Source organism: Prosopis cineraria, unplaced genomic scaffold (assembly GCF_029017545.1).
Source record: "Prosopis cineraria cultivar Desert tree isolate PC_DT_omini unplaced genomic scaffold, ASM2901754v1 PC6, whole genome shotgun sequence".
In the NCBI taxonomy this organism is placed as follows: Eukaryota; Viridiplantae; Streptophyta; class Magnoliopsida; order Fabales; family Fabaceae; genus Prosopis; species Prosopis cineraria.
Window position 1 is genome coordinate 14,569,879 of NW_026555337.1, and position 144,179 is coordinate 14,714,057.

Below are 144,179 nucleotides of genomic sequence, written 5' to 3' on the forward strand. Positions count from 1 at the left end.
AAAATACTTTATACTCTCTTCGTATCAAATTATAAGATATTTTTAAATAAAATCTCATATACTAATAAATTTTATTAAGTACACTTAACAATCTTATCATTTTAAAGTAAAAATATAAACTTTAAAGAATACTCATCATTTAATATATTAAAAAGAGAAGGAAAATAAATTAATTATAGAGAGAAAAAGGAAAATATTAAAATTAGTGCATTTAATAGAGCCTTAATTTACCCAAATTGTCTTATATTTTAAGATAAAAAAAACTCCTTCAAAAGTTCTCGATAATTTGGGACAGAGGGAGTACAATGGTTCTATTATTATAAATTTTTATGGATAAATGAGTAAATTAATCCCCTAAATTATAGATCTAGAAGCATATGAAATCTTAAACTCATTTTGTGCAATATTCTCCTTCAACTTTTGAAGATGGTACAATTTGACCTCTGCCATTAACAAAAATTAACTTTAGCTATTACTTGCAGAAAATGATTGAAAAAGACCTAAAAAAATGCAAAAAATAGCAAAAGGAAATTTTATTTATCATTTTATGTAATTTTATAGGTCTTTGCCTATAATTTTTGGATTCTTTATTGCAAATTTTGAATCTTTTTTGCAATTTTATGAATGTAAAAAAATCTGGTTGTAAATTTAAGAAATAACACTCGTGAAGGTATGAAAATTAAGCTAGCCAATTGTAAATGAATAGATAGTTTTAAGAATAAATTGTCACTTAGGAATTTAAGGAGAACCATGTCTTGTGAGTTTTTGAAAAAGTTACTTATAAATATATAAAAAAAATTACTTGTGAATGCATATTCAAAAACATGTTATTAATTCACAATCAAGACTATTCATATTCATTCCCAAATGACATTCCATATATTTGAAAGTAATGTTTTTTAAATTCACAACTAATTGTATCTGAATCATAAGTTATGCATGAATTCATGAAACTATTTATTCATTCACGGCTGAATTGAAATTTCATAAATTTACTATTAATTTTTTTAAAATTTACAGATGACAATCTTTAAATTCTTAAATGATGATATATAAATTCATAAAACTCTCTATTCATTCACAATTGACTTTCCATTGATTCACAAATAGTGTTATCTAAATTCACAACTAACTTTAATTAAATTCTCACGAGTCACATTCCATTAGTTATTTTAATAATTATTTATTTTTTAATTATGAATAACGACCATGGTCTGTCCATAACATTTTATTAATTTAAAGTTTTTAATTATCATTAATGTCTTTACACGGTCTTTAATTATCATTTTCTCCATATAATATTTGATTGAATATGCATTTTGCTGGTCATAGGAATATAAGAAAAAGATGACAAGTGAGTGAGGTATGAGGGGAATTAAAATGGCTCCCTCTTTAATCTGAAAACTCAGTCCCCTAACCTAGTCCAATCAATCTAATTGATTGGATCCAATTTTTTTCTAGACCAGACTGGATCGGGTTCTGTCAAGTTAGACTAGGTTGTACCAGACTACTAGGTTTTCACGCAGCAATATACTGCCTATGGGAGGTTGTTATGAAATGAATTGTAGTTGTCATCTGATCTAATTTCCTCTACTACAATTCATTTCTATCTATACTCCATTGTGCTTTTTCCTCCTCCTTTTTTATAATCTTCTGCACTGTGGTTCTATGTCATACCCCTTTCATGGTCGACCTTTCATCCTCAACTGTACTTTATTTATTTTCTAACGAAGATATTGACAATCTCATATCAATCATGGGGCTCTCATTTCGATCCATGATGAAAAGCTAGAGACAATTTCAAGGATGAATTGTGATGTGTGTATGCCGTCTCGATTCATTTGGGGTATCTGGAAACGAAGGGAAGATTCCCAAAAATACTAAAACTTAATCGATGAAATAATTACAACTAATAAATAGAATTAGACAGTTATCCGTGGGTTGCACATGTTGGATTTAAAAAACTTGAAACAAACACCTTGAATACTATTTATATCAACATATCCAAGATTGCTAAATTTTTAGAAGTTTTTCTATTTAATCATTTTCCTTCTTCTTAAATAATTTATTCATATACATCTTGTCTTTATTTCTCAAACCTATAGTAAATTATAAATATAGTTTAAAAAGATTAAATTTTTTATAATTCCATCATACATAATTATGGCGCGAAAACTTCTAGATAGGTATCCTTTTATTTTATTTTTTTTAAATGATGCAAAAAATGTAAATTGTGTACTTTTTTTATATTTGAAATATATAAAACATAATTATATTTCTGATTTTGATTTCATGTTTATAGCTTATTGTCAGAAAAATTATAACACAAATGTTTTTTTTTCATTGAAATTGTATATAATTATATATCTAATAACTTAAAAGTGAAAGAATTAATCTTTGTAAATTGCTAAGGTTTTATACAAGAAAATTGTAAATAACTAATAATATAGATATAGCCAAGTAATATAGATAAACACTCATCAACAATGTGAAAAAATTCTACAAATCAATATATTTTTATTTCATTTTGTGGTAGTGGAGTACGAGATAATTTTCTATCATCCAGTACAAGTGACAACAAAAATGTTCAGCAAAAGGTACAATAAACTTCCTCAAATACTCAAGCCCATACCATTGGCACTCCATAAAAAAGCTGAGACGATTTACTGCTTTTGTAAAACTTGAATTTTATATTTAAAATTTAATAATGGGATACATAAATTTTTAAAGATAAAGATTGGAGAATATTGAGAGATGCAAGATAAATGAAAAAGGTGAAACGGATAGAGTTAATGCTTCTATAAAACTTGAATTTTATATTTAAAATTTAATAATGAGATACATGAATTCTTAAAGATAGAGAATGGAGAATATTAAGAAATACGAGGTAAATGGAAAAGCTAAAACGGATGGAGTTAATGCTCACGTAAAACTTAAATTTTATATTTAAAATTTAATAATGAGACACATGAATTCTTAAAGATAGATATGGGAGAATATTGGGAGACACGAGATAAATGAAAAAGCTGATATGGGTGGAGTTACTACTCCTATAAAACTTAAATTTTATATTTAAAATTTAATAATGAGATACATGAATTCTTAAAGATAGAGACGAGAGAATATTGAGAAACACGAAATAAATAAAAAAGTTGAGATGGATCCTACTACTCCTATAAAACTTAAATTTTGTATTTAAAATTTAATTTAATAATGAAATACATGAATTCTTAAAAATAGAGACTGAATAATATTGAGAGACGTGAGATAAATGAAAAAGTTGAGATGGATAGAGTTACTGTTCTCATAAAATTTGAATTTTATATTTAAAATTTAATAATGAGATACATGACAAATAAAATGAACCAATGAATAAAAAGAATTAAAATTTAACAAAAATTAATTGACCAATAGCATTAAAGAAATTCTAATCAATAAGTGACCTTCTACTTGATTTGTGTATTTATATATATATATTGATATGGTGAACATTTTTTTTTTTTGTATAGATTTGGCGTATCACCTCATTTATAAATTATCTAATAAAAATATGCCATGTCATGCGAATGTAAATATAAATTGATTATGTATTGATGATTTTAGAGAAAGAGAAGACAAGAAATCAAAGACATATCCTATTTTAAAAATAAAATTATTAAAAATAATAACACGTAAAATTTTATTTAATTAAAATTATATATTTTATTGAATAGTTTACAATTGATATAATACACCAAGTTCATGTAAGAATTTATTCAAAGCGAACTTATAAAGCATAGGAATGTGGGAAGAATAAGAAACCCAAACAAGATAGGAAACTTTATATCAATAAATTCAAATTACATTCATCAAGTCATTTAATCATTTAACATAATTAAATGGATCCCATAAGATATATACTTTCACTCTTAATCAAATCAAATTAAACCAAATTAAAGCATAACTGGATTTTGGCCCCCGTACTATGTAGTGACACATGGGAATTAATTAAATGATTATGTGGGAGATGTTTGTATTTTCTTTTTTCTTTTTCGAGTGGGTAGAATATGTGATTGTCTTATTTTATAGATTATTGTTTATTTAGTGTTATTTTATTTAGACTTACCGTGAAAATATTTTGGAGCAGATGCGTTGGTGCAATAATTGCTAATAGCTTTTGCGAGATTGATTTAAAAGTCTCTCAACTCTGAATATATTTATAATTTCTTTTTTTTTTTGGCCGACGGAAGATATTTATAATTTCTATTTTTTATGACATCAATTATATAAATGGGCTTGAATTGAAATGTAACCAAACACATGTTCATCCTAAAAATATTTTCTTTAATCCATTTTCCTCTTTTTTAAACGCGTTAATTCATTTTCATTATCCTTATCATTATATTTTATAATATCCCAATTCCAATATATTTTTTTAGATATTATTTAACGTTATATATCAGCAACCAAAAAGGTGGTGCTTGGACAGCCACAAATAATTAATTATGGACCTGCAATCCATAGTTTAAAATACATACACACATACCCACCCACACACAAAACACTCAATGTTTTCCATTTTCCCAAATTCTATTTATTCCTTTAAACTCAATTTTGGCATAAGTTACTCTCTGTTCCCATTTGAGAATTGATTTTCACTTTTGAGCATTTTTCTCCATTTTTACCCCTTCATGTAGATTAATTTTGTCAATATTATATTATAAAATGAATATATTTTTTTCTGTAATTTTCATATTTATAATTGAATTTGAAAAATCATTTAAACATTGTCATAGTCTGGTAATCAATTTTTTCTATAATTAATTTTCTTTAATCTAATTTTCTCTCTTTTTTTAAACAGGTTAATTCATTATCATTGTGATTATAGTTTATAAGATCCCAATTCCAGTAGATGTTTTAGGTATTATTTAATTATATGAGACAGCAACAAAATGTAACAAATTGCGCACAACAATATAACAAGACGAATAAAAAGGAAAACAAAAATAAAATCAAAGCCGACAAATTTGCAAAGCTTAGCACAAAAGTATTGAAGTGAAAGACCCATTGAAAGTGAAAGATACAATTGACTTAAACAAATAGAACATAAACTCAAAAATATAATAAATAAAATGGGAAAAATTGTCGTGGAAAAGAAACGTGAGGGAACTCACCATCTTCCCATCTCAAAGCAAAATCAATATCCTCAATGTTTGGGCTTAGAGCTAATAAAATGGACGGGCTCAATTTTTAAGGGTTTAACTTTTATGGGCTTAAGTTTTAAAGTTTAATTCTTTATTTTTAACCCTATTTTTTAAACTCAATTCTTATGTGAAAGATTTAGGGTCAGATCCGCAAGCCTTATTTTAAAAAATTAAAAAAATTAAAATAAAATTAATCATTATAAATTAATTAAAATATTTTAAAATTAAAAAAATAAAATTCTCATAATTTTTTAAAAATTAAACAACACATATTTAAAAGTATAGTAATAAAATTCAAATTTTGGTTAAAAAATAGTTCATTTTTTTATAAATACACAAACATAATAATTATAAAAAATAAAAAATATTAAAAATTTATACTATACACTAATATTTATTAAATTATATTAAATTAATTGTAGAATAAATTAAAATTAATACTAATATAATACTTGTAAGATCATGTGAGCAAGTCATTGGTTTCAAACATATATTCCATAAAAAAAATATAATAGGACTTGAAGGGTTGTATCAGAGCCTAGCCCTCAAGTCCTTAAAAAAATTATTTTTAAAACCTGAATTTTTATTTAAATAGGACTTTCAAACTCGACTCTCTAAGTTCGGCCTTATTCCTGACTCTATTTGAGCTAATTTAAAACTAAAAGTTCAGAACAAATTTTTAACCCAAGCCCACACAACACGTTGATTAAATCATATCCTATAATAATATTTATTAAAAAAGCTAAACGCACCATAATTAATAAAATAATGACACCTTATTGTTACTATTATTTTTACTGTATGATGAATAGTAACCAAGATTATATTTTACAAAAGATGAGATAAGGGAGAGTCAATGGACTCTCAGAATCAAATTAATAGCATGTAGGGTTTAAAATATTTTGAAACTCTTTTGCAGGCTCAAGGAGATTATTTGTCTATGAACAATTTTTTATATATGAACAAGTCATGTTCATATATATATATATAGTGATGATTGGAATATGAATAATGATGTATTCATGATTAATTAAAGCTTTTAAAAATGCTTGAAAAATAAATTTACAATATATATATATATATATATATATATATATAATATTGATAAATGTCAATTTTGAAACAACAAATTGGTAAAAAAATTGAAAAAGTTAGGTTCACAAAATTGACAACTTTTTATGTATGAACAAGTCATGTTCATATATGTATAAGTGATTATTTGAATATCAATAACAATGCATCCATGGATAACTAAATCCGATAAACATGCTTGAAAAATAAATTTATAATATATACTCCCTCCATTCAAAAATATAAGGCATTTTTGAGGAGTTAAATGTTAAAAAATATAAAACATTTTTAATTTTTTGAGGTATAATCATTACCTTTTTTTCAAAAGTATTCCGACTTTATACTTATTGTAGGGTATTTAATAGGGGTAAATATGAAAAGATAGAGTTAGTTTGAAAGTAGGTAACTATTTTATTAGGGGTGATATTCAGTTAAAAATACCTTACATTTTTTAACAGAGGAAATATATTTTTTTATTTAGCATAATATTGATAAAATATCAATATTGAATTGAACAAGTTGTTTCAAAAAATTGAAAAAAGTTAGGTTTAAAAATTGATAATTTTTTTTTTTATGTATGAACAAGTCATGTTCACATATGTACAAATGATAGTTTGGATATGAACAATAATATATCCATGATGAACAACAAATCATATAAACATTTAAAAATAAGTTATAATATATATTATATTTTGTTATATATAACTAAAAGTGTTTTGTGATTCAATGACAATTATTAATGCCCAAGAGGTCAAGGATTAAATCATCCTTTGGCCCTTTTCTTGAGTTGATCCACTATTGACCACTTGTTGGCAATGGAGGTTCGGCCTCTAAGGCAATGGTGGTCTATCCAATAATTAGAAGTGTCAATTAGGGTCAACCCTTGAAGTGTTAGGGTCTAAACAGGTTGATTTTATAAAGCTCGATTACTCCTTAGAGCTTCAGTTTGGCCGGCCCGACCCTGGCCCTTAGGGCCTTGGCCCTATATTTTTTAATTTAAATTTTTTTAAATAATATTTTTAAAATTAAAAAAAGTTATTACACGTGACATTTAATCTATGAAAATAAATTTAAGTCAATACACATAATAATAAATTTAAGTCTAATAAAAAATAACAATATTACAAAATCAACATCAATAATAATCAGACTTTGTTAGCATTGTCAGCAAAATCTTGATGATTTTTATTATCATCAACACTAATATAATTATATCATTTTCTTTATGGAGCCTCAATAATAATAAAGATATTAGACTTTTTATATATTCCTTCTTCATCCAAATAAAATAAGACTATGGTTTTAGAATTAACATAATATTTAATTTTTTTAAGATTAAAATTTAAAAAAAAAATATAAAAAGACCTAAAAAGGCTGGCCTTAACCCTAAAGAGCATTTTAAGTTCAAATTATTATTTTGCATTTTAAAATAACAACCTGATTTTAGATTTTTTTTGGCTTAAAAAGGCCAACTCAATAGACTCGACTTTAATCAACGGCTCTACCAATGATGGTTGGTTTTTTGTTTTGTTTTGTTTTATAAAATTTAAGGGTATTTTGATAATTAGACTAAAAAAAAATAATTGCCATCGAGACAGTTTTCAGGATATTTTGAACCCTACGTGCTATTGGTTTGATTTGATTCAGAGAGCCCTCAATGAGATGCTTCCTACAGTCCTACTTGACAAATACATGCGCAATCCTCTCGGAAGGGCACTCAATGCAATTCCCCAAAAACAAAAAGCAAAAAAAAAAAGGTTCCGACCATATTATTGGGTGGTCGCCACCGGGATGCAAACGTACTCCCTCGCGTCATCCGCCAATCTACGCTGTCGAACGTTAATAGGCCCCTCAACGTTGCCTCTCATTTTTCAGAGTGAATTTCAGTTATATTTATACTCGGCTGAGTCTTCGTCAATATTCACAACACCATCAGAAGAAACAGAACGATAATAACTTCGCCGAGAAAAAAAAAAAAAATACTTGTAGTTTTGTGCAGAAATGGCTACGGAAGCTCCCGTTATTCCTCTTCTTACACCTTACAAGATGGGCAATTTCAATCTATCCCATAGGTACTCATGCTCCTTACTGATTCATTCCATTTTTTCTGCTGTGAACTCATGCGGATCAATTGTTTGTGCGAAATCCCTGTTGAACATTGGTATGGGTCATGCTGTAAGTCTTACTTTGAAGTCACAATGTTTGAACTTTGTTCAACGATTTTGCAGGATATAGTATTCCTCATGTCCATATATTCTATTGTGCCCTGTGAAAAATTACTTGCATCCACGAGTAGTGTAGTGTACTGGAATAGGGAAATTTCTCGTTTTCCATTTGGTGAATGAACACTCAATGGCCGATAAGAATCGTAATTGGGCCTCACGGAACATTGTATGGCACAGGAAAAATTGATCATATCTGATTACTTTAAGAATTAGTTGAACTTTCCGTGATTTTTTTTAACTGAAATTTTGTTGTCTCTTGCTATTCAGAGTTGTTTTAGCTCCACTGACTAGACAGAGATCTTACAATAATGTTCCCCAGCCCCATGCTATCTTATATTACTCTCAGCGAACTTCCAAAGGGGGTCTTCTGATTGCTGAAGCTACTGGTGTTTCTGACACTGCTCAAGGGTAATTTGTGGACTTTATAATTTACAATTCTTAAGGTTATTTGTGTCTCTGATTGCTAATAAGTTTCACAAAATGTTTTCCCCCTCTTTTTCAATGTGAAGGTATCCTCAAACACCAGGTATATGGACAAAAGAACAAGTGGAAGCATGGAAACCCATTGTGGATGCTGTCCATGCTAAAGGTGGTATATTCTTTTGTCAGATTTGGCATGTTGGAAGGGTTTCAAATTCAGGTGCATTCCTGTTACGCTTATCTTCTGATCTGGAAATATTAGGTAGAAAATTATCTGTCTGTCGTGTTGAATGTACAAAGACAGTTTTGGAATATTTCCTGTGGATTATGACTCTGAATGGCCTAAAACCACGTTATATGTCAATTATTCCTTGGGAATAGTTACATTGTCTTTTGCTGCCTTCTTCTCTGCTGCCTGTTGTTTAAATCTACGGATTTTTACCATAACAAGTATGGTTTTCACTTTACATCAGTTTCCTGAATGCAAAATTATAAATGTGTCATTACTGCAAGAATTTGGTAATCAAAAGAAAACCTGAATGGTATAGATATCTCAATGGCAAATAAGTCGATGGGAAATTGTTGGCTGAAGCCCCATGTCTTAAAGGATCTTTTCGTATTTGCATACATTTTTCTATGGCATCAATTAAATCAGTTCAAGTAAAGCACTATACTTGAAGGACCTGTTCACTCCTCCTCCTGGTGTGCAAGATAAATTAATAAATAAAAATTGAAAAAGGAAAACATAAAAAACTTCTGTCTAGTTCTCTGTTGTGGTGAAAAGCTTTATGGCGATGCTCTCTCTAAGAAAAGGTGGAAAACAATTAAGCTACACCTCTTTATGGAAGCAATGTGGTATGCCTGTATGTGTGGTTTTTTCCTTAAGTATTATGAGTTTTGGGATGTGCATCATAGTATGTTTAATGACTTTTCTTATGTTTTCAAATTCAGACCCTGAAATTTATGATAATATGAACCTAATTCTGCTAAAACATTTGTGTTCATTCTATCCCCAATTTCCTAAGTCTTGAATGAATTTGATGTTTATATCCAATATCTCTCCATCTTACATTGTTTTTTAACAGGTTACCAACCAAATGGGCAGGCCCCTATATCTTGTACAGACAAGGGACTAGCTCCACAACTTCGGGCTAATGGCATTGATGTTGCACAATTTACACCACCAAGGAGGCTGGGGACAGATGAAATTCCTCACGTCATTAATGACTTCAGACTTGCTGCAAGGAATGCTATAGAAGCTGGTACTTCCACTAACTAAAATGTGTTAAAGTATAAGTATTGCCTAGAATGGCCGGTTATTTCAAATAATGCTTTCAAAACCATACTAGTCATTGAACCAGTAGAAGTATGAGGTTCTATTGTTTTGAACATAGTTGAATTAGTTATAATGAAATTAATATTTTTTTTATTTTATATATAAAAAATGTTACATAAAAAAGTAGAAAATTAGTTTTCACTACTTACTGGTTATTGACTAATGTCTATCAATTTTGACTAGTTTAGGACTGGCTTTAACAGTTTCTGACCATTTTTAAACTAGGCTAGTTTTGGAAGCATTTTATACTGGACCAGGATCTAGTTTAATGGTTTAATGGTTGAATCAGCCAGTCTGATTTGGTTCCATGAATTATGTTTACAACTGAGCTATGCCAAGATTGCTCCCAATTTGGTTTTACAAATCGTTCCATTGCTTGTTTTAATCCATTCCTTCAAGTTATAAAAGCAGTTTTCAATACCATCTTGGTCCTTCTAATTTCACTAAAGGTTCAATTGGGTACCTAAGTAAATGTTGCTTTCCTATTTGTTGCGTTTGAGTGTCAACATAGGTTAAAAAAAAATTATAGAGAAATCAATTCACTCCTTTTTCACATTTGCGTCCAATATTCCACATCAAACGTTACAATTTGTTAACTCCGATGTCAAATCTAACAATGAGTTAATGGTGCCAGGTACAAAGATACTACTCCGTTTCTATTTATAAGAGAAACTATCACTTTTTACTTGTTTTTTAATACAAGCAAAATCACATATTTCAATAAGCATTTATTACACATTTCCTAAATCGCCCCTCATAATTTACATTAATGAGAAATAATTAATGCATGCTTATGTTGATTAACATAGGACATTTTAGTCCAATTTCTTTATTTTTAGACATAATTATTATGGTTAACTAATTTTCTTAAATTGTGTGATGCAGTTTTTTTTTTTTTATATATATAAAAATGGAGGGAGTAACATCTAAGTTAACAGCCTGTTAGACTGGCATTCATGTTTTGATGAATAACGTGACATAATGGCAAGAGTTTTCCACATTAAAAATAGAGGGGCAATGTTGTAACGGAATGAAGGACAATATTGTCTGAACCACATGGAACCAAATTGAAATTTTTACTGATTTAGAAGGACTGAAAGTGGATATAAGGCAGAGTCATGTTGGAAGCACTATATTTTTTTAGGGGAGATGTAACACTTAGGTTGCACTGGACACTGGCACTAAATTTCTATGTATATGTTTGACAATATTACCGTACGCAACCAGTTTAAAATGATAATACTTGTGAAATTGTAGGTTTTGATGGGGTTGAGATTCATGGTGCCCATGGTTACCTTCTTGACCAATTTATGAAAGATCAAGTCAATGATCGAATAGATGAATATGGTGGATCACTAGAGAATCGTTGTCGGTTTCCTTTGGAGGTTGTTAAAGCTGTTTCAGACAAGATAGGACCAGAGCGAGTTGGAATTAGGTTATCGCCTTTTGCAAGTTATGGTGAATGTGGAGACTCCAATCCTGAAAAACTCGGCTTATACATGGCAAATGCTCTAAACAAATATGGTATCCTGTATTGTCACATGGTAGAGCCAAGAATGAAGACTGTTGGAGAAAAATTTGAGACCCCTCATAATCTTGTACCAATGAGAAAGGCATTCAATGGCACATTCATTGTCGCCGGAGGCTATGACCGCAAAGAGGGCAACAATGCTGTGGCTGAGAACCGGGCAGATCTTGTCGCATATGGTCGCTGGTTCTTGTCCAATCCAGATTTGCCCAAAAGATTTGAGCTTGATGCTCCTCTCAACAAGTATAATAGAGACACATTTTATGTTCCTGATCCAGTCGTTGGATATGTTGACTATCCATTTCTAGATGGAAGTTCTTAAGCAAGTCTCTAATTGCTGAAGTGCCTTGTATTTGAACGTTTCAATTTCAGTGGAAACTGTTCTTACGTCTACAAAAATCATTGGGCAACTATTATATACTTGTTTGTGCCCCACTATTTCTGTGATTTGTAGGTGTAGCCACCAATGGATAACAATGTTTCTAAAATGATTATCAATGCTTATAAATTCCTTAATCTGGCTTCCACTTTTAGCTATTGATTTTTGCCCATACTAATTGTTGTCTCCCAACCATACTAATTTAATTGATTACCTTTGGTGGTCGGACACTTACTCTATATTTTAGCACATTATAATTTGGAAAATTTATCTAATTCTCCTTTATTTCAAAAAAGGAAAAAATAAACAATGAAATGGCAAGTTAATTGAGCTAAAAAATCATAGCTTAACATTTTTCATTATGGATCACGAGTTTGAAGCTTAGCTGAGATATACATGCCTCTCTCTATGTGCGTGCATGCAGGCATGTGTAAAGATTAAATTAAGCGTTGAAATCGAATGGAATATACAAAATACATTATTGAGTAAACTTACCAGAACAATTTGGATCCTCTATTATTCATAATTTATTAAACTTTCTATAAATTTTATATATGATATGATATGTATGCGGTCAAGGGGAGTATAAATTTTATAGATGATATGATGTTAAAAAAACATTTTAATAAATCTTTTCATTCTGTACAATCTAAATTTGATGTGGAGGGTTCAAATTTAATATTATAAATTTTTAAAATTATAAATGATCTAGATTTAATATTAAAATTTTTTATAAATAGACTATTCAAATCTATTTTGGACATTGCAAAATTAATATTAATATTTAATTTTTTTTATAATTCTAAAATTTTTTAATATTAAATTTGGATCTTTCGTATTAAAGTTGAACTATATAGATTACTGAGCAGATTTTTTCAAAAAGATTTATAAAAATTTGTATTTTAATAAATAAAAAAAATTAATGCATTAAATTTGAACCTTTTAAATTATATTTGAATGATTCAAATTTTTCCCAATTATAAAGGAGGCTTCTTGGAGGAGAGAAGCCAATTGAGAGAGTGATAGATTAAGGCCCGGGTTTTTTATTTTTTTTTATTTTTAAAAATTGTTTCTTCCCTCTCTCTTTTTGTCAAATAGACGAATACCACTTTAACCTTCTTTTTTTATTTAATATTTAAGTAAATATATATATTTATACAAGCTGAAACGGACCAACTGTCAACATTAAAGGCTGGTTCATTTATTTCCAATCTTATTAGGGCTGACTCGTTTAAGTTCAAATTGACATGTTTTATTTTTTTTAATTATTATTGTACTGAACTTCGTTTCTGTTAGATTGAAGCATAATCTAATTAGTAAAAGTCAAATTCTGATTTTTTTAATAAGAAGAAACAACTACAAAACTAAACAGGGAAAATACAGTTTGATAAAGTGACATAGTTTGGAAAAGCTAAGCCCTTACACTCTTACAGTCCAGAGGCACCCACTGTGCAATCCAACTTTTTGGTAATACTTCCAACCAGAGATATCCAAAGCAAGGGGAAAAAAATTGATTGACATCCTTTCAGAGCAGGAAAAATGATAATAAAATTTTTTTAAATTATATAAATAATATTTTAATTTTTTAAAATACCATAATTCTTTTGAGTTTTTTAGAGACTTTTTTGTTATTAAAAAATTAATATAAATGATTAAATTACCCTTAATTCAAACTTACAAATTGCTATGGAATTCTTATAATTTTAAAAATAAAAATTATTAATCTTATAACAAAATTTATGAATGATAATTGATATTTATAAAACTTAAGGAATATCAGGATTTCAAATGTAAATTTGCAAATTACTGTTGAATTATTATAATTTTAAGAAAAAAAGTTGTGAATTTTAAAATAAAATTTATGAATGACAATTGATGTTTGAAAAAGATAAAGTCAATAAAAGATGTGGGTGCAAATACTGAGATTGTCACACCAAAAGAAGAGCTATCTAGGCAACATGATATAATTGAAACCTTGCTAAAGAACAAGGAGAGGTGAGAGAGAAAGAGTTTCATATTAGCCTAGCGAGAAAAGTAGTTAGCCTATTAAAAATTTTCCTGAAGTAAAATATTATTTATTTATTTCACTTATTTTTTATTATTTCTATTTTTCATGGCCTTAATATAGTATATTACTCATTAATATATGATGAGAATATATATGCGTTGTTGGCAAATAGTTTGAATTGTCACGTGATTACTATTGATCGAATATTTAATTTGTCAGGAGACATGTTACATAATATGTCACTCCCAATATCTTATGTATGAGTTGTTATTGATGTGGCTAAAGATATCAAATATCCATTACCCATTCCTACTAAAGATGCAAGGATTATAGGAAAGGTGATGGGTAGTTTTTTTGAATGGCAAGTTAGTCAAATTAAGATGCCAAGTCTAAAAAAAAAAAAATAAAGATGCACAATATAAGAAAAAGACCATACCCCGATCTAAGTTCTCAAAAATTGTCTCCCATGTAGTTGCTCTTAAATAAGAGCCTCAATTATCCAACCAATATCAAAATTTACTTCAAGTGTATACAATAATTTATAGGTCCTTCGATCTTACAAATCCTGTTTGAGGATGAAATATATGGTGAACCATGATAATATATGCTTTTGCTCGCTATTATTGATGAAGTATTTTAACACAATATACCTAGCCTCATTGTTCTCAACTTTTATATATAATAATTTTTTTAATATATGAATAATTATTATTTTAAATATATACTAATCCATTTGAAATATTTATGACTGGTGCTTATATAAAAAATTTGTTGTCCTTTTTTATCTACAAATGAAGTTCATCTTCATTAGTCCCCATGAGATTGATGCATATGCTTTAATTAAAAAAGACAAGATTTTAGATCAAGCAAAATAATTAAGTAAAAATTTTAAAGCAAGGGCTCAAAGGGGGACATTATTCTTAATACCATATTGCCAAGGGTAACCTACTTCTTACTTATCTTTGTGAATTTATTATTTGTAATTTAATTAATTAATTATAATTTTGTAAAACTTGTTAATACTATTAGGAACCACATGTTGATCACCATCGAACCATTCATCAATACTTCAAAGATATATTATCTCAATTCTCTTGGAGGACAACCAGGGAATCGAGAACTTTTATTGAAATTGATTAATATGTAAGTGTATAAAATATTTTATATATTTATTTAGTTATTTAAATTCCATACTGACATATTTTTGACTATTTTATTAAGGTGATTGTGTTATACCGCACAAACGTAATTCAATCAATTCTAAGATCATTTACAAATTTTAATGCGGCCTATATTTGAAATATAATAAAGGTAGTTAGAAACATTATTGAATTTAAACATAATATTCATAACTTTTTAATGCATTAATACATATTATTTGATTCTTTAATTTGTAACACCTGAGACAAATAAAAAATAGCTTGGATTGTATCTTCTGCGTGATGAGATTCATGAAGGATTTCATTATTCATAATAAGAGCATAATTGCTCAAACGGTATGTCAACAACATTCACTTTATAATTGCTAATAAATTTAATGTATTAAAATTAATTTACGGTGGCTCATTTATATTGTAGTACTATGAGGATTCTTACATTGAAGAATTTAGAAACGCACAAATAAATGAAGTAATTGAAGAGTGATGTCAATACATGTTTTAAGTGTGGACCTTGCATAAAGAAAAAAATCAATAGAGTTAGAAGAAATAGTTAGGATTATTGTTTATAGTTTTACTAGTTAGTTTACTTTAAAATTTATTTTACTTTAGAAAATCTTAAATATTTTTTTACTTGATAAATTAGAATAAGAGATGAGATTTTAATTCTCCTTGCAATTGATTATAGTACAATTCTATTGATATTCATATTTGTAAATGTTGAAATGCCTATTTGTTGAAACTATTTTAAGTAGTTGTTACAAGGGTTGATATAAATAACAACTCTCCTATTTAAAAAAAACATATAGTAAATGACACTCATTTGAATAACCATCATTTATTTTTATAATAAATTATGGGTATTTAAATAAACATCATTAATAATTGTCATTTATAGGCAAAATTAATCATAATTTATGTTTAATTTTGTCGCAGTGTCTCTAATGCCCATGGTTCTATTTTTCAATTTTGTTTTTCCTTCAGGGCAAATTTTTTTGGTTTTCCTTTTTTTAATAAATTTTAAATAAAATAAATGATATTTTTATATTTTGAAATACCAAAATGGTAAATTTTTATATTTTTTATAATTTTTTTAAAAAACCATAATTACATTATTTTATTTTTGAAAAATCGTGAAAAATGCAAAACTCTATAATTTTGGAACTTCAAAATATGAAAATATATCTTATTTTATGTAAAAGATAATAATTTTAAAAAATAAAATTGGTAAATTAAGACATTATAAAGGATATTTGAAAAAGACATGTTAGCAACAATGACTAAAGAAAATAAAATTAGAAAGTTGATATTAAAAAAAAACATTTAAAAAGGCATACTTGAGATCCTGAATATATTAGGACTGGGCTTATGGATGATGTCCTCGGTCCGCTTGATTGTTTATATAAATGCATTTTTATTTTTTTTTTTGCGAGGCTCAAAGAAATCTCATTTCTTTTTCTGTTATTATTTCTATTTTAAAAAAAGAAAAGTTTAAATCTTTGGCGTACTGTATTATTTTTGAAGTAATTTTATAGCCCATTATTCATTAAAAAATAAAAAAAAAAAGAAAAGAAAAGTTTATTGATGGTCCTAATGGTGGTCAAAGAAAGAAATGACGTGGAAATGGGGAAAGAGGCATGAAAGAGAGAAGGGACAAAATAAGTGATGTGGACAAAAAATAGTGATCAAGTTGCATTCTCCCTCCTCGTGGTGCTTAACAGTCAACGTTAATTGTTTTAACAGCAAGAATAATATTGTTTCATTTTTAGATAATTTGGAATCTTTGAAACCTAAACCCTAAACCTGGGGACCAAAATCTTCCAATTCCGTGATTCATTTGATTTCTAACCTCAATTCTTTCATGACCAAAATCTTCCAATTCTGTGGTCCATTTGATTGCTAACCTCAATTCTTTCACGAAAAAGACCAAAGGATCTCCAAATTGATAAGTGTGTTTAATTCTAATATTGATAAGTAATAATCCTTGAAAATAAGGATTGTCATCTCTCTAGTTTTGAAATCTGAACCTCGAGCAATCTTCTTTCGCCTTGCCTTTTAACTCTGTTGATTTATGGTATAATAAAAAAAAACATTTTAAGCTTGTAGCATTTTGGTAAATATTTTTTTAATAGTCCCATATCCAATTTGCCTTATGCATGGCTTTAGTGAAAGTATTATACTAATGACTTCAACAACTTATAGCAATGGGTATTGTAAATTTTGCATATAAGGATGATAATTAATAGAAAATATATAATAAGGTCTCATGAAATGTGATAATACTTCTCAAGTTTTTCGTATCTTTTTGATATTAATGTTTTTTGTGAAATGACTATAATAACTCTAATTTCAAATATTAATGACTACTTTAATTTAAGTAATGATTACTTTTTCACTAGCAATGATTAAAATGAGATAGAAAATAACAAATTTTTTGTGCAAAATTTTTAATAACTAAAGTTTAGGTGTTGTAAATATTGGTAACTATTTTGGTTTAAATAATAACTAATTTTCTTCTAAAATTCACTAAAATGTGAGAGCAAAATGACAAGTTTCACTAGACCATTTTTTTTATTGTAAATTGGAGGGATTATATTCATTTCACAAAAGCATTAATGCTAGAAAGTTTCGAAGGGACTTGAGAAAAATTATCACAATTTATGGGATCTCATTGTTATTTACATATTTTAAAGATTTTTCTATCATTTTTCCAATTAAATATGTCCAAAGCATCAAAAGATCTTAAAAAAAAGGACAAAAAAAAAACTAAAGAGCATGGTTCTTGTTAATGGTGCCCAAAAACAATTTAAACTAATCACACTAAACCAAACTTATATAAACCAATCAAAATCAATTATAAATGAAGTTTGGTTCGGTTTTTCTTTTGAAAAAATTAATTAGTTTGATTTGGTTCAAGTTTTTGTTTTTAGAAACTTGAACCAAACTAAATTAAGTCTTATTATATTTATTATATATATATATATATTTTTATAAATTTGTCAAAGTTTTTTCTCCTTTTCTAAGTTTAGTTATTTGTAAATCATTAGTAAAAAAAGGTTGCGATTAGTTAAATGTTATTTATAATTATTTAATATAATTTTATAATCAAGTGTTTTAAATATAATACATTTATTTTTAATAATTAAATGTGCTAATTAATTATTAAAAAATATTCTTTTGTGCTCAAGGGTTTTTTCATTGCAAATAACAATTAATATTTATAAATTATTAGTGAACATAAATATATATTAATCATTAAGAAGAATATCTCATTAAAAAAAATTCAAATTTGATTCAAATCTAAACCAAATCAAATCAAACTACTCAAAAATCAAACCACACATATTAGATAAAAAACTGAATAGGTCATATACTATAGTTAACTAATTGGTTCGGTTTGATCTGATTTTTCATCAAAATCAAACTAAACTAAACTTGTGAACATCTGTAGTTCTTGTGTAAATTTTAAGGTTTTGTTTTTTAAATATAAAAGGATCAATTAATAAATATCACAATATAAAACGGTACATTTTGTTTTTGATAAGCAAGTGAACACCAATTATATCATCACAATTACATGTTTATTTCTCTCTATCTATTTTGAACTTTTATTTTCACTCCACTAAACTCATGTCACACCTGTCATTTAAACTAATCTAAAGTTGTTGTTTATGATTTGGGGAGAATCTCATATAGGATTCTCACAAGAGACATAAAAACATGAAATGCTAAATAAAATTTAAAATCTCACTGCAGGTTTAAAGTTCTCAATTAAAATTAAATAACAGAGTATATCTTAAAAGAATGGGAGAAAAAAAAGTTAAAAAAAGAAACCAATCTTAAAAAGCAATGAGCCTTTAATAATGGATGAGGGATCGTTATTGAGGGAACATAGTGAGGTGATTATTTTTCTTCTCTTAAAATGAGATTTGGAAATAGAATTGGGATAGGACAAATTTAAAACTTGAGACCAAAAAAGAGGGTTGGAGGATTTAATGGTGGGAATTGATTTTTTAAAAAAATATATTTAAACATAAATTTTTTTACAGCAATTAATTTTTATTAAATAAATTTTATTCAGACTAACCTTTGGGTTTTGGCCAATAAAAAATCAAACCGGCAAAGCATATTCATCAATTGAACCAATCAACTCTACATGCTTGCCATGCAAATTGTCCCTTTGTAGTTTTTTTTTTTTTTTTGGCCGAGTCCCTTTTTACTTTTTGACAAGAAGTAGCTAACCATTTTGGCAAAAGAAAAAGAAAAGAAAAGATTATTATAAAGTCCTACACAAAAAATTCTATGAAATGTTAAAATAACTTTAGATAACGTTTAAATAGATGAATTTAAATTTAAAATTTTATATTTAAATTTTTTATTTTGGTAATTTAAAAAATTTTAAATGAAAAAAAGAGATTAATTGAGATTCAAAAATAAAATAATTTCATTTTTAATTGTTTAATTGACGAGATATGAGAAAAATATGAAAATCATAAAAGTATTAATAATAAAAACTCAAAGAGAATACAAAATTTGAAATAATTAGAATTTTAAATTATTAGGGTGTAAATAAAATTTGAAATCACAAAAAAATTATAATTTAAAATGAATATGGACTTAGATTTGGTCCAAATCCAAATACTCATTTATCTAAACACATTATTAAAGTCTTAAATCTCTTTAATTTAAATAGATTTTTCTACTAAATTACCAAAATATCTTTATATGATCATATATAAAAAAAAAAAAAGCCCAATCTTCTATCTCCGGCAGCCGTTGTCAAAGCTTTGGGGTGGATATTAAAAAGGCCCAACCCTTCATCACTGGCTACTGTTGATGGAGCTCCGGCGGCGGGTGCCTTGATGGCTTAATAAGGTAACATAGTATTAAATTAGAACATTTTTTTTTTTTGGCTAATAAATTAGGAGATTTGATGTACAAGGTTGAAAGCTTGAGAAAATTTCTAACTCTAACAAATCGTCAGAAAGCAATCCTCTTTTTTTTTTTATTAACCTTATGCTAATTCAAATTGCCAACTCATTATATTTTGAACATGTCAGTATTTTTATTAACATTGTTAGTTACACATCAAAAGAATAGAATACATATTTAATTTTTTATCATTTCTCTTTCTATTATTAGTAACGTTAGAATCAATTTATATTTAATGTATATAAACTGTAGATAATATGATGCATTCGATCTACTTAAAAATTTATTTGCACATTAGATAATTTAACACTATTATTAGTATTGCATTATCATCCTGCTAGACATGTTTAAAAATAGAAAGACTAATGTTGTTGATGGAAAAAACTAAAGAGACCTTGAACATTGAAAAAAGCATAAGGTCTAATAACAAAATATGATAAAATTATAGGGATTAATAGTTATATTTTTCTTTAAAGTTATACACTTAATCATTATATTATAATCATTTCAATTTTCTTCACTTAAAAGATAATATTAAAAAAATATTATTAATAAAATATTATTTTTATTAAATTATCTTATATTATAAAACAACAAAATACTTTCAAAGTTGTGTTAAACCTTAATACTCTCTAGGGTCTTTAATATATTATAAGGCTAAGTTAACAAACTTTATCTTTATTAGAAATTATCAGTTACGACCTTGAAACTGTAAACAAACATGTAAGTTTTCAATTTTAACCTTCAAGTATAATAAATTATTATTTATGAATTTAAATCACAATAAATCACAATAAACGTATTATACGGGCGATTTAAATTTAATATTAATTTTTTTATAATTTTAATATTAAATCTGCATGGTTTACAATATATTTTGATAGTGAATTTATATAAATTAAAAAAAATTATTAAATATAATCACTAATTAAGACAATTCATATTTAATATATGATTCAAATTTAATATTAATTTTTTTATAATTTTAATATTAAATCTGTACTATCTAAAATATTTTTGGATAATCAATTTATCAAAACTATAAAAAAATTTAATATTAAATTTGAATAACCGGCTGCCCAGATAAATAATGATTTTAATAAATATAAAAAATAAAAATATTTGAATAGTCCGGGAGGAGGAAAAACTGAGACGTGGGAGGAGGGAAGCCAAGTGCAAATACACTGCGAAGATTCACTGTGTATTTTCAGACGTTAGATCTCTTCTGAATCGGGCGAGTCTTGCGTCTATCCGACGAAATCAAGACAGCGATTAAAGTTTTCAGCTTCATATGGCGATGGGTCAACTCTTATGGGCGATTAAAGTCTTCCCCGTTCTGCAAACGCACTCTCTGACTCCATCTTCCCAGAAGCTCCCTCGCTCGGAGGTGGTGGAGCCTCCATTGATTCTGTCTTTGTAAGTGACTTACAGTTTATATATATAGCAATTACTCGCTGATTCTTTTCATTTATAGCAACTGAGATTCTTGTGTTGTGCAAAAATGGCTTCTGGAGCTCCGAACATTCCTCTTCTTACGCCCTACAAGTTGGGAAAATTCAATCTATCCCATAGGTACCTGCACTCCCTTGAATTTCTTCTGTTGTTTTTTTATCGTTTTCTCTCTCAATTTTTCTGCAGTAATTTCATGGGTATCAGTTGTTTGCAAGAAATCTCAGTTCATGATGTGTATATAACTTGAAAATCACAAATATTTAAGTTTGTTGTACAGCTTTGGCGGGTAATGGGATTGATATTTTGATTATTTTGATTCTTTAATCCTTATGTCCTCCTTACTTGTGTGCTAAGAAAAGTCACTTGCATCTATGATTGGTGTAGCATAATAGAGAAATTTTCTTGCGGTTGATGGAGTTTATTTGTTACTTTAAGTATTTGTGTCTATTAGGAGATAGAATAAAAGCCGAATAATTCTTTTTGGTCCCACTATCAGCCTCTCATTCATATAAAAATGTTTGTGTCAATATGAACAATACAACCTGGGTTATATTATATAGCCAACAATACAAACAATAAAAACGACTAAATAAATCATATGGCCTGATATAAAGAAATGCAACAGGGCCAATGCAAATAATACTAAACACAAACAAACTATTAACTTTCTACAGTATCGGTTGAATATTTTGTGATTTTTTATTTCAAAATTGGTTTGCTTTTGCTCTACAGAGTTGTTCTGGCACCATTGACGAGACAGAGATCTTACAACAATGTTCCTCAACCTCATGCTATCCTATGTTACACTCAGCGAACGACCAAGGGGGGTCTTCTGATAGCCGAAGCGACTGGTGTTTCTGACACTGCTCGAGGGTAATTTGTGCACTTTATTATTCCTTATGTTAACTTTGTCCATTTTGCTAGGATGTTTCACAAAATGTGTTTCATTTTTTGTTCTGTTCTATGCGAAGCTATGTTGATACACCTGGAATATGGACAAAGGAACAGGTGGAAGCATGGAAACCCATTGTGGATGCTGTTCATGCCAAAGGTGGGATATTTTTTTGTCAGATATGGCACGTGGGGAGGGTTTCAAATTCAGGTATTTTTTTCCCCTAAGTTTGTCTTCTATTTGAGAACAGTAGATAGAAAATACCCTGTATTTTCTATTGAGTGAACAAGAGATTTAACATATTTTCGTAGATTATCACGTTATATGTCAATTTGAGCCAAACATTTTTCCGTTGTAGTTTTTCTTCTTGTTTTTTTTTTTTGGGTCCGTGTTTGTTGTATAAGTTGGTTTGTTTTAAAAATTTGAGCAGTACATTCTTGGGAAATGATTTTTGAATTATTTTGAGCTTATTGTTTCATTCCACATCGGAGGGACTAGGAGAAGGTCCTGAATATATAAGTAAGTGTGCTGCACATTCTATTGAGTTAGTCTTTTTGAGGAGAGAGAAATGGTCTGTAACACCACCCCACTGATCTAGCTTTTTGGGGAAAGAGTGATGCTGAACACCATTGCTGCAAAAGTTGGTCAATCAATTAAAAGACCCGACCAAAATATATTATGCTTAGTGGTAAAGTAGTTCGAAGTGGGAAACGATCTGTTGAAATTTAACTTCTAGAAGTAACGGTTGTTGACACTATACATGTTTTCTAATGACTCAATTCATTGCCAGGACGATAGACAAAGTTGGGGAAACTGTTCGCTCCTCCTCCCCCTGTGCAAAATAAATGAATAAAAAAGAAAATGAGAAATAAAAAAGAAAAATAAAAAAGTTCTCAATTCATTTTGATTGTGGTGACAACCTTTATTGTGGCACTCCCTCTATCAAAGCATGACTGTCCAAAAATCAATTGAACTACATCTTTTCTATAGAGGCATTGTGGTATGTTCATCTTTTCTGCCAATATTTTGATTGATTCAGGAGTAATATGCATAGTTGAAAAATAAGGGAGGCTCTCTAACACTGACGGACCTACTTGGTAGCTTATGAATTAAGGAAAATTGTACTAAATGACTCAAAATAATTTCTATGCCCCCTCAAAAATTTTCAATTGCCCCCCTCCCACAAGAAAAAATTCACTTGCCCCCTAAAAATTTCACTTATTCCTCTCAAAATTTATTTAACTCAAATCAAATTTGTATGTTATAATCTCAAATAATGAAAGTTTAGAAAGGGAGGGAATAATAATTCAGAAAATAAATTTCTTTATTTTTTTAAATAAAAAAATTTACCACAAAAAATTTCTCAATTAAAGGTAAATAGATTTTATTTAATAAAAAATATAAATTTGATAACTATAAAATTTTTTACTTATATTTGGACTGTTTTATTTAATACATCATTATAATTTTATATTTGGACTGTTTTATTTAATACATCATTATAATTTTATGTACTATGCCTTATTCTTTAGTTGTTAATTTTAACAAATTCTTACCTTGAATGTAATTTAATAAATATTTAAAATGATATTTTGAAAAAAATAATTCACATTTATCTTGAGTAAAAATTTGCCCCCACTACCCAATTTTTCTACATCCGTCACTGCTCTTTAATATAATCTTTTATGTAATATGCAGCAACATTTAAATCCTTGAGTTTTATAGTCTGTTCAGATCATAACCCTTGAATTGAAGTTAAGATTCTTGTCTATTCAACACATATACAGATACAGTCCCACCTCCATTCTGTTGTAGTATCTGTACTCATTATCTCTTCCAAATTTCTTTGGAATAGAATGAATTTGTTGTATATGTTTAGTGTATGCCAATTTGACATTGTTTTAAACAGGTTTTCAGCCAAATGGACAAGCCCCAATATCTTGCACAGACAAGGGATGACCCCACAAATTCAAAGTAGTGGCTTTGATGTTGCACAATATACACCACCAAGGAGGCTGAGGATCGATGAAATTCCTCAAATCATCAATGATTTCAGGCTTGCTGCAAGGAATGCTATGGAAGCTGGTACATTAACTAATGAAAAAAGTTGTAAAAAATCAATCTACTTCAACCTTAATCTACATAAGCAATGCCTTGAATGGCAGGATATAATTATATTATTTCTTTTTTTAACACATTGGTTCAGGTTATAATTAAGAGGCTTCAATACAATTCTGTTCTTTCAAGTTTCATTAAAGGTTCAATTTTGCCCCTCTAAATTAAACGTTGGTATTGACAATGATGCTCTCTTATTTTTCAAAATGATCCAATTTTATCCCATTGTTTCATCAGTATTCTAGGTGTAATGTCAAACCTGACAATTTGTAAGATAATGGTACCAAGTAAATAAATAACATCTAAATTTGATCATGGTTAGATTTTGTATTACTTTTTTAAGGAATAAAAGGGGAGAATGGAAACATTTTGTCACTTTAAAAGCTGGAGGACAGTATAGCCTACTTTTGAATTTCAAATTTAGAGGGACCTAAATTGTATATAAGCCCAAGCATTGGGAAATATTTTTATTCTTTAGAAACAATGTTACACACTAATGGTGGCACTGGCAGTGCATTTTATCTGATACGCTTGACATTGTAACTCAATGCAACGAGTTTAAAATGATGATACTTGTGCAATTGTAGGTTTTGATGGCGTTGAAATTCATGGTGCCCATGGTTACCTTGTTGATCAATTTATGAAAGATCAGGTCAATGACCGAACAGATGAATATGGTGGATCACTCGAGAACCGCTGTCGGTTTCCTTTGGAAGTTGTTAAAGCTGTGACTGATGAGATAGGGGCAGAACATGTTGGGATTAGATTATCACCTTTTGCACATCATGCAGAATGTGGGGATTCCAATCCCAAAGAACTTGGCCTTTACATGGTAAATTCCTTAAATAAATATGGTATCTTGTATTGTCACATGATGGTAGAACCAGGAATGAAGACTCCTTCAGAACAAATTGAGTGCGAAAGACAGAGTCTTCTTCCAATGAGGAAGGCCTTGAATGGCTCTTTCATTGCTGCTGGAGGCTATAAACGTGAAGATGGCAACAATGCAGTGGCTGACAACTGGGCAGATCTTATCGCTTATGGTCGCTGGTTCTTGTCCAATCCAGATTTGCCCAAGAGATTTGAGCTTGATGCTCCTCTTAACAAGTACAACAGAGACACATTTTATACTCCTGATCCAGTTGTTGGATATACTGACTACCCATTTCTAGATGAAAGTTCTCAAGTCTCTAATTGCTGAAGGGTGTTTTTGATCTCTGCTCTTCTATAGTGCCTTGTATTTGAACATTCCAATTTCAGTGGAAGGTGTTCATATGTCAATAAAAACCATTGGGTAACTATTATGTACTTGCTTTTGCCCTGCTATTTCTGTGATTTGTAGGTGTGGCCACCAATGGATAACAATATTTCTAAAATGATGATGAATGCTTATTGATTCCTTAGTCTGGCTTCCACTTTTAGCTATTGATTTTTGCCCATGCCAATTGTTGTCTCTCCATCATATTAATTTAATTAATTACCTTTTGTTGTTAGACATTTACTATATATTTTAGCGCATTATAATTTGGCAACTTTATATAGTTCTTCTATTTTTTATAATAAATAATGAAATAGCAAGTTGAGCTAAAATATATTAGATTATGATTTTTCCAAAGCACCAAAAGATTTTAAAAAAAAAGAAAAAACTTAAAGAGCATGGTTCCTGTGAAAATTTTAAGGTTTCCTTTTTTTTTTTTAATACATACAAAAGGAAACGGTATATTTTGGTTTCCACAAAAAAAAAAAAGGTACATTTCGTTTTTGATAAGCAAGTGACACCACTTATATCACAATTACACGTTTGTTTTTCTCTATCTATTTTGAACTTTTATTTACACTCTACTAAACTCATATCACACTTGTCATTTAAACTAATCTAAAGTAGTTGTTTATTATTTTGGGAGAATCTCATAGGATTCTCACAAGAGATAGGCTAAAAAAAAATCTAACATCTCACTACTGGTTCAAAGTTCTTGATTAAAATTAAATAATATATCTTAAAAGAAAAGGAGAAAAAGGTCACAAATGAATATTAAAGAAGATAATGCCTTTAATAATAGATGGGGGTCATTTTCGAGTGAATACAGTAACGTGGTTAGTTTTCTTCTTTTGACTTCCTGCTTAGTAACCTTACATTCTGATAATTTTAGAAAGTTACCTTTTACTTTTAGAAAAAACAATATTATTTGGGTATATATTTTACTTAAAAAGAATTTTCAAAATCACATTCAAATAAGATTTGGAATTAGATTTTTGCCAAATAAACTTCTAATAACAAAAAATCAAATGGGCAAATCATTCATAAATGAATCAACTCCACATGCCTCCATGCAACTTGTCCCCATTTTACTTTTCGGCAACAAGCAGGCTTACCGTGTTTTGTTGGGCAAAAGAAAAATATAAAGCGCATTATGGTTACTATTCATCTATGGCTGGATGAATTTCGAAAAAAATAATCCTTGAGGAACACATAAAAAAAAAAAAGAAGAAGAAGGTATGGCACTCATGATAAAAAATATTTATGAATATGAGGCTCATAATAAAAAATAATATAAGACCTACTCCCTCTATTTAAAAATGTAAGACATTTTTAATTAAATTTTTTTTCAATAAAACAGTTACATATTTTCAAAACTAATTTTTTCTTTTCATGTTTACCCCTATTAAACACCCTACATGATTATAAAGTCATTATCAAAATAGACACTTTTAAAAAAAGGCAATGATTATATATTGAAAGACTAAAGTTGCCTTACATTTTTTAACATTCAACTCTTCAAAAAATGCTTTACATTTTTGAATGAAGAGAGTAATATTTTTTGTAGAGGTAGGAGATTTACTTACCATTTATGCTTGTATTTTGTATATGTATAAGATAACTAATTATATTATAAAATATAAATTTAAATAATAAAAAAATTAATTATTTGGTCTTTGTAGTTTTGATCATGTTGTAACTTAATCCCTAAACTTTGACTCATTATAATTCAATTCTTAAAGTTTTGATTTGATTATAAATCAATCTCTAAACTTTAAATCTTACTTTTAGTTTTTGAAGTTTCAATCTCTTTAATACTAATTCATATATTTTAAATAATAAAACTATAAAGATTAAAAATATTTTTAAAATTTTAATATTTATATAGATTAAAAGGGTTTAATAAATTTTAAAATATTTTTAATCTTTAACATTTTATTTTTTAAAATATAAAAATTAATATTTAAGAAGTTGAAACTTTAGGGACTAAATTATAAGAGACAAAGTTTATGAACTGATTTATAATTGAATCAAAAATTCAGAGATTGAGTTATGACGGATCAAAGTTAAGGGATTGAATTATAACTTAATCAAAACTGCAAGGATTAAATAATTAATTTTTTTAATAATAAATTATAAAATAAAATGTTTTATCGCAATGAAATATAACAAGTTGATTGAGCTAAAAAAATCATAGGTTAACATTTTTCATTATGGATCATGAGTTTAAAGCTTGGCCAAGATACATATACTTCTCTCTACGCGTTCATACGTGCGCATGTAAATATTAAATTAAGCGTTGAAATCGAACGAAATGTACAAAATACATTATTAAGTAAATTACCAGAACAATTTGGATCCACTATTGCTCATCAATTTATTAAACTTTCTATAAATTTTATAGATTATATGATATGTATGCAATCAAGGGGAGTATGGCCAAAAGACAGAAATAAGAGACTTTACAAATTATTAATTCTTTGTTGTGGGGGAGGGTGAGAAGAAATAAAAGAAAACAAGCTGGGAAAATAAGTTGAACTTTGACGAACTTGAACCTTAAAAAAATCGAGCTTAAAGAGCCAATTTCTCTAAAAAGTATTGTATTATTAAAATCCCTCTGTCGAGCTGACACTCGCTGCCCAGAGTTGATTTTGTAAAGTTTTGACTGTTCTATATGTTTTTTTTTTGTTTAAATAAATACATAAAAATGAAAAAGTTAAGATACTATTTTATTCCTACAATATCCTTAGAGGAACAATGTTGCTACTAAATTATTTATTATAGCAATGTTATCTTTAAATTAATTAAATCAGAACAATATTATCCCACCATTTAAATGTTTGTTACTGAAGCTTGTGAGATTCACTTTTTATGAGTTAAAGTGTAATTTTGTCCTTAAACTTAGTAGGGGAGCAATATTGCCCTCACCGTTTAAAAATCATAAATTATTATAATATTAAATAAAATAATATTAAATGTATATATAAATAAAAAATTGTAATGACATTAAATAAAAATAATATTAAATATATATATATATATAAAATAAATATAAGAAAAATATAAATTATAATTTTATAACTTGTCAAATATAAGCGGATCTTGATTAAATTATAAATGAGTGATTCAAAAGTATCTGTATTTGCACTTATAATTATCAACATCTTTATAAAAAAAGGTCTCAAATCATATTTTAGACACGTGAATTGTTCAAAAATAAATTGACTTTTAATAGGATCTAAATTTTGAGTTTTTCTTTTTTTTTTAAATTTTAAGCTTTTTTTAATATTATGTTTAAAATAGTCTGATTTTCTGAAAACCTCTCTAGTTCACAATTCAACTTCAGTTGTTGGCTTAATAGACGCTTAACTCTTGTCCAATCTAGCTCAATTATAAAAACAATTTGTTGATCCAAATCAAGTTGTTAACGACAGTTTCAATCAATAGTTATAAGTGTAAATGTAGATATTTTTGAGTTCACTCATATCTAATTTAACCAAGATCCACTTATATTTGATAAGTTATAAAATTATAATTTATAACATTATTAATTTATGACATTTTATTAACATACTATAAATTTTTTCTTATATTTATTATATATATATATATATTTAATATTATTTTTATTTTTATTTAATTTTATGCTTTTTAAATGGTGAGGGCAATTTTGTTTTTCTAAAATAGTTTAAAGGTAAGATTACACCTTAACCCATAAAAAGTAGGTCCCACTAGTTATAGTAATGAAAGTTTAAATGGCGAGGGTAAAATTATTCTGATTTAATTAATTATAGGCAACATTGCTAGATGAGTAGTTTAGGGACAATATTGCTCTTTTGAGAATAATTTAAGGGTAAAATTATACTTTAATCCAAAATAAAACAATAAATCTAATAAGTTCCTGGATCAAATGATAAATATTTGCAAGCTAAAGCACCAACCCATTATTCAAATTTCCAAGATCAAACTAGAGTTAGAGAAGAGAGCTTGAATAGTAGAGAGCTTTAATGCTAATAAAGCTTGAAGCCTTGAACAATGAGTGAGAGCCTTCAACGCTTAGTTACAAATTTGACAACTATGTAACATTTAATCAATAATATTGTTGATTAATAACCTCCCTTATATTCTCCTTATCTCTCCCAGCTAAACTCTTGGGCTAAGTTAATATCAATATTATTGGCTACTCGTACAAAATCTTCAACTAAGTAGCGTAAATAAACTAAGTTTACAAGACGCATAATTGAACCATGGGTTAGCCCTCCATGAATAAGTGGGGTGCTGTAACTTTAAACTAATCTCCTCATAAAACAAGTGGAGATGAGTTAGGGTGGTGTCCTATGACAAATAATAGGACAGTTCTTTGATGAATAAGCAGGACATAAATGATCTAGCCATTGAACTCTAAATGGCAACCTTACCACATGAATTTATATCCCTTCCTCTTATGGCAAACTGAATCAAGTGGTCGTACACTTATTAATGTAGACTATATTAACTAACTACATAGTATAATGGCAACCTAGGTCATCTCATAAAGAGGTGCTTAAAGATTAAATCTAGAACTTTTTAATGCAATTAAATTAAAATAAAAACCCCAAGAGTTGATTGATTTTAATTGATTAAAACTAAAACACTAATTAACCTAATTGAAGTCTAAAGACCTAAGCTAACAAGTTTGTGAAAATAAGATAGAATAGGGTACTTGGAGTTAGAATAATTCTCAAATCCTAACCACTTATGAAATGTGAATTAGATACCCTTAATTCTTCTCTTCCAAACCAAATTATGAAGCTACTAAAATAATTCTCTCTAGCAACTTAACTTTATCGGATGCCCTAATTAAGCTTAAGATTCTAGAGCCTAATTCAAATCCCTAATTTAGTTTTAGGCCCAAGTTAGGTGATTAATGGCAAATTTCAGCATGCATGTTCAGCCTCTTATAATCCAAATGACCCCCGAAATTATAGTGGATCACAAGCAAGCCTAACAAACATTTCTCAAGATTATGATGAAGTATAAGCAAGGTTAAAACACTCAAGAACATTCAAGATTATGAAATATCCTAAAGTGGCCAAAATTATAGTTGAACATACCAAAAAAAAAATCAACATTAATCAAAATCAATCTCCATACAAAAATATCAATTAAGATTATAGTTGTAAAGCGAAAACATAACAATCCAATATTATGGTCTTACAAGTCTATTAATGGAGAAAAATTAAGAGAAAAATAAAAGGGTTACAAATTGAAGACCCAAGTAGTTTATTGATCTTCCATCCTCTTCTTCCATGAAAAACTCAAGTTGGCCAAACCCTTCATGGAACAAAGTAAAGAACGAAGCATGAAATAGATGATCAAGTAGTAGGGATATGTAGAGGAGAGTGAGAGAAGAAGAATGGGAGTGATTTGATGACGATTTAATAGTTAGATGAAGAGAAATGGAGGAAAGAAGGAGGCTGCCATAGCTGAAAAAATGAGAGAAAATGAAGAACAAGAGAGAGAATATGAAATGTAAATGAAGGAGGTGGTGATAGATTGTGTGTGGAGGCTAGGGTTATTTTTCTAGGTGAAAAAAGAGCTGATTGTGCATGCAATTCCAGCTGCAAAAGAGGGGGAAAATAAAAAAAAAAAAAGGAAAAAGAAAAGGCCAGTGTGAAACACACACTTTCCATATGCTTAAATAGGTGGCCTCTTCTCATTAGCTCTAAGGGAATATGCTAAGTAAAAATATTCTCACTTATTTCATCAAATAATATAATTATTCTCTCCCTTCTCAGCCCATAAATGATGCCATTCTTTCCCTTTTTAACCCTTTTTTATGATCCTTGACCAATTGCAAATAGTCCAAGTCCACATGTACCACCTAAGTCACAAAATAAACATCAAATCAAAATCAAAGTTTCATGCAACCTAATAATTAAACTCTTGCACATGGAATTAATTAACTAATATGGAAGAATATTAATGAATTAAAATCCAAGGATAGCGACACATGAAAGCTCCTACAAGCACATAAAACCTTAATTTAGTTAACAAAGTTAACAACCTTAAAATATGATTTTTATTTTATAACTCTCAAACTAAATTGAATTTTAAAAAATAATTTCATATTTATTCTTTTGGGCATAAAACACATGGAACACAACATTAACTCAATTTTTCATAAAAAGTGCAATTTTAGACTAAAATACCCTTAGTGCATAATTTTGCCTCTTAGGTGATTTCTTGCTTTTGATATTATGAATGCACCAAAATAGGGAATAAAATATATAAAATGGGGCCTAAATGGATAAAATATGTAAAATATGAATCTTATCATGAACTCTTGCCAATCATGATTATGCAATATTCCTATGCTTAACACATTCAGCATGCCAAAACAAGATTCATGCTCAACACATATAGCACAACTCACCTCTTATTTAATATACTCATTATCACATCCCATAATCTCATCTCATCATATTTAAAAAACCTCATTTTCGATAATAAATTATCATCAATCTCATCATATTTAGGAAAACTACATTTTCAATAATAAAATCATCATTGCTTATCCTTTTCTAAAGAATAATCATGCTTGATTCTATATTTCACAAAATATCAACCCTACTCATTATTTTATAAGTCTTTCACAATCATTTCTAAAAGCCACACTTGCATTTACAAGTTTCTAAAACACAAAACTTATTAATATAATTATCAAAATATGTTCACACATTTACAAAACCCCATAATTAACCAAACGATCATTAATATATAAATTAGATTCCCTCAATTATCTCAAATTTTTGAGAAATCAAAGTTTACCCTTCAACTAAACTTACTTCCTAAGCTATTTCTAAGCTCAAATAATACTCAAATTGGTTAATCTACAGTTAACAATACTAAATACAGTTAGCACTATCATAAACACACTTCCAACCTCCTATTTTAACACTTTAACCATCAAGAAGTAAGAACTCTCAACTTCTTGCATATACTCATACCCATTATGTGTGTTTATTTCCATTAACTCCAACTAACTTACTTACACTTAATAGTCATCATTAATCCCAACTACTTCATTCATCATATTTATTATACTTTAACATCTCAAATTCATTCATTAATGAGAGTCCAAGCTTAAGGACATGTAAAACCTTCAATTCTAAGTTTAAATAGTTTCATGAACTTTATTCAAGTCAATGAGTTCGGATTTAAAGCCTCAAAGTTTGAAAGTCAATCTCCCAACTACAAATCCCATCTTTTTTTGGATAAATACAAACCTTAACTTAAAAATGGAGTAGAAAGGAAGTAAGAGATAGATAGAGACTTATCTGGTGTAGACAAGCTTGAATCACATCCAAGAGCTCCAAAAATCAAACCCTAGCAAAGTAAAATAAGTGCTTTTTGTCGCTCTCTATCTATCTCACTCTTTCTCTCTATTTTTTACATTTTCCAACTCTTTCAAATGTTGTTCTAATGCCTCATCCATTTGTAGTAGAATACATTATAAACATATTTGTTTGCGGTCATGACTACTTATCCTGATATGCTCCCTTTATCTATGATTGTGACTAGTGATCTCCAGTGAAGGACACAATCATGAATAGTTGTAAACAGAGAGCACACCTTACTTTTAGTGATGCTCAATTATGACTGGTAATCACCCTTTATGTCATAGCCACGGACAGGACTTAACCTTAAACCCCAAATCTTGCTTCGCTTTCTCCTAACTAATTCCTTTTTTGTTTAATACTTTTAATTAAAAATTTTTAGGATGTTACATAAGTGGAGCAATTTTACCTTTAAAGCTATAAAAATGGAGCAATGATACCCTTGTCCTTAATAGAAGAAGCATTGTTATCTAGATGGTATGGGCCCAACATACATATACATGTGACATCAACAGGGTAAACTATTTGATTTTTTTAAAAAAAAGACACATTCCCTCCCTCTCTAAAAAATGCAAGCATGTAGCTTCTTCTTCTTCCCCAACTAAGTCTCAAAATTACCTTTCTCCTCCTCCTTCTCTATCTTCCTCCTTCATGATTCACTATTCAAAGAAAGTGAAAATTAACTTCAACAAATTAAAAATAATGAGAAACTTAATGAATTAGGAAAAATCAGAGCAAAAGAAAAGGGTTGATTAATCAATCTTTGTTTAATACAAGTTAAGAGAGTCTTGGACGTAGAGTTATACTGTGGATGGGTTTTGGTGGTGCTTTTATTGGTGAGCACGATAGCGGCCAAGATGACAGTGATGACAAAGAAGCTAATAATGGTGGCAAGGAGGGCTTAGAGAGCATGATCTATGGTGGTAGGAGAGGAAGGGAAGATAAGGTAGATCAGAGTGAGGGAGGAGAGAGGGAAATGGAAGAAGAGGAAAAGGAGGAAGGAGAGGAGAGAGAGAAAATAGATGTTAATTGAAAGAGTGTGGAAGAGGGACATTTCAGTCATTTCAGGTGAATTGTAATATTTTTTACAATTTTTACAATTTCTAATATATTTTGCAACTTTAAAAAAAATAAAGGGTGTAATTGTGATATTTTGTGTGTAATTGTAATTTTAAAAAATGTCAAAAATTAAATACAAAACTCAACCATTTTGGGATTTTAAGATATGAAAATGTCTCTTATTTTATGTAAAAGCTAATGATTTTAAAAAAATAAAATTGAAAAACTAAGCATTATGAAGGATATTAGGAAAAGATATATTAGAAGTGTAAGATATGACAGTAACCTAAGAAGGGGTGAATTAGGTGTTTGTTGATTTTTCGCCTAAAGCTCTTGACAACAAAAACTTAAAATATGAATGCTGAGAGGATAAACAAAGCTAATGAAGATGAAAGAAATAAAGAGTAATACACAGGGAATTTATCCTGCTTCAGTCCAATCCACTTGGTCTACATATAGTCCTTAGGAAACTCCTAAGATTTTCTACTATAATCACAAGTTTGATTCAGGCACTTACAAAACCACAGTATAATCTCATACTTAATGCCTATCTTACTTCCCTTTACCAAAAACTCACAAATTTGATATGAGCACTTATGAAGCAACTTACAATCTCTCATACTCATAAGTCTATTTCTCTTCTCCTCACAGAGGTAATTTTAGCACCCACTTAAGATTCCTTGATCTAAGTCTCTTATGATAAATAATAGAGAAATTTTAATCACAAAGTAATCTTAATACAAACTCACTCATTGAATAAATGAATACATTGAAATACAATAATATCAAAGATAAATATAGAGAGTAGTTGAAAGTATTAATGTCACAGGTTATACCACTCACTTCTCTGCTTCATTCTTCATAAATGAGTCCTTTATAGTTCAAGCTGATAAATGATTCATTAGAATCATTGATATAGTTGTTGGAATGGTCACCTTCTCTCCTCAGGATCTTGTAGAATATCTGTTAGACACAATCAATTTTATATTGCTCATCACTCTTCAATGTTGTAAATGTAAGTGCAAGTTTGTGGCTTCACAATGCTATTATTATCCAAAAAGATAAAGGAAAATTATAGCTTATAGATGGGTTCATGTATTGGAGCCAAAAAGCAAATACAATGACTTTTACACATTTAATGCTCTGATAATATTACCATTGAGATTTATACTGGAAGAATGAATGCTATTCAAGAATAAGGATTTTGGAATGATCAATACGCATGTAATCTAACCCAAAGTTGTGTTTAAAAGAAATTCTAAGATGATTAAAGAATTAACACAACTCATAGAAAGTGAAAGGAATGTTTAAAGAGTAAGATTTAGAGACATGCGGAACCAATTGAAAACTAGAACACGAATCTTCATGCTTATTCCAAAATGAACGCGCTTGTTTTGGAATGGTAAAGAACAAAATAATTAGAAGCACATGATTGGCTTTTTCAAAATATCACTCTTGTATCAGAATAAGTTTATGCATACAATAATCTAAAGATCTTTACTTCGGAATAAGGGAAGTTATTCACAAAGATGAGTTATATAGTCTTGAATAGTTGAATGTATTTCGGAATGAGGCAATGTGCTTTTCAATGAGAGGTTTGTTCCAAAATAACGAGAAGGGAGAAAATAGCTTGAGGCATAGACTATTCCAGAATAAGTAGGCTTATTCCGAAATAAGGAACTTCTAAATTTGAAATACAGTGTATGCTTTGAAATAATATTTAACTTTCTAAATATGCTATTTTGAAATAATGCTATTCTGGAATAAGGACCTCTTCATCAATTTGAATTTTTGATTCTAAGTTAAATTGAAATACCTCTCAGAAAATTAGGAAAGGTTCTTAAGAGATTAAGATCAAGTTGAATACTCAATCTTTAAAAAGAAACTCAATTGGACCAAACGCATATTAAGCTTTTGAATTTCTTGACTATTTGGAACTAAGAGATGATGAAAACAATTGTTAAAAGTCTAATCTTAGCCAAAGTTGTATTTAAAAGGATTTTAGGAAGGTTATAGAGTAAACACAATACATAGAAGGTGAAAAGATTGAACAAGGAAAGAGAATCAAAAAGATCGAGAACAAACATGTAAAACAAAGCATAAAAATGATGCTTATACTAGAATAATGATGGCTATTTCCAAATAAGATTTGGCTATTCCTAAATAGGATATTCCTGAATAAGATTGACTATTCCTAAATAAGGCATGTTGTTCTGGATAATGAACATTGTTTCATAATAAAAAGAATTTGTGCAATTTCTAAAGGTCATAACTCTTTTATTTTAAATTTAAATCAGGCAAATAATCTATCGTTGAAAAGCTTTGGAAGTTTAGTTTTAAAAGAAATATAGCAAATTCAATGTACATATAGAGATATGGTCAAAATGGTGAGCAAAGGTTGGTAGCATTTTTTTTTGGTAGTGTTGGAAGTTTTGAAAGCTAACTTTGAAAACTAATAACTATTTCATATAAAATCTATTTTGATTGGAATAGACGTCTTTGGAAATCTTCACAAGTCTATTTTTATATGAAAAAAGTTTTACATTAAATAGATTTGTATATTAAGAGATATATAAAAAATAATGAATAATGGTTAAAACTAAATATCTTCAAGACTCTTAACTCAAAGTATAAATTTCAAGTGTTCATAACAAAATTCCACTTAGAGTAAATAAAACATTTAAGAAAATTTATGAAGTTAGTTTTCAAACAATATTTGAGAGAAAATATTTTCAAATCTTGTGAGATGCAATTGATTAAAAATAAAAAAGTTATATCTCACTCTTTACTTAGAACAAAAATGTAAGTTATGATTTAAAATAAATGCATATAAAACAATGAGTTTAATATAAGGATTAAAAAACCTAAAGATATTATATCTATTAAGACCAAAGCTATGGTAGATCCAAACTTATATGTTTTTATTCACTTAAACTTTTATTGGATCATCTATCTCTTCATCTTTATGTTCTTCATTTTTTTGAGTGAAGCATGCTAATAATAACTTTAATGGCTTTCTCTTTATGCTCACTCATATTAAATAACCTTCAATAATATATCCTGAATAAAGTAATTAGCCAAAGTATCAATATACGTATGAATAAAAATAAAAGTTATCATGTTATATCATACATATGAAAAGTCTTATAAATTATAAGTATTCAAGTTATGAAAAATAACAATTTGAATATTCTTGAATATATAATTATTTTAGAATAAAAAAATTATGATAGTATAAACTAACTTTCACATGTATAAACTATTTTTTTAAATCTCATATAGTGTGGAACAATATAATTAAAAATATTTTAAAGCACTTATTTGTTAGTTATATTTAACTATTATATATATATGAAAACAACTAATACATTTAGTTAATTAATTTATATTTATTATTATTAAAACTTAAATTAAATATAATGTTATAAGACATTTTGTCGGACAAGAATGTCCCTAGGCACATTGAGACAGGGCTTGTGGATGTTGTCTTCATCAGTCCCCTTGATGGTTTATATAAATGCAGCTTTCTGTTTTTTGCGAGCTTTAACCTCCGATTAAGGTTCAACGAATTTATTTCTTTTTCTGTCGCTGTCCCTGTTTGAAAAGAGAAATGCACATTGATGGTTCCAATGGTGGTCAAAGAAGGTAATGACGTGTTGAAAGTCTTTTGCTTTCGTTGGCCAAAAAAAAAAAAAGACAAAATGAAAAAAAAAAAAGAAAAGAAAGTGTTTTGCTTTCACAAAAGCCACGAGTTCTTCTGTACACGGCTTGCCGTGGCCTTATAATTTAAAATAAAAAAAGCCAACGAGTTTGAATTCAAACACCTTTAAGTTTATTCACACGAAACAACAAAAGACGGTGATGATGTGGAAGTGGGGAGAAAGGCATGGAAGAGAGAAGGGACAAAATAAGTAAATGGTGATCAAATTCATGATGCTTAACAGTCAAGGTTAATTATTTTAACAAGCAAGGGTAACATTATTCCATTTTTATAATTTTAAGGAAAACATTATTCCACTTAAAATTTAGAATATTGGGTGCACATTTGTGAATAGGTGAAGGGTAAAAATGCCATTTAATCATATTTAAATGGTTTGGAATCTTTTAAAACCGTGAAGAGAAGCTTTGGGACCAAAATCTTCCAATGCCGTGGTCCATTTGATTACTAACCTCAATTCTTTATGAAAAAGACCAAAGGATCTCCAGATTGTTAAGCATGTTTGATTCTAACATTTATGGAGTAATCATCCTTGAAAATAAGGATTCTCATCTCTCTGGTTTTAAAGTCTGAACCGTAATCAAGCAATGTTCTTATACCATGCCTTTTACCTTTGCTGTTTATAATATAATTAATAACATTTTTAGACTTGTTGTATTTTGGTGAATGTTTTCTTAATAGAACCATACTCAATTTGCCTTATACTCCCTCCAATTTTATTTATAAATTATTTTTATCAACATTATTAATATTAATATAATACAAGTACAAAGAATAAAATTTAGTAAAATTTAAAATATAATCCTCAAAAAATAAATGAACTATATAATATTATTTTTTCGTCTCTTTTTTTTTACTTTTTATGAATAATTTAGATATTTTATTTGAAATTAAATATCACTATCAATATAATGACTTTTAAAGTACTTTATTCTTCTAAAAGGTGTCCAGTAAAATAAACTGAAGTGAGTACATAGTTTTAGTGAAAGTATTTCACCCATGACTTCAGTGACTTATAGCCATGGCTATGGTAAATTTTGCATATAAGGGTGCTAATTAAATAGGGAAAATGAGGGAAAAGTTTTCTAAAGTATACAAATGAAAATAAGGTCCTCCAAAATATATGATAACTCTTCTCAAGTTCCTTGAACCTTTTGATATTAATGTTTTTTGTGAAATGATGATAATGACTCTAATTTCAAATATTAATAACTACTTTAATTTAAATAATAATTACTTTTTTTACTGGCAATAACTAAAATGAGATAGCAAATAATAAGTTTTGCTATGCAAAATTTTAATAACTGAAGTCTTCATATTGTAAATATTAGTAATAATAGTGGTTTAAATAATAACTATTTTTTTTCTAAAAATGACTAATATGTTATAGCAAATGACAAGTTTTATTTTGCAAATTTTTTTAATCATTATTTCGTTTCTTTTTTATTTTAAATTGAAAGCAATATAGTCATTTCACAAGGAACATTAATGTTAGAAAGGTTCTAAAGGATTTGGGAAGGATTATTACAATTTATGGGGATTTCATTATTATTTACATATTTCAAAGGGTCTATTATTTTCCTAATTAAATATGTCTAAGCATCAAAATATTTTAAAAAAAAAGGAGAAGAAGAAACCTAGAGAGCATGGTTCCTGTGTAAATTTTAAGGTTTCATTTTTTATATATAAAAGTTAATAAACATCATAATATAAAACGGTACATTTGGTTTTTGATAAGCAACTGAACACCACTTCTATCACAATTAGATATTTATTTCTCTCCATCTATTTTGAAATTTTATTTACATTTCACTAAACTCATGTCACACACTGTCATTTAAACTCATCTAAAGTATTTGTTTATGATTTTTGTTTTGGTAAAAAAGTATTTGTTTATGGTTGGAATCTCATATTCTCACATGAGACAAAAACATTAAATGCTAAAGAAAATTTAAAATATCATTGCAGGTTCAAAGTTGTTGATTAAAATTAAAGAAAAAATATAATCGTTGGTTCCTATTATTTTATTAAATTTTATTTTTAGTCTTTATAATTTATTTTTAACATTTTTAATCTTACAGTTCTTGTAATTTAATATCGTTAGAGATTCGAAGAATAAATGTAAACCAATCTTGCTAAACTATAGGATTTAAAATATTAAAAAAATATATGGACTAAAAACAAAACTCTATGTAACTATAGAGATCAATAATTGTGTTTTCTCGTAATTAAATAATACACCTTAAAAAAGGGAGAAAAAGAGTTAAAAAATCAATCTTAAATTAGAGCATGCCTTTAATAATGGATGGGGGTCGTTTTTGAGTGCACATAGTGAGGTGACTGTTTTTCTTCTCTTAGAATGAAATTTGAAAATGTATTTGAGATGAGATAAATTTGGAGCTTTTGAATCTAAAAGTGAGAATTGGGATATTTAATGGGAGAATTGATTTTTTGAAAAAATTGTATTTAAATATAAATTTTGTTAGAACAGTTAATTTTTACTAAACTATTTTTTTTGTCAAATAAACTTTTAATAAATTAATTTTTGGTCTATGAAAAATCAAAAGAGCAAATCATTCATCAACTAAACCAATCAATGCCATGCAACTGCCCTTTTTTACTTTTTAAGAAGAAGCAGGCCATCCATTTTCTATTTGGGGAAAAACAGAGGAAGGGGAAGGATGATTATTACAAAGCACTACACAAAAAATAAAAATACGATAAAATCTTATAAAATGTTAAAATAACCTTAAAGTCTCACATCTCTCTAATTTAACAATGTTTTTATACTTAATTACCAAAATATCTTGACATGATTATATATTAAAAAAGCTCAACTTTCTACCATTGAAACTGTTGTCAGAGCCTCAGCGGTGAATATTAAAAAAGCCCAACCGTCCATCGCTAGCTGATGGAGTTCTAGTGATTGTGGCTCGCTGTGGGGGTTAGGTTTTTTTTTTTTTAATATTCCATTAGTCTTGAATTATAAGATAATTTATAATAAGATTATATATATCAATAAAGTTTAATAATAATATTTTATAATTTTATTTTTTTAAAAAATATAAATTTTTAAAAATGTCATTCCTTTAATACAACTTTAAATTTAGGAGGAAAATAATTATTTATTTTTATAATTTTATCGTGTTTTGTTATTAATTTTTATACTTTTTTTAATGTTCATGTTTCTATAATTTTTTTCATCTATAATGTTAATCTCTTTATTTTTAAAATGTGCCTAAAAGGATGATGATGCAGTATTAAAATGGTGTTAAATTAGAGTATTTAATGCATAAAGTAAAATACCTGACTCTTGTATCCAATAAAAAAAAATGATTGACTTGTAATGGCTGGAAATTACTTTTTGACATTGGCAAGTTATCATAATATTCTTTATCAAAAAGCAATCATCCCTTCTTGTAACCTCATGCTAATTTAAATTATCAATTCATTGTGTTATAAACATATTAGCATTCTTACTAACATTGTTAATTACACATAAGATAATTTAACATTGTTATTGATATCACATTATTATCTTTCTACACATATTTAAAAATAGAAGGGCTAATGTTATATATAGGAAAAACTAAATAAACTTGAAAAATTTTAAAAAGTATAGGGATCAATAATAAAACATGATAAAATTAAAGGGATCAATAGTTATGTTTTCCTTTAAATTTATATATTTAATCATTATATTATAATTATTTCAATTCTCTTTCTACTTAAAGGTTAATATTAAAAAAATATTATTAATGAAAAATTATTTTTTGTTAAATTGTCTTATATATTATGTGACAATAAAATACCTTTAAAGTTATCTCAAATCTAAATATTCTCTTCAAATATAAATATAAGACAAAGTTAACAAATCTCACACTTATTAAGAAATGTTAATTATGACCTTGAAATTGTAAACAAACATATAACTTTTCAATTTTAATCTTTGATTATAATAAAAAAATTATTTAGGAATTTCAGTCACAGTAAATATATAGAAGTTGGCTTCTCTCCTCCCATCACTTATTAAATTTGGATTGTTTAGTTAAATATTTTAATTTTAATTTTATATTTATTAAAATAAAAAAATAATTTTTTTATTAAATATAATCAGTAATTTGAATAGTCCAAATTTAATATAAAATTTTTTAATATAGATAATCTAAATCCTAATTTAATATAGGTGATTTAAATTTAATTTGATTTTTTTATAATTTTAATATTAAATTTAAATTATTCAAAAATATATTTAAATAGTCAATTTATAAAAATTTTAAAAAAATAAATTTAATTATCAGTTTGAGCAGTGCAAATTTAATGTAAACAATTTAAATTTAATATATTTTTTTATAATTTTAATATTAAATTTAACTGTCAAAATTATAATTGAATAGTTAATTTATTAAAATTATAAAAAATTTAATATTAAATTTAAAATATTTATATTAAATATCAATGATACAAATTAATGACGCAACATATTTATTAACAGGTTTTATAATTTTCAATAAATATAAAAAATAAAAATATTTAATATAGACTGTCATATTTAATAGAAAGGTTTGGAGGGAATGAGGAGGAAGCGAAGTTCAAATGCACTACGATTCACTGTGTATTTTCAGACGAAAGATCTCTTCGGAATTAGGTGATTCTTGCGTCTCTCCGACAAAATCTAAACGATTCACTGGAGTCTTCAGGTTCATATGGCGATGGGTCAACTTTTATGGGCGATGGCCTTTCGCTCTACTCGTCCCGCTAACGCACTCCCTGACGTCGTCATCGCAGAACCTCCCTCGCTCGGAGGTGGTGGAGCCTCCATTGATTCTGCCTTTGTAAGTGACTTCCAGTTTATATATATATGGCAATTACTCGTTGATTCTTTTCATTTATAGCAACTGAGAATCTCGTGTTGTGCAAAAATGACTTCTGGAGCTCCGAACATTCCTCTTCTTACGCCCTACAAGTTGGGAAAATTCAATCTATCCCATAGGTACCCGCACTCCCTCGAATTTCTTCTGTTTTTGTTTTTTTTTATCGTTTTCTCTCTCAATTTTTCTGCCGTAATTTCACGGGGATCAGGTGTTTGTCAGAAATCCAAGCTCATGATGTGTATTTAACTTGAAAATCACACATTTTGAAGTTTGTTCGACAACTTTTGCGGGAGATGATATTTCGATCATTTTGATTCTTTAGTTCTTAAGTTCTCCTCCTTAATTGTGTGCTAGGAAAAGTCACTTGCATCTACGATTGATGTAGTAGAATAGGGAAAGTTTATTTCCGTTACTTTAAGTATCAGTGTCAGTTGAATATTTTGTGACTTCTTAATTCAAAATTGGTTCACTTTTGCTCTACAGAGTTGTTTTGGCACCATTGACTAGACAGAGATCTTACAACAATGTTCCTCAGCCTCATGCTATCCTATATTACTCTCAGAGAACGACCAAGGGGGTTCTTCTGATAGCTGAAGCTACTGGTGTTTCTGACACTGCTCAAGGGTAATTTGTGCACTTGATTATTCCTTATGTTAACTTTGTCTCATTTTGCTAGGATGTTTCACAAAATATGTTTCATTTTTTGTTTTCTCTCCTATGTGAAGCTATGTTGATACACCTGGAATATGGACAAAAGAACAGGTGCAAGCATGGAAACCCATTGTGGATGCTGTTCATGCCAAAGGTGGGATATTTTTTTGTCAGATCTGGCACGTGGGAAGGGTTTCAAATTCAGGTATGCGTTTTTGGCTGAGTTTGTCTTCTATCTGAGAACAATAGCTAGAAAATATCCTTTCTTTTCTATTGAGTGAACAAGAGATTTAGCATACTTCCGTAGATTATCACTTTAAATGGCCTAAAACATACTATATGTCAATTTGAGCAAGCATTTTTCTGTTGTATTTTTTTCCTTTTTGTTTTGTCTGTGTCCGTTGCATCAATAGGTTTGTTATGAATGAATGAGTTAAAGAATTTTGAGCAATACATTCTTGGGAATTGGGAAATTATTTTTGAATTATTTTGAGCTTATGTTGTCTTCTTCTCTGCTGCTTCTTATTTAAATCTTTGGATTTTTAATGAGTAATTTCAGCCGGTTCCTGAATATCATTGCTGCAAAAGTTGGTTGATCAATTAAAAACCTAGATGATCAAAACATATTATGCTTAGTGGTAAAGTAGTTCCAGGTGGGAAACTATCTGTTGAAATTTAACATCTAGGAGTAACTGTTGTTGACACTACATACGTTTTCTGATGACTAAATCCATTGTCAAGACAATAGACAAACTTGGGGAACCTGTTTGCTCTTCCCCCTGTGCAAAATAAATGAATAAAAAGAAAATGAGAAATACAAAACAAAAATAGAAAAGATCTCAATTCATTTTGATTGTGGTGACAACCTTTATAGTGGCACTCCCTCTATCAAAGCATGACTGTTCAAAATCAAATGAACCTTCATCTTTTCTGTAAAAGCATTGTTGTATGTGCATCTTTTCTGCCAACATTTCAAATAATTGATGGGTGATATGCATAGGTGAGAAATATGGGAGGGTTACTAATTATAATGTTTTATCTAATAGGCAGCAACATTTAAATCCTTGAATTTTATAATCTGTTCTGGTTATAGCCCCTGAATTGAAGTTAAGATTCTTGTCTATTCAACACATATACAGTCCCACCTCCATTCTGTTGTAGTTTTTGTAGTCATTATCTCTTTCAAATTTCTTTGGAATAGAATAAATTCGTTGTGTACATTTAGCGTATCCCCATCTTATATTGTTTTAAACAGGTTTTCAGCCAAATGGACAGGCTCCAATATCTTGCACGGACAAGGGATTGACCCCACAAAATCAAAGTAACGGCATTGATGCTGCACTATATACACCCCCAAGGAGGCTAAGGACCGATGAAATTCCTCAAATTGTCAGTGACTTCAGGCTTGCTGCGAGGAATGCTATGGAAGCTGGTAACTTAACTAGCTAAAAATGTTGTGAGAATCAATTTACTTCAACCTGAATCTATATAAGCGATGCCTTGAATGGCAGGATATAATTATATTGTTTCTTTTTTTAATACGTTGGTTCAGGTTATAATTAAAAGGCTTCAATACAATTCCGTTCTTTCAAGTTTCATTAAAGGTTCAATTTTGCCCCTCTAGATTAAACATTGGTATTGACAATCTATTTTTTAAAATGATCCAATTTTATCCCATTGTTTCATCAGTATGCTAGATGTAATGTCAAACCTGACAATTTGTAAGATGATGGTACCAGGTAAATAAATAACATCTAAATTTGCACGTCGTTAGATTTTGTATTACTTTTTCAAGGGATAAAGGGGCAGAATGGAAACATTTTATCACTTTAAAAGCTGGAGGAAAATATAGCCCACTTTTGAATTACAAATTTAGAGGGACCTAAATTGTATATAAGCCTAAGTATTGGGAAATATTTTTATTCTTTAGAAGCAATGTTACACGCTAATGGTGGCACTGGCAGTGCATTTTATCTGATATGCTTGACATTGTAACTCAATGCAACGAGTTTAAAATGATGATACTTGTGCAATTGTAGGTTTTGATGGGGTTGAAATTCATGGTGCCCATGGTTACCTTCTTGATCAATTTATGAAAGATCAAGTCAATGATCGAACAGATGAATATGGCGGATCACTCGAGAACCGCTGTCGCTTTCCTTTGGAAGTTGTTAAAGCTGTTACTGATGAGATAGGGGCAGAACGAGTTGGGATTAGATTATCACCTTTTGCGCATCATGCAGAATGTGGGGATTCCAATCCCAAAGAGCTTGGCCTTTACATGGTAAATTCTTTGAATAAACATGGTATCTTGTATTGTCACATGGTAGAACCAAGAATGAAGACTCCTGTGGAATCAGAACAAATTGAGTGCCCTGACCGACAGAGTCTTCTTCCAATGAGGAAGGCCTTCAATGGTTCTTTCATTGTTGCTGGAGGCTATGACCGCAAAGAGGGCAACAATGCAGTGGCTGAGAACCGGGCTGATCTTGTCGCATATGGTCGTTGGTTCTTGTCCAATCCAGATTTGCCCAGGAGATTTGAGCTTGATGCTCCTCTCAACAAGTACAACAGAGACACATTTTATACTGCTGATCCAGTTGTTGGATATACTGACTACCCATTTCTAGATGAAAGTTCTCAAGTCTCTAATTGCGAATGGTGTTTTTGATATCTGCTCTTCTATAGTGCATTGTATTTGAACATTCCAATTTCAGTGGAAACTGTTCATATGTCAATAAAAACCATTGTGCACCTATTATGTACTTGTTTGTGCCTACTATTTCTGTGATTTGCAGGTGTAGCCACCGATGGATAATATTTCTAGAATGATGGTGAATGCTTATTGATTTCTTAGTCTGGCTTCCCCTTTTAGCTATTGATTTTTGCCCATGCCAATTGTTGTCTCTTCATACTAATTTAATTGATTACATTTGGTTGTTAGACATTTACTATATATTTTAGCACATTATAATTTGGAAAATTTATCTAATCATCCTTTTTTTAATAAACAATAAAATGGCAAGTTGAGCTAAAATATTTTAGGTTATTATTTTTCCATTGCACCAAAAGATTTTAAAAATAAAAAAAAAGAAAAAACTTAAAGATCATGGTTCCTGTGAAAATTTTAAGGTTTTCCTTTTTATATATAAAAGGATCAATTAATAAATATCACACTACAAAACGGTACATTTTGTTTTTGATAAGCAAGTGAACACCACTTCTATCACAATTACATCTTTATTTATCTATTTTGAACTTCTATTTACACTCCACTAAACTATGTCACACCAATCATTAAAACTAATCAAAAGTAGTTGTTTATTGTTTTGGGAGCATCTTATGGAGGATTCTCTCGAGAGACATAAAAACATAATAGGCTAAAAAAAAAAATCTAAAGTCTCACTTCAAAGTTCTTGATTAAAATTAAATAATATATCTTAAAATAAAAGGAGATAAAGGTCACAAATAAATCTTAAAGCAGAGCATGCCTTTAGTAATAGATGGGGGTCATTTTGAGTGAATAATGAGGTGACTATTTTTCTTCTTTTGACTTCCTATTAAGTAACCTTACATCTCACTTTAAGAACGTTGCTTTCCACTTTCAGAAAATATAATGTTATTTGGATATATTTTATTAGAAAAGACTTTTTAAATTATTTTAATAAATTAACTCGACCAACGAAAATTAAAATGAGTAATCATTCATCAATTAAATCAATCAACTTCACATGCCTCCATGCAACTTGTCCCCATTTTACTTTTTAGCAACAAGTTGGCCTTCCTTTTTCTGCTGGGCAAAAGAAATAAAAGAAAAAATAATTAATATAAAGTCCCACAGAAAAAAAAAAAAACAATAGGTCCTAAAATACCTTTATATTATTGTATATTAAAAATACCCAACCCTCCATTGCTGACCACAATTGTCAGAGTTCCGCCTGGGGGTGCTCAAACAACCACTGGGGCTATGGTCGGCAGGTGGTGGTGTGTTAGACTTTTTTAATATATAATAATAATAATAATAGTAGTATATCTGTATTAATGAAGATTTAAATTTAAAATAAATTTTTTATTTTAATATATAAAAATTTATAAATAATATATTTTTTTATAATTTTAAATTTTTTTATATCCTAACTTATAGTCACTTCAAATCTCTGTGCTTTTTATATTTCTAGCGTTAAAATATTACTGTCTCTTGTATTTTTTTATTTTTATTCTCATTTAATTGATTGAAAAATAAAATAAAATTTATTAATTTTAATTTTTTATTTTCATTTTAAATCACAATTCATATATTTTATCTATTTGAAAATTTTCAAATTACTCAAATAAAATTTTTTAAACATATGTAAAATTCAAGTGCAAATTCACGATGAAAACGCTAGCTAAGGTATTATGACAATGAGTATAAAACTTATCTATATCAAAGAGACTCGGGATTTTAAAAATATTTTAGCGTTGAATTTTCAGACGTCGGATCTCCTCGGCTTCAGGTGAGCTTTGCATCTCTCCGACAAAATCCAGACAGCGATTAATTGGTGTCTTCAGCTTCAAATGGCGATGGGTCAACTCTTATGGGCGATCGCCATTCACTGCACTTCTCCCCATTCTGCAAACGCACTGCCTGATGTCATCATCCAACTAGCTCTCTCTCTCGGAGGCTGTGGAGCCTCCATTGATTCTACCTTTGTAAGTGACTTACAGTTTATATATATAGCAATTACTCTGTGATTCTTTTCATTTATAGCAACTGAGAATCTTGTGTTGTGCAAAAATGGCTTCTGAAGATCCGACTATTCCTCTTCTTACGCCCTACAAGTTGGGAAAATTCAATCTATCCCATAGGTGCTCGCACTCCCTTGAACTTCTTCTGTTGTTTATGTCGGTTTCTCTATCAAATTTTTCTGCCCTAATTTCATGTAGATGAGGTGCTTTCAAAAATCCCAGTTCATGATGTGTATCTAACTTGAAAATCACAAATTTTGAAGTTTGTTCTACAGCATTTGCGGGAGATGGGATTTATATTTGGATTATTTTGATTTAGTCCTTATGTTCTCCTTGCTTGTGTGCTACGAAAAGTCACTTGCATCTACTATTGGTGTAGCAGAATAGGGAATTTTTATTGCGGTCAATGGAGTTTATTTCTGTTACTTTAGTGTCAGTATCAGTTGACTATTTTGTGATTTCTTTGTTCAAAATTGGTTTACTTTTTCTGTACAGAGTTGTTCTGGCACCATTGACTAGACAGAGATCTTACAACAATGTTCCTCAGCCTCATGCTATCCTATATTACTCTCAGCGAACGACCAAGGGGGGTCTTCTGATAACTGAAGCTACTGGTGTTTCTGACACTGCTCAAGGGTAATTTGTGCACTTTATTATTTCTTATGTTAACTTTGTCTCATTTTGCTAGGATGTTTCCCAAAATGTGTTTCATTTTTTTTTTGTTTGCTGTCCTATGTGAAGCTATGTTGATACACCTGGAATATGGACAAAGGAACAGGTGCAAGCATGGAAACCCATTGTGGATGCTGTTCATGCCAAAGGTGGGATATTTTTTTGTCAGATCTGGCACGTGGGAAGGGTTTCAAATTCAGGTATGTTTTCTTTTTTTTTTTTGGCTAAGTTTGTCTTCTATCTGAGAACAGTAGCTAGAAAATATCCTTTCTTTTCTTTTGGGTGAACAAGAGATTTGACATGTTTCCGTAGATTTTTGAATTATTTTGAGCTTATGCTGCCGTCTTCTCTGCTCCTTCTTATTTAAATTTTTGGACTTTTAATGTGGATTTCATCTGGTTCCTGAATATCATTGCCGCAAAAGTTGGTCCATCAATTAAAAACCTAAACGATCAAAGTATATTATGCTTAGTGGCAAGGTAGTTCCTAGTGGAAACTATTTGTTCAGGTTTAACTTCAAGAAGGAACTGTTGCAGACACTATACATGATTTTTGATGACTCAATTCAGTGCAAAGACTATAGACAAAGACAAACTTGGGGAACCTGTTTGCTCCTCCTCCCCTGTGCAAAATAAATGAATAAAAAGAAAACGAGAGATAAAAAATAAAATTAAAAAGTTCTTCATTTTATTTAATTTTTTTTTTTTTTTTTACTGCGGTGACAACCTTTATAGTGGCATTCCCTCTATCAAAGCATGACTACTCAAAATCAATTGAACTACATCTTTTCTATGGAAGCATTGTTGTATTTGCATTTTTTCCACCAGCATTTTGAATGATTCAGGGGTGACATGCATAGGTGAGAAATATGGGAGGCTCTCTAATTATAATCTTTTATGTAATATGCAGCAACATTTAAATCCTTGAATTTTATAGTCTGTTCAGATCATAACCCCTGAACTGAAGTTAAGATACTAGTCTATTCAACACATATACAGTCCCACCTCCATTCTGTTGTAGTATCTGTACTCATTATCTCTTCCAAATTTCTTTGGAATAGAATGAATTTGGTGTATATGTTTAGTGTATGCCAATCTAACATTGTTTTAAGCAGGTTTTCAGCCAAATGGACAAGCGCCAATATCTTGCACAGACAAGGGACTGACCCCACAAATTCGAAGTAATGGCATTGACGTTGCACAATATACACCACCAAGGAGGCTGAGGACAGATGAAATTCCTCAAATCGTCCATGACTTTAGGCTTGCTGCAAGGAATGCTATGGAAGCTGGTAACTTAACTAACTAAAAATGTTGTGAAAAATCAATTGACTTCAACCATAATCAATATAAGCAATGCCTTGAATGGCAGGATATAATTATATTATTTCTTTTTTTTAATGCATTGGATCAGGCTATAATTAAGAGGCTTCAATACAATTATGTTCTTTCAAGTTTCATTAAATGTTCAATTTTGTCCCTCTAAATTAAACATTGGTATTGACAATGATGCTCTCCTATTTTTTAAAATGATCCCATTTTATGCCATTGTTTCATCAGTATCCTAGATGCAATGTCAAACCTGACAGTTTGCAAGATCATGGTACCAAGTAAATAAATAACATCTAAATTTGATCACGGTTACATTTTGTATTACTTTTTTAAGGAATAAATGGGCAGAATGGAAACATTTTGTCATTTTAAAAGCTGGAGGACAGTATAGCCTACTTTTGAATTGCAAATTTAGAGGGACCTAAATTGTATATAAGCCTACGTATTGAGCAATATTTTTATTCTTTAGAAACAATGTTACACACTAATGGTGGCACTGGCAGTGTATTTTGTCTGGTATGCTTGACATTGTAACTCAATGCAACGAGCTTAAAATGATGATACTGGTGCAATTGTAGGTTTTGATGGGGTTGAAATTCATGGTGCCCATGGTTACCTTCTTGATCAATTTATGAAAGATCAAGTCAATGATCGAATAGATAAATATGGTGGATCACTTGAGAACCGCTGTCGCTTTCCTTTGGAAGTTGTTAAAGCTGTTACTGATGAGATAGGGGCAGAGCGAGTTGGGATCAGATTATCACCTTTTGCACATCATGCAGAATGTGGGGATTCCAATCCTAGAGAACTTGGTCTTTACATGGTAAATTCCTTGAATAAATATGGTATTCTGTACTGTCATGTGGTAGAACCAAGAATGAAGACTCCTTTGGAACAAATTGAGTGCCCTGACAGTCTTGTTCCAATGAGAAAGGCCTTCAATGGCTCTTTCATTGCTGCTGGAGGCTTTGACCGCAGCGATGGCAATCATGCAGTGGCAGAGAACCGAGCAGATCTTGTTGCCTATGGTCGGTGGTTCTTGGCAAATCCAGATTTGCCAAAGAGGTTTGAGCTTAATGCTTCTCTCAACAAGTACCACAGAGAAACATTTTACACTTCTGATCCTGTTGTTGGATATACTGATTATCCATTTCTTGAAGTGAGTTCTTAAGGCTCTAATTGTAGATGGGTATTTTCAGTCCTTGCTCTTCTTTAGTTTCTTCTATTTTGAACATTCCAATTTCAGTTGAGTGTAATAACATTACAAAATGGCAGCAAAAAGCCATTGGGCAAAAGTGATGTGCTTATTCGTGCCCTTCTATTTTCCCTTTATAAATAACTTTGTACTATTTTGGGTTCAAGTAATATAAGATAAAGGGCATGCTCTGTCCCCACCATTATATATTACTCATAATTTTTTTGCATTTAAACATACTTGAATTCAAAGTTTCATGCTTAAAGGGCGGCCATAATCCTTTTTATTATGACCAATCCATGCTGTTTGTCCTGTATTTTAAATTGAAGGGTGTATAAGTTAAAAGGTGGCAGATTAGGCTTACCACATTGGTTGGTGGGCCTCAGTAATTTTGATGGAGTTGAGTTGGATCGTATAGATTATTCCAGTGAAAGCAATAGGTTGGCTTTTTTTTGTTTTGTTTTGTTTTGTTTTTTTACAAAAGAATATAAGGTTGATGACACTTTTTTAAAACTATTTTATAAAATTATTTTCCATGCACTAAGTTAACTTGAATATATATTTAATATTTAAAATATATGTTTAATAGGTAATCCAAAAATATATATTTAATAGATAGATGTATAACTTAATTTACTAGGTTGATGAATTTTAGCATTCTGAAATTAATAACCTCATTAATTTAAACTTATTTATTTAAGAAACCATAAAATTCAAATGGTTGTGAAAATATTTAAAACAAATATTTCTTCATATTCTACTTATAAGTCACTTGCAATGATTTTACTAGAATTAAGAAAAAATTTAAAATTTATTTACTCTATCTAAAAATTTAATAATTTTTTAACTTTATATTTATTAAATATATTTTTTTCATCAACATTTAATGGCACATAAAGAAAAAAATTTAGGATAAAAATTAAATGACTTGAGTTATAGATATGACACTTTTTTCTCAAGATATTTAAATAAAAATATTTTTTATTTAAAGGCAAATAGCAGCAAATATAAAAAAACAAGTAGGAAAAAGAAGATTAAAAAAAATAAAAATAAACCAACATCAAGCTGAAGTTAAAAATAAAAGTTGAAGCATGGTAAACATGTGTTAGCTTGCAAAGGATTGACTTGAAGAAAAGTTCTGCAAACCATCTTGAATTTGCTAGGGAGGAAGTGAATATTAATCATAATCATCGGAGATAAACCTTTAACTAAGGCCTTTTTGAAAAAGAATTTTGACCAGTAGACTAAATTAAAATCTTAGGTCCATGCTTCATTAAGTTAATGATGAAAGGAAAATTGCTTACCAACTCAGCAAGAGTTTGCGGATGTTTTACTCATGACCCAAGGTGTTGTCTTTACATTGCTCCATTGGAAAATATTACCCATGCATTCAAGGAATGCACCTTTGTTGCCTCTATCAGGAAGAAAATCCTACCAATTAATATGTGCAATGACTTCTATAGTAAGGATATCATCTCCCGGCTAACTTAGTGTCTCCCACACCCAAAACTAGACATATCATGAAAGGTTGGAATTAGCATCACTTACTGGAAGCTCTGGGAAATTTGCAACCGTCACATTTTTGCTGAGGAAACTTTCTTTCTTGGTACTGTACTTTCTCAAATTAGGGCCATAAGCAATTTTACTTCCTTTCAAAAGAATAAGTTTTTTTTTTATCAGTTCAAACATTTAAGTGGTCAAATATTTACTCATCAAATAAATGTTTTCAAGCTTATCTTAGAGCTAAAACGGTGCACAAGATAATTAATTTATAATTAATCAAGCCCACTACTATCAACAACACCATTTAATACAAATTTAACTTTTAATTTCAATTCTATAAATACCTAAAATCTTAATCTCTTGCATTTAAGTTCAACCATTGGGTTTATTAACTCACTTTAAGTTCCTTGAGTTTTATTAAACTCTTAGACCCTCATTAATGACTTCCCAATCAACTACAACAACCTTATTAAATTGCATCTTCGATTAAAAATGCCATCTAACCAACAAAAACATGCTTAGCTCATGAACATTGATTTAAATAACTAAAACAACTTCAATTAATTTTATTTAAGTTAAAAGGTTTGAATTCATAACTTTTATGATCCGAAAATTATATCTAACAACAAACTTTAACCTTCAAAATTGTCAAAAGAGGAAGGTGAAGGAAAATTAAGGCTTGGGAAACTCACCTTATATTTGCTAGTTTCAAAATCCTCTAGAAAGCAAATCCTAATAGAGCTCCCAAGCTTCTTTTGTCTCTCTCTTCCAACCTTGTGTTTTCTCTCTCTTTTTCATGTCAAAACACAACCTTATTACTGTTAGACTTTGGCCGTAGCCGTGACACTTATTACACGCGTTGTGACATATGGCACAGAGAGAGTTCATTTTTATTTTTTAACTTATTGTATTGTGGCACCCGATGCACACGCTGTGATATAAAGGCATTTTTCTTTGTTTTTATCCCCTTTTAAGGTTCAGGTGACTTGTACTTGCTCCAAACCCAAGTATATGGTTGAAACTATAACTCAAAACCTTCATTAGCCTTTCTAATCACATATCATAATAATTTACTTAATTATTATTATTAATTAGTTTGATTAAATAGAAGGTTAATTTTTAAAATGTTACAAGAGTCGAAAAAAAGAAATCGGGCTCGGCAAGGTGAGGATGCTTTCTTTCTAGCTGCTTTCTATTCTTTTGTTTTTTTTTGTTTTCCCTTTTTGCACAGTTTTAGAGAAGTGGAGAGATAGGAAGTAGAGAGACTCCTTGCCCCAAACTTCTAACGCATTTGGGCTTGCTTCATTCCAAGTACGTATTTTCTTGAGAAAGTAGAATGCATGTTGGAAATCTTGAATAGCTTTATTCAAGTTAAGCTTAAGCCCGTCATGAATGAGTGAGTTCTGTAATTTCCAAATGCTGTGAATTATGATAAATTTTTCCAACAAGTCAAACTCTATATTTAGGATAAGTTGTTTTAAGAAGCCCTTGAGAATTTACAAGCAGTTATTATTATCCAAAAAATCATATCTAAAGGACAGATTCAAACCAAAGAAAATATGATTTAGTATGGTAAGTGGTAGAATGGTAAACATGTGCGTGTACGTATAAGAGAAGTCTATCTTATTATATTAAAAAAAAATAATCATCTAATCTTTATAGTTGTAATTTAGTTATAATTTAATTAATAAATTTTGACTCATTATAATTTAATCGTTATAATTTTGATTGATTATAACTCAATTTTTAAGCTTTGACTCTTGCAATTCAATTCTTATAGTTTTAATGATTTAAAATATTCATTTTTATATTTTAAAAACAAAATTACAAAGGTTAAAAATATTTTAAAATTTTAATCTTTATAAAAATTAAAACTTTTAGTAATTTAACATATTAATTCTAAATTTTAATATAATTTTAATTTTTATAATTTTATTTTTTAAAATATAGAGACTAATATTTTCAATGATTAAAACTATAAGAATTGAGTTACATCAAATCAAAATTTAAAAATTAAATAACAATCGAGTGAAAACTATAAATATAATAAATCAAAGTTCAAGAATTAAATTATAATTGATTTAAAATTATATGGGTTAAATAATTATTTTTTAACAAATATTATATTTTAATCAAACTTTTATTATTATTTGTGCTTTTTAAAAAATAGTTTTATTTTATTATTAATTATATGGCGCTCGCCATCGATCCACTGTAGTCAGTTCACTGCGCTCATTTGCCCTCTGCGAACGCGCGCTCTCACGTCATCATCCGGTTGATGGCTTTTAGAGCTTATACTTATTTTGATTAGTCTGTTATCATCCAAATCATATTCAAACGAATCTTGCTTTAATCCAAAAATAATCATAATAGAATTTTATGGGATGGAATAAGAAAAGAATTCAGGACAGAATGAGATACAAAATTATCACTGAGATATCCTATCCTATCTTAAATATTATATATATTATTTTATTTTAAAAATATACATTAAATATATTAATTATATTAATATAATTTATACTTATATTAATTATATTAATTATAATTTCAATACTTATAATCCTTATATAAAACTAAAGTTTTTTATATTAATAATTTTAATAACATAGAGTAAATAAGGCGATATCTTTCTTTATAATATATTAATTATATTAATATGATTTTATTTTTATATCCATCAATTTAATAACTTTTATTTATATTATATTTTTTTATTTTTTTAAAAATAATTAGTTTAGCATATCTCAACTAAAGTGAAAGAACAATGATTTGATGTACATTATGATCGCTTGTAATTGCTATCATAATGTTTAGTTGTGATTAATGTAATTCAATAACTGATTTTAAATTATTGTGATTTATGTACTTGTATTGTTTTGATTTTAAACTTAATAAATTATATGTTTTAAAATTTTAATGAATGTTATTATCCAAATTTTTTTTTAAAATTGTCCGATTTATTGAGATTATGGGAAGTCCTGAACTCATCTCGGTCCTATCTTAATTCTTAACTGAACGGGATAACTTTCAAGATGGGATGGGAGATAAGACAAAAATTTAATCTTGATCTTTTTTTGAGATGGGATGTGGGATAGGAGTGTTTCAATTCTATCTCAACCTATTATGTGAACACTTTTAAATGGCTTATGGTTATTCGATTCACTTTAGATATGTTCTGAAAAATATATCAAAATTCTAAAGTGTTGACACAGAGTGAAATAATTATTTTAACGCAAATGTCTTCCATGAATACGCTATATGTGTGTGTGTGTGTGTTTTTTTTTTTTTGGCCTTTTCTCTAATCATGTAAAATAAAAAAATAACAAAATACTAGTATTACAAAAATTTAGTTTTTTAGAACAATTTTTAATTTTATTATTTTTAATAGATAATAAAAATATATTTTTAAATAATTTTTTGAAAAAATAATAATAAAATCTTTTTGAAATATATAAATGACAATTTGATTCTTCAAAATGCCAAAATTTTTTGAAATTCTTAAAGATTTTTTTGTCATTAATACATTTATATAAATTATTAAATTGTTATAAATTATTAAATTATCCTTATTGAAAATAAATAATTCACAACTTTCGTTTTTATATTCATAACTTTTCACAATAATGTAAGAGCAAATAAAAAATTTAACATATAAAATTGTGATTTGCTGTTGTATTGTTATAAATTTAAGAAGCAAAGTTGTAAATATAAAAATAAAAGTTGTAAATTATTTATTTTCAACAAGGATAATTTAATAATTTATATAAATTCATTAATGATAGAAAAGTTTTAAAAAAATTTAAAAAATTTTTGACATTTTAAAAGACCAACTTATCATCTATATATTACAAAAAAAATTTATTATATATTTTTTTTAGTTTTTTAACGAGTAAGGGTAACAAATGATAACTACTATTTTAAGATAAATGGTGCTGAGATTCCTGGAAGTTATGAGGATATCTTAGGTAACGAAGACAACGTTTTTTTTTTTTTTTTTTAAATGCTCTGAAAACAATCAACAGCACGGTTTGTTTTTTTCTGGCGCCAGGTAGTCTATAATCTATATATGACACTGGACGCGGTTGGCTCTGTAGTTGTTTTGATATGAGAAACGCGGTTTTTCTTTTGATTCGATGTACGATGATTTGTTTATGTTCTCTTTTCCGTCCTACGGCATTGACTTGTGGCTTGTCTACTAAACAAAGGCCCTCGCCGTCGCGCCACTGTCCTCAACAACTCATCTGCCATCTGCTAACGCACTCCCTCACGTCATCACATCATCCCACAAACTCCGTACCATGGAGTCGTCGTCTATTCGATCTTTTCATTTCACCTTCAGTTCTATTTATACCAAATCGATTCTTGTCTTTGGGCAGAAATGGCTTCCGAAGCTCCCGTCCTTCCTCTCCTTACCCCTCACAAGTTGGGAAATTTCAATCTATCCCACAGGTATGTACTGCTACTCCCTCGAATTTCTTCATTTTCCTTTTCGTTTGTCTTGCAGGTTTTCTTCTGTGCATAAATCATGATGTATATCATACTTGGAAATATAAAATTTTTTGAATTTGTTCTACAACTTTGAATGAAATATGATAGCTATTTTGATATTTCTTTGGTAACAAGTCATCTTTGTCATTTTAATTTCTTGGGTCCTTACATCCTCATCACTTTTGTTCTTTGAAAAGTCTCTTGCATCTACGATTTGTGAACGAGAATGGGGAAATTTCTTGCCAACCATTAAGTATAATACTGATTACTTCAAGTATCAGTTAACTACTTTGTTATTTCTTTATCAAAATTTGGTTTACTTTTGCTGTGCAGAGTTGTTTTGGCCCCACTGACTCGACAGAGATCTTACAATTATGTTCCTCAGCCTCACGCTATCTTACATTACTCTCAGCGAACTACCAAGGGGGGTTTATTGATATCTGAAGCTACTTGTATCTCCCCCACTGCTATAGGGTACTTCGTATTCTACATACTTATTTACGTTAATTTCATCTCAATTTGTTAGGAGCTCCACACTGATTGTTTCAATTTGATTTATTTATATATTCATCTTTTGGTTGTTGTCTTGTTCAATGTCAAGGTATGCTGATGTACCAGGCATATGGACAAAAGAGCAAATAGAAGCATGGAAGCCCATTGTGGATGCAGTCCATGCCAAAGGTGGCATATTTTTCTGTCAGATTTGGCACACTGGAAGGGTTTCAAATTCAGGTATTCTATGGCCAATTTTATCTTCTGGTTTGACAATAATAGCTAGAAAATCATCTGTCTTTTCAAATGAGTGGGCTAAAGAGATTTAACATGTTTCAGTATATTATCGCTTTGAATGGCCTAGAACCATGCTGTATGTGAAGTTGAGTACTGCATTCTTTTGAAATGTTTATTGTATACCTTCTGCTGTCTTCCTCTCTACTACCTTTGTTTAAAGCTATGGGGTTCATCAGCTTGCTGAATACAAAATAATGAATCGGTCATTTCTGCATGAAGTGGGTTATCAAGAAAAAACCTGAATGATGATTAAGATATTATCCTCATTGGCAAACTTGTTTGTGTTAGGATAGTTTGGAAAGTAAGTGTGGTAAGATATCAAAGTCCCACAATGGGTAAGTGCTGGCTCATATCACATGGCAAAATTGTTTTGAAGAGAAAGTTTAAGTGGATTTTAAATATTAATTAATAAAAATTTATTATAAATATGAAATGAACCCTAGGATTATTCATTATATACACCTTTTGTCTATTGAATACAAAATAATTAAGGTTCCGGCAACAACCTTAGCGGCCCCATCATAGTGTTTCCAATGCCAACGTAGAGGACATATTGCATTGCACTGCTGCCTATATTGTGATTTAGCTCCAACATTTTTGTATTTGGATCATGAAGGCCTTCTCAATTTTCAGAGGCATTTGAACCCTAAGCATGCCAGGTGGGTAGAGTTCATTCATGAATTTGCTTTTACTGTCAAGCATCATTCAGGAGTAAAGAATAAGGTCATTGGTGCTTTGAGTTGAACGCTTGATATATGGAACTCCATGACAATTAGCATCATTGGATTTGAAAGACTAGAGAATGAATAATGAACATGCTTTGACTTTGGACTTTGGAGTCGTCTATCAAGATTCAAGAAGTTAGTGATGGAAATGTCATGTCCACGTTGACTTCTTGGTTAGAGATGGTTATCTATTGTGTGCTTCTAAGTTGTGCTTTCCGTGATCATCCATGAGGGATATTCTTATTTGGGAATTATGTGCTGAGGGTGTAGCCAAACATTTTGGAACAAATAAGAGCATAGCTGTCAATACTTTAGGGCCTTCCTGAAGTGTGATATTGCTAGGATTTTATTCCTATGTCAGACCTGTCAATACTCAATTATCTAAGGCAAAGATGTAAAATATAGGATGTTACACTTATTTGCCTATTCGTAAGGCACCCTAGCAAGGCCTTAATGTGGTCTTTGTGTTAGGCTTACCATAAACAGCACGAGGAGATGAGTCCATTTTGGTTGCTATCTTTAGATTTTCTAAGACAACTCACTTTATCCTTCGTAGCAAGACTCTAGATGTCTCTTACTTGGCTAAGTTATTTTTTTGAGAGGCCATGCATTTGCATAGGTCTGTTACTTGCTACTATTTATCTGATAGAGATGTAGAGTTCATTGGCTACTTTTGGAAAAACCCTTCAGAATCGTTTTGGTACCCAGCCAAAGCTTTCCTTTGTCTTTCACCCTTAGACTAATGGACAAATTGAATTGGGCAATAAGACTGTCATGGACTAGTTTTGCCATTGCCATCTATCACACCACTCTTTGAAGAAATTGATGTACTCAGATCTGTAGGAGTTGCCACTTGGATTATAGAAGGCAAGCTTCAACGCTTAGATCCCACCTTGCTTGAGTCCTATCAGCTCTTTATCTCTTTGAAAGATAGTTCTTTCAATTAGAGGGAATTGATGGAAATCTCAAGGCGTATGGGTATAGAGAATATAGAGTCAATGATTTGCTAAGATATTTTGGTTTGATTAGGATTTACTAATATTTATCTTTTATTTTATCTTTAATTATGATTTAGTTTATTTTTGGATTACATAAAAGGATTAGGAATAGGGCTCTATAAATAAGCCATAGGGGACTACTTGTTGTATTCATGTTTTGCCTATTGAATAAATCTATTGAGAATTTTAGTTACTCTTTCTATGCTTCAAGTTCTTTTTCACAAATTCTCCCTCTTCTTTGGCCTTTATCTTCTTCACCTTATTACATTGCTTCCTTTATCAAAGCATGGTTGTTTATACATGCATTATGAATGGTTCACGAGTGAGAAATAAAGGAGGCTCTCTAAATCTAATGTATTTTATTTAATATGTGACAAACTATATTGAATCTGTCTTTTTTTTCAATATATAACCCCCCAAAATTGAATATATATATATATATATATATTGGCTATTGAACACCTACAGAGTCCCACCTACATTCTGCTGTAGTATTTGTGTTCTTATGATATCTTATATTTCTTTGGATACACACACGTACACACTTTTAATGTATTGATGGTTACATTGTTTTCAACAGGTTTGCAGCCAAACGGGCAAGCCCCAATATCTTGTACAGACAAGGGACTGACCCCACAAATTCAAAGTGATAGCATTGATGTTGAACAATATACACCACCAAGGAGGTTGAGCGCTGATGAAATTCCCCAAATTATCAATGAATTCAGACTCGCTGCTAGGAATGCTGTGGAAGCTGGTACCTTCGATAACTATAGATGTTGTAATAAATCAAACTACTTCAACCATAATCTATATAAGTAATGCTTTGAATGGCAGGATATAATTATACTGTTTCTTCTTTAGTACATTGATTCAGATTATAATTAACAGGTCTTAATGCAATTTTGTTCTTTCTTGTTTTATCAATGATTCAATATCTATTGAAGCTAAAAGCTGGCTGTAGAGGCAATGATGCTTTCCTTTCTTTTCCCCTTTTTAACATGTTCAATTTTGTCCCACTGTCCCATCATCCAAGATTGAATTTCAAGTCCAAGAATTTGTTGAATTAGATGCAAAATCTCAGTGGAAGTTAATGGTACCAAGTAAATAAATGACATCTTCGTTAGCATACGATTAGAATTTGTATTAATTACAATATAGCCTATTTCTGAACCAACCAGTACCGAATTGAGATTTTTACAAGTATAGATGGATATTAATGATCTCATAGGCATTATGTTTATTATTTGCAAATGATATGACGCACTTATGGGGGTACTGGCATTGTATTTCCATCTGTATATGCATGGCATTGTAACTGAATGCAACAAGTTTGGAATGATAATAATTATTTGTTGTAGGTTTTGATGGGGTTGAGATTCATGGTGCCCATGGTTACCTTCTTGACCAATTTATGAAAGATCAGGTCAATGATCGAACAGATGAATATGGTGGAACACTGGAGAACCGGTGCCGCTTTCCTTTGGAAGTTGTTAAAGCTGTTGCTGATGAGATAGGGGCAGAGAGAGTTGGAGTTAGATTATCACCTTTTGCAGATTATAATGAATGTGGAGATTCCAATCCTAAAGAACTTGGCTTATACATGATAAATTCCCTAAATAAATACGGTATTCTGTACTGTCACATGGTGGAACCAAGAATGAAGACTCAATGGGGAAAAGTTGAGTGCCCTCACAGTCTTGTGCCAATGAGAAAGGCCTTCAACGGAACTTTTATTGTTGCTGGAGGCTATGAACGTGAAGATGGGAACAATGCAGTGGCAGAGAACCGAGCGGATCTTGTTGCCTTTGGTCGGTGGTTCTTGGCGAATCCAGATCTGCCAAAGAGATTTGAGCTTGGTGCTTCTCTCAACAAGTACCGTAGAGAGACTTTTTACACTTCTGATCCTGTTATCGGTTACAATGATTATCCACTTCTTGAAGACAGTTCTTAACTATAAGCCTTTAGATGTGAAAGGTGGTTCTTGAACTGTTCAATTTCAGTGTTGGGTGCAATAATTTTACGATGTGACAAAAATAAAAATGAAAAAGAGAAGAGCAGCATTGAGCATCAGTTAGTCGCTTTTTGTGCCTTTTCATTTCCGCTTGGTGACTGGTAATGTTTTTCTGTTTGGATACTAGTTTGGTAGTCTGGGAGCTCATAGAATTGGTATGGTTTGTAGCCGCCATTATACAATGATATTTTTAGCCAGATGAGTGCATAAAAGTTCCTTGTTTTGGCTTCATTTTATGAATAAATTATTTATAGCTGTTGTTTGCCTCTTTAAGGTGATGTGGAGTTGCCATGGCTGTGAGCCTTTGCAACATAGACTTGTTTAGTTAGTTTGTTTGTGTTGGTATTAAAAAAAAAAAAAGGCTCGTTTGGTTAAAAAGGGGCACTTGTGACAATTTCTTTGTGATTTTTTTAACATATCCATTCACTAATTTTTCTAGTTATTATTTGTGGATAGATATTCATTTTATACTTTAGTACATTGGAATTAGAACGATTTTGTGGAAATATGTTAGAAATATATAATTATTGAACTTGGAAAGCAAGCTTTGGGATGCGAATAATCATTTTTCTAAGAACATTATTTATATTTATGGAACCTAAAATTTTGAAATTTCAAAAAAGAATGATGATCTTTTACCCAAAAAAAAAACGACAACAAAAAATCATCATCCTTTAGTTAACTTTAATTAAAAATATTTTATTCAAACTTTTTCAGCATTCATTTTCCGTAATTTTAGCATTCGTCTTTCATATTTTTAGTTCTCATATTCAATTATCAGTACTCATTGTTTTATTTTTTTAGGAGTTAAATTAGATATTTTTAATAGGAAAAATGATAATAAAATTTTCCTAAATTATATAAATAATAATTTAATATATTAAAATGATATAATTTTATTGAAGTTCATAGAAATTTCTGTATGAGATCATTTTATTTTTATTGGAAATAACAAGCCCGGATGACAATTTTTATTTAAAAAATAATAACTTTTATTTTATGAATAACAAAAGTTGAATAAGAAATCATAATTTATCAAGTATAATATATGCTATTGAAAAATAAGTTTTTCAAAATAATAAATTTCAATCACAATTTTTATTCAAGGAATAAGAACTTTTGTTCAGTGAATCTCAAAAATTGAATAAAAATTATAATTTTTTAAGTGTAATTTTTATTATCGAAAAAAGTTTTCAAAATAACAAATTTCAATCATAACTTTTATTTAAGAAATAATAAATTTTATTTAAAAAATCATAAGAATAATATAAACTTAATGAGATTATGACATTTCAAGAGATCAAATTATCACTGATGTTATTTGGGAGATTTTACTATTATTTTCCTACGAATACTTTGTAGGAGAAGAACAATTATGACTTGCACAATTTCAAAAAATTCAAAAAGGATAAAATACTCCCTCCGTTGAAAAATGTAAAGTATTTTTAATCGAATATTATCCCCCAAAAAAAATAGTTATTTACTTTTCAACTAATCCTATTTTTTTATATTTATCATTATTAAACACCTTACAATAAATATAAAGTCATTATCAATAGGGGCACTTTTTTAAAAAAGTCAATAATTACATATCAAAAGACTAAAAATGTTTTATATTTTTGAACATCCAACTCCTTTAAAAATGCCTTACACTTTTAAACATAGGGAGTAGTCATTTTATTTTAAAATTAATTGACAACAATGTCTCTAAAAACTAGAAAAAAAAATTATCACATTTTATGATAGCTTTTATTATTTATATATTTTGAAGTTATTTTATTGAAATATGGTGGATGATTAGATTATCACCAAAATATAAAAGAGTACTAAAAAATTTAATGAGAAATTGTTTATCTCCCCCTTCCCTGTCCCTTTTATTATGGAATCCAGCAATTAGAGAGATGAAGAAGGTGCCCAGAAATATTAATGATTTTGAGGGTGATTACCTTTTAGGATTTGGGTTCAGTCCAACTGATAATGATTACAAGATAATGATAATTAATATTTGTGAGTTTCATTCCGTGGTTAATCCAGTGGAAGTGTATTCATTAATCTCTGGGTCATGGAAGCAAGTAGAATTTGGAAATCTAGAGGGTGTAAAGTATTAGTAGTCTGAGTAATGTAACTGTCAATGGGGTTATGTTTTGTTTTGGTAAAAGGGATTATGTTTATGATCAGGTAGTGTCATTTGACATAACAAATCAAGTGTGTACTTTGATACCAATGCCTGATTTAGATCATGCTTGTTATAACTAAAGGCTTCTGGTGTATGAGAACAAACTTGCTATGATTGCTGATAATGTTGAAAAGGATAAACCTTATTTGATTCATTTGTGGCTGATGGAGGAGCATACATGTGTGTCAGGGAACACATGGAATTGGACTAGAAAATATACTAGCAGCCACTGTCCTTGGCCTTGCATTTTAAATGCAGTGACTATTTGGAGGAATGAAATTGTGTTCCATCCTTTATATCAGGTTGAGAATGATGTTGAAACAAATAAATTAAGTCTGCTTAATCTTTCTGCTGATGAGTTTGAGAGGTTTCCTATCAGATGTGGCCCTATCTATAGGATTTTTAATTACGTGGAAAGCCTTGTATCCGTCGGCAACATGGACGTTGAAGAACCTTGAGTGTAGATTTTAATTATTACATTGCAGGTCTACTTTCTCTAAACATTTCTGGTGGAAATGAATCATTAATAGTTTAGATCATAAGGGCATTATTATTTATATGTAGTTGTTGAGTCCTTTTGGTGAAATTATGTGGAATGATGAATGTGGGTATTCAACTACCAGATGTCACTTACTCAGTTACTCTATCTGACCTTGTTAGTTTTCTTCGTAGTTGCTGTTTGATATTTTTTTCCCCTAGAAGTTTTTTTGTTTCTTGTCTTTTATGAATGTTGAATCCACAATAGCAGATGTTCAGTTTCTTGTCTTTCATTTCAAATCTCATACTTGTAGAAGTAACTTGTGTTATTTTGCTTGGTGCTTTTTGAGGTTCACAATATGAAGTCTCTATTATCTCCTGCTTCCAATCATGCTTAGAAAAGAACTTTTGGAACGTGTTTGGATGAAGAATTAGATTGAAATCCATTAACTTAGGGGCTGTGAAGAGGAAATTTTGAAAAGCGGATGTTGCTGGATGAAAATATGGTGCCTTTTTTTTTTTGGCATAAATGTGTTGAATTCAATTTCCATTCTGACCATGCAAGTTTGGATGCTTTCTATAATCAATTCGAGATCATCATGATTTTTTGTTTATATTTGATTTTGACATGTATAGGAGGGCTGTTTTGTTTGAATATTTTTAAGAAAATTATAATTTTGGGTTCATGATTGATTTTGGGATATAGTAGGAATGTTTTGATTTATTTATTTTTTAATAATTCATGATTTTAGATTCATAATTAATTTTGACATATAACATTAGTGTTTTTTATATATTTTTCATAGAACTATAATTTGACCTAATTTTCAATTATGGATTTCAATTATACTCAAAATCAATTTTATAAATCAATTATTATAAAATATAATTAATTATATTCAAGATCAATTATTTAAATCAATTTTATTCAATGGTAATTTGATGAAGTTGATTCTCTCTACTCTTTTACTCCCCTTCTCATATCAACCATTTGATTAAAATTTGAGCCATTTAGATTTAATATTTTATAAAATATTTTTGAAAATATTTTCTTTATTGTCTAATAAGTTGTCCCAACCAAATTTTAGTAGTTGAATACCCACATTGAAAGAAACAGAAGTCAGATCTTTGACTAGCGGTTCCTCCACTCAAGTGGTGTACCAGTCGACACATATATTAATCTCAATGTTTTCAAATGTCATAATCCAATTTTTCATAATAACTAATAAGCTCTTTGATTCTATCTTTTAAAGTTTGTTACATTATAAGGAGCTTATGTTTTCAACACTTAATCAAAAAATTGAGACTCGAAGATTCAAGTGACGAAAGTTTGCAAGATCCTTCAAGGTTTGGGTCTTGGGAAATGTTCACTTCACATTTTTCTCTCCCTAATCACTATAACTCTTCAGGTTATTTAACAAGTAAAAATTATACGAAAAAGCACTTAAATGTTTATTATGTTTCGTCAAATAAATTATTTTTTAATATAAAATACAATCAATAATTTAAGTACAATTTCTTTTTGGGAAAAATAGTGATGGAGGACTATTAGAAAAAATTTATATTCTATCCATTAAAAAATGTAAGGCATTTTTAATCGAATCTCATCTTTTAATAAAATAGTTACCTACTTTTAAATTAGCATTATTTTTTTATATTTATTCTTATTAAATAATAAATATAAAGTTATTATCAATAGCGATATTTTTGAAAAAAAAGTAATGAATACATCTCGAAAGATTAAAAATGCCTCACATTTTTAACATACAACTCCTCAAAAAATGTGTTATATTTTAAATGGAGGAAGCATCAGTTAAGGATTAGTTGTCAAATTCGAATAGAATGTCTGAATGGATTGTTATTAATTTGAAATAAGTTGTTAAATTTTAAATGAATAATTGTTGATAAAAGACTAACCTCAATTAACAAATATTCATTCGAGTTTTGACAATAAGTAATTTTTAATTAATATAAATTTTTTTCTAGCAGTACTTGATTGATATTTTTTCTTTTTTTTTTTTTAAGTTATGATAAGATGTTTAGAAGTTCCTTATATATAAGACCATGATGAGTATCTTTTCTTCTGTTTCTTCATTCGTTCAAGTTGGCAAAGTATCTAGTAAATTACTATTATATCTTCTACGCGAAGACAATTGCATTTTTCATTCAAAAAAAGGAAAGACCCAACTAGAATCTAGTAATATAAATATGAATCTGACCAATGTGTAAAGCATTATCTTGCAAAAGCATCCTCTACAATATTTCAATATTTCAATTTCTCAATGATGCCTTCTGTATTAATTAATGATATAAATATTATTATAAAAATGTAGTCAATGAGAACATGAGATGAAAGCTTTGCTATTGCTTATTTGTGCAAGGCGGTGATAGTTCTCAAATTTCAAAATATTATTAAAATTAAAAGTAAAATTGAAAATTATTTCATGTTTTCCTAACCCAATATATGGTTTTATTTTTGTCAATGATACGACTTGCACAAAACAGACACAAAAAATCCAAAGCCACAAAATTAAGGATCTCTAAAACATTATTTATAATTAAAAAAATTTCAAAAAAGAATTATAGATTTTGACCGAAAAAAAATATCATGATCCTTGACTAGAATTACAATATTTTTTATGTAATTTTTTGGGCACTCATTTCTCCCATTTTTAATACTCGTCTTTTACTTTCTTAGTACTCATTTAATTTTCAGTACTTAATTTTTTTTTAGAATTTTAAATGTTTCCAGTACACATATTTCATGGTTTCAATATTAAATAAATAAATGTAAGTGTTTCCAGTATTGAAAACATATAAATTAGTATTGAAAAATTGAAAAAAAAAATCGAGCACTAAAAATACTAGTTATGAGCATTTACATTAAAAATGTGGTAGATGAATGTTTAAAGTATAAAATATGAATGCACAAAAAATAGGTCAGAAAAATTTTAATTCAAGTTAAGAATTATAGTTCTTCATTAAAATTTATAATTGCACGGTTTTTAACTGTAATTAATATTTTTGAAAGATCCTTAAATGTCGTTTTCTCCCAAAAGTACTTAGCGCGTGTTTGGATAAATACGTAACTGAGGTTTGGATGGCCAAAACCTCAATTGAGGTGTCAAAAGCTCATTATAAAAATTTTATTCTTGTTTGGCTATAAAATTTGTAAAGAGCATTGAGAAAAAAACGAGCGTTAGAATTGAAGTCACAAAATGCAGCTTCTAAAGCAACGTAACGTGGGAAAGTGAAGTTGGTATTCATTATTTGTGGGTTTTCTCTTTCTTGTCCTTACATGATATCTCTTGGCTTCCTTAATCTCTCATCTTACCGTAAAGTATTTGCACAAGGCTTCAGGAAAAAAAAAAAGAAAAAAAAATATGAGGTTATACAAATTGAATCATTAAATCAATTATAATTAAATTAAATGGAATAAAAAATTAATCATAAACAATAATTTTTTTAAGTTAGTAGCAATGTAATTTATTTTTTAAAATCAGTGCAACACATTTATAAAATTTAAAAAAATTTAATATGTCATTTATCTTAGATTTTTTTAATTCTAACTTTTAAAGAATAAAATTGTATAATTTAATTTTACCTTTCTGACAAATTTAATTATAAGTTTAATATTCTTTCCTAAAAATATCATATTAGTTACAAAAATATATACAAAAAAAATTGATGTCTATTTTTATCATTATATATCTCAACTGATTTTTAAATCAAATCATTCAAATAAATTTTAGTTCATTTAACTGACTTTTAAAAAAAGATATCCAAACATAAATCACGTTAAAGTTACAGACATTTCTTTCAATCTCAATTTGCTAACCTCAGTTAATTCTAACCTCAATTTTAAAATTTTTAATCCAAACAACCCCTTACCCATCCCAAGAGACACCTTCTCTTTCATGTTTCAATCGAAGTCCTTATCTGAACGAACGCTCTCTTCTGTGATTTCTTCTCCAATGGCAAGCAAGCAGCTAGTAATGGAAGACGACAACCCCTTTCTTCCCGACGATATCATCATTAACATTCTCAAAAGACTTCCGGTAAAATCCCTAATCCGATTTCAATGCGTGTCCAAAGATTGGAAAAATCTTATCAAGACTCCGTTTTTCATCCAAGACCACCTCCACCACTCCAACCATCAAAACCCTTCCCTTCTCCTCCAACCTGACCGTCCCAGGAATAGTCTTCGTGATATACACGTCGCTGTACTGGGTTGCGAAAAGCGAGTCCTTGATATTCAAGAACCACCTTTGATTGATTCGTCGTTGGATAATGGACTTGTGGTCGTGGGTTCCTGCAATGGCTTGGTTCTTGCTAGAATAGTTGAGCGTGGTACATCTTTTCCCTTGTGGCTAAAGAAAAATGGTTTACCTCCTCCTTCAGTTTCCCTTTTATTATGGAATCCAGCAATTAGAGAGGTCAAGAAGGTGCCCAGAAATATTAATGATTATGACGGTCTTTACCTTTTAGTATTTGGGTTCAGTCCGATTGATAATGATTACAAGATAATGAGAATTACTGTTTGTGAGCTTCATTTTGTGGTTAATTCAGTGGAGGTGTATTCATTAAACTCTGGGTCATGGAAGAAGGTAGGATTTGGAAATCTAGAGGGTGTAGGTTTTGGTAACCTGCGTAATGTAACTGTTAATGGGGTTATGTTTTTTGTTGGTAGAAAGGATGATTTTAATGATCAGGTAGTATCATTTGACCTGACAAATGAAGTGTTCACATTGATACCAATGCCTGATTTAGGTTGTGCTTATATCAGAAGGCTTACTGTGTATGAGAACAAAATTGGTGTGATTGCTGACTCTGTTGGAAAGGATAAATCTCATTTCATTCGTTTGTGGGTGATGGAGGAGGATACATGTGTGTCAGGGAAGACATGGAATTGGACTAGAATACATGCTAGCAAACACTGTTCTCTGCCTCGCGAGTTAAATCCAATGACTATTTGGAGGAATGAAATTGTGTTCCATCCTCTATATCAGATTGAGAATGATGTTGAAACAAATAAATTTTATCTGCTTAATATTGCTACTGATGAGTTTGAGAAGTTTTCTATCAGCTGCGGCTATATCAGTAAGATTTTTAATTACGTGGAAAGCCTTGTATCAGTCAGCAACATTGATGTTGAAGAACCTTGATTGTAAATTTTAGTTATTACATTGCAGGTCCACTTTCTTTAAACACTTCGGGTGGAAATGAATCCATTATAGTTTACATCATAAGGTCATTATTGTTTATATATAGTTGTTGAGTCCTTTTGGTGAAATTATGTGGAATGATGAATGTGGGTATTCAACTACCAAGTGCTAGTAACTGTATCTGACCTAGTTAGCATTATTAGTCGCTGTTGGATGGTTTATTCCTGGAAGTTTCTTGTTTCTTGTCTTTTTTGAATGATGAATCCATAATAGCAGATTTTCTGTTCCTTGTCCTTCATTTCATATCTCATATTTGTTGTAGTAGTTTTCCACTATGATGTGTGTGATATTTTTCTTGGAGCTTTTTTTGAAGTTCACAATATGAAGTCTCTATTATCTTCTGCTTCCAAGGATGCTTAGAAAAGAACCTTTAATACGTGTTTGTATGAAGAATGAGATTGAAATCTATCAACTTATGTCCTGTGAAAAGGAAATTTTGAAAAGCAGATGTTGTTGGATGAAAATATGGTCAATCTTGTTGAATCCAATTTCCATCCTGACTATGAGACTATGAGCATGAGGAACAAGGAAATAGTTTGGAATTGTATTAGTACTCTACTGAGTAAATATTTTGTTTATAAAATTTCAAAGAGGTACAGCTAATGGAATTTAATACTTTCTATAGTCAATTTGAGATGACTATGATTTTGTGTATATTTGATTTCTTTTTTTTTTTTACCATTATGTTTATAATTGATGGCATGCATAGGTTGTTTTGATATTTTTATGAAAATTATGGTTTTTTATTTATAATTAATATTTAATTTCAGGTCATTTGGTTGTTTGGATATTTTTTAAAAAATTAGTTTGGACTTATAATTGATTTTGAAATGTAATGTATGTAATATGGATGTTTGAATATATATATATATATATATTTGCAAACCAATAATTTTACCTATTTTTCAATTCTACTCTTCTATTACATGCGAAATCAATTTTATAAATCAATTACTACAAAATATATAAGTTATATTTTAAATTAATCATGTAAATTGATTTTATTCAATGTAAATGCAACGAGAGTTGGTTTTGTCCGCTTCTTTTATCAATCGTTAGATTAAAATTTGAAATGTTTTATAAAATATTTTTTAAAACATTTTCTTTACTGCAATTCTTTTAAATTGTGCCAACAAAATTGTAATTGTTGGAATTTAATTATTTTTTAATAATTTAACATTTTACTAATTATTTATAAAACATTACATTGTAACCTTTAAAATTCAATCAGAAGTAGAGCCAAGAAAAATGACTAGGATTGAAGGGTTGCCCTTTTAAATACATTTATATAAACTTGAAAATCATAATAGGCCTTAAAAAATGATTTTTTTTTTAGAAAAGCTGAGCTTTGAAGCCAATTGCTGATAGGGCTTGAAAAAAAAAAGTGTCAACTTGAGCAGTCTTTTTAAATTTGTTTTTGTTTTACCTTAAAAAATAAAATATTTTTATTTTTAAATTGAATTTAAATTTTAGAATATATGTTTGTACTTTAATATTAAAATTTATATTAATTATTTTAATTTTTGAACAATATAATTTGTATTTAAAAAATATGAAATACTATGATTAAAAATTTTAATTTTAAAAATTCAAAAAAAAGGGCTTATAGGCTTGATCTTAAGCCCTTTGAACAAGATTGGTTTCAAAAAATGATCAATTTTAGGATAATTGAGTTTATGGGCTTGAACCCATAATAGGCCCCGCCATCCTTTCCCAACCTTAATGAAAAGCAGTTGCAAGTTAAATTTATAAGAGTTAATGAGTAAATAAGACCTTGAACTCTTACTCGAAAATCGCTCTGGACCTGAACTCTTGAAATATGCAAAATAAATCATAAACTTTTAAATTTATAATAAAGTAAACCTTAACTGTTAATTTTTTTTAACATCATTAATTCATTATTGTCCACACAAGTATTATAACAATCAGAGTTAAATTTATAGGAAAATAAACCCTGAATAGTACTATGTGGATAGTAATGATGTTAAAAAGTTAATGATCAAGGTTTATTTTGCTATGAATTTAAAAGTTTAGGGTTTATTTTGTATATTTTAAGAGTTCAAAATTTAGGGTGATTTTCGAGCAATAGTTCAAGTTTCTGCCTTATGTCTTTGAACCCTTCTAGTCATCAGAAATGAGCTCCGGATAGATTGTCGGATTCTGGAGGTGAAGATGTTTGGAAAAACATGAAGGGTATAGAAGTAAATGCTACTGCTCCCACCACTAAGAAGGTCGATGTTGTCATAACTAATAAGGAAATCCATGTTAACAACTCATCAATTTCTCAACCACAAAATGAGAACGTCAATTCCACACCCATGGGTGTTAAACCACCTATGTCTTATAAAGCTTCACCATTAGGTTACAATGGTGTTGTAGATAGGGACGAAATAATAGACGAGGCAGACAAGTTTGATGAGGAGAAAGAAATTCCTTAGGAACTCCTTAAACCAACTGAGGATGTTAAACGCTTAATAAAGCTTCATCCGTAGTTCCTATCACCCCAATCGAGTTCAAAGAATGGTGCAAGCCTTAAAGGTACGCTCTGGTTCTAACTGTGCTAGGGAAAATGATGGACGTCTTAAAGCTTTTCTCTCATTTGTGGAATATTTTGAAATTTGAACTCATTGACTATATGAAAAATAATTTTCCCTAACTGTGCTAGGGAAAATGAAGGCTTAGGTTTAGTTTTCTTTAATTGTGGATGCTTTGGACATCACAAGGAAATTTGTCCATGGAGATATAGTTTAAACAAGACTACATTATTGGAAAACACTGATAAGCAATATGTTGTTACAACACTAACTATGGAATGGTAGATCTTGCTAATGTCCAAGGATGGGCATGGACCTTGGAATATGGTTCCACACATTACAAAAGGCCAGCTCCTAAGATGGGATTACAATAAATCCCTCAATCTAATAGGAGGAGATACTCGAAAGGTTTTTATAAACAGGTAAATCATGTTATAGTCTTTAGGTATGTGGTGTTGGCAGTTGATGAGGAGGAAAATATGTCCTTAGAGAATGCGTGTTTCATCACCAATAAGGAGACTATGATCCCAAGTATAAGAGATATTTCCTCCACAAAAAATGATAAGCAAAGGTTAAAGGGAAAAAGGGCCTCATTTACAAAGATACATATGAAAGGACTAGGGCAATGCAAAATTGCTTTGTATAGAGGCAAGAAGAATGTCAAACCTTTAGAGGTAATAGCAAGCAAGGCTAAGAAAATAAGCCAGGCCAACATTCTTATATTGTTATGTCAAATAATGTTTCTCAAGTCAATCTTAGTGGTAAGAAGTATGATCCCAAGAATAAAGAAACCAAAAATAGTACATCTAGTAGCCTAACTAATTATGATGATAAAAGTCCGCCCTTAGTTCAAGAAGCACCCCTTATCATTATCCAAGCTTCATCCCTAATAGGTGAACCTCCTGAATCACTAGATGAGCAGGGGATGGGTATGGAGGAGAATAGCGATGATAGAATAGAGGATGACATGAATTTGGCGATCATGCCTATAGGAAGAATTAACCTAGATTTTAAAGATGATGATATGGTCAAATAAGTCCTTCTCTTATCACTTTTTTTTACAGGTTTATCCATGATTACAACCTTTTGGAATTGTAAAGGTGTGGGGGTAAAGCTTTTCTCGTGCACTTTAAAGACATTTCTAGAAAGTATAAGACTAATTGTTTTTGTCTAAGTAAGCCAAGAATTAGTAGTGTTATGGTGGACAGGTTATTAAAAAATTAAGTTTTTCAAACTACTTAGAGTTAAAGCCACTAGTTTTATTGGAGGTATTTAGATTTTATGGAATAGCTCAAATTTTACTATTAATTACATATGCTCTAATGTCCAGTTAATCTATTGTTGTGTGGTGGATGGCAAAAATAATTTCATCAAATTTATCACCTTTGTTTTAGGGAAACTTCATTATATAGTCAAAACCTTCTTTAGGATTCTCTTTCAACCATTGCATCTCATACTGTAGATCCTTGAATTGTTTGTGGAGACTATAATACTTAGCTTACCCCAGACGACAAAAAAAGGGGAGCTAAACCCAATTGGAGAGGTACTTATTATAGGTAATCATTTTACTTGGGAACGACAGCATATTAAAGAACGTATTGATTGGGTGTTTTACAATGCAAGCTGTTTTGAAAATTTTGCTAGTCTTAAAGCTGCGGTCATCTTAAATTCAAATATGATCATTGTTTGTTTGTTGTCTTTGACTGTGCCTCTCTTAACTAGAGAAGAAACAAAAACTCCTTTAAGTTCCATGCTACTTGGCTATTAAAGGAGGGATTAAATGAAGTTTTAATGATGTTTGGAATTGAAAATATTTGATTGATAGAATCCCTACCTTTAAAGATAACATTACTATATGGAATACTCATCATGTTGCAAACTTACTTTAAGAAGGAAGAGTTTGCTTAAAAGATTGGATGCCATTGACAATGCTAGATTTGCAAATAATAGAAATGGGCTTTGGAAAATTGAGCAAGATCTTTGGAAGGAATGCCATAAACTTGCGACACAAGAAGAATTATTATGGTAGCAAAAATCTAGATGCCATTGGCTTGAATAGGGTGATAAAAATTCTAGGTATTTTCATGCTTTTATAGCCATCAAGCATAGTGAAAAAACATTAAATCTCTAAATAATGATCAAGAAGAATGGATTGATGATCAACATACTCTTAAAACTATGGCCCATTATTTCTTCTCTCAATTCTACTCGAGAGATGGTGATATAGCTCAAAATCCTCACATGCTTGCAAACTTTTTATCTTTATCTCAAAGTGACTTATTGAAGATTCAAAGAAAAGTTTCTGACATTGAGGTTAAAAATGTTGCTTTTTCTAAAGGGGCTTTTAAAAGCTCCAAGATTGAATGGATTATAAGCTCAATTTTTTCATAGTCAATGGCAAAATATTGGTGAGAAGATTTGTAATCTTGTGAAGGATATTTTCAAAGATCTTGAAAAGGTGGCAAGTATCAATCAAACAAATATTGTTCTTATACCTAAGGTTGATAACCACACCTACTTAAAGGATTTGAGAACAATTTCACTTTGCAATGTTAGCCTAAAGATTGTTACTAAGGTTGTAGCTAATATACTTAAAAAGCATATGAATTATCTACCTGAGCAATGCAATTTCATTTCAAATAAGCACAGTAGTGATATATGAATTTTTATACTTATTACTATGCATACCATGAGAATCAAGAAAAGTGAGTATGGGATATATGGCCATTAAGGTAGATATGGAGAAAGCTTATGATTGCCTTGATTGGGGGCTTTATTGAGGAGACTTTGCAAGCTATTGGGCTTAATCGTATATTTAACAATATTATCATATCTTGTATTTAACTTTCACTATGAAAATGTTATGGAATGGTGAGGAGACTCCAGAATGAAAATCCTCAAGAGGTATTAGGCAATGAGACCCACTTAGCCCTTATATTTTTGTCCTCTACATGGAAAGACTTGGGCAAATTATTATAAGTAAATGTGCACATGGAGAATGGAAGCTACTAATGCTTACCAAAGATGGACCTACCATTTCTTACCTTTTTTCTTTGTTGATGATCTTACACTCTTCTTAGAAGCGAGTGTTGAACAAGCTACCTTAGTGAAAGAAGTTATGAGGGAACTTTACTTGGCATCAGATTATAAAGTGAACCTTAACAAGACAAAAATGTTTTGTTCGCCAAGGGTGAACTACAATAGAGAAGTTGAATTAGGCGAAATCTTGGGCCTTAGCATCACAATGGATTTAGTAAAGTTCCTCGGAGTCCCTCTCCTGCATAAGAGAGCCATAAAGCCAACCTTCATGAGCCTTACACTAAAAAGCCAATAAAAAAAATATCAAATTAAAAGGGTAAATATCTTAAAATTGCAGGAAGAATGATTTTTATCAAAGTTGTTTTGTCATCTCTTCCTTGGTACTTGATGTAAACTATGCAGCTACTAAAAGGCATTTTAGATCAAATTGAGAAATTGAGTAGGAAGTTTCCATGGAGTAATATGGAAGGTCAAAATAGGATACATATGATTGATTGCGATAAAGTTAAACAAAGTAAACAAGTTATGGGATTGGGCATTGAAGATCTCAAAAAACAAAATACTACCTTTACTATGAAATTGTGTTAGGGTATTCTTACAAAGATAGATTCTCTTTACTTTCAATGTATGAAGGCTAAATATAGGTGTGGAACTAGCAAAGACCCATTTATTGTTAAAAAAAGGCATCTTTTCACATGCTTGGCAATGTATTATGGATTTTTAAAATAACTTTATGAAGGTAGTCAAAAGAAGGGGTTGATGGTGGGTCTACTATCTTTTGGTTAGACATTTGGAATAATTTTGATGTCCCCCTTATCCCTTTTGCCTTAGATTCCTAGAAGATTTTAATTTGAGAGCATCGTTCTATGATTTTATCTCACCTTCAAGGGGACGGGATGTTGATAAATGGAAAAATGTCCTACCAGCTTAGGTGATTCATGAATTACTCAAGATAAAAATTTCTAGAAACTAAGGATAGGATGGATATATTTAGAATAATGCTATTGATAGCAAATTTTCTATGAGGAATACCTATGACTTCCTACATTTTCATCATCAAAACTCTAACTATCCAATTTAGAGGCTGTTATGGAAAGGCCAGTATCTAGAGAAAATTAAATTCTTCCTCCAATGAGCTTACCAAGAGAGAATCTTCACAAATTACTTCAGAGAAAAGTGAGGGTTCACTTCTAATAGGTTGTGGCCTTTTGAGTATTCTAGTGAGGAAACAGTTATACACACTTTAAGAGACTATTATGAGGCTAGAGAGGTATGGAGAGATGTTTTAAATCTTGACCATGTTTCTACTTTTTTTCAACAATGATTTACAGGAATGGACGCTATGGAATCTTAAAGCAAATATTGGAAGGAGAATCCTCAAAAGATGGCTATAGACCAAACTGTTTACTAGCTCATTTACACATCAAGATTTAAAGAAATTTTTGAAGGCACCCAACATAAAGCTACTAAGATTGTATATAAATAATAACACAAACTATTAGAAGATAAAGATTTTTTAAATTTCAAACATAAGCTAGGACTAGTGATCTCTAATGAGTCTAGTGAGTAGAAGCCTACTTAAGTTTATTCACTTCAACTTGATGTAGACAAATTTATCTAAAATAAAAGAGTTGCAACTTGTGGAGGAATTGTACGAGACCACACAACTAAGTGGATTATGGGTTTCAAGAAATCTCTAGGACATAAGCACTATGTTGAACTAGAACTTACAGGTATCAAAACGGACCTTCAATTATGCAAAGATAAAGCTTCAAGACAATTCAAGTTTACTCTTATTCTTTAAATGCCCTTACCCTTATTCTAGGGGATAATCATGGTCTTCCCTTAAAGGCTACCTTAACACAGGATATTAGAGCATTACTTTGTGAAGATTGGGATATTGAATTTTTCACGCTGAGAGAGATGCAATCCATCTTGTGGATTTCCTAACTAAGAGTGCCCATAGCCTAGCCTTAGGTCTTTAATCTTTCAACTTTATGCCTCCTGATTGTAATGAATTATTCTATAAGGACAAACTCTCTAATTTCCCTTTTTGATAAGCCCTAGGTTAGTTTAATTTTATTGTTTCTTTTCCTTTTGAGCTTTTGCTTGCCCTTTGTACATATATAAAAAAAAGAAAATTATAAGGTTGAATCCATAAGATATTTCAAAAGTCAAAAGCTTGACTCCTATATATGGATTCGACTAAAATGAAAAATCTCCTATATATGAATTACTAACCAGGCCCATGTATAATACCATCTGAAGATCTTCAAATCTTGTTTGTTACTAAATTTTGCACCTTGAAGAAGACTTACTTGTTTGCTGACAATGATCTAGACCTTGTGGGAAATTTTGATATACTGATTGAAAAACTCTTAAGCAATATCTATTATGAGATTCCAACCAAACTTTGATCTAGAATGATTTACTAGCACAACCCATATCTACTTTAAACTACAATGAGAGATCATCTTAATGCGACATAGTAGATACCTTGCTTGAGAGCAAGACATTATTGTTTTAGCTTTAGACTTGATTAAAAATCTAAGAGATAAATTTTTTTAGATTTCTGTGGTGACATCTATTGGGAAAAATCCCAAATAACAAATCATCCCAATAGATTAGCTCTGTCAACTAATAATTCATTAATTTATAATTGTTGTTGGGATTTGAGTAAAGGAAAATCACTAAATAATTGGTGAAAACTTAAGCAACAAAAAGGGGACTTAAATGAGAGAGACTTTTTATTATTGCTTCTAGCAATAATTGCACATATCACTTTGACTTTTCAATACTCATACTCACTTTGGTTTCCATACACTCTTGCTTCTTTCACATGCATACTTCACTTTAAACACCTACTCACTTTTTCTCTTTCTCACATCAGCACATAGCTCATATACTCACTCACTTCTAGTGATTCAGCTTTTCTTTCTCTTTATAATATAATTTACAACAATATAGGGTCCGTTTGGATTTCAATTGGACATAATAGATTATGAAAATAATTAATTAAGTGGTAGATTTGAATCATAATTGATTATGTTAAAATGCAATCTATTTGGATGTTGTTTTTCTAAAATTGATTTTAACAGAACTGAAGATATTTGGATAATTTTTTTAGAATCAATTTTATCTGTTTAAATTATCATAAATGACATTACTTTTTAAAATTAAATTATTGATAAATTTGTATCTAATAGTATTAAAGTTGTTACATTTTATTTAAGAAGTAAAATATATTATCAGTTTTATTTTTATTAAATTTTGGGATTTTTTATAATTTTTTCTTGGGTTTTTGTTTGTAATTTTCTCCAACACTTTTTGATGGATTATCACAAACGCTCCAATTGCTAACTTCTGAAAAAAATCAATTTTAACCAATAAAATTGATTACATAATTTTTACGTGTTTGGATATATTTTTGATTAATCGATTTTAACAGTAAAATAATCGATTATTTTGTCTAACCAAACGGGCACATAATCTAGTTGTTCCTATTCTCTCACTTCCCCATGTCACTCACTCTTTCTTTCTTCTCTTCACCTAACTTTTCTAACACTCTACAAGGCTACACCCACACACACTACTTATTTTCTCTTTCTTTCCTCACCCTCTTATAGTCTTATTTTCTTTCTTATTTCTCGACACACACAACAACAAACCAAGTCATCCATTTATACTTACAAATGTTGGTAAGATCATTCCTTCTTGGTCTTTCTTCTTTTACCACCATAACCAAATCGATTCCCACAATATATACATCATTTTAGAATTTTTTTATTTAACTGCTTTAACTTACTTCCCCAAAAACTCTAGATCTTTCCCTTTATTTATTTAATTAGTTAGTGAATCTTAACACTTCCCCTCACTGACTAATTAATCTTTTTACCTTTTCATCAGCCTTATTTCTTCAACCTTCCAAATAATTTCTTGAACTTGTCATAATCTACTTTGTCTTGTTGAGAAAATTCATACATAGTCAACTTTCACCTTGTGCTCGGATACCAAATATTGGGATTTAAGGATGAAAAAAGAGAGGGACTACAGTGAAAATAAATTTTTATTATTCACCCAAACTATAATAAATACAAATACTTATATCTTTACCTTAATTTTTCCTTACTCTTTCTCTCTCACCCTACTTTTTATAACACAACGCTACACTCACACTTTCACTCAATCTCTCATGTCACCTTGCTTCCTCTCTTTTCTTTTACTCTATCACACACACACATTTATACATGATGAATGGGGTGATAGATTTCCTCTCAAGCCTTCTTTATTCCTCAATTCTCCACTGCCATATAAGTCAATTTCTTCTTCAACATAATTCTAGAATCTTATTTTCTTTTACTACTACACACTTCTTTAAAATTTTGAAGCATTCCCTTTTTGTTGATTAGTCAGTGATACTTAATGCTCCCTTCACCAACTAATTAATCTTTTTACTTTTTCTTTAACCTTCCATATGGCTTCTTAAATGTGTCATGGTCAATTTCATATTGGTAAGAGAATCTACATGTAGCCAACTTCATATTCTACTCCAAAATATTCTTGGTACTTGGTTTCTATATCTTCATAGATCTTTACAATGGTGATGATTGGCCTTTGTAACATCCTGATTTTTATATAATAAAGAAATTGTGGAATTTAGGTTTTGAAAAAAATGATAATAATAGGAATTTATATTATTTGAGGTTATTTAGAAATAATATTATGGTTAGGTATTTAGTTATGAATTTAAAAATTTAAATTTAAAATCACATAAGCAATATTTAGTTAAGATATAATACATAAATAATTTTTTTTATGTGTGTGTTAAAAAATAGAGAAAGTAGAAGGAATAAAAAAAGGGTGGAAGGTTGTTGTTTTTAAGTTCCACATTGGTTAGATGAGGGAAGAGATGAGGTGCCTTCATGTATAAAAAGGAGGGGGTGTGTACATTAGGAAGCATGAGAGGTTAAGATGCAATTTAGAGAAAATTGCAACTTATGGCCCAAAAGTTTGAATAATTAAATTCAAACCTATAGTTTTTTTAATATAATTTTAGGACTCACATCTTATTTTTATATTATTTTTCTCTCTTCCTCTCACGTTGCTCGGAGTCTTCTTGCAAGGGGGGATTATTTTCTTTTTCTTCAGGTATGTTCTAACTTTCCTGTTTAGATTAGCATTTAAAAATTTATTTAATTACAAAATTAATTTTATAGTTATTTTCTAAATAATATTAGCTTTCTAGTGATATGATTATTTTGTAGGATAGAGTAAATATTCTGATTAAGATTTTTCTATAGGATAGTTAATCTGATGATATGATAGATTAAAAATATAGGTTAAAACTCTTAGGGATATAATAAATATTATAGAATATTTTCTTGAGGTTGAAACTCATGTTTAGGAATTTTTGAGTTAAAATCTAGATCTATATGATTGAATTTATGTGGATTCTGAGATGTAGGGATAAACTTATGATTATTAAATATTTATTTAAGTATGAATAGGTATTTTTGAGGTTATAGAAAGGTGATTTGAGGCTTCAGGATAATTTTAAAATTTTTAATTTATTTTTGGACGAATTTTTAGAATATAGAAGGATGAAATTGTGATACTAGAAGTGATTTGAGGATAAAAAAATAGTTTATTAGGGTACGAGAATTTTAGAAAAGAATTTGGGAAGTTAAATGAGGCATAAATTTTAAATTAGTGTTAATATGGATTATAGATCTAAGACTTTATAACTATTTAAATTAGAGTTATTTATTTTAATGTAAAATTAATATATAGTATTGTGAAATAATTATGTAGATTATATTGACAAAGATAGTGGTGAAAAAGGAGTTGTGAAGGGGAACTTGTTATTCAAGACACAAGGTAACCATTATTAATGTGTTGTGATGGGTGTGTTTGTGAATGGTTATGTGTTGTTTTGTTGTTTGGAAAAATTATGAATTATTTAAAATAAATACTGTTATATACTTCTGTGAAATCATTGCCAAGTGGGTTAAAATTTTTTTTTTATCATGATGAGATATTATTGTTCGAATATATTTCTGTTTGGATATTTGAATGATGCATGACTTGTCAGGGTATTTTAATGTATGGTGTTAATAAAAATTTCTGTTTGGTTAATTATTACCACGTGGTAAGCCCTCATTGGACCCAATGAGTGGCGTGTCACTTGGTCCAACTCACCTTTGGCAGGGTAATTTGGCGTCCGAACATGGTGAAAGGAGGATATAAGGTGCAGTCATGCAATTAAATACTTGTTCAGTTTGTTTGAAAATATTGTTCGGTTAAATGTTTTGTGTGCCCACTTAGCAATCGTATGATTAGTTACAACCGCATGCATCATTACATATTAATTTTTGGTTACTGGGACTTTTAAGTCTCATTCCCCGTGGTTAATATTTTTACAGGAGCGAGTCCGGCCGAGAAAGCACCAGAGGTGTAACTATGGTGTATGAGACACCATCTTTTACGTTGCCTCTTATTTTGGATTATACAATGTATCTTGTGCCAACTTAGGACATATCTTCTTTGTGGAGCATGTAAACTCTAATCCTTTTTATTAAAAGTATTTATATGACCATGAGGATTATGTCTGTCCCTCATGGTTTTAATTGCCTTTTTGGATATTTTAAGACTTGTGTTATGTCTTGGATGTATCATGGTAAGAAAATTTTCTACCATGATAATGATTTTAATAATTTGCGAAAAATTGGTTTGTATTTTTAAGGGTGTTACAGCCTTGCTCTCTGTCTTCTTCGTCTTCATCTTCATATTTTTCCTTGATTGAATTCTAAACACTAAAACATAATTCAATCACTTTCTCCAAGCTGAGTTCCTCCAGACCATCCTCATCCTTATCTGCATCTTGGTCCTTGCTTACCTTAGCATTCTCTTCCTTGACTTCATCTACTTCCACGATGCAGGACATTGCTAATTTTTTCTTCACTAAAATCTTTTATCAACATCTCCTCTTTAATGGCACATTATCCCTAAAAATCCCATTCTTCTTTACCATCATTTTTATAGTGGAGGTGAAAACACTTCTTTTAGCATTTCTATGCCAACAATCTCGAGCAAAGTGGCCGACTTTCTCAAATTTATAATACATACATTTCTTTTAACAATTTTCTTTTCATTAGGCTTGTCTCAATCTTCACAAGCTCTAATGTGAACTTCTATTGCAATGTTCTCTATGCTAGTTCATTGTGGCGCCTTCTATCACCTTCTTACTTCTTTGAGTTGGAAACCTCTCGTCAATCTCTCTTTTTGTAAAAGAGAGCATTTTCCTCATCTTTCAAAGAAACTTTAGATATTTGTGTATCTAAAGCTTCCTGATTAGCTAGGATACTTTCCAACTTAGCTAAAGTTGCTTTTGTATACCATCCTTTTATTGCCATGACTAGGCCATGATATTTTGGATTTAACCCTGTAATAATAATTCTCCACATCTATCTGTCAGTAATAGGGTTCATTATATCTAACTTTGAAATCTCATTACAAATAGATTTAATATTTAAAAAATACTTACTCAACTGCATATCATTTTGTCGAATCGAGACAAACTCATTCTCCAACAACTATAATGTTGCTCTATTTGCTCTTGCAAATAGAGAGGCCAATGTATCCTATGCTTCCTTTGGCATCTTCATCTCTTTGACATATATAATGAATTGTGGCTTAATGGTAACATCTAGTATGTAAAGAGATTTCTTAGCCCTTATGCATCTCTTCTTCAATTCGCTTGGATTTGTTGGAGGTGTAGCATCATCTCCGTCAAAGAGATCCTAAAGATTTTGACCTTCGAGGCAGAGCTCTATTATTGATTTTCATGCTTGACAATTCTCATTGTTTAGCTTCTCTGCTAAATAAGCATTTGATGTTATGTCTACCATGGTGATCTTGGTAATGCCTTGCAATTATACCAAGTTGATTTGGTCCCTAATCGATCTATTTCACAATCATAGACTCTGTACTAACAGAACCTCAAGCAAATCTAGACTCAAAGGTCTTCCACCTGAATACTCAAACTCTACCAACTACTCTTAAGCAGTCCAGCTGCGCCCCAATAGTTCAAGTTCTTAAGTTAACTCTGATATCAAATATTGAGATTTAAGTCAAAAGACCACTAAATAATTGGTACAAGCTTGGATAGGAAAGATTTAAATGATCGAGACTTTTTATGATTACAGTACTCATACCGCTTTGACTTTTCAATACTTACACTCTCTCACTATGTCATTTCACTTGGTTTTTTTTCCTACACACTCTTAGCTTTTCTCACACACACACTTCACTCTAAACGCCCGTTTAATTTTTCTCTCTCATAGTAGTAGACAACTGACATGCTCACTTACTTTTGATATTTCAACGTCTCTTTCTCTTCACAATATAATTTATATCAACATAATCTATTTATCTCTATTCTCTCACTTTCTTGTATCTCTCACTCTTTCTTTCTTCTCTCCATTTAACGTTTTTAAGGCCCTATAAGGCTACACTCACACACTACTTATTTTCTTTCTTCTTTTTTAGTACACATAACAGCAATCCAAGCCATCTAATGCAAATGTCGATCAATGGTCTTCCTTCTTTCACCGTCATAGCCAAGTGGGTCCCTTCAGCTTCTACGTCATTTTAGGATTTTCTTATTTAATCAAGGTTAACTTGTGTCTCCAAAAACTCTAAATCATTCCCTTTATTTATTTAATTAGTCGGTGATTCTTAATAATGGCAATCTCTTGTTGCTAATGTTACAATCTACCCTCAATCCCAAAACCAAAAAAAAAAAAGATGAGCATGTTTGATAATTAATTTTAAAAACAGTTTTCTATTTCTCAGAATAAAATAATAAAAAAAATTATTTGATAATATATTTTTTAAAAGTATTTTAAAAAATAAAAAATAAAATATTATTATATAAAATAAAAAAATAAAAATAATTTTAAGGTGTTCTGAGATTATTATTTTAAAGAATAAGAAAGAATAAAAAAATATTAATTTTTATTATTTTTTATTTTTAAGATATATTTTATAAAATATTAATTCTCATAACACAGCCGAACCAACCTTCTTCTCTTCTGGCAATATGCGGAGATGTTGGCTGGGATCCCTTTTGCCTCAGGCCAAAATTTGTTGCAGAAGCGGCGGGAAAAGGCAATGCTATGAAGAGAATAGTTTCATCGGAAGTTCGGAACCGTTGATCCGTCAAGAGACTCTGACCAAGAGAGAATGGAAAAACGACGTTGTAATTGAGGGTGTGCGGTTGCGGTGACTTCCCTCCACGCACCGAATCCAGACGCGCCGTAGATTCAAATTTTATACGAGAATCTCAGTTTTATTTAAGCTCAGTGGAGTCTGTCGTGTGTTGATTTTCTTATGGTCAGAAACAGGAAACAGCAATAACATTGCAGAGACATACAAGCGAAACCAGTAGCGTGGTGCAGAAATGGCTGGTGAAGCTACCGTTATTCCTCTGCTCACACCTTATAAGATGGGCAATTTCAATCTGTCACATAGGTACTCACACTTCTCACCAGTTTCTTCTGCTATTTCTCTGATTTAAATTTATGCAGATAAGGTGTTCGTGAACTGTCCCAGCTGAGCGTTGATATAGGGTATGATGTCTATCATTTCGAAAATATGAATGCCTTATTTAATTAAACATAATTTATTTTTGAACTGTCGCATTCTTAGACTCAAAAAATTGAGGATATCCTTACACCTGTTCGTTGCAAAGTTGTAGGGTGAGTTTGGATTTTCTGTGTTTAAGGTGAAAATTAAATTATTTTGAGTGAACTTTAATTAATGATACAAAATGTTCTAAATAAGTGTAGACTATCCAGATTAATTGAATGACCAGAGTGTAATTGAAATTATTATCATTTTCCCATGTCTGGATCGCTTCATTCTCAGTGTGAGAATGGCCATTCACTATACCAAAACAAAAATCTTCACGGTTTTGACTTTTCCTCAAGGAATTGACCTCAACAGAACAATTTTTGAAGTAAATAAAATTTCTCATGGTAATATGCCATGAGAAATACCTTCTGTTGTGAAGATCAAGATCTGTTGGGAAATTCAACAACATTCTTTCTTATCATCCAGTTGATCTGAAAGGTCAAGATCTGTTGGGAGTCATTTTCCATTTTAATAATAGAAGAGAATTTACCGATGAGGGTTGGTCCAGCAGAAGTGGCTAATCTTTTACAATATGGTAAATCAAGATTTGAATTTTTGAAGGGAAAGGTGCTCACATTTAGTATCTGACTATATCTTGAACAAAATTGTCTTCAATAGGATATCTGTACACAACTAAAAAAAAAAAAAATAGAAGATATTTTAACAATCTAGAAAGAATAGATGACAAATTTGCCAAAATAAATTATTTTTCTTAAAAAAATTGGTTAGGAAATCTAAATTCAAGAATAAGTTAGTCACGTTGATAATTTTAATCTCTTTGTCCTTATATCTTCGTTTCTAATACGCTATGAAAGTGACTTGCATCAATGATATACAGAGTTGTTTTGGCACCACTGACTAGACAGAGATCTTACAACTATGTTCCTCAGCCTCATGCTATCTTATATTACTCTCAACGAGCTACTAATGGGGGTCTTCTGATAGCTGAAGCTGCTGGTGTTTCTGACACTGCTCAAGGGTAATTTGCACATTTCATTATTTTCAAGTTAATTTTTTCCAATTTAACTGATTGCTTACTGAATATGATATCTAAGATATGATAGTATTTAAAATTTTATAATATGGGTACAGGGATATACATACATTCTTATAATGAGTTATATTATGAGAAACATATCGATTCATTAAAAACATAAATCAGTTCTGAATTTTCTGAAGTTATAGATTAAATGTAAAAACATGCTACATGTATGAATTAAATGTCCATGACAATTTATTAAATATTTATTGTTTATCACCAAAAATAAATGTTTGTTGTTTATTTTTAAACGCAAAACATCATTTGATAAAAAAAAAAAAATGCAGAAGCATTACATTACTATAAAAATCCATAAGCTGATGAGACCCTTTTTCGATCCCACCTTATAAATTTTTTAAAAAAATTAAAGTATCAGTTGTGTATTATAGATTTTATTTGTTTTTTTTATATTCATATATTTTATTTTATTTGCTAGGATGTTCTACAAAAGTATTTCTTTTGTGTTGTTTTTATTTTTTTATTTCCAATGTAAAGGTTTGAGCGTACACCAGGCATATGGACCCCGGAGCAGGTGAAAGCATGGAGACCCATTGTGGATGCTGTTCATGCCAAAGGTGGTGTATTCTTTTGTCAGATTTGGCATGTTGGAAGGGTTTCAAATACAGGTATTCTCTTGCTAAATTTTATGGAGAATTATAATAATGGATATAAATCTAAAACTTTTTACTGAGAAATCTCTTAAAGATTAAAAATTATTTTTAAAAAACCAAAGGATCAAATCGGACAAAGGATGAAATACCCATTGTTAATGACTTGGTAATAAAGTCATTACTAGCATATTAAAAAAAAATCACCACAAAGTTGTAGTGTTAGAACCTGGGCTTAGGAAATTAACCACAAAGTTTTGAGTGTGTTTTTTGCCAGTTATAACAATGTTGCCTCTATGATATGAACAAGTTACTATCATATTATAAAGATGATAACTCTATATAAAAAAATTATCAGAAAATCATAGAGAGCTTGCTGCTAGGATTTAGGCAATGAATTTCAAAACATAGTGGTTTATTGGTTGAATCCTGGTTCCAAACTTCTTATAAATGTGTGACAACTTTCTTAGACATGATTCTAGCATTTTTATATTTTGGTAGAAACTTATAGCATGATGGTAGCATTGTTATCATTTTGAAACAATTTATTCAACACATTGTAGTTAATTAATTAAATTCCACTAACTCTAGTATAACTTTTGAAGGCAACTTTGTAGCAACTTTTTTTTAAAAAATATACCTGTCACATTTAAAATTCATAAAATTAAACTCAAAGGAAGAAGAGAGACAAAATAAGATTTGAAGTGAAAATAGAAAATTGAAAGTGACAAGTTTATCTCTATTTTTTAATTAATAAGGGATGAGAATGAGGGATGAAAGAAGAGGTGAGAGTGATGGAGGCCCCAAGCCACTAACAGTAAAAATGCGAAGAAAACGAGAGAGAGTTGAAGTGACTTAAACTTTAAGTGACTAAAGTATATATGGAATTTGAAATTTCAAAAGAATTACAATAAAAAATGGATTTGGGTTTTAAATCTAAACCATAGATTTTTGTGAATCCAAAAAGGGAATTTGGTTCTAATCCAAAAACAGCATTAGTTAATTATCTTTTGTTTGCGTTGTATTGGAGAAAGATACCTGAGTTTCCTGTATATGTTGAATTTATCCCCATCTCACATACATTGTTATTTGAAAAGGTTTCCAGCCAAATGGACAAGCCCCAATATCTAGTACAGACATGGGAATGACTGACCTTTCACGATTTACACCACCAAGAAGGCTGAGAACAGATGAAATCCCTCAGATAGTCAATGATTTCAGACTTGCAGCCAGAAATGCTGTGGAAGCAGGTAATCTACTAACTATCTGATAGGATTACTTTTGCTGGCCAGACCTACAAAAGGAAACCTAAGAAGAAGCATGAAAAAGGATAGATGCCTTCAGATGGTCAGAACGTTGACCTGACTGCTCCAAATATTAAGGAGCAAGAAAATAACAACTAAGGCTGCTTTAGAGTTGCTTTTGACCTGGCTTAGGAGAGGGTTTTTTTTGGAGTCCGTGAGGGTTGTCTTTTGGGTTTATAATTATGCTTGAGGTCCCCAAGTGGGGTGTGTCATATTTTTGGTATTTGAGAGTTGGGAGGAGAGGACTGGCCTCTCAAAAGGCAGCGGTTGCTCTGTAGTAGAGGAGCTGGGTTTATCTCAGTTGCTGTGATTTTCATTGTAACAAGGGAAGAGGGTTTTATACTGAATCAGGGAGTCCTTCTTGTAACTCTGATTCAGCGCCTTATCACATTAATCTAAAACCTCAGGAATTCCCTTATTTTGTGCTCTGTTGTTGCTTGTTTGCTGTTTTCTGGTTTGTTATGTAATAGGGTCTCAACACTATCTAATGTTTTGAGAAGCCAGACTACTTCCACCAAAATCGATATAAGTAATGCAGTACTAGTAATAGTGCGTTAAAGTGATAAGAGATCAGATACTCCTCAAGCAAGGTATGCAGTTCAAGCCTTGTGAATAGAAAAAGACATGTTGGAAGAGCTTTCTCTTGTATGAGGCTCAAATTCAGATTAGTCAACGGTATTTGAATACCAGATGATTTGTTACCCAAAAATCACTTGAATGGCAGGTTACTTCACAGATGACCTGGCTATGAGAAGATTTTTCACAATCTGATTTCTACAAATTATATAATTTCTTGTTTCAATACATATTGATTGCGGATGAATAACAAGCTTAAATACAACTTTGGTCCTTCTAGTTTGACTAAAGGTTCAGCTTAGTCCCTTCTAATTGCAAACTAGCCATAGTTTTGCTCCTCTTTTGTAAAATCATTAGATGTTGCCACCTTGCTACACCTTTATCCAATATTTAACTTCAAACTTAATGATTTCTTATCTAATTAGACACCAAAAACAGTGTAAATTTAATGTCACACTATAAAAGTAATATCTAAATAAGTACACTGTCGAGTTGACATCCATTTTCTTTTGAACAGTGTAACAAAAGGCTAGATATTTTTACTTTCAATTAGGGCAACGTTGCCTGTTTTCAAACTAAGGAGAACCAGATTGAATTTCTTAGGAACTTAGAGAGACTAGCAAGTGTGTGAAGCAAAACTAATCTTGCAGACGCTATGTGGTGGAACTGGTACTAATTTTCATTTATATGCTGTAACTTGATACAAATTGAAAATGATGATACTTGTTTAATTATTGTAGGGTTTGATGGTGTTGAGATCCATGGTGCTTACGGTTACCTTCTCGATCAATTTATGAAAGATCAAGTCAATGATCGAACAGATGAATATGGCGGATCACTGGAGAACCGATGTCGGTTTTCACTAGAAGTTGTTAAAGCTGTTGCTGATGAGATAGGACCAGAGCGAGTGGGAATTAGACTCTCACCTTTTGCAGATTCAGAGGAATGTGTGGACTCTAATCCACAAGAACTTGCCTTATACATGGCAAATTCTCTGAATAAATATGGCATTCTATACTTGCACATGGTAGAGCCCAAGAAGATTGACAAAGAAAAAGGTGAGCGCCCTGATAATCTTGTGCCCGTAAGAGAGGCCTTCAGTGGCACTTTCATTACTGCTGGAGGGTATAAACGTGAAGATGGGAATAAAGCAATTGCAGAGAGCAGAGCAGATCTTGTGGCATATGGCCGATTGTTCTTGGCGAATCCAGATTTGCCAAAGAGATTTGAGATTAATGCTCCTCTCAATAAGTACCACAGAGAGACATTTTATACTTCTGATCCAGTTATCGGTTATACTGACTATCGATTTCTTGAAGACAATTCTTAATCTAGTCTCTACTTGAAGTTTTTGGATTCAGTAGAAGGTGACAAGAGTCCGTCTCAAAAATCCATTTGTAACAATAATTTTACAATATCAATATGGCTACAAAAAGTATTGGAAAAGGATAGATGCTTGTTTGTGTCTTGTCATTTTTGTTGTTTGGTGATGATGCACTATTTGGTTGCGATGCTTTAATCGCATATAATGTACATGGCAAAGAACACGAATGCATGAGCTTTTTAAGATGCACACACAAATGCACGCATATATAATAACTAATGTATGGGTGTGTGTTTTGTGATGTATTTTTCTGTCTTTCTACCAGTTGTAATTTAATAACTGCAAGCATCTTCAACTGCCGGAAGTTTTATAATATAAATAATACCAATTGATTACTCACGTGATTACATGGAGATTTGTATGTATATGTGTGCAGGACCATATTTATTTACAAAATTAGTTTCATAAATCAGTTAAAAGCATTTTTCCGTTGTTGGCAAGAATGGTGGAAATTATAACACAAGGTTCTTATAATTTGGTAGTGCCAGTTTGGATGCCCTTTTAGAATCACTATTAGAGTGTAAAATTATGCTTTTGTAAAAATATATTCAAGCATATTTATTATATGTCAAAATTAATTACAAATTCAAAATTGTGATTTTTTTGAAAATATATAAACTCCTCTACAAAAGGGTGTTTGGATATAATTATACAAAATAATGATTTTAACTCATTTTCAATTGTGGTTACCAATTATACTTGAAATCACTCTTATTAACCAATTTTATAAATTAATTATACCATATAACATAATTAATTATATTTAAAATCATATTATGAAAATCCATGTCAATCGATCTGGTAGAACTGGTAAATTAATTCTACCGGTAAATTGTTAAACAAGTGTTTTGATTGATTTAATTAAGTGTTTTGTTTATAAACAATTTGATCATGATTCAATTAAAATTTTGAACATAAACCTTTGACAAGTTCTTTAATTGGTTCAATAACTATTCTAATTTTTTAATACCTTATTTAAAATCAATCATATTAATTAATTTTTTTATTATCAATTTTTCTTGATCATTATTTATAATTTTTGTATCATTATTTATAATTTTTAAGGTCATTTTCTGTAATTTTTGATAATTTTTTGTTTTTTTCTTTTGCCAATAAATAATTAAAGCTAACTTTTTGTTGACAGCAAAATCAACATTACACCATTTTCATTTCAAAAGTTGATGGCATTTTACAAAAAAATGAGTTTAAGGTCTTATAAGCTATTGAACTTATATGTTTAGAGGTCAAATTATCCTTTAACCTTTTATACAATTTTGAGATTTTCTTTTAATTTTTTTCACAAGTAATAATTAATAAGCAATATAAAGTGTTTATATTTTTAGTATGTACAAACATTTAAAAATTGTAAGAAAAAACAAGTTATTATTAAAATAATTTACCATACATTTGTCACATAGATAATAAATCTTACTAATGGTCTTTTTTTCAAAATGCAATGTTTTTTCTATGACACTTTTGCAATGTCCATCGTCTTTTTCCACTCCATTTCAAAAAAAAAAATGTAAAAGCATACTTGATCGTGACTATTAAAATTTAATAAAATATTTCATATTATCTTCTTATGGTATTATGTTAACATATTTTTTTATTTATGATATCATATTAACATATTAGCACACTTTATATTGTATATTTATGATAATATATTAACGTAATTAATTTTATTTATGTAGTTTTCAAATTATTTTTTTATTTTTTTAATAATAAGTTTATAAATAAAATAAGATGTTTATATTTTTAGTATATAAAAAAGTAACAAATTGTAAAAAAAAAGTTGTTATTAAAAATAATTTATGATATATTTACCACATGTGCAATAAACCTTACTAGTAGGTTTTTTGAAGGGAAAAAAATGCAACATTTTTTCAAAATTCCTTTTCTAATGATTTGTGAATGGCTAAAGCGGTAGAATCCCTTGCAAGGGTTATGTGACCAGATTTTTGGCTTCAAAATTCATAAGCTATAAAGATGAATAATATTGAAAGCCATGTATGGTAACAAGATGGATGATAGATACCTTAGCTTTTTTTTTTTTTTTTTTAGCACACAGGTATTTAAAAGTAATTCTTTTTAAAATATTGCAAGGGTTATGTGACCAGAGTTTTCGCTTCAAAATTCTTAAGCCACAAAGATGAATAATATTAAAAACCATGTATAGTAACAAGATGCATGATAGATACCTTAGCTTTCTTTATTTTTTTGTTTTTTTAGCACACAGGTATCTTTTTATTAGAAATAATTCTTTTTAAAAATATAATTAGGTATTAAATATAGGTACCTCGATCTCTCAATGAGAATTTGAATATTGATTTATCATATTATGAGAAACTAACTCTTTTTATTTTTGTATATTGATATTGATAGGAGAATTGTTAAAGCATTTGATATAAATTTTTTTTAGATGATTTTAATAACAAAAAAGAGAGACAGATTAAATTTTCTTTATCCAAAAATAAAGGCTAACCTTTGACAAATCATCATGCAATTTAAAATATTATAAGTTAAATAATTAAATGTTATGTTATTTTTTGTTAAATATTTGACTCCCTAAAATCTGAAGTTGCATTTCGCCCCCAATGAGAGTCACATCCAAACAAGCAAGAACTTATAAAATAGATAGACGTCCACATAATACTTCAAAACATTAAAAAAAAAAAATGAATGAATGGGGAGCTTTTTATGTAAGAAGTGAATTTCAGACCCTAATTCTTACAATAAAAAAATTGACAAGTCAAACGTGATAAAATAAGTTTTCTTTATCTATGGAAGAGAAAACACATATAAAAGAAGAGGCTCTATACTAAGCTCAATATTTTATGTTTTGCATGTACAAAGCTCAAAAATGGAACTATCTAACACCATAAGCAAGGTGGTATAGAACCTTTGATGCTCCTCAGGATGACCTTAGTGAGGTTTGCATCATCTAGATGATTTAATCTGGATGAGTTAGATTTAAAATTTAAAATTTATATTTATATTTATTAAAATAAAAAATATAAAAAAGTTTAATAAATCTGTCTAGAGTTAATTTGGATTGTCCAAATTTGACATTAAATTTTTTTTATAATTTTATAAATTAGTTATTCAAATTTACTTTGGACCGTCTAAATTTAAAATGTTTAACTTACAATTTTTTAAAATTATATTTTTTAAAAGTATCAGTTAGGATATTATCATTATTTTTTATTATATTTATTAAAATTAAAAACTAAAAATTAAAAAATTAATATTAAATTTAGACTGTTTAGGATATATCTGATGGTCAATTTAAAAACTATAAAAATTTAAATATTAAATTAGACTATCTATATTAAATCATTCATGTTCTAATTATTGATAAACTTTTTATTAAAGAAATTTTAAAATTTTATTTTAATCAATATAAAATTAAAATTAAAAAACTTTAAATTTAGACAAGATAAAAATTTAAATAGTTTAGATTTCATCATGTGATAAATAGGGAAGACAAATCCGTTTATGAATCTAGGAATATGTATGGAGGCTAAACTTAAAATGACCTAAAATATTGGGGCTAAAGCTAATTTTTTTCATTTTTTACAAACAAAAAAAAAAACCTCAAGGGGGCAAGTGGGGCCAACATTTGATCTAGAACCATCATATTCAGATTTTAAGGTATTAAAAATTAAATTGATCTTTGAATCGATTGTGATAGTGGTTCAAAAGTTAATAATTTAATTAGAATCAGACATGTCATAATTAAAAAAATATATTTTAAATTAAATACAATAAAAATGAGAATAAAAACAATAATCATTAAAAATATTCAACCAAAACCATACACATAACAGACATATGCTAGGTGATTAATTATTCATGCATTCATGATGTTATTTTAGATCATAAATATAGATATACATAATATTAAATAAAAAACAAATTTTAAAATATCTGGAAATAATAAATGGATATTTACACGATTAAAGTTAAAAATAAAATAAATAAAATATATTTTAAAACATTAGAAAAAGGCATTTAAAAATTATAAAATGATGATGATGATGATGTATATTTATGACAATGCTTGAAATTTGAATTCTCGGGAGTGAGAAATCATAAGTGAGAATGAATGTACAATCGACAATCACTCATTCACCCCAACTCCAACCGAAGCCATTTTTTCTACATTTTTTTTTAAATCTTAAAAGTGTGCAACTTTTTATTTTAACTTTTGCTGTTTCACCATCTCGTTGCTGATTCCCAAGTTCTTCTCTCTTCTCCGTTGTCCAATTGCGTTATTTTCTTTTCTTATCCTCAGCAGTTTGTCAAGTTTTTTCCAAGCAATCTCCTCTTGTCGTGAAGCAATAAAAAACAACTCGCGATTGCAAGTCTTCTCTCGACAACCTTCAGGGATTTTTTCTCTTTCTTCTTACTTTTTCATTATAATTTTTCTTCTCTTCTTTTCTCATAAACTTTTTCTTTTTCATCTTCAATCTCCGATGGTTATCTGCCCTTTTCTTTCTCTTTCTTTTGATTTTTTTTTATTAAATCTCCATTGTTTTAAACTTTCTCAACCTTTCTCTTTTTTTTTCTTTTATTTTGCCAACCCGGCCAACCCAATAACCTGTTGGGTTAGCCGAGTTATCGGGGTCGAACATAAGTTGAAACAGGTTAACACTAAACCAATTTAAGTACAAGACTATGCCATAAAAGAGGCCTATTCACAGTTTACAAGTTGAACCGGTTAATCCGGTCTAATTTTTCATTCAATGCCGGACTCGCTTGGTGGAAAAGAATTATAAGATTTATTAATTTTAAAAAGTTTAACTAAATTTAAAATTCTTTTTTTTTTCACCAACAATTTAAAATTCTTTTTCACTCGTGGTGTGAAATAACTAGAAGAATCCAATTCATTAATTAAGCATTTAATTACATTGACAGTTGACCAATAAAACCGTTGACACTTCTTCCCCATTAATTATATGTGAAGGCACACTCAAAAAATTGAGTATTCAAAACATGGCTTATTTTGTAAAATTAACACAACATTAAATATTGTTTTACAATTTTTCCCTCCTCATGATACTCTACAATTAAGATGGGAAAATTTTTTAGATGAATCCAGTGCACCACCTTATTTATACTTTCTCCAATAAAAATATATCATGTTATATTAATTCAATCAATAAAATATTATATATCATTATTTTAATAACTTTATTTTTAACATAGAGCACTTCATTGATTTCTTGACTTCTCTCTCTATTATTATCAATGACAAAATCAATTTGTATTGCAATCTAACATAGCATGTTTTTATTAAATAAAGGTTCATAAAAAAATTTCTCTTAAAATGAAAATAAAGAGAGAGATTAGAGGAGATATAATTAAATGATAAATTCTTACATGAATTCAATGCATCACGCCATCCATATTCTATCTAATAAAATTATATCAATTCAATCAAATAAAATATTATGTGCCAACTTTTTAATAATTCTATTTTTGAAATAAAGTACCTTTTAATTTCTTATATTTTCTTTCTCAATCATCATTAATGGCCTAATCAACTTATATGTACAACCTTATAATATGGAATGTTTTTATTAAACGAAGCATGAGCGGGTTCATATAAAAAAATTTCATAATTAAAATAAACTTACAATTTAATGAAAATAATTTTAGAAATTTTTAAAATTTCATAAAAATTTAAAATTTTAAAAAATTCAACTAAATTTAATTTTTTTTAACTCCTTGTATAAAATAACAACAAAGAATCCAATTCATTAATTAAGCATTGTCTTTGGTGATGTACAACTTGCATTACTTCTTCCCCATTAAGATATTGGCTTTTAATATATATATATATATATATATAAAATAAAAATAAAAATAATAAAACACTTCGTTGACCAAACGTCTATCCCAGTCTCCTCCCTGGCTGCATAAGAAACTGAACCACAAACTCAGTGACCATAATCCCCAGACCAGAAACTGAGAGAAAACAAGTACAGCCATGGCTTCAGGTTCAAACCACCAAGTGAAGCTTTTCGGACTCGTAAATAGCCCATTTGTGGCGAGAGCAGAGATTGCTCTGAAACTCAAGGGAGTGGAATACGAATACGTTCACGAATCACTTGCCAACAAAAGTGATCTTCTTCTCAAGTACAACCCAGTTCACAAGAAGGTCCCTGTTCTTCTCCACGACGACAAGCCCGTCTGCGAGTCGTTCGTGATCGTCGAATACGTCGACGAGACTTGGTCTGGCTATCCAATCTTGCCCTCCGATCCTCATCACAGAGCCCTGGCTCGTTTCTGGTCCAGGTTCATCGACGACAAGGTCATTCAACTTTTCAAGTTCTTGTATGAATCTGAATGATTTGATCAGTCGCTAAACAAGTGTTTTGTAATTGCTTGATTTTAGGTGGTGCCTGCACTATCGAAAGCAACAAAGAGCCCGAACGAGAAAGAGAGGGAAAATGGCGCGGAAGAATTAAGAGTGGCTCTGGAGCTTCTGGAGAAGGAGCTGAAAGGGAGTTCTTCAACGGAGATTCGATCGGAATCGTGGACATCGCTTCTCTGTTGGTGGCTTTCTGGCTGCCGGTTATTGAAGAAGCCGGCGGGCTTATTGATGTGTACAGTGGTGAGAATATCCGAAGCTGTACAAGTGGAGTGAAGAGATTTTGAATAAGCCTGTGGTGAAAGAAGTTCTGCGTCCCAGAGAAAATCTGCTTGCGTTCTTCAAAACTCTCTTCCAGAAGTAGATGATCAGAGAATAACTTTTTTAATATAACTTAACTTTAACTCCCAAAACAAATTTAAGCCTCGTCTTTTTTATCAGAGATCCTCAAGGGCGATTTTCCCAACTTTCTTTGATTTCTAACGTAATGAACGGAGAGCGAGTATTTGGTCTCCAAAGTACTTCATAAAAATCTTATTTTCCAAATTGGATAGTAAAAATAATCAATTTTTATCCAAAAATTAATTCTTCACAAAATTATTCAAACACTTATTTTTTAGAGAATCATTTTTAAGTTAAAAATTAATTATTTTTAAAAGCTGAGAATAGAAGCTCTTGCAAAAAACCTTGTCAAAAATGTTAAAAAAAAATTACAAAAAAAAGTTCAAAAATAAAATAAAAAAAGTACGTAATTTAATAAAAATAAAATAAAATTATCTTTTTTTTCTCTTTTTTTTAATAAAATTTAAATTTTATATCTTTAAAAAATTAATATTTAATATTTAAAATTACATTATATAATAATTTATATAATTAAAAATTAATTCTGATTAAATTATTTAATATTTTTAATTTTATTAAAATAATTTTAAAAAAATAATATTTAAATATATTACGTTATAATATAATTAATTATAATTAAAATTTATTATTTAATTAATTATTTTTATAATTTATTATAATCAACTGAATCCAGACGGTACTAAATGTTTCTCATTTTCAGTTGATTTTTCCCCTCTTTCCTCCGTTCTAGGAAAATATCAGTCACGAGCGATTTCAAACCGATCTTGGATTTGGAATCGGTGCTTTCTGGTTTTGTGTTTTCATCGCTACTTCTGATTTCTCTGAGAGAACTAGATAGATGGATGATAGGAAGAGGATAGGCTACGCGTGGGCAGTATCCGCCGGATTTTGTGCTGCTATGGCGGCCATTTCTGCAAAGCTCTCCATTTTGCAGGTATCCTTTTCTTCTTCTTGTTGTTACTACTACTATACTACTATTTTTATCCATTAGATGGTGAAAATGTCTTAATGTTTGCTTATAGAACAACTGTCCTCTCATGGATGTTTGAATTGAGGGGACGTGAAACTTTGATTTTTTTTTTTTTTACATTTTCTTAGGTTCAATTTCAGATTAGGCAAAATAAGATGGAATATATAGTATGATAAACTAGAATTGGACCGATCGGATATCTGTTGTGTACATTTGATATTCTGTATTCCCTGCAACTGTAAAATTACAGGTCAGAGGTCGTCAAGGACAGACACATATCTATATATATATATATATATATGCACGAGAAATCTGCATTCGATCAGTTTGATGCAACTGTTGTGGCTTGAATTTTTGAATGTGTATGCTTCTTCTCTGTCTGCTTCCATATGATTTGAATATGTCTCTCACACTGTGATGCTTTCACCATAGCCTTTTTGCACTTTCTTTTCTCCTCCCGTTGTTTGTAATTGTGATTTGTAATAACCTTATTCTCAACAGTTTGCTAGGTATGGGATGGTTGTATTATTCAATGTGGTGATGTGGGCTTGTTATGTCAATAGTCTTAAGGCTCTATCATCTCTGCAAGCAACTGTAACAAACTTTGCTACCAATTTCATCTCCTCTGGTTTAGCTGGATTCTTTTTGTTTCAGGAAGCAGTATCCTATAAGGTATATTCTCATTTGTCCTGTTCTCGATGCTGGAAGATTTTAGATACATCTTTTCTACTACATATTTAAATGATTTCATTGGATAACAATAGACTATGCGCTCCTGAAAGCGGACCTAGCTATTTGTTCTTGGTAAAGTGTTATGTATATGCCCTTTAGCTCGAATTTTTGTGTGTAACCACATGTACTGTAGTCCATTGTTTACAAAATGATGATTTTGGGGATTTTCTATAAAACTTTTGGCATGTTAGGCAGGCAAAGATGCGCTGAAATTAGGATTAGACTTTCTGGTCTGTAAGTTAGTTCACTTGATAATTAAACTTAGTTATTGATGTTGAGTTCTCCGAGCTGGGAGGGGGTGTGTGGAATTTTTAAGTCCTTGTTGCAGCTGATAAAGAACAGAACCAGAATCACAGGTGGAACTATAATTATACAAGAGCCTTAAGTAAACTTTAATGCCCTGTTTGGAACTCAATTTTGCATGTTTGGTTTGCATGAATAGACTTCTTTGGTGAATTGAGTTCTGTCATATTGTGTTTGGAAGTGGAACACAAAATTGAGGCAACAAAGATCTATTTTTTCAAAAGACGTTTATGAATTGATGATTTTGACTTTTAAATATTTGGGGGCCATACACATAGCTGTCCCCTGCAGTTCAATGCTGTGTAAGTTTAGCCCTTAGAGAAATGTCAATTCCATGATAATTTTTTGTTGGATAAGTTTAGTTCTTATAGAAGCGTAACTTCCATAACAATTATTGTAGACTTTCACAGGACTTTGAATTCAAATTTTATTGAATGAGAAGGCATTACATATATAGGAAAGGAAAGTAGACAAATCTCCAATTTAATCCGACAAATTTAGCTACCAATCAGGCAAAAGTTGTGGACACTGATTGATCACTTTTGACAAGATAAAATAATAAATTAGACCAATAATTAGGAGACAAATTACTAATAAGTATCTAAGAAAAATTAGAATCTATAACATTCATTTTTCAATTGGGGCACAACTTGGAGCTATCAATGTCAATACTTTTTGTTAATATGCCCTCCTCTGCCCGCAGGTTTTTTCCTTGGCTCCCATTCTCTTCTTTCTCTTACTTTATAGCAAGGGTCTTGATTTTAGGTATTTAATTCTGTGATCTTTTGTGATGTAGAAATCTATGTTTTTACTCGCTAGTAATTGCTTTTTTTAGCCTAACCATCATCATTTGGTATTTTACATTAGGCGCCAAAGCATGTTTTTTATGTGACTTGAAGATAGTTTTGCTGGTTTGTGCAGTACTTATGTGGCTTTTGCCTTCTGTTTGTGGGTGGCCATAGCTTCACTAATTTAGGTTTAACAAAGGATGCTAGCCTTAGTGTTGAGAATGGGCTTGCCGCCTTTAGGCCCATAATCAACATTTAACGATTTTAACCTAATTTCCTTTTATTTCTTGCTCTGTTATTATTCTAGTATTTATTAGTTTTTATTATTATTCATAATTGTGGGAGAAATCTAAGGGATTTGATCCCAATTATTCTCTCCCTCCTTGTACTATTTATTGGGGCACTTACTGTGGATAAAAATTAGAGCATTTGCTGCCAAATACTATCATGGTATTAGAGCTTGTGGTTCCAAAATGTTGTATAAGGCAGCAATAACTCGTCAGTCACTCATCTTCAATGTTGACGGGGTTCCCAACAAATCTCTGTCAAACAGTGAGGGCTCACAAGGACTGGAGTCAATGAAATCAGGAGGGAGTAGCATGCGAACTCACACATGATGGTGATTGGTTCAACACCTGAGTCTCTCTCACAAGTCACGGTAACACATCGATTTAATGACAACAACTATCTCCAACGGTCCTGAAATATCCTGATGTTCGTTCATGGTAGAAACAAGGAGAAATATCTCACTTGGAACCCAAAACCACCTGAACCCAATGATCCTCTGTTCGAAGGTTGGTGTGCAGAAAATAATCTGGTCATGATGTGGTTGGTCAACTCCATGACAGTGGAAATCAACGAGAGCTATTTGCTCGCAACGACAGGCAAAGAGATATGGGATTCTGCCAAGACAATGTATTCAGTCCAGGAAAACACTGCTGCAATTTTTTAGACCAAACAATTGCTTCGCAACCTTCTACAAGGTGAGCAATCTGTGACTCAATGGTGCGCTAATGAGGCTGTGGCAATATATAGATCTCTACGAGATCCATGAATGGTCCTGCCATAATGATTGATTGTATTATAAGACAATTGTTGATCGAGAAAGGTGTTATGATTTCCTCCTTGGTCTCAATAATTGTTTTGAAGATGCTCATGGTCACATGACTAACTAACTCTTCTCTCTTATCTACTCCTTCTACTACCTCCCATGAATCTTATGCACTTGTTGTTCGGGGAAATCAAGATATTGCATAGTGATAATGGAAAGGAGTACTTGAATTCTGATTTTAACAATTTCTTGACCCTTCACGGCATACATTGTCAAACCTCTTGTGTTTATTCTCCTCAACAAAATGGAGTTTCAGAGAGAAAAAAATAGACATCTCCTCGAAGCGTCTAGAGCCGTTATGTTTTGGGGTAATGTTCCTTACAAGTTTTGGGGGGATGCTGTTCGTACCTCGGCTTACTTGATTAATCATATGCCATCTAAAACTCTGAACTTTCTTACACCTCTTCAAACCTTTCTTGAGATATATCCCCACTCTTCCCTTACTAACTCTCTTCCTAAAAGGGTTTTTGGCTGTACTGCTTTTGTGTACAATGACCATGAGGGAAAGCTAGATCCACCAGCTATTAAATATATATTTTTGGGATACTCTTCAAGTCAAAAAGGCTATAAGTGTTATTCTCCTCCTACCAAAAAGGTGTATATCACTATGAATGTCAAATTTATTGAAGGGCAGTCTTTTTTTTTTGCCCAAATCACCCATTCAGGGGGAGAGTGAGTGTAGTGAATGGCTCATTTGTGCACCAAGTGTGATAGATCTGATCTAAAACAACATATTGAGCCTAATGGACCTCAAACATCACTAGATGAACCTATTATACCTACCTCACCTGCTATTATCCCTATCTCACCTGCCACAAATTCTGGGAATTGTCTGGACAGATCTGGAAAGTGCTCAAATTCCCACCTTTTATCAGAAAACAGCCTTGAAACCTGTGAATCAGAGTCAAAGAACTCTGGAAATCCTCCAACCAGATCTGATTTTCAAGATAAAAAACCCTTTTGAGCCTCTGAAGTCTCTCACCAAACCAAATTTGAGTGAGATTATGGTGGAAGAATCTATTAATGTCACTGTACAACAGCATGGAGGAGTAAGTTCCATTACCATACCAAGACAAAACCATAAGTCTGTACCTGAGATAAGTCTCGAAGATCTACGTTGGCCTATAGCCTTGAGAAAAGGAAAGAGAAGCTGTACCCAACATCCTATTGGCAGGTATGTCTCATACAAAAAGCTCTCTCCTCATTTGAAGACATTTGTTGCCAATGTTGATAGTGTAAAAACACCCAAAAGTTTTACTGAGGCTTTTGCTGATCCGAAAAGGAAACAAGCTGTAGAAGAAGAGCTGTGAGCTTTATATAAGAATAGAACTTGGAAGATTGTGAATCTACCTAAGGGTAAATCTGTTGTGAGTAGTAAGTGGGTATTTATAATCCTAATGGGAGTATAAATAAATACAAAGCTTGACTAGTTGCTCGAGAGTTTACTCAAACTTATGGTATTGATTACCAAGAGACATTAACTAGATATGAAAAATGCCTTCCTTAACGGTGATCTTGAGGAAGAGGTATACATGGAAGTCCCCTTGGATATGAGAAGCTTAGAAAATGTTGGTAAAGTTTGCAAACTTTATAAATCTCTGTATGGCTTAAAACAATCCCCAACAGCTTGGTTTGAAAGGTTTTCCCATGCTATCAAGGGTTTAGGCTATATGCAATGCCAGGCACACCACACCTTATTTGTTAAACACTGTGTAGACAAAATAACAGCCCTTATTGTTTTATGTTGATGATATAGTGTTAACAGGAAATGATGCTGAAGAAATAACTAAACTTAAAAGGAGCATGGCAGCTGAATTTGAAATCAAGGATCTTGGTTCCCTGAGATATTTTCTTGGCATGGAAGTGGCAAGAACCCTGAAGGGAATCAGTGTGTCACAACGAAAGTACACTTTAGACTTACTAAATTAAACAAGGATGTTGGAAGCAAGGCCTGTTAATACTCTAATGGAGCATAATCAAAAGTTAACCATTAGACCTGATGGTACAGCAGTGAATAAAGAGAGATATCTAAGGTTAGTGGGAAAATTGATTTACTTGTCACACACAAGACCTGATATATATGTTTCCCAGTAAGTGTTGTAAGGCAGTTCTTTAGCAATCCTCAAAAAGAGCATATGACAGCAGTATATAGAACTTTTGAGATACTTGAAGAAAACTCCTGGACAAGGATTGTTCTTTGGAAAAGGGGAATTCAAAGGCATTGAGTTGTTTACTGATGCTGATTGGGGAGGCTCTAAATCTGACAGGCGGTCTACCATTGGTTATTGTTCCTATGTATGGGGAAACTTGGTAACGTGGAGAAGTAAGAAACAACCCGTAGTCTCAAGAAGCTCAATAGAATCTGAATATTGAGCCTTGGCATTAGGGATTTGCAAAGGCATGTGGATTGTGAGATTCCTAGGAGAGCTCAAGGTTGGGATTGCTGATCCAATCAAGGTTTGGTGCGTTAACGTTTCAGCAATAATGATTGCTAGTAATCCTATACATCATGACTGCACAAAACATGTAGAGATTGACCAGCAATTCATTAAAGAGAAAATTGAGACAAAAGTGATTGATTTATCTTATATCCCTTCAAGGAAGCAGATTATAGATGTTATGACCAAGTCATTAGCTAAAGAAAAATTTGACGAGTTCAGAAGTAAGCTGGGAATGATCAACATCTATTCTCTAGCTTGAGGGGGAGTGTTGAGAATGGACTTGCTGCCTTTAGGCCCATAATCAACATTTAACTTAATTTCCTTTTATTTCTTGCTCTGTTATTATTCTAGTATTTAGTAATTATTATTATTCATAATTGTGAGAGAAATCTAAGGGCTTTGATCCTGATTACTCTCTCCCTACTTGTACTGTTTATTGGTGAACTTACTGTGAATAAAAATTAGAGCACTTGCTGCCAAATACTATCACTTAGGCTTTGATAACGTGTGGGATTTCAGAGAATTTGAACTTCTGAATTCAAATTTTATTGAATGAAAAGGGATTACATATATAAGGATGGAGACAAAGCTCCATTCTAGTCTTACCAATTTAGCCACCAATTAAGAAACAGTTATGGATCCATAATGATTATATCTGTCTTGACAAAGTAATGAAATAGATTAATAATTAGATGACAAAGAAGTAACCATGATATGCAACTGTGTTCTCTAACAATAAAATTGAGGATTTATAGTCTAACCACATTTTTGAGAAATCAAACTTCAGGCATGAGCTTGTTTGTCTCTGCTGCAAAATTTCTGCGTTTAGAATTTTCTTTAAAAAGTCACTTTGTTCAAATACTGTAATAAAGATTAGAGTTTGGCCAAAACTCTCAGCAAGAGCTTTTTTCAGTATAACTGCGTAAGATAATATTTGCGATGTTCTATTTGACTATTTGTGTCATGATATCTGTCAAATATATGTTTTTTTTTTTTCCTTTTTCCTGATTCTGCTTTACGGCTGAAGTTCACATTCTTTGATGTTCCTTCACAAGAAGATAAACGGATTTGGCTGTCATTTAACCAAGATAGAGGATGGCTGATCTCACCCCAACCCCGTGCCTGCCCCTCGCAAAAAAAAAAAAAAGAGGATGATAAATTGATAATGCAGCGTCTGATGTCCAATGTGTGCTTAATTTTTTTTCCTACTGCTTTTTCTGAATTTTACATGAGGATAGTGGAGGGAGAAGTTGTGCCTTTGAATTTTGTGTTATTCAAAGTTCTTGATTTATGCATATCTGATGTAAAGTACTGGTTGGCAGTGGGTTGCTGGTGCCTTGCTTATTGTGATTGGTGTCGTTATACTAAGCAAGTCAGTCGCCGAGAAGGTTAGAACTGACTAGATGTTATGATTCAGTGCGGTTATTCGTTACTCTGACAAGATGTTTAGCTTCTCATTGGAAGTCAATTTTGTAAAACAATATGAAATATGAGGACAAGTTGGGTGACATCATTTACCAGACAGTTTTCCCCTTCAGAATCAGATCTTCAGGATTCTAGTTGCATGAAGTCCTTCTGTAGATTGCTGCATCCTTGCCACTGAACAAGCCCGGGGACAAGATTGATTCACGTTGTCTTTTGAACATCATTGTGATTGGAGAAGCCATCCATGTGGATCATTTATAGAGGATGCAGCATGTTATAAAAATAGAAAATAAGGTACTTCAAAAGATCTGGGTCGTTTAGCCTCTTATCATTGTTTTAATCTTGTTTACCAAACTTGACTCATTTGTTGATTCAATCTAAACCCAAAAACTCAAGTTCAATTTGCTTTTCCTATTTTCACTCAACATCTTCCTCTCCCACTATCATTGAGCTATATGAGCGAGTGAATACAACGAACTTGATGCTGCCTATAGAATTTTCTATACGAAGAGCTTGTCAATCTTGGGGGACATGTTGAAAAATACAACGAACTTGTTCATCAACAATGCGTTTAAGAAATTGGTGCACAACCTGATTTTAGTTTATTATGCTTCATCGGCAATTTTACTTAATCTTGCCCTTGGATTTATTGGACAATATGGATGTGTTTATTGCACTTGAAGCCATCATTCAAGAGGAAAGAGTCAAGAAGAGGAAGATCTAACCTATTATATCTGACCGGATCTGATTATGCATGGTTGGAGAGATCTGAGATAAATGGATTTTGAGGAAGATCCCTTGTACTCGCCAATCTTATGTTTATTTCCCATGTATGCAGTAAAGACATGTATAAAATGAAATAAAACCCTTATCAATTCCATGAGAAAGAACATAAGCTGCAGAAAAAACAATTGCAGCATGGAAAGGTAGGTGATATAGTTAACTAATTACTACTTGAAGAACTCCATGACCCAGAAATTACGAACAAAACATTCGAATTGAACACGCTTGAATCCAGAAGCTTTTGCAAGGTTGATGAAATCTTGATGGCTTCGAAGTCTGCCACCAGCAGCACCTTGAGCCATCATGAACACATCAATTTGGAAGTTGCACTGCTGAGGTCTCAGGCATATCAGATATCACTGATTCCATTGCAATTACCTTCCCGTCTTCTGGAGTGGACTTGTAACAATTCTTCAGTAGCTTCAAGCACTTTTTGTCATTCCAATCATGCAGAATCCACTGCAGTATTATGTGTACACCCCCTTAGTGAGCATTAAATTATTCTGTTTTTACAGCAGATTAATATGAAAGAATAGTAACAGCAAAAAAACCACTTGCTCTCACACGAAAGCCTCCCCCACCCCCCTTCTTTTTTAGGTACACTCCTTTTTAGGTCACTTTTAAATTTGTCTCTCAACTTTCTCGAGGTTAGCATTTTTGAAGGTTTTAGGGTTGCATCCCAATCATGACGGAATAAAAGGCGTTGCTGGAAAGAATGAAAATAGAATAGAATAATGAAATAAAGATAAGTAAAATGATCAAAATGTGAGGAGGAGGTAGATAAATCATATTTATGAGGAGGGATGGTAATGTAATTCATAGAGATTGAGATTCATAATTTATGAAATTTGTAGAGGGCATGTGATTTTTACATTTGTTGTATGTGGTATTTAGTTTATGATAAAGAGATTAATTTAATTTATCTTTCTCTTTATGTCTTTATTTCATTCCGTTCCTGCACTTTCTAGGAACCAAAACATGCCTATAGGCTCAAAGTTACTGTGCAGTTTTAATTCACAAGTCAGCTTCATCTAATAGCAGCCGCTCATTTATCGTGACGAAATAAGTTATAGACTAGTACGCTTTGAAGAAGGGCAATGAACTGTAATCTGTAAGCTATAAGCATTCTATCAAATAGGTGTTAAAATTAATTGAATGCGATTCTTGTGCATTGCATGAAACCTGATTGGTTGCATTATTTATAAATTATGAATGATGTAACTTCAAATATACAATGTTAAAACTTGTTAATTAATGTAGATGATATTAAATATTAATTCATATCGCAAATTACTAAGATTCTGTTTCATGCTAATATGTCTTTGGGGGGGGGGGGAGGTTCTGTTACCTTTATTAAAATGGCATCTCCCTTGGGTATGGTCTCAAACATATCTCCTGCCACGTGTCGCACACCTATAACATTTATTGAAAATTTCAATACTTAATTATTAGTTGGTCATAGTGACTGGTCATTCACAATGTTGGTTTAGAATAAGGATTTTTTTTACCAAAAATAAATAAAAAATTAATGTTGCGTAAAATATCTTAAATGAAAGTTAAATTCAATTATAAATTTTCTCTATGACGATTTTTACAATCATTACATAAATTTTAACAAAATTACACGTGATTTTTTTTAAAAAAAATTTCAAAACACATTGACCCCCTAAAAAATCCTACCTTGAGTATTTGTTGAAATTATATATATACTTCTTTTTTTCCTCAAAAGCATTTTCAAACATCTCTTGAAAACTGAACAAGGATATATGCAATTTTAACAATTTCAAGGGAAGGCCTAATTGTAATTTAATTTTTATTTTTTAAATTGTGTAGATTTTCATAATATAAAAAAAATGTAATTTCAGAGAGCTCGGTAAAAATATGTATAATCTACTTTATGTTTTTCCTAAAAAATACATAAATTTTGAAAGGAGAATAGATGCCTTCATGATTTCAATAAAATCTCAAAATTCACTATTTTTTTATAACTTGATAAGCAAGTCTCATCACTTTCTTTGTCTTTCTTCTTTTATTAATGGAGCTTTAAAGATAATAGTATAATGATAGGAAGAGACATTGTGGGTAAAAAAAAAAAAAAACGTATATTAAGAAAACTACTAAATCTAGTTGTCTCAATTCCAAATAAGTCAGCTTTTCCCAAATATTGAACTGTTTGGAAAAAATGAGAAGAAAAAAAAAGAAAAAACAATAATAATAAATTTTATCTCATTAACTGAGATCGGTTAAAAAAATAAAAAATAAAAAGAAATATTATACCGGGATAAGAAGGGGCATGATTGATGACATGAGGCAAGTCAAAATTGATAGCCTTAAGATGAGGGTACTTGGAAGTGATCAAGTTGAGAGTAAGTCCAAGGCCACCTCCAACATCCACAAGAGAATTGAGATGCTCAAAGCCATTGTAAGATTCTAGAAGCTTTTCATAACCAAGCAAGTTTGATGAATTGAAGCTGCGTTGAAAACTTGATTCAACTCAGAGTTCAAGCCTATGTACTTGAACTTTGGTATGCCTCCATGACCCCTTTCAAAAGCTGTTCCTCCTTTTGTAATTGCATCTTTCAAATGAAACCTATCCATATATAGCAGTGAAATTAATTAGCAATAAATATGTACAACCCATATTCAGTGAAATTCAATAAGCACTTTATATGCTGTTCAAATTCATTTTTCATATTTGTATAATGATAATTAAACCATGCATATTCAGTGTGTTATAATAATATATTAAAAAAATCATATCAACAAATTTTTTAAAGTAATATTTGGCAAATTTTAATGCTGCAGATTAAATTGAGGGATTTATGAATTATAAATTTAAAAATAGAATTAAATTAAAAAGGAAAGGAAAAAGTATGCTTTTGATCCTCTAACCTTATATAAGATTTCAATTTAGTTTTTCAATTTTATAAAGTATATTTTTAATCTTTTAATCCTAACATCATTGGTTTCAATTAATTATTTTTTCTACCAACCATTGTTTTTTTTAAAAAAATTAAACTTAATAAGTTAATATTTAAAAAAATTTTATCAACAGTTCAATGTAAAAAGTTTTTGTAATGAAACTTAAGATATTATAATTAAATAATAGAAAATAAATTTAAAATTAAGAAACCAAAATTAAATTTTGTGTAAAGTTAATGGAATAAAAATATACTTTACCCAAAAAGTAATGATTCTATAAATTTAAAAATATAGTGAAAATTTTTATCTTCTTAACTCTATTTTTTATAAGATTCTTAACTCTATTAATTTTCTTAATTAAATTAATTTACCTATAATTAGTAATAATAACAATAAACAGCACATCATGCCTCTGATTAATGAATAAAAACTATATTTTTATTTCATATAACTATCAAATTCTTGACTTAAAAATTCATATTTCGTATTTTCAAATCTAGAAATAAAGGGGCGTTCAAATAATGTCATCTGAGTATTTAAAATGAAACAAAATGTCAGTTAAAAATTGTTTTTCTGCTTGTATATGTGTGTGTGTGTGTGTGTGTGTGTGTTTTGTCAATATGTATAAATTAATGTGGTTAAAATTATTATGCATAAATTAGTTTAATTTTATGTTAATATTTTCATTTAGTAAATTACTTAGAGATAATTTTTTTAAAAAGTTAAAATAATTAAATTAAAATAATATAAAATTAAAGGACTTAAAAAAAAAAAGAAGAACGTTTATAGTTACCAGCTTTCCCAACAAGCCCTATGCTGAACCATAGCCAGAAGAGGACCGAGCGACATGGCATGATCAGCATCAGGAATGAAGAACTTGGAAGCAGTCGCGAGGCTGTACAGTCTCACTCTGTGACCACACGTACCGAATCCAAACCTTTCTTCTTCTCCTTCTTCTTCGGAGCATCGAAGCAGAGAGTGAGTCGCGAGGAGGCCGAGAACCTGATCCAGCATTTTGGCTGCGTCCGGGTTCTTGATCGCAGCCGGAAGCTGATGCGCAATGTCGTTTGCGGAGAGCTTGGCGCCTTCTCCGGCTCTCGCAATGACGTCGAAAACGCCGAGTTCTATTGTCGTTTGCAAGGCCATTGGCAGAACACCGGACATCACCACCTGCGTTGCGTAGCTGAAGCTTTCTTCTTCTTCGTCTGCTCCATCGTCGTTTATTAGTTTTGTTGATCCGCTAGATTTCAACGTGAGGGTTGGAGTCATTTAGATTCGAATTCGAGCTGGCTTGCCAATCTCGTAGTGAGATTCTCGTGCGCACATATACATATATATATATATCTAGGGAGAGTGAGAGAGAGAGAGAGAGAGACACACACACACACACACACACACAACGATATCTATTTCAATGGACGGACGTCGTTTCGGATTTACTTGTCATAAGAGAAGTATCAAAGATTTACTTTTACATGCATGCAATGTACTAATTGTAGTTTCAACGTTTCTAAAAGCCAAATGATGATTTTTTTTTTTTTTACCAAAGAAAAGCCAAATGATGATTGAGTTGATGAAGATATTAATTGAATAATATAAATATCTCTTAACAAAATTATAAATATCTCCCGATACATTCCGTAAGTTTTAAAACTTTTCCAAATTGATCACATTATTTAGGTTTAATTATAATAATGGTTACACATTTTAATATTTACGTTTTTGACCTCACATGTTAACTTTTAGGGAGAATTTTAATTAAAAATCACAATAGAAACTTAATTAATAGTGGATCCAAAAATATTTTAAAATTTTAGTTCAATTCAAAAGAGAAAAATCAAACTAATTCTATCGATAAAAGAACTAAAATAATCTTCATTTATTACATAAAATTACTTGTTCTTAATTTTTTTACTTCACTTGTTAATTTATCAATATCACTTGTAAATTACATTCGTTCATCAAACAATCAAGAACATTAGTTGTTAATTTATTAACTTTACTTGTTAATTTACTAATATTGGTTGTAAATTATATAACTTATCAATAATTTACAATTGATATTAATAAATTATAAGATCTATCAATAATTTACAATTGATATTAGTTTGACTTTTTTGCCCTGGATTGAACTGAAATTTTAAAAAAAATAGATCTACTAGTAATTAAGTCTTTGTTGTGGTCCTTAACTGTATTGAAATTCTCCTTAATTTTTATCCCAACATAATTATAATATTCCCACCTATATACAAAATGCTTTTCATCTTGTGTGATGCCTCGAGCCAAACCCTCTAGATCTCATTCCCAAAACATTTCCTTAAATTGAGCTTTGGCCTTTGCTTATGGTGCATAATTAATGAGCCTTAATAATGTTAATATCATGTATCAGATCACAATCATTCTTGAGGATAAGACTTTTGTGCCCTACACCACATTCTCCTTTCACTTTCTGACAACAATAATACCTAACCTCATTCCTTATATTAACTTTTCCCGTGTGCATGCAGCTTGAAACTATGAAATTCCATAGCTTTTTGTCTAGCCCATTTAGTTAATTGAAAACACTTGTTAGAGTGAATTTGGATATTCGTTACAAAAAGTTGATCATGAAAAAATTATTTAATATTAATTGATTTTGTTATATGATATAATTGATCTGTAAAATTGATTTTAAGTTGATCTAGTGCCTGTTTAGATTTCATCCATATCAATTTTAGAGGCCAAAACTATCTTTTTGTAAAAATATATCAAAACCCCCCTTTTACATGTAAAAATTAGTTATAAATTTAAAATCATGTTTTCTTAAAATTATACAAATGCCCATTACTCATGTCAAAATCAATTATAAACTAAAAATTATAGTTTTTTTAAAAAATATCCAAACACCTCTATATATGCCAAAATTAAATATGAACTCAACAATATGATTTTTAAAATAGTTTATAATATTTTTGGATAAATATTTAAAAAACTATAATTGAAAAGTATGAAATAGTAGTTTATGAGGTAATCATGATTTTGGATTCATAATTGATTTTGGCATGTTTAGGGTGTTTGGATATTTAAAAAAACTATGATTTCAAGTTTATAATTCATTTTGAAATGTAATAGAGTGTTTGAATATAATTTTACAAAACTATAGCTTTACTTGATTTTCAATTTTATTTTCAATTATGATTAAAATTAATTCTATTAATTAATTTTATAAATTAATTATATACCACATAACATAATCAATTATATTCAAAATAAAGCATATTAATCAATTTTTTTAACAAATATTCAAACAAGCGCCTATTGAAAAGCAATAGAATTGAAAATAAAAAACTATTGTAATATACAAACAGTTTATTATGTGTCAAAATCAATTATAAATTTAAAATCATGGTTTTTTAAATATTCACACACCCATTATACATTTTGTAACATCCCAATTTAAATTTTAATTTAGAATTATATCCTAATTAGATTTAACAATCATCTCCTTCTAATTTGCTTACCTCTAAATATTTTTTTAAAAAATTTCTATTAACCCAAATTAACTATTAAAATTTAAATTAGGATGTTACAATTCTCCCCTCCTAATAAGAATTTTGTCCCCAAAATTCGTATAATCATAGGGAACATACCTTGCTCAAACAAATGAGGATATGAATGTTTTATCTTCTCCTCAGTTTCCCAAGTTGCATTACCAGGGGCCATTCCTTTCCAGAATACTTTCACAAGGCGAATGGTCTTATTTCTCAATTGCTTCTCCCTTACATCCACAATTCTTTCTGGTTCTACTCGATATGTCATGTTCTCCTTTAGCTCAACCTCTTCAGGTTCAATTATATGAGACGGATCGGGTTGATATTTCTTTAATTGAGAGACATGAAATACATCATGAACTCCTGACAAATGAGGTGGCAAGGCAACTCGATAGGCCAAGTCCCAAGTTTTTGTAGGATTTGAAAAGGACCTATGAATCTAGGAGTCAATTTCTTAGCTTTTATTGACCTCCCAATGCCTGTCATTGGTGATACTTTAAAAAACACATGGTCGCCTACCTCAAAAGTCAAAGGTCTTCGTCGCCTATCTGCATAGCTCTTCTGCCGACTCTGAGCAGTCAATAATTTTTGTCGGATCATCTCAATTTTTTGAGTGGTTTGGTCAACAATGTCTGGACCTATAATGCTTCTTTCACTCAACTCGGTCCAACAAAGTGGAGATCTACACTTTCTACCATACAACGCCTCATATGGAGTCATATGAATACTTGAATGATAACTGTTGTTGTAGGCAAATTCCGCTAACGATAGATGCTTGTCCCAACTACCTATCCACTCAAGTGCACATGCGCGTAACAGATCTTCAAGTGTTTAATTTGTTCTTTCAGTTTAACCATCGGTCTGTGGATGATATGCTGTACTGAACTTCAATTGAGTACCCATAGCATCATTCATCGCCTTCCAAAAGTTCGAGGTGAACCTTGGATCACGATCTGAAACTATATCCTTAGGCACTCCATGTCATCGTACAATCTCTTGGATATACAGTTCCGTGAATTTATCCATGGTATAACCTTCTCTGATAAGTAGAAAATGGGCTGACTTTGTCAATCTATCAACAATTACCCATATTGCATCATATCTTGCCTGTGTTCTAGGCAAACCCATAATAAAGTCCATGGAAATGCTTTCCCACTTCCAGGTTAGAATTTCCAACGGCTGCAATAAACCACCAGGCCTCTGATGCTCTATTTTCACCCTCTGACAAGTTAGACACTTGCTCACATACTCCGTCACATCATGCTTCAGACCATGCCACCACCAGTACTGCTTCATGTCTTGATACATCTTGGTTGCTCCGGGGTGGATGGTGAATTTGCTTCTATAGCTTCAGCAAGAATTGTGTCCTTCAACACTTTCACATCAGGAACACAAACCCTCCCATTGTAGACTACAAGACCATTATCATTAAAAGTGAAATCTGTGCTAGCCATCTTCTCATCTAAGTTCTTTCGAACTTTTAACAAGTATGGGTCTTCAAACTGAGCTGCTCGCAACTTATCCCAAAATTCAATTGTAAGCACCATAGTATTCAAATTGAACATAGAATAATCTGGGATATTTTGTGGAAAACTAGAGAAATCTTCTAATAACTTCTGTTCATGAATCATCATACAAGCTACATGCACGGTCTTTCTGCTTAAGGCATCAGCCACTACATTGGCCTTCCCCGGATGGTACTTCAGTTCAAACTCATAGTCTTTTAAGAATTCCATCCATCTTCTTTGCCTCATATTCAGCTCCTTCTAGTCTACCAAATATTTAAGACTTTTATGATCACTAAACATTTCAAATCGTGCACCATAGAGATAATGTCTCCAGATCTTAAGAGCGAAGACAACAGCTGCTAGTTCTAGATCGTGAGTGGGGTAGTTCATTTCGTGAGGCCTCAATTATCTTGATGCATATGCTACAACTTTGCCATCTTGCATGAGAACACATCCATGACCCTTAAGCGATGCATCTGTATAAACATCAAATGATTGCTTAGGATCAGGGATAGTTAAGACGGGTGCAGTCGTCAACTTCTTTCTCAAGGTGATAAAAGCCTCTTCACACTCTTTGGTCCACAAAAAAGGTTTGTCTTTCCTGGTCAATTTAGTCAACGCCGATGCTATTTGAGAAAATCTTCAATAAACCTCCTATAATAGCCGGCCAACCCCAAGAAACTTCTGATTTCTGATACTGAGGTCGGTCGTTCCCATTTCAACACCGCATCGACCTTGTGACGATCAACTACAATACCTTCCTCAGAAACAACATGCCCTAAAAACTTCACTTCATTCAGCCAAAACTCACATTTACTCAACTTGGCATAAAGTTGCCTCCCTTTCAAAATCTGTAGCACTAATCTTAAATGCTCTCCATGCTCTGTTTCACTCTTCGAGTAGACCAGAATATCATCAATAAAGACAACAACAAACTTATCTAGGTAGGGCCTGAAGATTCTATTCATATAGTCCATAAATATTGCCGGTGCATTTGTTAGCCCAAATGGCATAACTAGGAATTCATAGTGCCCATACCTTGTTCTGAAAGCTATCTTAGGTACATCCTCTACCTTTACCCTCAACTAATGATACCCAGACCTCAAGTCAATCTTTGAGAATACCACCGCTCCAGCCAACTGATCTAAGAGATCATCAATCCGTGGCAACGGATATTTGTTTTTGATTGTCACCTTGTTAAGCTGGCGGTAGTCGATACACAATCGCATACTCCCATCTTTCTTTTTCACAAAGAGAATTGGTGATCCCCATGGTGATACACTCGGTCTTATGAAGCCCTTAGCTAACAAATCTTCTAGTTGCTTCTTTAACTCTTCTAATTTTGCAGGGGCCATTCGATACGAAGCCTTTAAAATTGGCTCGGTACCTGGAGCTAAATCAATTGAGAATTCAACTTCTCTCTCTGGTGGCAAACCATTCACATCTTCTGTAACAACCTCAGGAAATTCTTTCACTACTTTTATCTGATCAATCTTTTGTTCTTTGTCTCCTTGTACTGAGCAGAACACCATGAACATTTGGCATCCTTCTTGATCTGACTTCTTGACTTCCATAGCAGACAAGAACTTAGGCATTTCTATGTCTACCATAATGGTACGCACAGTCATTTTAGGGACTGTAGAAATGGTAGTATCTACTGGCAATAGGACTGTCTTCTTGTTACAGTCTAAAGTTGCTCCATTAGCCGACAGCCAGTCCATTCCCACAATCACATCAATGCCTAATAAAGGCAAACAAATTAAGTCAATAATTGTAACCCTATCACCAAACTTCAAGTTGACATTAGAGCACACACGACTGGTCTTAGCAGAGGCCCCAATCGGCGTAGAAACATTCATAACAACATCCATTTCGCACGCAAACATTTTAAGTCTAGTCATACAATCTAGTGCAATGAAAGAATGCGTAGCACCTGAATCAAATAATGCTTCTACTTGTTTGTCATTAAGGACAATCATACCTTTGATCAATTTTGAAGAAGCTTCTGCTTCCTCTTTAGACATCGCGAAGACACGAGCAGGAATAACAGATCTCCCATCAGTCACAGCCTCTGGGCAATTACGGGCGATATGACCTATCTTATTACATTTATAGCATGCCCAACAGTCTCCGACGTGGAATCTTCTACATTTATCACAATATGGTCGTACTACTGGTGGTCCCATGACAGATGGAGTTGAGTCTTGCCTTGAAGCTTAGCTCCGGCCTCCAAAGCTCTTGAAATGGAAGCTTTTAGTTTGGGATCCTCTAGATTGTGGTCCCTTAGAGAAATTCTTCTTACTGCTTCCTCCACCTCCACTGTAACCCTTAGAGAATCCCGAGCTATAATTTGACTTCTTACTCATACCCCCAGTGGGGCCCATAAAAGAGGAATATCAGCCTTGGCCATCTCGCCGGTTACCGTCATTCATCTGGCTTCTTCTAGCAACAGCCCTGAACTTGTTACACATGACTTCAAATGAATCAATATCATGAGCTGCCAGTTGCCTGCTATACTCAGGTCTCATCTTGTCTAGGAACTGCTCACACTTCCATTCTTCATCAGCATTACTCCTCAAGTACAAGGAATATTTAGAGAGCTCATTAAATTTAGCTATAAACTCTTCAACATCCATAACATCCATATTGCCTTGTCTTAAGTTATGGAACTCAGCTTCTTTTGCTGCCCTTACAGTTGGCGGGAAGTAGTGGGCAAAGAACCACTTCTTAAATTGCTCCCAAGTCAATTCAGATCCATCAATAGGCTTAATACTTTCCCACCATTGTTTTGCCACATCTTTAAGCTTGAAAGTAGCCAATCGGACCCGTTGTTCAGTAGTGCAAGTCATCACAGAGAAAATGGACTCTAATTCATCAATCCATTTCTCGCCAGCTCGGTCTACCATAGAACCCTCAAATGATGGCGGGCTCAATCTTGCAAACCTCTTGAATGCATGGTCAATGGTAACCTCTTCCACTTTCTCTTTGCCTTTATTTTCCCTTTTCCTCTGCCTCACAGAGTTACTTTGATCACTTTGTTCAAAATCCTTAAAGGACTCTTCTTCTTGTTGATTGTTGACTTCCAAATTCACTTCCCCTTGCTTCTCCTCAGGGTTACCAGTAGCGTTCACAATGACTTTGCTATTTCCCTCAGCAGCCTTCCCTAATATAACTTGGTCATAAACATCCATTCTCTTCTGGATGTTCATCAATATTGAAGTAAGGAGGGCTACATCATTGTTATTACCAGTCGTAGGAATAGCTTGAACTGGAGCTTGTGTAGAAGGTCCTGCTTGAGTCAAGACTTGAACTTGCTCAGTCGGGTTTAGTAACTCTGGCACCACCTGTCCTTGTTGGACTTGAACCGGTGTTGTTTCATCTTCCACCACCACCTGATCCTCTAGTCTTTGTGGAATTGCTAAATTATTAGCGGCAGTGTTCCTGGTTAGTACCATATTCTCCCCTCCTAAGGATGGAAGTAATACCACAAATGAAAAATAGTTAGTGCTAGCTCACAGAGGAAAAGAATATGTGTATAATGATAATTGCCAATTCTATATGCAAATGCAAGTACAATATAGTACACAATCATATAACAAGTCACACACCAACCACAGTCCAGTTCTCAAAACTTGAGAACCTGATACCAATTTGTAACGGGCGTCCTAAATTAGGACTTAATCATCATACTAACCATGGTTAATCAAGGACTAACCCAAATGGATTATACAATACGAGATTAACCTAAATGAATTCTTAATATGTATTTATTTTTTACAAACTATTTAATATAAAGGAATCCCAAGTCTTTAAAATATTTTAAGAATTCATATCATTCAATTAAACATATGCGGAAGCATGATAATAACTATTATTACTTGCACAAATATTTTGACCCATTAATATAATACAAGCATCAAAACACAATCTCAAGAGCCCAAAATACCTTTCCATCCTACACAAAACCCATAGTGCAAATGGATCAAGAATATATTATCCTAATTGGCAATATCATAAACTAAATACACATATCAACATAAAAGGAGAGAGGCCTGCAGAAGTGATTATTATCACTTGGCCTAATGCTCCTTTCCTCTGTTCTTCTCAGATGAGCTAGTTCCTGTAATATGTTAAAAGAGAGGGGTGAGTACAACCACTCAGTAACCAAGGTATATCTAAGTTATACAAATACATGATAATTAATCATGAATGCAAGTGACCAATAAATTTATCAAGGTGACCATTCAAACAATCACATTAATAACATGTTAATCACATTAACATTGAACTCATGTGGATAATTTCAAGAATAAAGTCAAGTATAAAATTTGCACAAATAGCCACATATACATTATTCGCATAATTACTACATGTTCTCATTTCTACAATTATAATCATATTCTCAACATAGCCATCAATCACTCAAATGGCATGATAATAATAATATGCATGATCAATCTCTTCCTTATATCCCCCCTTATTTCCTCTGACATGAAATCTGTGGGCCAACAACCGGAAGGGATCATCCATGTGGTGAGACTACCCAAAGCCTTAATCATATCATGAGGGGCTATCGGGCCAGGGTTACCTTACTCACTTATGAACACGGTTTCCCCCAAATCACACACTATGGGGTGTCATACCCAAAACTAGCTCTACCCAAAACTCCAGGTAGGCCAGTAGGGTTAAGTCCCTTAATAGGAATAATGCTACAGTACCTTATAAGGTAAGTAGCGGCTATAACCCCTAGGATTATTGGTTAATAGCCAAATACCATATGGATTTTGTGTAATTGCTAACTCCTTCACTAAGGCGAACTCCCGCCATATGATCATACTAATAAAAAAATACATTTTAAAAACTCATATATATAATTCATAATTTATAGTCAAGATTGTGCACATCATCATCAACATCAATCTCATTACTTATACCAAGTCACAATTAACTTGGTCACAAATCATAAGGTCTCAACAAAACCACATGCATTACAAACAACTATTTCAAATTTAAATATATATATATATATATATATTCTTTTGTTTCACCAACATAATTAATTAATTAACATACAAATGCATAAAATAGATTTCCCCCGGTTACCTCAACCTTTGAGAGGTCAAAGGTTACCCCTCAAGTTACAACACTTCCAAAGCTTTCCAAAGCTTGAATGGTGTCAAAAGAAAATTAATCTACAATTGATCATATCCGAATGTGTCAATAATATTATTAACATAATTTTCACTCATACTCTAACACCTAAGTATTTATTTTATTTTATTTTATATTTATTTATTTTTTTATTTTTTTAAGAAATTAGTCTTAGTCTCTTAAATTCTAAAATTTAATTTCATGTATTTGAACGTATCTACTTGGTTTAATAGTCTCCTTCACAATAATTTCATTCAAATATTTTTTAATATCAAAATTTCTCTTTTTATTCCAAAAATTCGCACATAAAAATACCCAAAAATTGCAAACTTGATTTCAAGCCTAGAATCATTATTCTATAGCCATAATAATTTATTTCTCATCTCAAATAATCATCTAAATATTAACAAATCAATTTATATTTTTAGATGTAACTAAAAATCTACCCATAGAAATCTAGGGATAAACTCAAATGCCTCAAATTCCAATTCTATCAATAAAATAATACTCTAGAATATTTATTACACTACTAATAACCTCAAAACCATATTTATTCAACATAAATTCATCCCTCTTCCAAATTCTAAATTTTCTACCACCACAAAATCAGAAACCAAAGAGAAAATATGACTAAGAAAAATGTTTAGAACACTTACCTAGTTTTAGAATACTTAAAATCTCATATGAAGTATCCTATTATGAGCTTCACCTTCTAAATCAGTCAGCCTCTCCATCAATGTCGCTCGCTCTCTCGCTCGCTCTCTGCCTCAGCTCGCGTACAGGGATGAAATGAAGAAATGAAGGAAGGAGGGTGATTTTTATTAAAAAAAAAATACCGTGGGTCCCACATGTTTTTTTTTGTCTCCTCTTTCCTCTCTCTTCTTTTTTTTATTATTATATATATATATGTGTGTCATGATTGCCTTGTGAGAGCACCGAAAGCGATTTCTTCTTCTCCTTCTTCTTCTTTCTTTCTTTAGACATTTTCTCTTTTTTAATAATAATAATAATAATAATTTAATATTTTTTTAATTAATTAATTAATTATTTTTTTAAATTTTAATTTAGAATTATATCCTGATTAGATTTAACAATCATCTCCTTCTAATTTGCTTACCTCTAAATATTTTTTTAAAAATTTCTATTAACCCAAATTAACTATTAAAATTTAAATTGGGATGTTACAATTCTCCCCTCCTAATAAGAATTTTGTCCCCAAAATTCGTATAATCATAGGGAACATACCTTGCTCAAACAAATAAGGATATGAATGTTTCATCTTCTCCTCAGTTTTCCAGGTTGCATTACCAGGGGCCATTCCTTTCCAGAATATCTTCACAAGGTGAATGGTCTTATTTCTCAATTGCTTCTCCCTTACATCCACAATTCTTTCTGGTTCTACTCGATATGTCATGTTCTCCTTTAGCTCAACCTCTTCAGGTTCAATTATATGAGACGAATCGGGTTGATATTTCTTTAATTGAGAGACATGAAATACATCATGAACTCCTGACAAATGAGGTGGTAAGGCAACTCGATAGGCCAAAGTCCCAAGTTTTTGTAGGATTTGAAAAGGACCTATGAATTTAGGAGTCAATTTCTTAGCTTTTATTGACCTCCCAATGCCTGTCATTGGTGATACTTTAAAAAACACATGGTCGCCTACCTCAAAAGTCAAAGGTCTTCGTCGCCTATCTGCATAGCTCTTCTGCCGACTCTGAGCAGTCAATAATTTTTGTCGGTTTAAGGGGATATAATTCTATAGCCTAATTTAGCCTCTCCTACACAAAATTTCTCTTTTTATTCCAAAAATTCGCACATAAAAATACCCAAAAAATTGCAAACTTGATTTCAAGCCTAGAATCATTATTCTATAGCCATAATAATTTATTTCTCATCTCAAATAATCATCTAAATATCAACAAATCAATTTATATTTTCAGATTTAACTAAAAATCTACCCATAGAAATCTAGGGATAAACTCAAATGCCTCAAATTCCAATTCTATCAACAAAATAATACTCTAGAATATTTATTATACTACTAACAACCTCAAAACCATATTTATTCAACATAAATTCATCCCTCTTCCAAAAATAGGCGTATGCCACTATGAGCAGCGAGCACACGGTATTCTTTAGTAAAAGGTGAAGTGTAATAAATATTTTGACTGATTTAGAAGGTGAAGCTCCATAATAGGATACTTCATATGAGATTTTAAGTATTCTAAAACTAGGTAAGTGTTCTAAACATTTTTCTTAGTCATATTTTCTCTTTGGTTTCTGATTTTGTGGTGGTAGAAAATTTAGCATTTGGAAGAGGGATGAATTTATGTTGAATAAATATGGTTTTGAGGTTGTTAGTAGTGTAATAAATATTCTAGAGTATTATTTTGTTGATAGAATTGGAATTTGAGGCATTTGAGTTTATCCCTAGATTTCTATGGGTAGATTTTTAGTTAAATCTAAAAATATAAATTGATTTGTTGATATTTAGATGATTATTTGAGATGAGAAATAAATTATTATGGCTATAGAATAATGATTCTAGGCTTGAAATCAAGTTTGCAATTTTTGGGTATTTTTATGTGCGAATTTTTGGAATAAAAAGAGAAATTTTGATATTAGAAAAATATTTGAATGAAATTATTGTGAAGGAGACTATTAAACCAAGTAGATACGTTCAAATACATGAAATTAAATTTTAGAATTTAAGAGACTAAGACTAATTTCTTAAAAAAATAAAAAAATAAATAAATATAAAATAAAATAAAATAAATACTTAGGTGTTAGAGTATGAGTGAAAATTATGTTAATAATATTATTGACACATTCGGATATGATCAATTGTAGATTAATTTTCTTTTGACACCATTCAAGCTTTGGAAAGCTTTGGAAGTGTTGTAACTTGAGGGGTAACCTTTGACCTCTCAAAGGTTGAGGTAACCGGGGGAAATCTATTTTATGCATTTGTATGTTAATTAATTAATTATGTTGGTGAAACAAAAGAATATATATATATATATATATATTTAAATTTGAAATAGTTGTTTGTAATGCATGTGGTTTTGTTGAGACCTTATGATTTGTGACCAAGTTAATTGTGACTTGGTATAAGTAATGAGATTGATGTTGATGATGATGTGCACAATCTTGACTATAAATTATGAATTATATATATGAGTTTTTAAAATGTATTTTTTTATTAGTATGATCATATGGCGGGAGTTCGCCTTAGTGAAGGAGTTAGCAATTACACAAAATCCATATGGTATTTGGCTATTAACCAATAATCCTAGGGGTTATAGCCGCTACTTACCTTATAAGGTACTGTAGCATTATTCCTATTAAGGGACTTAACCCTACTGGCCTACCTGGAGTTTTGGGTAGAGCTAGTTTTGGGTATGACACCCCATAGTGTGTGATTTGGGGGAAACCGTGTTCATAAGTGAGTAAGGTAACCCTGGCCCGATAGCCCCTCATGATATGATTAAGGCTTTGGGTAGTCTCACCACATGGATGATCCCTTCCGGTTGTTGGCCCACAGATTTCATGTCAGAGGAAATAAGGGGGATATAAGGAAGAGATTGATCATGCATATTATTATTATCATGCCATTTGAGTGATTGATGGCTATGTTGAGAATATGATTATAATTGTAGAAATGAGAACATGTAGTAATTATGCGAATAATGTATATGTGGCTATTTGTGCAAATTTTATACTTGACTTTATTCTTGAAATTATCCACATGAGTTCAATGTTAATGTGATTAACATGTTATTAATGTGATTGTTGAATGGTCACCTTGATAAATTTATTGGTCACTTGCATTCATGATTAATTATCATGTATTTGTATAACTTAGATATACCTTGGTTACTGAGTGGTTGTACTCACCCCTCTCTTTTAACATATTACAGGAACTAGCTCATCTGAGAAGAACAGAGGAAAGGAGCATTAGGCTAAGTGATAATAATCACTTCTGCAGGCCTCTCTCCTTTTATGTTGATATGTGTATTTAGTTTATGATATTGCCAATTAGGATAATATATTCTTGATCCATTTGCACTATGGGTTTTGTGTAGGATGGAAAGGTATTTTGGGCTCTTGAGATTGTGTTTTGATGCTTGTATTATATTAATGGGTCAAAATATTTGTGCAAGTAATAATAGTTATTATCATGCTTCCGCATATGTTTAATTGAATGATATGAATTCTTAAAATATTTTAAAGACTTGGGATTCCTTTATATTAAATAGTTTGTAAAAAATAAATACATATTAAGAATTCATTTAGGTTAATCTCGTATTGTATAATCCATTTGGGTTAGTCCTTGATTAACCATGGTTAGTATGATGATTAAGTCCTAATTTAGGACGCCCGTTACACATTTCAAATCAATTACAAATCAAAAACTATGATTTTTTTAAAAATATTCAAACACCCCTATACATGTCAAAATCAATTATGAACTCATAGCTATATTTATCCAAAATCAATTATGCTTTTCAACTATACTTTCTTAAAAATTTATCCAAAAACCATATAAAATCTATTTTATAAATCATGGTTCAGGGTTTATAGTTTATTTTGGCATATACATAGATATTCAAATATTAAAAAAAACATCTATCAAAAAAACCATGGTTTTAGGTATATAATTAATTTTGACATGTATATATTTGGATATTTTTAAGAAAATTATAGTTTTGAGTTCATAATTGGTTTTGACATGTAATAGAGGTATTTGGATATATTTTCACAAAACCTTTATTTTTTGGCCTTTAATTAAAATTGATTAATTTTTGTATCTAACTAAACATGCACTTAATTTTTCTCCATCTCATTTTTTTTTGGATAAAATGACAAATAGTTCAAATACAATTAAAAAAAATAAAATATAAAAACAAGAAGATAAAGAAAGTATGAGAAAGATGAAAGATAAGAGTTTGCTTGAATGGAGGGGGATTTTAAGCTTTTTTTATGAACCATGTTAAAGTTGGTGAATAGAAAATGAATATCCCTCCAATTTCCACTCAGGTCCTCCCACTCTTCTCCCCTCTCCTTGCTCTTGTTCTTACACTTGCCTCCTTGTCCTTGTCACTGCCTAAACTCCCAAACCACCTCCCTATTCAACATTTTGATGCTGACGTGTTACGTCTCTACTTCTTTCCCAACATTAAATAAGGAATTTATATAGTACTTCCTTCATTTTAAAATATTTTAAATAAAATTTTACATAACAATAAATTTCATTAAATACATTTAATAGTTTTATATTTTCACAACAAAAATATATAGTCTATTTGAAAACATGTTTTGAGAATATTTTTTTATTTTTAAAAATAAAAGAATAAAAAAATTTATTCAATGATGTGTTTTTATAAAGTATTTTGTCGGCTTGATGGTTATTAATTTTCAGGGTAGCTAGCGACCACCATGGACGTCCGACAGCAGGCGACCTCGCTGGCGATATATGCAAATTGTATTGTTGTCAAACTTCCGTCCCTCTCTCTCTCTCTCTCTCTCACATTCCCAGTCTCTTTGATGAACAAGAACTAGAGATTATGTTTTCTTAATAATGGATCACTTGCAAAGGACAAGAAGACGATGTTTTGCAGTGAGATATGAACTGTAATGGCCAGATGGGTATATGATTCTCTTCAACACAGGCATCAGTCACTGATATAGAAGGAAATGTTGAAAAACTGAGATGAAGAAGACTGAGATCGTGACGAGAGAGAGGAGCTGTTGGAAAGATGCTTCAATGGGATTGTAGTTTTTTTTTTTTAATGATTTTCTTTTAGAAATTTAAATTGGAATAATCTAATTTTTAGCTCATTAACTTTGCTTCAATTATCTTTGAATTTTAACTTGTAACAACTTAATTCCTCCATTTTATTAACTCAAAATACATAGTCCTTTTTTAATACATATCAATATCTGAAATTCTTCATTCAATAAATTATAAAAATTCAATTGTATTGAATTAAAGTTGAAATATATCCTGTTGAAATAACTACCCTCGTTTAACAACAAAATAAGTCTCCATCGCAAAGTTGAAATAATCTATTTTGTTTTGTAATAAAAAATTTAGTGACATAATACATTTTATCATAAATTAGAATAATTTAACCACATAATGAATCCCTTCAAATGTCATTCTTGTCCTTCTACTTCAATGTTGATGATCCCAATGTTCATTATATTATTATTTTTTTGCCTATTTTACTTCCAATTCTCTCTCTATTTTTTTGGTAATTTTGAAGTACTCAATATTCTAGGCATACCTCATATTTAGTTTAGGAGATTTGTCAAAACTCAAACTAACTTTAAATTGACTCAGGTCAATATTTTTTTAGGTGAAAACTTTATTACTGTTTCATTTTCAAAACTCAAATTTAAACCTCTTTTAGCTGATTCAGGGTGAGGTGAGTACTCCAATTCACTTTATACTAAGAGAAACCTGAAATCCTTGTGATGTCACTAGAAAAAAAAAACCACAAATCATATTGTCTTTCAGATCAACAAACGAAAAAAGTTTAAAAAGAATTAGTTTATGAAAGATAATCACGAAGGAATCACTTGGCAGCAGTTGCCGAATGCTGAACACAAAGTTGAGAGTGATACGACGAACAAGTCTTTGAATTAATTAAATATTCAAGTTTTCTTTTTCTTTTTTTTTTTCCTTTTGTTTAAGATAATGCGACGTGTAAGTCTATCTGTGCTATCCACATGTCAAATAGTTAAACAGCATCTTTGACTTAATTTCTACAATTGGAAATTCTTTTCTTAAAATATTTGTTCTATTATTAAAATATTCCAGCTATTCAACTCTATGCCCCTAGGCGATCCACCCAGAGTCAGTTTTAAACTTTTAATGCATCGTGGAAGGTTATATTTTCCGCCAAACTAGATTTCACTCCTATGACATTAGCATTAATAGTAGTTAAATATTAAATATCATAAAAGGAGAACTTTTGAAAAGTTGGTTCACGGCAATTGTAAAATAAATGTTCTATGATAAAAACAAAATAGTTTGAAACAAATTTTTTTATACTCCCTCTTATCCAAATTATAAGATAACTTTGGAGGAACTTTATTGTCCTAAAATATAAACTAATTTTAAAAAAATAATGTTTCATTAATTATATTTTTTTGATATTACTTTTCAAGTAGAAAAAGAATTGAAATGATATTATAGCATAATGATTAAACGTGTAAAGATATTTTTAAAAATTTACAATTTTATTTTAAAAAAGAAATTTGTAAAGTGTTATTATTATGTTTTTATTAGTATGCGTCTATATGTAATTTTGTTTTAAATTATTTTATAATTTGAGACAGAAGAAGTATATATTATTTGGCCTAAAATGCCCCTGGGCCAATTAAATGAAGTTGGGCCTAGGTAACCCAATTGAGCAACAATCCAACTAAGGGTGGGAGTAGGCTAAGCTTCTATTAAACAACCTATAGCCTACTTAGTTGAGCCTGATTTGGCCTAACCTATTTATAAATAGATAAGGACTAAAGCTTGCTTAGAGGCTTATATACCTAAATAACCTAGACCTGAACTTTTAAAGCCCAGCTTGTATAGTTATATTTATATATTGTATTATATTTAAATTTATATGTTTACATATTATATTATATTTAAATAGATTTTAAGCCTTTAAGCTTATTTAAAATTTGAAATATGTAGGCTTTGAAGCCTACATAAAAATATAGACTTTGATAAGTTTTTGAAGTAGACCCATAAAAAGATTTCAAGTTGAGCCAAGCCTATAGCAAGCTCGAGCTTGGGCCCAAAAAAAAAAGCCTAAATATAGGCTCAAACTTGAGGCCTACCAACGGGTGCTTGTCTTGGTGACCTTGACAGCTTAACTTGGGATCTTGAGTTCGAATCTTAAGATATGTAGCAGTGCAGCTAAGTATGCAAAGTATATCTCGCCAGCAGTACTTGCAAAACTCCTTCAAAGAGGGCCCCACCTAAGTGAGGATCCGAATTAGTTTGGAGTGAATTTGGTGGGTAATAAACCCAACATTCCCAAGCATTTTAGGATACTGGGTGTGAAAGTAAAACAAAAAAACAAAAAACAAAACCCTGGCCTAGACTGACCTATTTTGACACCATCAGAGAAGAGGAGCAATGCTAGTTTAAGTGAAATGTTGTGCATTGAACCCATCTATCCGGAAGCGCCATCACCCCCTGCTACCCTGAAGATGCGAAAAACATCGCCTACCACGAACACCCAACGGCGGAGCAATTATCCTGACCACTTGGCAAGAGAGATTTGAATTCAAGCTTGAAGCAATTGCTTCTTTCCATTAAAAAGAAGAAAGCAGCCAGAGGCAGAGAACCCATCAATGAAACACTCAAACCCGACTACCCGACAGTCAATTTCTATCAAACTTGCAAAGCCTTACTTTGTGTGACTTTGTAACTTTATGCACTTGCAGGATTAGATATAGTTTTCAGGAACTCATACGTTCCTTATGCATGGTACTTATTCCCATTTTCTTTAATATATTTGATTTCTCTCAAAACTGAGCCAATTGTTGTAATGTGGGGTTATTTTCTATTGTTTATTTTGATTTATTTCTTTATATCTTGAATCTACATGCCATACATAGCCCACTAGATCTGTTTGTGGCGTTCATTTTCTTGTGTCTACAAATATCTTAAGATTTTATGTACTAACCATTTTATCTTAATACAAATTTGACCTATATCAAGGCAAATTAAACAATACCATTACACTAGGAAGATATGGAAACTTCAATGTTAATTGTCTATTTTTTTTTTCGTATCTATTTAATTATAAGCAAGTTTTGAACTATTTTAAACTAAGCAAATTGAAGTCTCTAACTTTGTATATCCTCATTCAATACTTGATGGAGATGGTTGTTTACCCTTACCACAATCATATCACAAATTATGATCAATGAAATAAGTACTTCTATCGAATCCACTTGGGACGAATGACGAGCAAAGGAAATTCATTACCAACCGTTTGATGGAGATGCTGACTCGAGAAAACGCTCAAGGGAATAAAACAATAACCACAATTTTTCCCATCTATTCTCGAAAAAAACCGATTACATAAATAGTGAAGGACCAGTCTTACCATTAAATCCTAACAGATACCGGCAACTAGTAGATCAAAATTGGAGTAGACATAATGCTTACAAGGCAATAAAAACAGCGAAGGTTAACAAGAAGGAGCAGACTACTATACCTAATTCATAACCAAACAACATCCACGTCAGCAATATGCTTAAACATTTACAAAAATACTTACAGATTACCAATTATCAAATTGGCAACCGAATTCAAAACCACACTTGAGGCAAGCCTTTGCGACACACCTCCTACACCCGTCATTGTGAGGGAAGAGGTTTTAATTTCAACCCACACCCATGAGTATCGGTTATATCCTTATCAATTAGGCCGATCTTAATAATATGCCTTCAAGGCATTACAGAATTCCAACAAGCCATGCTAAGCTTTCACTCATCAATGATCATCTTCCAAACAAAAATATCTACAGTGATGATTGGATATGGTTTTGTTATATATTCAGAAATATTTACAAGAGACAACGTGGTTCAACATGATTAGGATAAGTATTTCTTCGAAGCCCTCTAAACTTTTAAGGACCAGAAGCCCAGAAAGCACCTTTATCCGAAGAACGAATAACATGGAGCCAAAGCAATTCTGTGTTAGGAGCTTAGCATCTTTCGAAAATCTTGTACAGCTTCTCCAGAGAAGCAACCTGGAAAAGGAACGAAAATTTTAAAAAAAATAAAAGACATACGTATAATCTTGTATAATTCCAAATCTATCCCCACTTCACCAGAGTAGCAACTTGTAAATTTTTTTTTTTTTTTGGATGAAACAATTAATAATTATTAGCTGTAATTTAGAACTACATATACAGCAAATTCCAGAAATACAAGTTCCAGAGAGCCCCTTCAATCATGTTAAGAACCATACCATCCCAACTACTCAAGCTAGTAGGTGAAGATTAATTCATGCCATATTTCTGACATGGCGATTAACAAGCCAAATTTGTTCAGTAAAAATATGGCATTACAAGGCCAAAATACATAAGCAGATAAGCAGTAAGGATTTCATATGTAACCATCAGGGGTGATGAGATTTGAATGGCACAAGACCAGAAACGAGTTATGAATTCATGCAGAGATATCATATATTTACCTGAACAAATGTTCCATTAGTAGCCATAGAAGCAGGCGGTTTGAAGAAGAGTCTCATTGATGGAAATAGCACATGTTGTATAGACCATTCACGCTGGGACCAGGCAAGCTGTGCCTCAGATAGCAGTTCATGATCAAAATCATTCTCCAACATCTCATCAGCCCCTGAACATGAAACTCACGGAGGTTAGATGTCACTAACATCTTTCACCCGAAAAACGATAAACTAGCAGCAAGTCACTATCATCTAGCACAATGTTTCATCCGAATTATGAAAGATGAAATTCCATGTCTTATCATCTAATTATATTGCGAGTGCCTCTTCTTTCTTTCTTTTTTTTTTTTGGGGGGGGGGGGGACTCTCATGGTCCCACGCTGTTAATTACGGTTCTTCAATTCAAGATACCAAACCACCCATGCTTGTATTTGGCTCTATCACAGCCATGGTTCATTAACTTGTCAAGTCCCCCACTTCTGCATTGCATATCAGCATAATAAATTCAAAAAGTATGTAACTACCACAACAAAGATGCAGCTGAACTTGACATTAGCATCTTAGAGACGAATTCCCAACAAATAAAGAAATCAAAGACCACAATATGGACTATTGAGGGAAAATTTGACATTTCCATTGCAGTCAGCGTAGTTTTGTCGTTTACTTGAGCTCGTCGTCCAAAGCATAGTTGTTGAATTTAATGGAATTCAAGAAGACCGCTGTATTATTTATCTATAAGATACTGCAACTCCCAAATCAGAGAAAAGGGTAGTAATTGAAAGATTTGGTTGTTTACAAGGGAAAAGGATAAGTAGGAAAGACAAAATAAAGAACAAAATAAAAAGGCAAACTAGCCTAGCATTTAAGATTTTTCCTTGCCTCTTCTCAGAACTCTAGCAAACATCAATAACAACTAGTTACAGCACAAGCTTCCCTCTTTCCTCCGTCAGCCAATCTCATAAATAGATAATGATGCTGGTCCTTCAAAGATTGAAACTAAGGTCATTTGGCCAACTCCTAAGAGCCTAGGGCCTAGGAGAGATTATGACTGAGAGGCTACTGTGGGAAGTTTATCGAGAACTCAGTGAAGATTGCAGAAATGCAAGAATTATTGAAGGACCCATTCAAATAAGGCCGATAGAACCTTTGAACAGGTCAAAAAAGCCATGGTGATAGTCCTGACAAAAGAAATGCCTGACTTTAGGCTTCCATTTGAAGGGGCAGCTGATACTTCGAGCAATTAGGGGCTATCTTTTGGGAAGACCCCTCCAATATTTCACCCTGCATTATCAGAGAAGACAAAGCAAGGGTCTGTATAGAAAGGAACTAAATGGCAGCATTATTTATCTGAGCAGCCATTTCTGATAAGAACAAAATGCCCTTAAATTCTTGCCACAGTGCTAACCCAGACCACAAGAAGTGGCTCTCAAAAATAATGGGATACCCATTTGCGATGCATTAAAAACCAGAGGCAGAAAATTGAGCTGTTAATGCTTCACCTAGGAAGGATAGTACAATGGAAATGGAAGATAACTGCTTTCAATCCTACAGGGATGACCCCTCTTAAAGCTCTTTAAAGGAGTGATCTAACAATAATGTTCACATGGAAAGATAACTTGACAACGGTGGAAGAGATGAGCAAAAAGTTGATGGAATGGAATTTGATCTCAGCTGAAATAAATTGGAGCAGGCACAAGTCAGAATCAAGTAGCATGCTGACAAAAAAGGAGGTGGAAATTTGACATAGATGATAGTGTTGATGATAGAGCAGGTGAATTTACTATGACATATCAAAGAAAACCAAGGAAGACCAAGAGGATAGAAGAGAACAATACTGCTAGTTTAGTTGATTGTCCTACCGATCCTGGTTGTATGTGGAAAGTGCAGGCCTAGTGATGTGTTGTGTACTGCCAAGAAGAGGCATGGTTTGTGTTGGGAGTAGTGTTAGTTACTTCTGAGTTGTAAAAGCCCTTCTTCTGTAGGTTGGAGGGTTATGTAATGTTTTTTGTAACTGAGAGTGGTGAGGAGAGTTCTGGCCTCTCAAATTCCAGTGTTGTGTGTATGTTCTGTTACTGTGTTTCTTGTATTTCTTTGATAGTCTTTGCTGTTCAGGTTGTGCTAGGGGAATATGGTTTTGGCTAGACTCATTGAGGTTCCTACAAGATAGTGGGAAGGTTCAGGAAGGTAGCCTATAAGCTGAAACTTCCTCGCATAGCAAGCATTCGTCAGGTGTTCCACGTTTGACAACTTTAAAATTCTGTATATACTGTCCCAACACAATCCATTCCTGTTTCACGCCCTGAGGAAATGGAGTAGCATGTGCAGCCTGAAACAACACAAAAGTGAACCATGACCTACGGACAGCAAGAAGTGCTTATCAAGTGGCTTGGTCTGCCTGAATGTCACAGTACTTGGGAGGATAAGGAAGTAATGAAAGTGCAATTGCTCACTTTCAGCAAGAGATGAGGGATAAGGAGAGACTCTGTGGGGAGGGAAATAATGAACCCAGCATCAACAAGGTTAATATGAGAAGCAAAAGGGAAGACACTAAATCAGGCAATTTGTATGCGTGAAAACAAAAGGGACGTCCATGATGAGAATTATGGGTGAGGTGGCTAAAACAGAAGGGAGTACAAGGGGAAACTAGCTAGAAACAACAAACTATATTGTAGTGCATGAGGGTGAGCAAGAAAGCGGCTGTTTGTGATATTATGATCAAAGGAAGCAGCTGAGAGGGATTTATATAATTTTCTTGGCAAGGAGTGGGAGAAACTGGCCTCAAAAACCAGGAGTGATATTTTCTTCTCTTATTTTCTTTGTTACTACCTTAAGCCTCATAATAACACAGTTCAGCCAACTACTCCCTCTTTCTGAGGAGATAGAAGTTGCATTCCCAATATAATAATACCATAGCTGAGCACCATAAAGAAAGAACTCTCTCTCTCCTACGTTTTAAGTTTCTGAAAGATATTTGCTAGGCTTACTCAAAGATCAAGTTTAACATTTTTAAAGCCCTAACATAAAGATCTTTGCTTCCCAAATATCTCGTTAACAGTCATACAGCTAAAAAATGAAAATAAAAGAAAAACTGAAAAGGAATGGTTCAGAAGTTCAACCAAACTAAGAAACTGAAATAAAATAAATGGTTATCAAAGATATGGATAACAAAAATCCAAACAAACCAAAATAAAAACTAGCCCTAGCTCTCACATTGATAATGCTAATTAACAAATCAAAATAAATACAAATAAAGAAGCATCTGTGTCAACTAGCTTCAGGAATTTACAATCAATCTCCAAAGTCAAAATATACATTTTGGACACAAATTGCAGCCATACAATCCATACCAGTAATGTTGCAAGAATTTTGCTCGGCACAACTTAATTTTCTCTTCTTGTAAAGCCGCAATCCCTCACCAGAAGGGTTGGGCAACATGGGTGGATGCATAGCGTAGAAATTTCCTAGAGCTGCCGCAATTTCTTGAAAGCAGTTCTTTTCATCTTCCCAATCAACCTGCTTATTAAAAAATAATATTACATTCTACATTCTTTCAAAAGGGAAGAATAATAACATGAACAATATCAAACATTCATGATTATTTTACAGCCAACATGCATATGGTTGCAAGTTTGGCTCAGATAGTCATGGCCACAGCCAGTAAAGCTTGGTGAACACAAGCTTGAGTCCCAATCATACATCCCATAGGAAAGGGGAGATGTTTAGTTGTTAGGAAAGCCCCATCAAAATGAACGGAACTAAACCAATGTATTGCACAGACATGATAGCCCCAGTGATATTCATCTTTAGCATATTAACTAAACTAAGGCATAACAGTATCGCTGACACTGTAATGACTGATCCGTGAAACAGACAGTTCAAGATTGCCTTGTAAAATCAATGTCTGCATCGTGCCCTGAAGTAGTGTCAAGTGTCCATGTTACTTGGTTACTGACAAGCTAGATATACAAATTAGGAATAGAAATCACAACCTTGGGGAAGAAGCAACAGATCAGAAAGAGCAAGAGAAGCAAAAGAAGTACTAACATCATTTCCCAAACAAAGCACAAATTCTGGGATGCGATCCATATCAGGAGTATACTGATCAAGTATCACAGGAAGTCTAGATAAATTTCCAAGTTTGTCAATATGTATACAGAAATGAAACTCCAGCATTTCAGCCTTCTGTTTCAGTAGATCTGTGTTCATCTGAAAAAAGTGTCAAAGAAATGCATGTCAAAAATATGAGAAATATAAAGAAAGCAATTTACGAGACATTTACATACAGATAATTACAATATTCTCACACAACGCACAAAATAAGATTACAATACTCTCAACTATTTTACCCAGATTCTACTTTTTTTTTCCCTACTCTATTTAATTTGAATTTATTGTAGAAGACAGAGGTAAAGTGACCTCTGTAGCTCTAATTTGATAGTCATTATGGAGTACATTAGGGCAAAATATAAGCAGTAACATAAACCTAATCCTATGATCTTAAAATATCTTTTAGTAAATCCTAATATCATAGGTTTATCTTCTAAGATATATAAAATATTAACAAGGATATAATATTTAAAGTAACAAAGATATAAGATATTAATGACATAATAATAATAAAACTACAATTACTGGCGCCTCCACACTCTCCCCTAAGCTGGGGAATAGATGTTAATCATCCCTAGCTTGGATGTGAGATCTTCAAATCTGGGTCCACAAAAGCTTTAGTAAGTAAATCAGCTACTTAAGAGTTTTGAGTTAACATGAGAGACTTTGAACATTCCTGAATCTATTTTTTCTTTGATAAAATGTCAATCAATCTCTATATGTTTCATTCTCTCATGTAGAATAGGATTCGTAGTCATTTTTATTGCAGATGTGTTGTCACAAAACATCTTCACAAGCAATGTCAATTCCTTCCTGAGCTCTTTAAGCATCCTCAATAACCAAATACCTTCGCATATCCCATGTGCTAAAGCTCCAATTCAGACTCTGCACTACTTCTTGAAACAACTTGCTGCTTCTCACTTCTCCAGGTCACCAAATTCCCCCAAAGCTACGTGGCATAACCTGTAGTAGATCTACTCTGTTACTGGTCCCCCGTAATCAGCATCAGTAAATATTTCCATGCTCCTACTTCTCCCCAGCCATTTCCAAGAGTCATGTTCAGATAATGTAGAATTCTGAAAACTAAGTGCACATGCTCCTCAATTGGATTACTCATAAACTGGCTTGCCACAGTCACAGGAAAACAGATATCTGGTCTAGTATGGGATAAATAAATCAATTTTCACATGAGCCTCTTGTAACTTTCTGCACCCATAGGTGGAAGAGGAGTTTCACCCTCCTTCATTTGCAACTTTGACTTATAGTCTGGTTTTCTGGGTCATAAATATCCCCACATTGTGAACTGGCATAACAAATTTGAAATAAGATGTTTGATTTCCTTAAGAAGAGTTTGAGTTTCTCAGTTGTTCTTACATGCAATTCTCATAGTTTGAGGGTTTTTTTTTTTTTTTTGGAATAAAGCTAGTTTGAGGGATATGAAAATAGAATGGAATGCAAGAATTTTGAACCTGAAGTTCCTTCCACCACATATTTGGAAGATGATTCTTTTTATGACCTCTGTGGATTTCAGCAAATAGTTTTATCAGGGATATCGTTTTCATTAACATCTTTCTATATCTTAAGAGACTGAATCTAGGATTCTAGGAGATATTAGAGATGTGATATCTAAGATTAAGATCCTAGGAGAAGAAGGGCTACCAAGCCGCCTATATGTATCTACCATCTTTGTACTCTGCATCAATAAGAAAATAACACATTCAGAGGCGGATAAACTCCTCTGTTTCCACATTATTCTGCATATAAAAAACACATTCAGAGGCGGATATACTCCTCTGTTTACACATAAAGCACTGTCAAGTTCAAAAGTCCATTTTTTCTTCCCCCCCCCTGGTCAAGGAGGATTTTTTGTTCTCTGCTTCTGTGTCGTTTTGGATTCTCTCTTCTCATGAATAAACAATAAACTTTTCTTCATTAAAATAAAAGAAAAAAAATGAAAAGTGGTTTTATTCTTCAATATTCAAGCATAGATAGTTTTGCGAAGTATTGAAGCTTTCAAAGTTTCAAACAAAAGGGAAAAAAGATTTTTATTCTCTTTGAATTCAACTTCTTTGTATGTGGAGGGGAGAGAGGAAAGGGAACATGTTTGGGCTACAAATAACTTAGCACAATTAAATTAAGCAATATGCTCATAATATCATAATGGAAGAATGTATAACATTCATCATATAAGCATAATCCAGAGGCAGGGAAATTACTTCTGCAATTTTCTCTTTCAAGTCATCATTCTCAATGGATTCTGACTCTAAATCCTCTTCCTTCAGTGTCAGCGTGATCAAGTCTTTCAAGGGAGCTGATTCTGAATCTAAATCCTCTTCCTTCAGTGCCAGCATGATCAAGTCTTTCAAGGGGGCTGGATCACTTAGTTGTATAGCATTGAAATGTTCAAACCGACTCAGAACTTGCTGATACATAAGCTCTTTGCTGAAAGTGTATTAATACACAAAAATATATTAAAAAAACTATAGAAACACGTAATGTGTTTATGCACCGGCTCTTTTACAAGCTGCAAAAAGAACCATATAAAGCAGTCATGAACCCCAAAGGTAGGGGTGAAAAGTGAGAAAAAGAAACAGATAAGAGAGCCCTATATATAAAGTACAATATTACATCTTCATAGTTCTTGAGGAAGGCAAAACACCTTAGAAAACCAATAATAAAATTCCTAAAATTCACATCTCTCTTAATTTCACAAGCTAAAAGGCTGACCTCATCTATGCAGGACAGCATCACTAAACAAGCAGAGTAGGTTGTTTTATCATATAGACAGGCATACCATATTGACAATTGTTTTCAGTTTACCAAACCATACTATTTCACTCTTGCAAGCTACAATATAAAAGTTACAGAGCATAGATGCTATCAATCTGATGGTTGACTAGCGACAAAAGAAAAGTCCCCTAAAGATCCATGATTTCCTAGGAGGAAAAGTAGCCATTCCACACGTCCTCTGAAGTTAAGGAGTGTATGTCTATCTTGAGCTCTGGGCACAGCCTTGGCGAGTATTCCAGTTGTTTGTAAACGTGTTGGAATGTAGACCATCTCCATTATTACTCGTTCTACCTTTTCCTCCATAAATTGGGGATCAATTTCCACTTATTTGGTTCTTTCATAATGAATCAAACTTTTAGTATTGCTTATTGCACCCATTAGTCGCACAAAAGCTTCATAGATGTTACAGTTGGAAATTTAAGTACTTTAAAGATCCTTGTTGGTCATATCCCTTCACAATGCAAGTTCTGTAGCTAGAAACTTAACTTTGCACTACTTCAAGCTACAACTAACTACTTCTTGCTTCAAACTAGATTAACCAAGACAAAGGTAGTCTTCTGAGATTGACCTTCTATCAATGAGAGTACCAACCCAATCAACTTCAAAAATACTTCCATAGCTTTGCTAGTTCCCATTTAGAAAAAATCCCTCCTCCTTGAGTCAACTTCATGTATCTTAGTACCCTGTTTACAACTTCAAGGTACTCCCTTCATCCCTATATGAGTCACTTTTAACTACTTTACATACACCAATGAAGTTTGTTAAAATTAGTTGAAGTTCTTGAAACTTTCAAAAATTACCAACACTCTTACGAAACTACCCTCATTAAATTGTAACCCCATTTCAATTATGCCTCTCTCAATCCCTCTCTCCATCATTACTCTCATTTATATAGTGAGGGAAAATTTTTGGGGGAAAAAACATTTAATGCTGCCTAGATTTTGTAAAGTGACTTATATTTTGAATATTCAAAATCTGTAGAATGTGACTTCATTTAGGGACAAAAGAAGTATTTTCAGTCAAATTATGCAAGCATAGGCTACGTTTGGTTGGCTAGAAGCATTTTGGTGAAAATGGAACTGGATAAGTAATTGGAATTGGAATAGGAAAGAGATTGGAAATGGATTTTAGAAGTATGTTTGGTATGACAAAGGAAATAGATGGAACCTTGGCATGGTTTTTGTTCGGTTAAGATGAATTAAGCATAGAAAAGGAAAACAAAAATTTGAAAAGACAACAATGCCCTTATCTTTAATTTCATCTTCATAGTTCCTCATCTTCTATTTTCTTCTTCCCATCAATAAAATCCACAAACCAGAATAACCACTAAAGAAGTATAAAATTAATCTAGAATCACCAAGAGGCAGAATCCTCCTTTTCAGCTTGAATTTGAATTTTCACATCTGTAATTTCTCAAGAAACTGCTAGGGATACTTCACACAGTAGAGTAACATTCGGAGCTCACAAGTACTTGGCAAAGGGGATTTTCGAAGGCCAGCCAAGAAAATGTGATGAGTTCACATTCAAGAAGGCAATGCCAATGAAAAAGATGGATATGGAAGCTGAGGAGGTTAGACATGTAATGGGAGAACTCATCGGTGAGTACAAAAGGAATGCCTAAAATCTCATTACCAAGAACTGCAACCATTTCTATTTTGTATTACTAAAACTTCAAGGGGACCCTACCATGTAGAATAAGGCTTCTTGTTGTAAACTTCTCCATGGTCGCCACTAACAAAAATGCTCTCGATATCAAGTTGATGGAGCTTGGGTCAAGATTTTCAACCATGAGCAATGGGGCACATAGATTTGGGTTAAGCTTTTAGCTACTAACCAAGTCTTGTATCTATCAATTCTGAAATCATCTTTATATTTCACAATAAACACTCATTCACATCCCAAGAGTTGCTTACCATAAGTTTTTTAAGTATGCTCCCATGCAACATTATTTTATTTTGTAGGGCACTTAGCTCTTCAATTACAACATCTGTCATCAATTCATTTCAGCAAACTTCTTATTTTGGTAGTGCATGCATCCTTCAATTTCATCAGAGCTCAACCTTGCAGAACTTGTCTTCAACCAATGTATGTTCATCTATTATGTTTGAATGAAACTTCTCTTACCCTAGTTGGGACGAAGAAAAGGAAAACACGATACCATTCAAAGCAACCTCACTAAATACAATTGCACCTACTCTAATTCACACTAAGTAGAAGTAGCCTTTCTAACAGACTAACAAGCTAACAGATCAGTAAAAATCTAATAACTATTAATTCTAAGTGATCCAACTAACCATAAAATATTCATGGTCAATAACTTTCCATTCTTTCCTGTAGATTTTTTTACACAGGACTCAAGAAGATTAGGGGCAGAAGAGAAGTATAGAACAAACAAAACAATATCAACAAGAAGAACAATCAAAGATACAAATTAATCCCACACTTTACAGGATTTGACCTGGGTCTTCAACAATAGATAAACAGAAAAATTGATTCTCTGAAAAATAGGCATAGATTATATCTGTCTGACAAAGCTCCCCCACCCTGTCGTCATCTCCTAAACATATTAACTAGACCACCTATGAACCACAAGTTGGCCAAAATTTAACCTATGACCCCAATTGCAATTGCATGTCTGATTTTAAATGTTCAAACGCTGCAAACAGTAGTGATTGTGTTTTCTTTTAAGAGAAAAAAATATGAAGCGTAAACAACTTCTTAGCATAAACCAGAAATAGCAAAATATCTACCTCAGGTTTACCACATTGGCAAGATATAGATGAGTGTTATATTGAAGCAATGCAAAGACATCATCTGCCATTCCAATATATGTGCAGTTCCTTACAATATCAAGCAAACCTTCAAAGAATGTTTATCATATCAGTGAACCTTTTGAGAAGAAATCATCAGAGAGTCATGAAAGATTAATACCAGAGTGACAGTTGCTATTGATCTCATCAAGAAGCTGCTGAACGCTGGCGTACTCTGCAGAATCTTTTGGGTACCTTCTTTGTCTAACTGAGGACCTGACAAGGAATACTGCAACTCATTTATTTAAGGACAAAGCACTTCATACGTTTTAACCTGTTATAGAATTATCTAAAGATTACATAATTCTAGCATCCAAATACAGCATACAAACTAATTATAAATGTGAAAGGTATTATTTATTATGAATGCCTAAATCCCAATTTATGCAAGGCATTATCCATTTTGTGGGAGTTGAGGTTATCATTATGAAAGGTATTATTTATTATGAATGCCTAAGTCCCAAATCATGTAAGGCATTATCCATTTAAAGCAAGGAGAATCCAAACTCTCAATAATCTGAAAATTTACAGTTCATCTTCCTCGCCATGCTTTGCTGTGAGTCTTGGTCTTGGGTATTCTCATGATTAACATTAAAGTACGCTTTTTCTCATGCTAACCTCCAACATATAATTTTCTTATTTTAACTAGTGAAATATTATTTTTCCAAGCTAAAAAACAACATATTTGGTCATTTGGGCCTAGCAGGCTTTGATAATGAGAAGAATTTCAGAGCATAAAGTCTCCGAATGCTGGTCTTATTGATGGTCAGGGGTAAATGTATAAACAGAAAATAACAATTTTTCCCCTCAATCCCATCAAAGCAGAGTATATAATCATCAATATATTAATATATTATATAGAGATAAAATGGGTTAATGTTGTTATTTTACTATCCAATGGCATAACTTTTGATTTAATTTTTCTGAACGCTATATAATTTTAAATATTTCAATCTCCATGGAAATGACTGTAGTTGTAACTAGTTTGAAACAAAAATATGCGGGCAAAATGTGTGTGTGTGTGTGTGTGTGTGTGTGTGGGCAAAACAAAAACAAAAAAAAAACAAAAATACAACAACAAGGCAAGGTCTTAGGAGCTAAATCAGTAATTAAAAAAAAAATTAACACAATTGAGTAACAAATAAAACGGAATAATTGCATAGGATTTGCAACACTTAACAAAAGGCTTCAAATAAGCAGAAAAAGTACAGGAAGCAAATAAAAATCACCTCACTGCAGTCAAGCTAGCACTCTTGTCAAGATGTCCAATTGGCTGGGGTTCCATGTAAGCATGCAATCTTCCACAAGGATTCAATGAATCTGTTCTAACCATTTTATGTACTGGAATTTTCTGTGATTTTGAACCTGTGATTAACAAACAAATATCATATGCTTAATGAAGCATGTTCAGGCACTTACTAAAACAAAAAACCTGCAACACAATAAGGAAGAGCAATTTTGCAATACCTGGCACCAAGAGACTGAGGTTAGCCTCCTTGCATGGTTTCATATAACACGAAGAGGATGGTTCAGCGTTCTGTCACAAGAGAGAATAAAATCAAATTTCATGAGAGCATTAATGGAGTATAGCATGATCAAACAGATCAAAAATTGCTCTCATAATTAAAGAATTTGAAGAAAAAAATTAGCAATAAAAGTAAAATGAAGAAAATTTAATTCTTAAAAATGATGCAGAATCTGGTCAAAGTTACTTCAAGTCAAAATTTTCAAAACTTGAAGCTTCACTTCTATAATAAAAAAAAAATTATAAACAAGCCACAAATCATTTTGTGAAATAAAGCAGTGCCAAATAGAATAAACTGTACTTGATCCAACACTCTCTATGTGAATCCTTTTATTCTAAACGACCATTGGTAGAGTGAATGTTCCACTAAATTATCAAACCTCATTGTAAATTTAAAAAGATGAAAAAGAAAAAACAAGGGATAATGCTTGACAATCTTGACATGAAATAATCTCTAGCAAATTATTAAGTTGCCAGTCCCAGTAAAAGCTAGCACAGCTAACCATGAGAAGAAACCCCAACTCCAGACATTGCTGAAACATATCACTGGAAAATGGTAAAAGGTTTTGATATTTGCATAAATATATTTCCACATAGTTCAAAGAAGCAACTACTACTCACCATGCTCGTAATAAGCAGATATTACTAATATTCCGAGCAGTACCTCAAACCTGGAGTTCTGACCCGTAAGACATACCTCTTCTTGAAATGTCCGCATATCATTTGAACTTCTCAATCTTGATTCAACCAACGTTTGTATCTTCTCGATGATAACTTCCTGATTTAAAAGGCTTACCTGCATGACCAAGAAAAACATTGTTTTCAATAACAAAGATCTTGAAAATGCAAGGATGCAAATCCTACTAAATATTGAAAATATATTCCAACAGCTACAAGTAAAATATTGCCAGGAATAAAGATCTACCATGAAGTTACCAATTTAAGTTAATGTGAGTATGATAAGATCCAAGATAGCGTGCCCATAAAGATTTATTCAAGAAGGAAGCATCAAAAGATAAATTAAGATAAATCATGATAGATTATTTGATCCAGTATTTTATTTAGTGTTTCCCTTTATTTAGTTTTTATTTAGATTTCCCTAGATTTTATTTGTGTAGATTTAATTCAATGTTTTAGATATTTAGATTTTATCTAGTATTTTAGATTTCAGGAAATTCTAGTTAGTTATCTAGATTTTATTCAATATTTTATATTGTATTTAGCATTATAAACATGACTAGCAACTTAGAAGCTAGTATATCAGCATCATCAATAAAACAGTTTTTTAAACCCTTTGGAGATTCTCCTAAGCATAGCTATTGAGAAAAATATAGGACGAGATACTTGCTTTATATTTTCTTGATAGATTTATTTTCCCTATTTTCTCTTGTTCTTCTGAGTCCTATCAGAGTAGGAGGAGCTTTCGCCCCTTAAATAAGGGGTGGGGGTTTGATTCCCAACCTTTATACTTAGAGTAAATTTAGTCAAAAGAATCTACCGTTTGCCTTTAGTATCTTGAGGGAGATTAATATTTGCTATTGGCAAAGAATAATCCTAGTGTCTCACCCAAATAATAATAATAATAATAAAGATATAGAGTTTACATTTACAATTTAATAAGGAATGGCATGTAGGATAATCAACTAATTCAAAAGCCTAAGCTACTAGAGGGAATAGGGACCTAATTAATTATTATAACAATTCCAATTACAGCTTGAGCTAAGAGGCCAGCCTATTCCAGAAGATTTGCTCAGTAAGCAGGAGAGCCAGGGCAATGTCCAGGGATTCCTAGGCTCTGAGGTAAGTAACTAAAGATGCTTAGGGCGATGTTACTTAATACATATCAATTATAATATTATTCTTCTAGCTTTTGAGCTGTGAAATCATTCATTAAAGTTTTATAACCAAGTAATTCTGACATTTCACTTTGATGATGCAGATAACCCATTTGATCTTAAATATGATTTAATCAATTTTAATTTTGAAAAACTTATTTCAGCAGTAGCAACTACTATAGGTATTGTTAATGATATTCTACAAGAAACGTGTGTATTTGGAAAAGAATCTAATCTCTTGGTATGGTTTAACACTTCTATAGGAGTACGAATTTATTTTGTTACAACTTCGCTCAATACTCTCAATTTAAAAAATAAATCAGGACCATCAATACCAAAATATTCACTGCAACTTTAAAAACTTTCTAAGATTGGAACAATAATTTTTTTCAATTCATCCTCATCCATACATTTAAAACTCAATGCTTTTTTTAATTTTTTATAAACTTCTCTTTTATTCATTTCACTTGATACTGTACTAGCCACCAATTTTATTGGGCATAATCTGTAGGATGTCTGTAATTCTGATAGAAAGAGGAAGAGAGTAGAGAGAGAGAGGCAAAAGAAGGAAACAGAGCGAGAAGAAGAAGAGAAACAGGGAGAGAAAAGAACAGGGAGGTTTAGAGGAATTCTGAACAGTACGCTGGACATTCTCATCCAAGGTAAATCATAATCTGATTTACAAAGGTGTAGCTATTTATAGTTTCCTATTCCTACCCATGCTCACCAACAGCTACTTTATTAAATAACTAACCTGTCATAATTACAATTATGTAACATAATCTAACACTTTTTTTATCGAGGCCTACACATATTAAATACTATTAATACCTATATGCATTAAGGGCTTTACATACTGATCATATATGCACACACACATATATTGAGGGCCTGGTATAGAGCAAGGCCCCATGTAGTCGCCTATTTCGCTTAACCTGCCACATGGCCCTAAGAAGAGCCTCAAAGTTTAAGTTCCCCTAAAGGCATCCATTTTCACTTAATGTAGAACATTACATTACAGAACCCTTCAAAAGCCAAAGTACATGAGGCCCCTCTCTTGGAAGCTTTTGATAGGTGCCCAAGGGGGATGGGAAACTCTGAAAAGTTAACCACTAAGGCGAGAAAACCAGCACTCTCAATTAGCCATCCTTGGAAAGCCAAGATCCCAACTACACTTTGCAAGACTGCGACAGTTCACCAGATGACATTTCACTCTACTTTCTCACCAATCAAAATTTACATAAATCTTTTCAAAGTTGTCCATGGTGAGCTTTGATACCAATTGATAGGCACCCAAGTGAGGTAGGAAACCCTCCCAAAAACCAGCCATTGAGGTATAAGAATCAACTTACTTTGATACCACATAGAGAATATCATACTACTCAACATAAGACTTGGGCATCTCACACCACCTTCATTTCCATCAATTGGCCCTCCCTAGAAGAATCTTTAAATCTAAATGGAAATGCACACTGAAATTATAAATAGAAATCGGTATGCTCGAGTCTAACCTTGCTAACATAGCTATGGTTCCCTTGAATAAAATAATGATGAGGAAGATTCTGGTTAAATTGATAAAGCGATGCACCAAAGATTAGTAGGAAAATTACTATATTTTTTCACAATCAACCTGATACAGTTTTGCAATGAACATCTCAAGCTTGTTCAAAATTACGCTACTGAATATCATGTAGAAGCAATAAATCAAATTCTGCAATATCAAAAAATGACACGAGGAAAAAGGTAGTTTTCCAAGAAAGTTACCAAAAGATGCATAGAGTTGTGTGCTTATAAATGTTGATTGGGTTGGATCTCTCATTGATAGAAGATCAATATTAGGTTACCATGCCTATGTTTAGGATAACCTAGTTACTGGCAAGAGAAAGAAGCAGGCATAGCTTGAAACAAGCTAAGGCTGAATTTAGAGCTATGACTCATGGAATATGTGAAGGTATGCAGTTAAAAAGGCTTCTTAAGGATATTTTGTTGTTGTGAACTCCTTTTAGTGCTAGGGACTTTCTTGGAAACTTGTTCTTTACTTAGGCCTATAAATAGAGGCCTCACCACACTCATAAGATATCAAAACATTTATTTAAAAATAATACAAATTCTCTAACTCTTTCCAATATGTTCTCTCAAGACAGAAATTATGGTCAGCAAAGAATTTATAAACAGATGCTGACATGCATGCTCTAATTAGGCCTGTACTAGTTACCTCTCTCTTTGTTGGATGCACATTTACATCAACATTCTCAGGAGGTAACACAATTGTCAAGTATACAAACGGTTTAGAAGCTTTGGGCAATGTTGCTGAATAAACAACTTCAATTGCTCTCTTCAATGCAG

At 31.1% G+C, this 144,179-nt stretch overlaps 8 protein-coding genes and 3 pseudogenes across 8 annotated transcripts in view; 9 read left to right on the forward strand and 2 right to left on the reverse strand.

Annotated features, from left to right (window-relative positions):
• The first annotated feature begins 7,977 nt into the window (after positions 1-7,977).
• On the forward strand, positions 7,978-12,282 carry LOC129313318 (putative 12-oxophytodienoate reductase 11). Its single transcript, XM_054956277.1, has 5 exons — positions 7,978-8,329; positions 8,750-8,890; positions 8,992-9,122; positions 9,988-10,164; positions 11,496-12,282. The coding sequence occupies exons 1-5, from the start codon at positions 8,259-8,261 to the stop codon at positions 12,086-12,088; spliced, it is 1,113 nt and encodes a 370-aa protein (XP_054812252.1). The 5' UTR covers positions 7,978-8,258; the 3' UTR covers positions 12,089-12,282.
• A 9,382-nt stretch (positions 12,283-21,664) lies between these two features.
• On the forward strand, positions 21,665-26,104 carry LOC129313320 (putative 12-oxophytodienoate reductase 11; annotated as a pseudogene).
• Positions 26,105-42,956: 16,852 nt separating this feature from the next.
• On the forward strand, positions 42,957-46,496 carry LOC129313319 (putative 12-oxophytodienoate reductase 11). Its single transcript, XM_054956278.1, has 5 exons — positions 42,957-43,108; positions 43,473-43,613; positions 43,715-43,845; positions 44,896-45,072; positions 45,680-46,496. The coding sequence occupies exons 1-5, from the start codon at positions 43,038-43,040 to the stop codon at positions 46,309-46,311; spliced, it is 1,152 nt and encodes a 383-aa protein (XP_054812253.1). The 5' UTR covers positions 42,957-43,037; the 3' UTR covers positions 46,312-46,496.
• Positions 46,497-48,344: 1,848 nt separating this feature from the next.
• On the forward strand, positions 48,345-51,778 carry LOC129313321 (12-oxophytodienoate reductase 1-like). Its single transcript, XM_054956280.1, has 5 exons — positions 48,345-48,488; positions 48,864-49,004; positions 49,110-49,240; positions 50,155-50,331; positions 50,950-51,778. The coding sequence occupies exons 1-5, from the start codon at positions 48,418-48,420 to the stop codon at positions 51,540-51,542; spliced, it is 1,113 nt and encodes a 370-aa protein (XP_054812255.1). The 5' UTR covers positions 48,345-48,417; the 3' UTR covers positions 51,543-51,778.
• Positions 51,779-57,362: 5,584 nt separating this feature from the next.
• On the forward strand, positions 57,363-62,359 carry LOC129313667 (12-oxophytodienoate reductase 1-like). Its single transcript, XM_054956966.1, has 5 exons — positions 57,363-57,521; positions 57,894-58,034; positions 58,162-58,292; positions 60,653-60,829; positions 61,434-62,359. Exons 1-5 carry the CDS (start codon positions 57,451-57,453, stop codon positions 62,024-62,026), a joined length of 1,113 nt encoding a protein of 370 aa, XP_054812941.1. The 5' UTR covers positions 57,363-57,450; the 3' UTR covers positions 62,027-62,359.
• A 6,297-nt stretch (positions 62,360-68,656) lies between these two features.
• LOC129313923 (putative F-box protein At5g62660) lies at positions 68,657-69,904 on the forward strand. Its single transcript, XM_054957313.1, has one exon. It carries the CDS (start codon positions 68,657-68,659, stop codon positions 69,902-69,904), a length of 1,248 nt encoding a protein of 415 aa, XP_054813288.1.
• A 14,716-nt stretch (positions 69,905-84,620) lies between these two features.
• LOC129314231 (putative 12-oxophytodienoate reductase 11) lies at positions 84,621-90,268 on the forward strand. Its single transcript, XM_054957595.1, has 5 exons — positions 84,621-85,068; positions 86,069-86,209; positions 86,765-86,895; positions 87,975-88,127; positions 89,498-90,268. The coding sequence occupies exons 1-5, from the start codon at positions 84,998-85,000 to the stop codon at positions 90,085-90,087; spliced, it is 1,086 nt and encodes a 361-aa protein (XP_054813570.1). The 5' UTR covers positions 84,621-84,997; the 3' UTR covers positions 90,088-90,268.
• Positions 90,269-96,055: 5,787 nt separating this feature from the next.
• Positions 96,056-96,884, forward strand: LOC129313924 (probable glutathione S-transferase; annotated as a pseudogene).
• A 681-nt stretch (positions 96,885-97,565) lies between these two features.
• On the forward strand, positions 97,566-105,078 carry LOC129313197 (uncharacterized). Its single transcript, XM_054956164.1, has 3 exons — positions 97,566-97,817; positions 98,355-98,525; positions 104,551-105,078. The coding sequence occupies exons 1-3, from the start codon at positions 97,722-97,724 to the stop codon at positions 104,629-104,631; spliced, it is 348 nt and encodes a 115-aa protein (XP_054812139.1). The 5' UTR covers positions 97,566-97,721; the 3' UTR covers positions 104,632-105,078.
• A 445-nt stretch (positions 105,079-105,523) lies between these two features.
• Positions 105,524-109,511, reverse strand: LOC129313925 (cathecol O-methyltransferase 1-like; annotated as a pseudogene).
• An 18,251-nt stretch (positions 109,512-127,762) lies between these two features.
• LOC129313288 (DNA mismatch repair protein MLH1) overlaps positions 127,763-144,179 on the reverse strand; it is a 19,437-nt gene continuing 3,020 nt past the window's right edge. Inside the window, exons 6-16 of the mRNA XM_054956248.1 lie at positions 144,049-144,179; positions 140,696-140,794; positions 139,941-140,010; positions 139,703-139,838; positions 138,595-138,689; positions 138,414-138,522; positions 135,090-135,315; positions 132,811-132,972; positions 132,114-132,279; positions 128,773-128,936; positions 127,763-128,326 (exon numbers count right to left, since the gene is read on the reverse strand). The exon at positions 144,049-144,179 is cut by the window's right edge and continues 18 nt beyond it. Of these exons, the coding sequence (XP_054812223.1) occupies positions 128,282-128,326; positions 128,773-128,936; positions 132,114-132,279; positions 132,811-132,972; positions 135,090-135,315; positions 138,414-138,522; positions 138,595-138,689; positions 139,703-139,838; positions 139,941-140,010; positions 140,696-140,794; positions 144,049-144,179 (1,403 nt within the window). The 3' untranslated portion in view covers positions 127,763-128,281. The remainder of the gene's footprint in view (positions 128,327-128,772; positions 128,937-132,113; positions 132,280-132,810; positions 132,973-135,089; positions 135,316-138,413; positions 138,523-138,594; positions 138,690-139,702; positions 139,839-139,940; positions 140,011-140,695; positions 140,795-144,048) is intronic.

Bases quoted from the DNA above. Each gene is read 5' to 3' on its own strand.
- LOC129313318 (XM_054956277.1), top strand. From the start codon at position 8,259: ATGGCTACGGAAGCTCCCGTTATTCCTCTTCTTACACCTTACAAGATG. The intron at 8,891-8,991 runs GTAATTTGTGGA...TTCAATGTGAAG, and splicing joins GTTTCTGACACTGCTCAAGG to GTATCCTCAAACACCAGGTA. The intron at 10,165-11,495 runs GTACTTCCACTA...GTGAAATTGTAG, and splicing joins AAGGAATGCTATAGAAGCTG to GTTTTGATGGGGTTGAGATT.
- LOC129313319 (XM_054956278.1), top strand. From the start codon at position 43,038: ATGACTTCTGGAGCTCCGAACATTCCTCTTCTTACGCCCTACAAGTTG. The intron at 43,614-43,714 runs GTAATTTGTGCA...TCCTATGTGAAG, and splicing joins GTTTCTGACACTGCTCAAGG to CTATGTTGATACACCTGGAA. The intron at 45,073-45,679 runs GTAACTTAACTA...GTGCAATTGTAG, and splicing joins GAGGAATGCTATGGAAGCTG to GTTTTGATGGGGTTGAAATT.
- LOC129313321 (XM_054956280.1), top strand. From the start codon at position 48,418: ATGGCTTCTGAAGATCCGACTATTCCTCTTCTTACGCCCTACAAGTTG. The intron at 48,489-48,863 runs GTGCTCGCACTC...TTTTCTGTACAG, and splicing joins AAATTCAATCTATCCCATAG to AGTTGTTCTGGCACCATTGA. The intron at 50,332-50,949 runs GTAACTTAACTA...GTGCAATTGTAG, and splicing joins AAGGAATGCTATGGAAGCTG to GTTTTGATGGGGTTGAAATT.
- LOC129313667 (XM_054956966.1), top strand. From the start codon at position 57,451: ATGGCTTCCGAAGCTCCCGTCCTTCCTCTCCTTACCCCTCACAAGTTG. The intron at 58,035-58,161 runs GTACTTCGTATT...TTCAATGTCAAG, and splicing joins ATCTCCCCCACTGCTATAGG to GTATGCTGATGTACCAGGCA. The intron at 60,830-61,433 runs GTACCTTCGATA...TATTTGTTGTAG, and splicing joins TAGGAATGCTGTGGAAGCTG to GTTTTGATGGGGTTGAGATT.
- LOC129313923 (XM_054957313.1), top strand. From the start codon at position 68,657: ATGTTTCAATCGAAGTCCTTATCTGAACGAACGCTCTCTTCTGTGATT.
- LOC129314231 (XM_054957595.1), top strand. From the start codon at position 84,998: ATGGCTGGTGAAGCTACCGTTATTCCTCTGCTCACACCTTATAAGATG. The intron at 85,069-86,068 runs GTACTCACACTT...AATGATATACAG, and splicing joins AATTTCAATCTGTCACATAG to AGTTGTTTTGGCACCACTGA. The intron at 88,128-89,497 runs GTAATCTACTAA...TAATTATTGTAG, and splicing joins CAGAAATGCTGTGGAAGCAG to GGTTTGATGGTGTTGAGATC.
- LOC129313197 (XM_054956164.1), top strand. From the start codon at position 97,722: ATGGATGATAGGAAGAGGATAGGCTACGCGTGGGCAGTATCCGCCGGA. The intron at 97,818-98,354 runs GTATCCTTTTCT...TATTCTCAACAG, and splicing joins CAAAGCTCTCCATTTTGCAG to TTTGCTAGGTATGGGATGGT. The intron at 98,526-104,550 runs GTATATTCTCAT...ACTGGTTGGCAG, and splicing joins AGGAAGCAGTATCCTATAAG to TGGGTTGCTGGTGCCTTGCT.